At 39.1% G+C, this 144,179-nt stretch overlaps 2 protein-coding genes across 5 annotated transcripts; both read right to left on the reverse strand.

Annotated features, from left to right (window-relative positions):
• Positions 1–1,711: 1,711 nt before the first annotated feature.
• Positions 1,712–83,177, reverse strand: BBOX1 (gamma-butyrobetaine hydroxylase 1). 4 transcript variants are annotated; one of them, XR_016218157.1, is made up of 8 exons: positions 83,077–83,177; positions 63,577–63,830; positions 62,688–62,802; positions 44,794–44,992; positions 16,011–16,121; positions 11,627–11,823; positions 4,202–4,368; positions 1,712–2,251 (listed from the first exon to the last, which is right to left on the reverse strand). XR_016218157.1 is itself a non-coding variant. In XM_089310366.1 (8 exons), the coding sequence occupies exons 2-8, from the start codon at positions 63,793–63,795 to the stop codon at positions 2,091–2,093; spliced, it is 1,164 nt and encodes a 387-aa protein (XP_089166492.1). In that variant the 5' UTR covers positions 63,796–63,827; positions 83,077–83,177; the 3' UTR covers positions 1,712–2,090. The 4 variants fall into 4 exon arrangements, 3 of the variants coding, with proteins under 3 accessions (XP_089166492.1, XP_089166502.1, XP_089166506.1); XM_089310366.1 differs by having other exon boundaries at positions 16,016–16,121; positions 63,577–63,827; XM_089310376.1 differs by having other exon boundaries at positions 16,016–16,121.
• A 37,879-nt stretch (positions 83,178–121,056) lies between these two features.
• On the reverse strand, positions 121,057–123,919 carry FIBIN (fin bud initiation factor homolog). Its single transcript, XM_002709021.6, has one exon. The coding sequence runs from the start codon at positions 122,681–122,683 to the stop codon at positions 122,048–122,050; it is 636 nt and encodes a 211-aa protein (XP_002709067.2). The 5' UTR covers positions 122,684–123,919; the 3' UTR covers positions 121,057–122,047.
• Between the last annotated feature and the right edge of the window lie 20,260 nt (positions 123,920–144,179).

Raw genomic sequence — 144,179 nt, forward strand, 5'->3', positions numbered from 1 at the left:
TTATTGAGTGTGACTCATCATCATGTGAGAAATTTTGGAGGATGGTTATGATTTAATTATCATACAGCATAATGACAACAGAACTTTATTAGTGTCATTTATATTTAGATAGGAAAAATGAGACTTAAAGGGAAAAACCATTTATCCAAAGATATATGGTTAACTGTCATTATTGTGACTTGAATATAGACATCTAGTAGTAGAATTTATACCACTGTTATGTTCTAACTTGTAAGTCAACCCATACCCTGAATCACTCTCAATTGTCTATACCTCCTGTGTCCTTTAACTTGGAAAGTCATTTCTCCACCTCTTCCTGAAAACTACTTCTATTAAGTCTCATCTCATAATTCAGCTTGACTGAAGCTTTCCTTAGTCTCTCCAGTTTTCCTTGGTTGTCTTCCTGTGAATCATTCTGTTAACATGACACAACTTTGTCAATATCCTATCTCCTTCCTTATTAGACTACAAGGGATTATATATGAAACTTTTGTATTCTTTTTAAAAAATTTTTTTAGATTTATTTTATTGAGTTACAGAGAGGTAGAGAGAGAGGGAGGTCTTGCATCTGATAGTTCACCTCCCAGATGGCAGCAATGGCCAGAGCTGAGCCAATCCAAAGCCAGTAGCCAGAAGCTTCGAAAGCCAAGAGTTAGGAGCTTCTTTCAGGTCTCCTATGTTGGTGCAGGGGACCCAGTTCTTGGGCTATTCTCTGCTGCTTTCCCAGGCACATTAGTAGGGAGCTGGATTGGAAGTGGTGCAGCTGGGACACGAACCAGTGCACATATGGAATGGCATTGCTTGCAGGCCAGGGCTTTAACCCACTGCACTACAGTGCAGGCCCCGAACCTTTTATATTCTTAGTCTAGCAATGGTTCTGATGGATTATCTGACAAATACATATGTAATAGGTCATTTTCTCTTGGCAAGTGCCTGGCATTTGGATACTATAAGTGTGTGGATCTAGGGTCACTACAGCAAATTAATTGTTTTAGGTATTGGATATACTTCTTTTGTAGAAATAGAAATGAGTGTTAAGCAAAAGTTAAAACTTGGATGGAAGTAGCATTTTCCATAGTCATAAGGCAACAGGAAGAGCCCTGCAATGGTGGCAATGATTAAGACTTTAAGAACAGGAGGCTTGATTAGGTTAGTTCTAAACATTGATGTACTAGCAAAATTTAAGTAAATGATAATATTGATTTTCCTCTTTCTGGCAGGGATAGGGGATGGAATGGGCTCAATAGGAAAGGGGCTCCCATGGCTGGGAGTGACACCTGCATTCCACCATAAGGACAAAGCAGCAATCATCTTAACACAAACAGGTAAGGCTGTCCAGAGATTAGCAGACAATGTCCGTTCATGAGTGGCGCATGCATCTTGGTTTTTCCCTTTTCAGTTGAAATCAAGGAATGTGGAGAACTGTTTCACAGAGAGTTGTAAGCAATGCTGGAAGTCCTTGGAAGTATTTATTCTGGGCAAGAGAAATGTAGGGAGACTAGATTTTCTCTTGAGTTTGATGTCATAATTTAGGTATTAAAAATAAAATGTTGAGCTTAATAAGTTTGTGAGGTCTGGAAATTTGAGTCACAGAATTCACTAATAAAACCGAGGAAAATAGACCTTTGAAGATAGGAAGTCTTTTTTCCAGCAAGCTAAAGACAGTCATATGCAGTCCTGAAAAATGAGACCATAGGAAACATAGCAGAAGCATGATTTATAAGATAAACTTTATTTGAAACATAAGCTTTATTTGTAGCAAAGGATTTATTTACAAAAAAGCTTTATTTGAAGAAAAGTTTTATGTGACAAAAACTATTTGGAGGCATTCTGGGGACATAGTATATGGACAAAAGAAATCAAAGCCTGTATGTGTCAGAATAGAAGGGGTGAAGAAAGCACACTGCTACATTATCTATAAAGTTGATATTGCATATGATTACAGAGAAAAGAGTTTTCTTATGGGAGATTTACAAATTCAGTTTTAAGGAAATTAATATGCAGGTGTCACAGATCATAGCCTGTGAATAATTGCACCATATCTTATTAAATACAGTCATTGGAATCATCTAAAATCACAGACACGAGATTCAGTTTCCGTTCTCAACACTCTGCCGTAAGATACGAAGCCGTGACATCACCACATCCCAGTCGGCATAAGCTCCCTCCAGATGGCGGGATATCTCAGTTCTTGCTTCATAGCTGCGTCGGCCATGCAGTAAACGCCAGTTGTCAAAAGTAATCACATCTCCTGGATAAAAGATTTTCAGTGTGAACAATTGTTTTTAAATGAGTAGCAGAGTTAGAAAATGTAACACGCAAAATACCACTGCTGCTTGGTTCACATCAAGGAACAGCATGTTTATTGCTTTATATAAAACTGCACACACACTTTTTTCCCCAAATCAGGCCTCTGGAGGTAAACTACTTTATGCCTTATGACATTTAAACTATATCACCTGGTAGGCTCCTGTGGATATTTGAATAATTTTCATTTTAAAAATGGTCTCTGAGTAAAATTTTGTGTTTTTCTTACTGGTGGTTACTTATCTCTCATTTAGAAATCTTTCTTCCCAGTTTAACACGTTCAAATGATTGTAAAGGTAGTGACATCCTTGATTTGGCTTATATGTTCCTAGTATTTTATGTACATTACTTTTAAGTCTGATAAGAATCCTGAAAAGAGTATTATCTCAGCTTTTTATACAACAGAAAACTGAAGCTTCAGGTTTAGGGATTGCCAAAGCTATACTGCTATTAAATGGTAATGTTTGGATTCCAATTTCCTATACTTTTCTTTTTGTTTTTTAATTTCTTAACGAGTTTCCATTTTATCTGTTGCCTCTTTTTAAAATTTTTTTTTATTTAAAAATGTTTTATTTTCATCTATGTGAAAGGGCATGTGGGAGAGGGAGAGACATCTTCCATTCTTCCATCTGATGATTTACTCTCCAAATGCCCATAAGAGCCAGGGCTGGGCCAGGCCTAAGCGAGGAATGCAGAACTCCATCTGGGTCTCCCATGTGGACAGTAGGAGCCCAAGCACTTGAACTACCTTCTGCTGCTTCCCTGAATGCACTAGCAGGAAGCTGGTCTAGAAATGAAATAGCTGGGATGTGAACGGGCGCTCTGATATGGCATGCATGTGTCCCAAGCAGCAGCTTAAGCTGCTGTACCACAATGCCCACCCCTATGTTGCCACTCTTAATAACAAACAGATATGCTCTTGTGGCAGTGGATTTATAGGGATTTATAATATTACCTTATTACGTAAATGTTCAACTAAAAAATAATCCCAAGTGAAACAAATCATCTATTTGGCCAAGTCAACAGCAGAAAAAAATGATTCCTTTTATTATCGATATCCAAATTATCACATTTAAGAGATCTATCATATAACATGGCAACTATAGTTAATAACAATGTACTGTTTGTTGAAAATTTTAAAAAGAATAGATTTTATGTGTGCTTACCACAAAGTCAGTATATGCAGTAATGCATGAATTAGAGTTAGCCATTCCCAATGTATTCCTATTTGAAAACAATTTGTTGTATATAATAAATATGTATAATTTTTATTCATCAATAAGTAAATAAGAAAAAGCCTCATATTTGGTGGCACTTTACTGAGTAGAGATGGTCCAGAAAAAAAACCATAATGCTTGCTGCTTATTTATTTCAAATAAGGGGAATACTTCCAAGTTCCACTTCATTTCACATAGTATGATCTCTGCCAGTAAGCTTAATGAATAAATGTAAGGTCCACAGATGTCACGAACTTTAGAGTGAGAATTGTGGGAATGATTTCCTTCACAAGGATAGGATAAAGAAGCACAAGTCTCAATTTGTATCAATTTTATATGAAGATAGAAAATATAAAACATTCACCTTAATACTGGATGTGAGATTTTATTTGGCCTACACCTTGTCAAGTATTTATTCTTTAGGTAGGAGGCACATAAGTTTAGGGTACTTGAGAACTACCTGGAACTTGAGAAAATGATTATTTTTAGGTTTGGAGAGTCAATAGAGCAGAGGTGAGGCCGGGAGTCTGCTATATAAGCAAGCCGAATATTTGCCAGGATTCTGTTGTGAGTTTTCCATGGTCACATCTGAGAAAAATTGCTCTGTGTGTATTCTAGGTGGCTGAGTTTGAAGAAAATCTATTCTTTCACTTGTTTGAGAAAATGTGTTCACTGACCTGGATTCATCTTGAAGGTAAACTTGAATTCTTTGCTGTTCATGAGGTCAACAAACTCCTTCAGAGCAGCATAAAAAGGCTGAACTCTTTCAACAGGTATATCAAATATTGTGTCTCTGGTTGCGTTATTGAAGTTGATGCGAACCACTTGGCCTTTATCATCTAACCTGATTTTTAAAGAAACAAAGTTAAAATATGAAACATCTACTTACATCTACTCTTACATTTATAAGGGTCAGTTCCTTTGGAATGTATTTCTTAAACATAGTATTAAAGAACCCAAATACATGTACAGAAGATTTCAAGGTTGCCTGTGTTCGGTACAATTACATTCCTTCATTTTTACATTCATTCACTTAGCAAATATTTGTGTTTTGAAATATTATTGCATAAGCAGCAAGAAGATTCAAATTAAGTGTTTCATTTTTTTTAAAAGCTTTTATTTAATGAATGCATTTTTCATAGGTACAATATTAGGAATATAGCGGTTTTTTTTAGCATTTTTTTAACTTTTATTTATCAAGTTTTGTCTAGTGAAACTCATTCATTTTTTGTTTTTGAAAACAAGTTTAACATATTAAAATAGTTTTATGTCACAATTATTTTATATGTTTAATCCATCTGGCTTCGAAACATAGTTTTATTGGAGGTGCAGCATGGGAAGTTCTATCTAAACATTTAAAGTGCATAGTTCTAATTCAGTGTTAATTTTATAGATGGGGAACATAAAACACAGAGAAGAGACTAGCCTGAGTCACATTCTTTCTATCTACATACACTACCAATCTTACTATATAGGCTTCTAGAAGAATGGTACTTTATCTCTTCTCTGTTGTATTCCCAGCACTCAACACACAGCATGGGCATAATAGGCAGTTAATATATATATAGTATATATATATAATATATGCAACTCTGCATGTTTTTTCAGTACATAGGGAGGGGACTAAGGTGTTTTTAGTATCGTAAGAGATCCTAATGTTTGGATATTTATACCATTTCTTAGATACATATTAAGGCCTCGATAATTAAGTTAATGCAGTTTTCAATGTAGGAAAGATAGCATCATTTACTGGATTTGAGCTATCCTGATTATAATTAGCATGACATAGACATTGCCCAGATGCAGAAGTAATATGAGGGGATTTTTTTCTTTTTTTTCTTTTTAGTTTATTGGAAAGATGCACTTCCAGCTAGTCCTCAAGGGACTTCTTTAGTGAGAAATGGGAGACACGGATGGAGATAGATGGGAAACTGGTCAAGGAAAGTTATCAATGATGGTCTGAGGATTACTCCCAGGGACATTCTCCCTTGGGGGCAATTCCAGATGGTAATAATGAGAAATAACAACTGCCTGGGGCCCAGTCCTGGTGGAGCAGGCCAAGCAGATGTGACAGATGTCATGTGTGTCAGGGCTGGTTTGGAGTCCAAGTCACCATTCATTATCAACAAGTCAGGATACAAGACACAGGAAGAAGGATATGATTGTGCTATAGAAATTGTGACTTTCAGGGCCCCTGTGAAATGGTAAATCCTCTGAGCATAATGGCAATTTTTTAAAGATTTTATTTATTTATTTGAGAAGTAGAGTTACAGACATGAGAGGGAGAGACAGAGAGAAAGGTCTTCCTTCCATTCGTTCACTCCCTAGATGGCCGCAATGGCTGGAGCTGCGCCGATTGGAAGGTGCTTCTTCCGGGTCTTCCACGTGGGTGCAGGGGTCCAAGGACTTGGACTATCCTCCACTGCTTTCTCAGGCCATAGCAGAGAGCCTGGATTGGAAGAGGGGCAGCCGGGACTAGAACAGGTGCCCATATGGGATGCTGGTAATGCAGGTGGAGGATTAGCCTACTGTGACACAGTGCTGGCCCTGGCCCCGGCAATTGTTTTTTTTTTGTTTGTTTTTTTTTTTTTGTTTGTTTTTTTTTAAGATTTATTTTAATGATCAGAGTTGGCGAACTCAAAAGGCTTTCATAGCCTTGGCAACTCATGACAAGAGCCTAGGGTGATTACTGATGCCATAAACAAGAGTGTCAATTTGTTAAGTCAACAACAGGAAAAAGAGTCACTGTGCACTTACTCCTCATGTAGGATCTCTGTCCTTAATGTGCTATACATTGTGATTTAATGCTATAACTAGTACTCAAACAGTATTTTTTACTTTGTGTTTCTATATGGGTGCAAACTGTTGAAATCTTTACTTAATATATGCTAAACTGATCTTCTGTTATAAAGAGAATTGAAAATGAATCTTGATGTGAATGGAAGGGGGGAGGGAGAGGGAAAGGGTAGGGTTGCAGGTGGGAGGGAAGTTATGGCGGGGGGGAAGCCATTGCAATCCATAAGCTGTACTTTGGAAATTTATATTCAATAATTAAAAGTTAAAAAAAAGATTTATTTTATATTTACTTTAAAGGTAGAGTTATAGAGAAGAGGAGGAGGAGGAGGAGGAAGAGGAAAAGGAAGAGGAGGATGAAGAGGAGGAGGAGAAGGAGAGAGATTTAAATCCGCTGTTTCACTTCCCAAATGGCCCACAATGGCCAGGGTTGGGCCAGGCCAGGAGCCTGGAGCTTCTTCCAGGTCTCCCATATGGGTATAAAAGAAAGGAATAGGTTTTCAAAATGCTGTTAGAATGTTAAACCATGAATTTGCATATACCGATAAGTTACAAATATGGCTTAATAGGCAATGAGGTAATCTCACCCCAACACCTCTCTCTCACAAACACACATACACACATGAACATTCATAAGTAAAGAATATCCTTGGCCATGTGTTTACTCTCTAAGACAAGATACACATTCATTAGCTAGCATTATGAGCAATGATACAAGAGGAAAAGGAAACAAGTTTTCTCTTGAGATAAGACCAGACATTATTCTGAGAGTTGAAGGATGTTAGAGGAGGTAGGCGGCTGGTACCTTGAAGATCATCCTAAAATGAAAATTTGAACTTTGGAAATCAGGTAATTTTTCATATCACAACAGAATGAAAGGAAAGGGTCTAATACAAGTATATATCCTGAGCCAGAATCAAAATCTATAAAATATAAGAAAAATTGGCTATAAATTTAGCTGTGCATAAGGGAGAAATATTTAAAAAGAAACTAGCACTAGAATTTGGCCTCGTGGTTAAGACACTGCCTAGAATGCTTTCATCCTACATTGGAGAGCTTGGGTTTGAGTCCAGCTCCACTCCTGATTCCAGCTTCCTGCTAACGGGTTCCTTGGGAAGCAAGCAACTGATGGCTCAGGTAGTTGGTTCCTGATGTTCCCCTGTGAGCCTGGATTGAGATACTGGCTTCTGGCTTGGCCTTGCCAACCCTGGCTCTTGCAGATATTTGGGGGTGTAAACCAGTGGATGAGAGATTTTCTTCATTTGTCTCTCCCAGTTTCTGTCTCTTGGATCCTCTATTAAATGAAATAAATAAATAAAATTTAAACACAATAAGCAATATGGTAACTATGAAGCAGCAAAAACAAAACATCATCAATGATGCCAACCAAAGGACCTAATGCAGGGACTGTAGAATCATCTCCTACAGAGTTGCTGCTGTGGACATTTCTCATTAGTTACCATATATGTCTTATTAAGATGTGACGTTCTATAGGGCCTTTTCCATTTGATGTAGAAATGCTACTAAGTTATTTTCTGTTATATCATATAATATAAGGATCTATAGGAAAATTTTATTTCAGAGTTCAGGAGCATCTTGAATCTTGTAATTGATTATGTTCTCTACTTGTTTTGGATTCTAGGTACTCAGAGCTAAAATAGAAATATGTCACTTGTAAATTGTTGGATTTTATGGAAATCATAGGCAGCTAAGATTTTTCTGTATTTTCTAAGTTAAGTAATACATTAGGGGCTTCCATATATTAACAATTGAATTCTTCATCTCTATGTGGCAGGTTTTAGGTTATTTTTCCTATTTGCTGGAAAATAAACTATGTGCCAGCAAGGATAATTTATCCAGTAATAGATCACACAGCTGGTAAGGAAAGGATATGTAGTCTTGTGATTGAACTTGGAACCAACAGGAACGCTTAATCTCATCATTATTATTATAGCCCTGGTTTTGTCATTGGTTTATTTTTTATTGTAGTGCATTGAAACTAATTATGTCAGCAGCTTAAAAGATGTTTTTGTACGAGGCAAGACATAAAAATTTCAAACGAATTCTAAAAATTAACCACAAGTAAAATTAACCTAAACCCTCAGGAGACAGAGGTCCTTGGTTGATGAAAACCCTCTTTGCTTCATTTCTTGTTGTTAAAAATATATTTTAAGTGGGTTGATGTTAGACACTTGATATTCTCTAGGGATGTCCCTGAGACCTTGCAAATGGACAAATTCTGGAACTTTACTACGAAAAAAAGCTCAAAGCCAAGTCATGATTCAGATGTTAGACATGCAGTTAATCTTGCTTAATGGCTAAATTTCTTGCCTCTGTTCACCAGTCTCATAGAATCTGCAGTCACATTGTATTTCAATAAATTTTGATTTGTTATGGTTTTTAAAAAAGATGTACCTACTTATTAGCGAGAGTGAGAGAGGAGAGAGGAGAGAGTGAGAGAGAGAGAGAGAGAGAGAGAGAGAATATATATCTTATAATTAGTTCACTTCCAACTCCACAACAGCCAGGGCTGGGTCAGACCAAAGCCAGGAGCCAGGAATTCCATCTTGGTCTCCCATGTGTGTAGCAGGAACCCAAGTACTTGAGCCATTATTGGCTGCTTCCCAGGCACATTAGCAAGGAATTGGATTGGAAGTAGAATAGCCAGGGATAGAACTGGCGCTGGACTATGGGATGTGTGTGTACCAGGTAGCATCTTAACCCACTGCGACACAATGTCTGCCCCTGTTAGAGATGTTTAAGGTCATGTTGGGAGAGTTTAAACCATCCTGTTATAACCAAGAATTTTGAGTTGTTTCTTTTCTTTCACCTCTCGATGACTGAGCTCTCAGAGAGAGCTTGTCTTTCTCTGACACCCCTCATCCCGTCTTTCAAGAAAATCATCTCTTTGTAACTGCAAAGTATATCCCAAAGCTTCTCATTTTTCACACTACAGCTTAAGCCACTCAGACTTCTTCTATATGCAAGTCTATATCATGTCTAGCTTGGACTCTGACAGTAGCTTTTTAACTGGTCTTCCTGCTTCTGCCCTTGCTCTTTTTTCTTTTTCATTTGAAAGAGAGAAGGTGAAATGTTTCACTCTTCAAATCCCCCACTTCTGAAATGCCTGCAGCAGTTGGGCCTAGGCTAGGCAGCAATGCAGTCCAAATCTCCCATGTGGTTAGCAGGGACACAGCTACTTGAGCCATCCCCTTGCCTCCCAGGGTGCACATTCACAGGAAGCTGGAATCAGGAGCAGAGCCAGGACCAGAACGCAGCTACTCCAATATGGACTGTGGGAATAGCAAGCGGCAGGCATCCCAACTGCAATGCCAAATTCCCCCTCCCCTGTCCTTACTCTTTTATGCTATATTCAACACAGCAGCCATCCTTTTAAAATGTCACTAAATAAATATGTTCTCTCCTCTATTCAAAATCTTGCAAATGCTCTCCCCTTCTCTTAGAATAACAATGTTTTTATAGTTACTACCAAGACGCTGTATGAAATAGCCCCCATCTTGTGGTGGAATGAGAAGACCATGCCAAGGTGGCCACTGGCAAGCAAGTGTCAGTTACTCAGGAATGGCTTTGAAACCCACCTGGCAACGAAGCCTGCCTGGCAACAGGCTGTGATTGGTTGGGGCATAGACCGCCCCTTGGCCAGATTGGCTGGTCTTGACTATATAAGATGTGGTTCCAACTGTAATAAATGAGTCTGCGGGCTGCTCGCCTCAAGCCTGCTTTCACCCGACTCCTGGGGTCTGTGTGGTGACTCCCCGCCTCTTGCCCCCACCACGCCGCTCCTCTCAGAAACCAATCCACTGCAACATTGTTGAGAAATCAAAGGCAACACCATCTGACCTCCTTTTTCTAATAGTGTTCCCTAGCCACATCAACCTCCTAGATTTTCTTGAACACCCTCCCTTAGAGTTGTTGTTAGGGCTTATTAGGGTGTCTGCTCTAATGGTTTTCAGAAAATCCTCCTCTTCTGGGCAGATGTCTTTCCTTCTTTAGATCTTTGTTCAAATTTTACTCAGTAAAGCTTTCCCTCACTATTATTTAATGAGGCAAGTTACAGCCTTGCTGAGACTTTGGTCCAACAGGTCTCCCTTATTCTGTCCTACTTTTTTTTTTTTTTCTCTTGAGCTCCTAATATTTTTAACACTCATTATGATCTGCTTAATTGTTTTAAAAATCTTAATTCTCTAACCTGTTGGAATGTGAGCTACATGAGGGTATGGATCTTTGCTTTGTTCACTGTTGTATACTTACACCAAGAAGAGTGTCTGAGCTCTTGTATAAATAAATGAAGTCTTTCTTAGTATATAAAGTAGTTGGATTAGTGTACTGCAGATTTGATTTTCTAGTAAATGAATTTATTTATATTCTATTTGGCTATTTCTCCTAAAGGAAGAATATTAATATTAAAATTAGAAACATACCACTGCTGCAAATTAACTGAGGTCTAATGAAATTAACTATGTCCTAGAAAGACACTGTAAGATGATTATTACATAAAAGAATTAACCTGTGTACTTTGTAGGCATATGGCAAAATCATTCTGAAGTAATGTCAAAAGAAAAAAATATAAATCAGTCTATCAGGGAATGTATGATTTTTTGACTTAGCACCTCTTTGGGGAAGAATCTCTGCTTTATTCTTAGTCCATGTGGTCAGACATAGCTGATTTTACTGCAGAGATGAACATAGGATCCAGAAAAGCCCAATTAAGATTCTCCAACCACCCAGCCATGGTGATTACTTCAAGGCTAGACTGGACATAAGCTGGGCCATGAGTCATTTGGCTATGGTATAGTCAGTGAGAAACACAATAGATCCTTTGTGCTGTGATTATTATCTCTAAGGAAAAAAAAAACTTGGAGCTTCTCATAATCATCTTTGAAAATGAATTCAACACAAAAGACAATAAGGCTAAGAATTAAAAAAAGAGGCCAACTCCAGATGGTATTGTTTAACTCCTGGATCACCTATTTAGAGTTATCATTATTATTATTTTTGTTCCCGTTTGAATTATGAATAGTGCAATCACATTGTTTACAACTATATGGAACTTGTATTTTAAAAATTAAATCTTTGTTCCTTTTGCTCTAATATTAAGAACAGATTTCATGTAATTTGAGAAAGAATTTTTGGTAAGAAGTTTATTTTTTCTCTTTTATTCTAAAATTGGATTAAATAGCTAATGAAAAGTAAATCTCTAGAGTTCATCACAGCTTCCTGCTGTTTAAGTTACTGCAAATTTTGCTGTCAGTTTTATTGCTATGGGAAAATTGTAAAATATTACTTACTCTATAATTTTGTGTTTGGATTGTACAGAGAAATCACAATAATCCACTCCAATGTCTGTGAAGTCCACAAAGGTAGAGGACAGAATTTGGAATGCCCGTGGGTTTTTTTCCTTGAGCTTTCGGCATACATTAAACCCATCTACTATTTCAGAATCACCTCCTGTGACTGTTTGCTTTATGCAGTGCAGAAGCTGAACCTGTAAAAAAGGAAATAAACATGTTTAAAAATAACACACACTCACTTTTTCTGATATTGTGTTAAGAAAAGATTCAGAAACACATGAGTGGATAAACAAACCGTTTTCACCTGTGCCTTTTGGGTTAGCAGAGAAAAGGATTGGAAAGGAAAAAGCTACTTATGATAACTGCTACATAGTTTAAACGTGGTATAACTGAAGATACAGGCACAGGCATGAAAATGGTCACTAGTAAATAAAGGGCCCAGGTCATAGGATTTGCAAGGAATGTGCACTTTTTGTGGAGTAGGCAGGAAAGCTTTCTATAGGAGATGGAGTTTAAACTGGGCAAAGGTGGTAAATAAGATTTGGGATACACAGAGTGATAATGGGTGTTCACAATTTCACTGTTACCTAGGTAACAGTTTGGAGCAGAGGGTCATGAGTGGGAAGAGTAGATAGGGCTGGAACAGCATTTGGGGCCTCATCATAGAGAGTCTTGGTTGTCAGATAAAGGACTTTTGTACTTTCTATTGTGTGTAGAGGGGAATCATTGAAAGCTTTTGAATGTGGAAATAATGTCATTAGGACGGCATCAAAGAGTATTAGACCAGTGCTGGCAGGCATTTGGTGTGGTGGTGAGACAATGATTGGGATACTTGTATACCATATTGGAGTGCCTGTGATTTAGTCTCAGCTCTGCTTCTAATTCTAGTTTCCTGCTATTGTGCACCCTGGTAGGCAGGAGGTAACGGCTAAAGCAAGAAGGTATTTGGGCCTCTGTAAAACATTTGGGAGACCCAGATGGAATTCTAGGCTCCTGGCCTGTACCTGGCTCTGTCCATGGCCTTTATGGGCGTTTGGGGGATGAACCACTGGACAGAAATTCTCTCTCTCTGCCTTTAAAATAAATAAAAATAAATAAGTACAAATAAATTTCACAAAGAATATTAGTTCAAAGATATTCTATAGGATGAAAATTTTTTTTTGAGGGAGAACTGGTCACTTGAGCTACTGGAGTCTAATGTGATCGTTCAGGTACAAAGCTAAGAAGGGAATGAGGTAGGGTTGGACTGTGAGTATGGATAAATCCAAGAAATATTGGAAGTGAGAAATAAAAATCATAGTAAATATTAGTAATTTTTATAAGACTTAGGGAAAAATTTAAAAAATTGTTACATTTTCAAAAGTATAACATTGTAAATTTTCATTGGTTTTGTCATTCTTTTTGTAAAGTCAGCATGGAGTGGTTCACCTCTGTTGGCATAATCACACCCTCACCTTCTCTCTTCCAAGGTAATCAATGCCTGGGTGTTGGCCCACAGTGTGTGCAGTACTCATCTGTGCCACCTTATGAACTGCACAACAGATCTGTGCAGTCCTCAGTTTGAGATGATTCTGTTGCAATGACCCACCCCAGGCAATCAGGGAGCTCTGAGTGTGTGGAGCCGCTCACATTGATTGCCCAGAGACCATGCTACACTCTGTGCCCTTTTGTGCAATCATAGAGTTCCCGTAGTCTCAGCACACAAGGCTCCCACTGTCATGGTGTGCAGAGGACCTTCTCTGCCCTCCCCCCCCCCCATCCTGTCCTGTCCACAGAGGTAGAGGAATGTGCAGAGCTACTTGCCTGTGGGTGCTCAACCTAGGCAATTTGAACTCCAGAGCCTGTGATATGTTGAGATGCTAAGGGTACCTCAAGTCACTTGGGTTCCCAGATCCCTGTCAATCCTCTCAGCCAGCCTCCAAATGAATGGTGAAGGCAGATTTTTCCCTATCGTAAATCCCTGGATCACACATGGGCACAAGAACCACCGTCACAGCCCCTTATTTCACAGTGATGCTTTCTCCCTGCCGGTTGCATGCACCCAAGTTGCTGCTGCAGCGACATCTCCTCTTGGCCAGTTGCTAGGAGCATGCACAAAGGCTGCTGCAGCTGCTGTGTTTGTTCACAATGGTGCTCACCCTCTCAGCTGGTTGCTGGTGTCATTTTGGGGTGGGGGCATGGAGAGAGAGAAACTTGTCTCTTTTTTTCACTTAGGTTAGCAGATACCCTGTCTCCCACAGGGCTCCAGGTCAAACTCACGCCAGGCTGTCATCTGGCTATATCGCCAGTGGCAGGGGCAGCTGCAGTCTGATCTCATCTCACTCTCCAAGGTTGGTCCTCTCTCAGGCTGTCGGCTGCTGGGGTCCTGTGTTTTGTCCATGCTTGTGTTCTAAATCTGCACCCTCCACCTAAATCCATAGTGTCTCTATTCCTTCTGTAGAATTACCACTGCAGTTTTCTTTCTCTCTCTCTCTCTCTTTTTTTAAGATTTTATTTATTTATTTGAGAGGTAGAGTTACAGACAGTGAGAGGCAGAGACAGAGAGAAAGGTCTTCAGTCTGTTGGTTCACTCCCCCCCGCAAATGGCTACAACAGCCGGAGCTGTGCCGATCCGAAGCCAGGAACCAGGAGCTTCTTCTCAGTCTCCCATGTGGGTTCAGGGGCCCAAGGACTTGGACCATCTTTCACTGCTTTCCCAGGCCACAGCAGAGAGCTGGATCGGAAGTGGAGCAGCTGGGACTAGAACCAGTGCCCATATGGGATGCTGGCACTGCAGGCAGAGGATTAACCCACTACGCCAAGGCACTGGCCTCACAGTTTTCTCTTTAACTTTCCCGAGACTGCACTATGGCCACTCCTTTTTCTTTCTGTCTTCTCCTAGCCTACAGCAGTACACCACCTTCCTATTCTACCATCTTGGAAAAATCTTCAAATATTTAAGTTTCTACTCTCATCCCTCAAGCTTTATTCAACTCAATTTCCTTAACCTATTTTTAGCTGATTATTCTGGCTTTTAAATCAAGGATTTCAGAAAAATTTGTCATCATGTAGTTCAAAGAAATCATGTGATAGTTTACAATCAACAAAATAACTTACACCATGTGAAATCAATAATAGATCAATTTAGCTAATATTGGCCAAAACAATTGGAAAAAATGACAGCACAAAGAAAACATCTTCGGTTAAGATGATGAGAAGTAAATGGATGGGTTTTGATTTTCATCCATTTCTCCTCCATTAATCTGAGAATTGGTCAAGTTTTATTTAACACTGATGACACAAATTTCTATGTGATTATTTAGTATAATTTACCTCTAAAAATAGGGACAAAATATCTTTTAAAAGGTAGTTTCCCAACTATTTATATTTTGGTTACTATTAAAATGATGATTTTATAAAAGTGTATCTGATTCAGTAAAATGGTAATTTTATAAAAAGGATGAGGGACCACTCAGAAATTATCCCAAGGATTTGTGATTCCAGACAGAGTATCTGCCTCCTTGACAAGGGATCTGACAGATAAGATGGTAAATGGTTTCCAAAAATAGCCAGGGTTATTCTGTTGCTTCAGTTTACACCCCTTTAATGCATTTCTGCCACTCTTACCATGAGGTTTTCACGTCCTCATCTCTTCAGTCTAAGCTAGCCTTAAGACATGGGTAGACCAGAAAAAAAAATTGCAGAAGTGACCTTGTGTTGATTACTACCCTAAACCTGGACTTTGCGTGTGTGGGCTTGCTCTCTGGAAACTGCTAGCTGTCCTCTGAATAAACTGGGCTAGCCTGCTGGAAGACAACAGACCAAGCAGAACAGACATAAGCCTTATTAGCTGAAGTCAGCCTGTCCCTAGCCAGCTCAGCAGCTGAGTGCAGGTACATGTCCTCAGACCAGAAGAAATGCCAAGCTGAATGTAGCCTAAATTGTAGAAATTGGCCATTGTTTTAGGTCATTAAATTATGGAGTGCATTTTTACGCAGTAGTAGCTAACTGATATGAATGATGGCCATGTGACTTTGTCGAAAAACCCTATTTTTGTATTCCCTAATTTCATTTTCTATTTTAACTCTCTTGGGAGAGGTATTTGGGCAGAAAGACCTCACAGTGTACTGCTCTCTTAAAATTTGTCTAGGCAATAGAGAGTGCCATCAGGAATTTCCAGGATAAAACAAATACTTTTCTGAAAGATACATGAAAAAATTCTATCCCTTAGGAATGTGATGATACTCAGGATTTAGTCACAGAATTTGTGAGTTTGGAATTGTGTTTAGAGAAAGGAGATTGATGTAAGATATTATCTGGCTAAACATACACTCTTCTGAACTCAAAACACAGGAGGATAATTGTCCTTGGCCTGACTTGTGTAAAATATGTTGAAGCTCACCTTACCCCAGGTGGATGATGGAGGGCTGGATAATCAGTGTGAAAGCTTAGCTTCCCAGTTGTGTAAGCCACATTGTTTGCATCGATTTTGTCTTGTACTTGCCAAGTATGTCTGTAAAATACAAGCAACACATGTTTAAAAAGGTTGTCATTAAACCAAAGGAAATGTGTTAGAATGAGTTCGATATATGAGGGGAAATGGAAACTTTTCATTTTATGAAGTAATTAACATAATGAGTAGGAGCCAGAAAGAGAGCATGACTTTTCTTTGTTGAAAGTGATGATTGTAGAATTAGCATCTCCTCATTTCTCTTTTCCTGAAAGTACTCACACATTTGCACATTAGTCTTTCCTACAATATTTTATAAAAAACGGTGCATGGGATTGTAGGTTCTCTTTTTAAATAACAATACATTTAAACATGGTGTATTAAGGTAAAATTCAAATAACATAAGATGAACCATTTCAAAGTGAGCAATTCAGTGGCATTTAGTATATTCACAATGGTGGCAATCATTGGCTTTGTACATCTTGTTTGAAAACATTTCCATCACTCCAAACTAAAACCTCACATCCAGTAAGCTGTTTCTTTCCACTTTTCCCTTCCCCAAGCCTTGGAAAGTACTGATTTACTTTCTGTCTCTATGGATTTATCTTTTTTGGATTTTAATATAAACAGAATTATACAGTATATAACTTCTGTGTCAGGCTTCCTTCACTTAGCATAATATTTTTAAGATTCATCTATATTGTGGCATGTATATCATTTATTTTATGGTTGAATGATTTTCTATTGCATGAATAAATCGCAATTTGTTTAGCCTTTTATCCATTGATGGGCATTTTGGCTTTTTTACTCTTTGGTTATTGTAAAAAGTGATGCTATGAACATATTGGTTAATGTTTGTATTTGAGTAACTGTTTTCAATTTTTGAATATATAAATATGAATAGAATTATAGCATCATATCAAAATTCAATGTTTAACTTTTTTTAAAAAGATTACTTATTTGAAAGGCAACAACTGGGGCTGGGGCTGGGCCAGGTCAAAGCCAGGAGCCAGGAGCTTCTTATGGGTCTCCCGACATGGGTGTGAGGGCCCAAGGACTTGGGCCATCTTCCACTGCTTTTCCAGGTCCATTAGCAGGGAGTTGGATTGGAAATGGAGTAACTGGGACATGAACTGGTGCCCATATGGGATGCCAGCACTGCAGACTGTGGCTTAAACCACCATGCCACAGTGCCAGCCCCTCTATGTTTAACTTTTTGAGGAACTGACAAATTGTTTTCTGTAGCAACTATGACATTGTACATTTCTACCTGAAGTCTGTAAGGATTCTAATTTCTCCACATCCTTACCTACACTTGTCATTTTCTATTTTTTTAAAATTATAGCTAACCCACTGGGTATGCAGTGGTATTATTGTGTTTTGATTTATATTTTCCCTACTGACTAATTATATGAGTATCTTTTCATGTGATCATTGGCCAATGTGTATCCCCCTTAGAGAATTGTCAATTTAAGCCTTTTATCCATTTTTAAGTTGAGTTGTCTTTATGGTTGACTTGTAAGAGTTTTTTCATATATCCTAGATACTAGACCCTTATTAGATATATGATTTCCAAATATTTTCACACCATCTGTAGTGTCTTCATTTATTTTTTTACAGGCAGAGTGGACAGTGAGAGAGAGAGAGAGAGAGAGACAGAGAGAAAGGTCTTCCTTTTCTGTTGGTTCACCCTCCAGTGGCTATTGAGGCCAGCGCACCGCGCTGATCTGAAGCCAGGAGCCAGGTGCTTCTCCTGGTCTCCCATGCGGGTTCAGGGCCCAAGGACTTGGGCCATCCTCCACTGCACTCCTGGGCCAGAGCAGAGAGCTGGACTGGAAGAGGGACAAATGGGACAGAATCTGGCACCCCGACTGGGACTAGAACCCGGGGTGCCGGCGCCGCAGGCGGAGGATTAGCCTAGTGAGCCGTGGCGCTGGCCTCATTTTCTTTCTATTGTTCTTTGATGCCCAAGTGTTTTAATTTTGGTGAAGCCCAATATACATTTTTTTCTTTTGTTGTTTATGCTTTTGGTGTTATATCTAAGAATCCTTTGCCTAATCCACAGTCATGAAGATTTGCTCTGTGTTTTCCTTCTGTGACTTCTTTGGTTTTAGCTGCTATATTTAGCCTATCTGAACTTCTGTATAAGCTATGACGTAGTGGCATCCAATTTTGTTCTTTCACATGTGGATATTCAGTTGTTCTAGTATTATTTATTTAAGAAACTGCTCTTTATTGAATGATATTGGCATCCTTATTGAAAATCAGATGGCCACAGATAGCTCAATTTCTGGCTTCTCAATTGTATTGCATTGGTATGAAGATCTATCCTATTGCCAGCCCTACAGTTTTAATTATCATGGATTGGTAGTAAATTTCAAAATCAGGAAGCGTGAGTTCTTCAATTTTATTCTTTACTTAAAATATTGTTTTGTCTATTTGAAGCCCCTCACAATTTTAAATCATATTGAAGACTGACTTTTCCATTTCTAAAAAAAAGTCATTGCAATTTTTATAGGATTACAAATAGGATTACATTGAATCTGTAGAGTGCTTTAGATAGCATTGATATCTCAATAATGTGAGTATAATGTCTTCTAATCTCTGGACATATTGTCTCTTCTATTTATTTAGATCTTCTTTAATTTTTTCAGCAATGTTTTTAGTCTTCATTGTATACATCTGTTGCCTTCTTTGTTAAATTTATTCCCAGATATTTTATTCTTGGGATGTTATTGTACATTAATTATTATAATTTCCTTTTCAGATTTCTCATTGCTGATGTACAACTGATTTGATTTTTGTATGTTTATCTTGTACCCTACAAATTCACTGAATTCTTTTATTATCTCTATCAAATATTTAGATGCAGATTCTATAGGATTTCCTATAGAAAAGGCCATATCCTCTGTGAGGAAAGATACATTTACCTCTTCCTTTCTCGTTTGGATGACATTTTTATTTATTGCCTGATTGCTCTAGCTGGAGTTTATAGTACAATATTGAATAGCAGTGGTAAAGCTAGCATCCTTGTCTTGTTCCTGCTCTTAGGGAAAAACGATACATTTTAAAATATACTCTTAGAATTATTATTCAGATCAGGAAATAAAGCTTCAAACTTCTGCCTGTGTCCCTTTCCAGTCATAACTGCTTCTTTCTTGTTCAAAGCTACCATTTCCTTATATTTCTTTATCCTGCATTTACTTACCTCTTAGACGCTGTGTTTATTCTTACTCACTAAAAATAATTGCTATGACTTTTACTGCTCTTAATCTACAAGCTGTCCCTCCACTCTGGTTTTGTCTTCCCCATTTATTGTTTGAAAAACTTGGAGAAGTTGACCTACAGAGTGTACTCATGGTGCCATTCAACATGTTCTCCTGTCCGCTGGGCTTCTGGAAACTTCACAGCTAAATGCAGAGATTATACTCTCTTTGGCAAAACCAAAACCGATGTGTGTTCTTTCATTGCTAGACCCATAATTCCTAATGTCTTTCTGTTTGCGTTGTTTGTAAATTGTCATGCTCAGTGGCTGGACCTACTGAATTCTTCAGTTACAAGTAGTGAAATATAAAACTGACAATTTCTTTTTTATTGATTGACTGGAATATATATATTTTTCTCTACAATATTTTATAATTTTCCCACTTTCTTTAATCTATTAAAGATTGGACTTCCAACTTGTTTTTCTCATCTTTGATTTCATTGAGAAGGCTTTCAGAATTTCACTATTCAGTGTGATAGTATATCATGCTTGCTTCTTTCCTTCCTTCCTTTATTTCTTTTCCTTCCTTCTCTCCCTTCTTCCTTTTAAAATTTATTTTATTTATTTATTTGAAAGTCAGAATGACAGAGAGAGAGGAAAAGACAGATAGAAAAAGAGATCGTCCATCTCCTGGTTCACTGCCCAAATGGCTGCAATGGCTGGGGCTGGAGCTGGGCCAAGCTGAAGCCAGTGGGAAGTGTCACTATCATCTAAATCTGTACATATGTAATACATTACATTTCTTCACCTTATATAAATAAAAGTTATTTTTTAAAAAGACAACTCAACATGAATCTCCCATGTGGGTGGCAGGGTCCCCAGTACTTGGGCCATCTTCTGCTGCTTTTCCAGGAATGTTAACATGGAGCTGAACTGGAAACAGAGTAGCTGAGACTAAATCAGTGCTCTGGTATGGGATGCAGGTATTGCAGGAGGAAGTTTAACCTGTTATGCCATAATACCAGCCCCAGATTTCCTTTGTTAAATTTAATATCTTTGATTAACATGTCACAATATTTTAAAAAAGCATTTTCCCTCATCTATTATTATTAAACTTATTTAAATTCTTCTAAAAAGTATTTTTTCCACATTTATAATTTGGTTACCCAGAAAATAACCTAGATGGAGATGATGAGATAAATCTTTGATTCCTTTCACTTATTTACCCTTTGCCATGTAATGAATAAATTTCCTGGAACTCCAATTGAACAACTAGTTTTTCATGACTTTATAAATGTACTAAATGGATGCTGGTTCGTGTTCTGGCTGTGCTACTTCTGATTGAGCTCCCTGCTAATGCATCTGGGAAAGCAGTGGAAGATGACCTAAGTACTTGGGCCCCTGCCACCCACAACTTCATGGCAAGAAAACAATCCATTATTCAAACTTGAAATCTCTCCTGGAAGATTGAGGCACTGGGTAATTGGATGGAAGCTGTATTTCAAAATTAACCCAAACTGGTTTGATAAGAAGATCACCACGTGTGCATGCCATTTTATTGCTGTTACAATGCTTATTTATTAATTTGTGTTCATCAAATAATCTTTAATGAATATGTACATTAAACTCCTATGAAAACTTCATTGAAGTTCTCTTGATTTTCTATCATTTGACTGTTTATTCATAACTCTAATGAACCTAAAATTGTTGGATGTTTTGTGAAGTTAGTTACAAATTTTAAAGAGTTCTCATAAGTCTGATTTCATTTAAATCCATGAATCCATAACCCTGCTTCCTCTCTGGACTGTATGCTCTTTTAATATATTAAATGGGAAAAGACAGATAACTTAGTCAAAACGTTTGTCCAGCTCTTTCCTTGGGAATACATCTTCCCACATCTGGGAGTATTTTTCTCAATGAGCAGATGTAGGGACTCTTACCTGCTTTCTGGGGTTGATGATGAGCTAGCTATTTTGTTGTGTTTTTCTCATTTAAAATTAGAATAGAAAACTTGGTATATCTTTTACTAAAGGTCAGTCAGCCATCTGTGGATATGAACTGGAAAGAAACTGAGAAATGAAAATAGGAGTATGTATAGCCTAGTGAAACTCATTTTGAGTATGAGTCAGGCAAGATATTATATTGCAGAGACTATAGCCAAGAGCCAAGAAATATATATTCTCTATATAGTTTGCATAGTCCATGTATAATACAGATCCAGACTATTGTCAAAACTTACATTCTAAGGATAATCAACATGTAGGAAAGGATTTAAGCAGGGCAAAAAAGTGATTTCACAAGGCTGTAGAATGTATAATATCTTCTGATTACTGAGATGATTCTGTCGACACTGTCAGTTGGAAATAACTATTTAGATTTTCGTTTTTAAAGAGTGGTGATAGTTTCACATTTATCCACGTACATTCTTTTCCTAGTTTCTCCAATGGTCAAGGGTAAACTGACAGAGTTTTACTATAGCAAAGAGCTGGCTGAGATTCAATGTGCAAACTACAACCAGAGAAGAGATCTTGCCTTTGATATTAACTGGGTCTACAAGGGTGAAGCCTGTGATTCAACTTTGGAGTACACTCCAGCCCTTTGATTAGCTGGCAGAGAATAATAAATGCTTTTTAGCACTAAAGTATTTCAGACGTGGTAGAAGTATATAGTTTAAAAGTCTACACTCATATAGTATGATAAATCCCAGGGGAGTATTCCACCAACTCAAATCATAAACCATTCTCCTACCAGTTATAGTGCAGATCTGAAAAATCCTAGAAAGGTAGTCTGGTCTACTTTTCTACTTCCTAAGAGATGAATTATGTCAAGAAGGCTCTTGCTGATTATCTGTGACTCTTAAGTTTATATTTCATCTCAGGTCCAAATCTTCAGTAAAACACAGCAGAAAAAAATATGATCCACTGGACTAGGTAGACACTATTTTTAAAAGTCCAATTGTGAGGCCTTAGTGCAATGATAGTGTATCTCATGCACCCCTTCTTACAGACTGGACTCTAATGTTGTAAGTAAGGCAACAACTCAAGCAGATTACCAGGAAGTGTCATGACTAACGCAGAAGTGTGAGACAAGATTCTTCTACAGTGAAGAGGCAAGCTCAACAAAGCATCTTTATCCAACGGTGTAGACTTGTTTGCCATTATGCCGAGGCAGGTACTGCAAAGCCTACAAATAATCCTGCTTTCACCAAAGACTTTATTTTAAACAAACTGAAGTATTTATACTGTTATTTGTCATCCTCAGCATTTTATTAGAACTTTCTTTTACATTTTATTATCTATTCAAGTGTTTTGTCTGAAGCTCTTATAATTTAAAATCATGATTTTCAGCTCTTGTCCTGACGGTTGATGTACAATGTAATACTTTATCCATTTTAGTATTTTTTTTTGTTCTAGTACCATTGGTTGAACTCTGTAATTAACACACAATTGTTCTTAGGTGTTTAAATTTTAACTGAAAAGTGATCTCTGTTAGGAATTTGGAAAACATTATGTTGAGTGAAATAAGCCAATCCCAAAGGGACAAATACCACTTGTTCTCCTTGATAGGTGACAACTAACTGAGCACCAAAAAGGAAACCTGTTAAAGTGAAATGAACACTATGAGAAACGGTGACTTGATCAGCCCTTGCCCTGACTGTTGATGAACAACTTAATATGTTATCTCTCTTAGTATTTTTTTTGTTTGTTCTACTTAATACTTTTGGTTGAATACTGTAATCAATACACAATTCTTCTTAAGTGCTAAAACTTAACTGAAAAGTGATTGCTGTTAAATAAAAGAGTGGGAATAAGAGAGGGAAGAGATGTGCAATTCGGGACATGCTCAAGCTGACTTACCTCAAACGGTAGAGTTAGAAACATACCAGGGGATTCGAATTCAATCCCATCGAGGTGGCATGTACCAATGCCATCTCACTAGTCCCAGTGATCAATTTCTGTTCACAATTGATTGTAATGATAGGACTAAGAACCAAAGGGATCACATAAGCAAGAATAGTGTCTGCAAATACTAGCTGATAGAATCAAAAAGGGAGAGAATGATCCAACATGGGAAGTGAGATACACAGCAGACCCATAGAATGGCAAATGTCCTAAACAGCACTCTGGCCTCATAATCAGCCCTTAAGGCATGCGGATCCAGCTGAAATGCCCATGAGAGTACTACAGGCATGGAAAGCCAAGACACTCTGGGGGGGAAAAAAAAACCTAAATGAAAGATCTCTGCGAGTGAGATCCCAGTGGAAAGAATGGGTCATCAAAGAAGGAGGTACCTTTCTCTGAAGGGAGGAGAGAACTTCCACTTTGACCATGGCCTTGTCTAAATATGATCAGAGTCAGTGAAACTCAGGGGGCTTCCATAGCCTTGGCAGCTCATGACAAGAGCCTAGGGTGATTACTGATGCCATAAACAAGAGTGTCAATTTGTTAAGTCAACAACAGGAGTCACTGTGCACTTATTCCTCATGTAGGATCTTTGTCCTTAGTGTGCTGTACATTGAGATTTAATGCTATAACTAGTACTCAAACAGTATTTTTCACTTTATGTTTCTGTGTGGGAGCAAACTGTTGAAATCTGTACTTAATATATGCTAAACTGATCTTCTGTATATAAAGAGAATCGAAAATGAAAAAAAAAATCATGATTTTTAGAGAATATTGAGTGGGATTTGTTTGAATGCTAATTCACTAGGTTTGCCCAGACCTAGATGATCAGTCACAGATGTACATGATATTAATAATGTTTTGTGATAAATTTGAATCTTTCTGTGTTTATAGAATTCTTGAACACTTTTTGTTGGATTAGTTCTTTATGCTTTTGGGGATAGATATTACACTGTTTTGATTAGTAGTTCCCATCTGCAAAATAATGCTAGATTAATTTATAATCCTTTTCCCTGTTGATAATATACTTCTTTTATGAAAAAAATATTCTATGTTTACACAAGTAGATTCTTTATCACAAGCAGCTGCCACCTTCAATTGACAGAGAATGGACTCTTTGTCTTCACATTATGTAAAAGTGCCTTATTTTGAGCATCAATACTAATACCACTGCATCCAAAACACAACACCCATATGTTATTTTTACTTTAAAAATTTCAACAGGGAAAACTATTTCATAAATAGAATAGAAAGCAATCTTTAAGCTAACCAGTAAGAGAAATATTGTATTGCTTGGTATTGTTGTGACAATTTTATGTATGATCATTTAGATGCACTCACTCACCAGAGCTTCAGAAATTTGTATTTCCATTATCCTTTATTAAATACCCACAATGGGCTAGGATATTAGGGTTCAGAGGTGAATATGATAGAGATGGCACTTGACCACACTGAACTTACAGTCCATGGGGAACACAGATGAGTGTTATTTATCACTCAACTATAAAATGCAAGGTGTTATGAGAGTGAAGAAATAAAGATTAAGTGGTTGCCTAAAGATTGCGTAGGATTTATCTACATAAAGAAAAGTCATTGCAGGTATACAGGAAGGCCCAGTGGAGAGGAAAACATGTATGAGAATAAGTGACAAAAGTCTTTAAGGGCTGGAGTGGGGAGAATTTGCTGTATGGCTATTCTTGGTTTCCCATCAAACTTTTTCTTTTCTAATTCCCTTGTAAAGTCTTATAAAATAAAAATTTTGTTACTTTCGGGAATTGAGTTTGAACATATTCTTTAATAGCATTGACCTACTGCCAAAAATGTTTGTTGAATGAATGTGTGGACTTTACAATAGAAAATTGTGCCATTTTCCTGACTATTTCTGCTAACTTTTCCCATTTTATATATTTTAAGTATATTTAAGCCATGAATATTTTAGACATTAATCATTATTGTTATCTTATTTCTAGGAAAAGTCCTTACAGTTTTTTTGTAAATAGTATTTGGCAAAATTTCAAGAGTTGTGCTTTAAAAAGTGATCATCTTTTCAGTTCTACTTGTATGAGAGTACTTCAAAAAAGTTGGTAGAAAAAAGAATTAAAAGATTAGTTTATTGGGGACAGCATTGTGGTGCAGTAGATTAAGCCACCACCTGAGAAGCCAACATCCGTTATGAATGCCAGTTTGAGTCCTGGATGCTTCACTTCTGATCCTGCTCCTTGCTAATCTACCTTGGAAAGCAATGGAACACGGCCCAAGGACTTGGGCCCATGACACCCATGTGCAAGACCCTGATGGAGTTTTAAGCCTCCTGGCTTTGGCCTGCCCCAGCCTCAGTTGTTGAGGGCTATCTGGGAAGAACCAAAAGATAAAAGATCTCTTTTGTAACATAGGGGAAACACTCCAAGACATTGGTTTAAGGGACAACTTCTTGCACAAGACCCACAAAGCACAGGCAACAAAAGATAAACTAAATGTATGGGACTGTATCAAACTCAGAAGCTTTTGTACAGCAAAGGAAATGATTAATAGAGTGAAGAGACATCCCATAGAATGGGAAATATTATTTGCAAATCACCTATCTGATAGAGGGTTACTACCCTGAATATATCAGCAACTTAAAAACTCAACAACAACAACAAAACAACCAATCCAGTTGAGAATGGGCAAAGGATTTCAATAGACAATTCTCAAAAGGAGAAACACAAATGACCCACAAATATATGAAATAATGCTCAACATTACTAGCTGTCAAGGAAATGCAAATCAAAACCACAATGATATATCACCTCACCCCTATAGGAATGGCTGAAATCATAAACACAGAGAGTAACAAATGTGACAATGATTTGGAAAAAGAGGAACAGTTATACACTGTTGGTGAGAATGTAAATTAGTGCAGCTACTGTGGAAAACAGTGTGGACATTTAAAAAACTAGAAATAGACTTGACGGATGACCCAGCAATCCCACTCCTGGTTATATACCCAAAAGACTTGTACATAGTGTATCAAAGAGATACCTGCACCACAATATTTATAGCAGCACCATTCACAATAGCCAGTTTGGAATCAACTGAAGTGTCCACCACCATCAGATGAATGGATAAAAAAAATGTGGTATATACATACAATGCAATATTATTCAGCTATACAAAAGAATGAAATTCTACAATTTGCAGCAAAATGAATGCAATTGGAGGAAATAATGTTGAGTGAAATAAGCCAGACCCAGAAAGACAAATACCACAAATTCTCCTTTATATGTGGCAGCTAAAATTTATAAAACAGGGGCCAGTTCTGTGGCTCAGCTTGTTAATGTCCCGGCCTGCAGTGCCAGCACCCCATATGGGTGCCAGTTTCAAGTCCCGGCTGCCCCACTTCTGATCCAGCTCCCTGCTAATGCGGCTGGTAAAGCAGCAGAAGAGGGTTTAAGTACTTGTGTCCCTGAACCAACATGAGAGACCCAGAAAGAACTCCTGGCTGCTGGCTCAGATGGGCTCAGCTCTAGCCTTTAGTGGAGTGAACCAGCAACGGAAGACTCCTCTCTTTGTTTCTACCTCTGTAACTGTTTTTCAAATAAATAAAAAATAAATTTTTAAAAAATTTAAAATATAAAAAATAAATGTATGTATTAGTATTGCTATAAATACAGTTTTGTGGAATGTTTTATATCTGTCAAACCAATGGTTAAGAATGTTATACTGTAGTTTTAATGATCTGTGATTATGTTACAACTTACTGCATATGGATCATTTTTTTCATTCAATTATTGTTTATAGCTGTTGTCTATATTCCCACTGAACTAGGGTCTTTGATTTTTGTTTGTAAAACTTCTTATTTGGTGAAGTATTAAGCCTTTTTTTTTTTTAACAGGCAGAGTGGACAGTGAGAGAGAGAGACAGGGAGAAAGGTCTTCCTTTTCTGTTGGTTCACCCTCCAATGGCCACTGTGGCCAGCGCACTGCAGCCAGCGCACCGCGCTGACCTGATGGCAGGAGCCAGGTGCTTCTCCCAGTCTCCCATGCGGGTACAGGACCCAAGGACGTGGGCCATCCTCCACTGCACTCCCGGGCCACAGCAGAGAGCTGGACTGGAAGAGGGGCAACCAGGACAGAATCCGGCGCTCCCTCCGGGACTAGAACCCCGGGTGCTGGCGCCGCAGGTGGAGGATTAGCCTATTGAGCTGTAGTGCCGGCTTTAAGCCTTTTTAATGTAATGTAAATGTAAAATATGTTATCTCAAAAACTAAAAAAAAGAAAGGAAGAAAGAAAAAGGGTAGGAGGAAGAGAAGGGAGGGAATATCGTTATATTATTAGAATTGTATCTACAAATCACTTGAATCTCTTAAAACTAAAAATTAAAGTAAAAAAAAGAAAAATAATTGGCCACAATGGCTAGTGCTGGGTCACGCTGAAGCCAGGAGCCAAGAGTTTCATCAAACAGTCCCATGTGGGTGGTGGGGCTAAAATACTGGAGCCATCTTCCACTGCTCTTCCTAGGCCATTAGCAAGGAGCTGGATCAGAAGTAGAGCAACCAAGACATGAACTGGTGCCCATGTGGAATGCTAGCATTGCAGGCCACAGCTTTGCCTGCTATGCCACAAAGCTGGACCGTGAAAATTCTTCTTGTGATAGACAAATGTTCACATTGCATTTATTCCTGAAAATGAAAATTTCCCTACCATTTTAAGTATCATCATTCCCAAATGCAAATTACAAAAACAAAAATAATGTTTCTGATGTCTAGTATTGTTCTTTTTCAATCCATTTAATGAATGTGGAAGTTGCCATGAGACATAAAGATACAAATAAACAAGGAAGACTCTGGTTCATATCGGTGATACAATTTAAAAAAAATGTTTCTGAATTTCCTCTGTAAAATATATATAGTTTAAAAACCCATGGATAAAATCTAAACCAAAATTAGATGACAAGATATTCACATGAACAACAAAATAGTAGTGGGCAGAGATAAACCTTCCAAGGTTACAAGCCTATGTGATGTCATCAACTATTCAGGAAGAAGAGGGAAGCAACTTGGTACAATACAGATATGAAGAATCCCCAAATCACTGACAGATACGCCCCAGAAAGTGCAGTAGGGCAATTTATAAGTGGTAGTTAAAGGCAGGAGGGGATTCCTACTTTCACAAATAGCTGAGTGTAAGGGGTCTAAGGAAGAAATTGAAACTGTATGGGTCTCATGAATTCTAGAAATAGCCAAAGCTTCCATGGTAATGCTCCCCTCAGAGGAAAGACTCCATATTGAACAATACAGGGACAATCAAAGCAAAGGAAACATAAGGTCCAGATGAAAGTGAAGAAAAGAATTCAGAAGATTTCAGAAGGTTATCAGGCATAGTCTTGAAACAGTTTAAAATCATGAAGTAAAAATGGTTTGTGAATCATGTCTCCTTTTAATTGTGAAAATGAATTTCACTTAACATTAGCAAGAGCACATAATTGTAAAATGGTGCTGTCTTTGTCTTAACTGTGGTGCCATCTTTTTTTTTTTTAATTTGACAGGTAGAATTACAGACAGTGAGAGAGAGAGAGACAGAGAGAAAGGTCTTCCTTCTGTTGGTTCACCCCGCAAGTGGCTGCAATGGCCGGAGCTATGCCGATCCGAAGCCAGGAGCGAGGTGCTTCCTCCTGGTCTCCCATGCGGGTGCAGGGGCCCAGGCACTTGGGCCATCCTCCACTGCCTTCCCAGGCCGCAGCAGAGAGCTGGACTGGAAGAAGAGCAACTGGCGCCCATATGGGATGCTGGCGCTGCAGGTGGAGGATTAACCTAGTGCACCATGGTGCTGGCCCCATTTTTTTTTTTCCTGTGGTGCCATCTTAAGTCCTGGGCACCATCTTAAGCTCTGGCCTCCATAGTCATCTTGTACAGTAGGTTTCGGTCTTAAGCCCAGCCAGGCTTGCTAGAAGTGAGGTGACCAAATGGCCCAACCACAAGTGTCAGCTCTACCCCAACCCTAACAGGATTTGCTGCTCCCACTTCCCTACCCCCTACAAGACTATACAGGACCTGCTTCCCACATGTGCACTGTCTTGACCCCACCCCCCTTGGCCCCTCTCTCTTTTCAGCCCTCTTTTGCCCTCTTCCTCCAGCATGTCTGGTTTTCTCCCTCATCGACAATAAACAATTCCTTTAATTCCAGTGTTTGGCGTTTGTGGTGACCTTACAATAATTTTTAAACTTAAAATTATTTTATGAAAAAGAAAAACAGACTATGTAAGAAAATAGCATACCTATAAACAATACAAGCCAGAAGGGACTACCTTCCAAAAGTTGAAAAATGTATTTTCCCACTTATACTTCCTATTTTCTACTTGTAACTACTTCTAGTAAATCCAAAAATCTTTACTGAAATGGTCCGATACATGAAAGTATAATCTAGATTTAGGTTTGCAAATCAAAAAAATGGAGATATGTTCAGGAAAGAAAAAAAAATTGAATCAAACAATGTCTAAACTAGAAGAAAGGCAAGTTTAAATAAACACAACAGATAACAACTTTATGTAACTAAGAGAGAAAGGGGAGAAAAACTTAAAAATCAAAAAAAGAAAAAGGTGGGGCTGGCGCTGTAGCATAGCGGGTTAACGCCCTGGTTTGAAGCGCCAGTATCCCATGAGGGCGCTGGTAAAAGGCCTGGCTGCTCCACTTCCTATCTGGCTCTCTGCTGTAGCCTGGGAAAGCAGTAGAGGATGGGCCCAAGTCCTTGGGCCCCTGCACCTGCGTGGGAGACCTGGAAGAATCTCCTGGCTCCTGGCTTCGGATGGCCACAGTGCCGGCCGTTGGCAGCCAATTGGGGAGTGAACCAGTGAATGGAAGACCTCTCTCTCTCTTTCTCTTTCTCTCTCTCTCTCTCTGCCTCTCCTCTCTCGGTGTAACTCTGCCTTTTAAATGCATAAATAAATATTTTTTTAAAACAAAGAAAAAGGATTTCTATGAGAAAGTAACAAAAGGATAAGCAAGGAAGATTTAGTATAAACATAACAGGAGTCTTTAAAAGAAGAAACTCAAAGCAAAGGAAGAGAACAAATACTAAAGAGTACAACTAACTCATTTAAAAAAATCCTGAAATTAAATAAAAATTGAAAATGCACATTGATAGACCAAACAATATTCTCCCTGAAAAATTTGATCCAGAACCAAAACAAGTCTGTAAAATTATTAGACTTTAAAGAAATAAATCTTTTTAGCATCCAGGTAAAAATACCAGATTATGAGATAAAACAGATTACCAATAAAATCATAGTGACATGTTCAAGATACTATGAGCCAGGAATTTTATATGTAGACAAATTGATTTTCAAGTATAAATGCCTTAAACTGCTGTCAAAATGCAAGAAATCAGAGAATATTGTTCCCATGAGTCCTTCTTGAGAAATTTACAAGAAAATGGGCTGAGACAAACAAGATGAATACAGACTGAGGTAGGATTAGTGCTGCCCAGTAAATGTGTCTTTACTTGTATTAATGGTAGAAGAGAAAAAAATATTGAGAAACTAAAAAGTATGGAAACCATACTATAATGCTCAGGGTCACACACATGGGTGACAACACACTAAATGAGGAAAACGTGGAAAGAAACACCCTAAAATTCAGGAGCATCATTGACGTTCAGGGAAAAGGAGAGGTTTGTCTTCGCTTGGGACATGTGGATGGAATGGGACAGCTGTCGGTATTGTTTCTTTTTTCGTCTTCTTTTAAATGTTTTTTAAAATTTGTTTTTACTTAGAGACAGAGAGAGGGTGGAGGGGAGAACAATCTTCCATTTACCATTTTTCCAGATGCTTGCTGCCCTAGCCAGGCAAGAGCCAGGAGCCCAGAACTCAATCTAGGTCTTTATGGGCAAGAACAGAAATACTTGAGCCATCATCATCTGCTGCCTCCAAGCAGTTCATTGTCAAGAAGCTGGATAAAAAGCAGAAGAACAGGGGTGCCAACCAGGCACTCTGAAATAAGATGCAGGTGTCCTGAGCAGCATCTTATCTGCTTAACCAAATATCCATCCCGATGTTCTGTTTCTTGACCTGGATAGTATTTAAGGGTGTTTGTTTTATAATAATTGTTAAGCAATATACATATTTTATTGTATACTTGACATTTTCTGAGAGTAGATGCCAGTTTTCTCAGTGTTTAAAAAAGAGGTAACTATGTGAGGTGATAGATAATGGTCATCAACTTGATTGTGATAATTATTTCACAGTGCATATATTTATGAAATCATCATGTTGCACACATTATATATATTTACTTTTTGTCAGTCATATCTCAGTACAGCCTGAGAACATTTTTTTTCTTTTCTTTTCTTTCTTTTTTTTTTTTTTTTTTTTTGACAGGCAGAGTGGACAGTGAGAGAGAGAGACAGAGAGAAAGGTCTTCCTTTTCCGTTGGTTCACCCTCCAGTGGCCTTTGCAGCCAGCGCGCTGTGGCTGGCGTACTGCGCTGATCTGAAGCCAGGAGCCAGGTGCTTCTCCTGGTCTCCCATGCGGGTGCAGGGCCCAAGGACCTGGGCCATCCTCCACTGCACTCCGGGGCCATAGCAGAGAGCTGGACTGGAAGAGGAGCAACCGGGACAGAATTCGGCGCTCCCTCCGGGACTAGAACCCGGGGTGCCGCCACCACAGGCAGAGGATTAGCCTAGTGAGCCGCAGCGTTGGCCGAGAACATTTTAATAACTGTTTAAAAAGCCTTTTTTTGGGCAGGCACTGTGGTGCAGTAGGTTAAGCCTCTGCCTGTGGTGTCAGCATCCCATAGGGGTACTGGTTGTTGTCCTGCTGCTCCTCTTCTGATCCAGCTTTCTGCTAATGTGCCTGGGAGAGCACTGGAGGAGGCCCAAATGCTTGGGCCCCTGCACCCATGTGAAAGACCTTGGGGAAGCTTCTGATTCTTGGCTTCAGATTGGCCAAGTTCTGGCTGTTGTGGCCATTTGGGAAGTGAACCAGTGGATGGAAAGCTCTCTCTGTCTCTCCCTCTCTTTGACTCTACATCTGACTGTGCCTCTCAAATAGATGAATAAGTTTTTTAAAAAAGCATTCTTTTACATTTATCTTTAATCACAATAATACTTCCAATAATAAAGATGAAAACAGGTAGGGATAGAAAGATGCCAATTCACCTCTAAGAATATAAAGAAATGAGTTATGATAATTTTCTGCAAAGGAAGAAAGGCCTTTATGTGAAAAATTGTGAATGCAATTCATTATGAAAAATGAAATAATTTATGAGAACTTAGCAGTAAGGATATTTAGTAGCTTTTTGGGGGGAGTTGGGATGTATCAGATTGTGCTTAATTCATTTCATCAGAACAAGAATTAGACATTACTTTAGATTTTAATTTGAAAGATTGGATATACATGGTCTCTTTTAATATCTTATCTGATTCTGGGTCAATTGTCACTTTCCCTTTGTATGAATAGTTGGCCACAATTTGAATTTAAAAGAGGAGAAGGGAAGAAGCATTCTATTGCTATCCTTGTGGCTTAGTTTGAAAAATTTCCATATAATCGTGTCTAATTATTTCCTTTCTTTTGAGCTATAGCCAAGTCACTTTTGATCACTAATGATTATTGTGGCATTAAAAGTGATGGGGAAGCCAAGAGATATATAATTTGGGACATGCTCAAGCTGACTTGCCCCAAATGGTAGAGTTAGAAACATACCAGGGGACTCCAATTTAATCCCATCAAGGTGGTATGTACCAATGCCATCTCACTAGTCCAAGTGATCAATTTCAGTTCGCAATTGATCATAATGAAAGGACTAAGAGTCAAAGGGAGCACATAAGCAAGTCTAGTACCTGCTAACACTAACCGATAGAATAAATAAAGGGGAGAGTGATCCAACATGGGAAGTGAGATACTCAGCAGACTCATAGAATGGCAGATGCCCTAAATAGCACTCTGGCCTCAGAATCAGCCCTAAAGGCATTCAGATCTGGCTGAAAAGCCCATGAGAGTATTTCAGGCATGGAAAGCCAAGACACTCTGGCAAAAGATCTCTGTGAGTGAGATCTCAGTGAAAAGAACAGGTCTTCAAAGAAGGAGGTACCTTTCTCTGAAGGGAGGAGAGAACTTCCACTTTGACTATGACCTTGTCTAAACAAGATAAGAGTCGGAGAACTCAAGGGGCTTCCATAGCCTTGGAAACTCATGACTGGAGCATAGGGAGATTACTGATGCCATAGACAGGAGTGTCAATTGGTAAAGTCAACAACAGGAGTCACTGTGCACTTACTCCTCATGTAGGATCTCTGTCATTAATGTGCTGTGCATTGAGATTTAATGCTATAACGAGTACTCAAATAATATATTTCACTTTGTGTTTCTATGGGGGTGCAAACTGTTGAAATCTTTACTTAATGCATACTAAACTGATCCTCTGTAAAAAAAAAAAAAAAAAAAAAAAAAAAAAAAAAAAAAGAAGAAAAGAATAGAAACTATCAACTCCCAACTTGACTCTCACTGGGATTAAACATGACAATAGGTCTGATCTGATTTCATCATCATTAAAAAAAATCATCTATTATTTTTCACTTTATGTTTCTGTGTAGGAGCAAACTGTTGAAATCCTTACTTAATGTATACTAAGCTGATCTTCTGTATATTAAGATAATCGAAAATGAATCTTGATGTGAATGGAAGGGGAGAGGGAGTGGGAAAGGGGAGGGTTGTGGGTGGGAGGGACGGTATGGGGGGGAAGCCATAGTAATCCATTATTCGTACTTTGGAAACGTATATTCATTAAATAAAAGTTAAAAAAAAAAAAAAAAAAGGCTTCCATAGCCTTGGAAACTCATGACTGGAGCACAGGGAGATTACTGATGCCATAAATAGGAGTGTCAATTTGTAAAGTCAACAACAGGAGTCACTGTGCACTTACTCCTCATGTAGGATCTCTGTGCTTAATGTGCTGTACATTGAGATTTAATGCTATAATGAGTACTCAAACAGTATATTTCACTTTGTGTTTCTATGGGGATGCAAACTGTTGAAATATTTACTTAATGTACACTAAACTGATCATCTGTATATATAGCATATTGAAAATGAATCTTGATAAGAATGGCAGGGGAGAGGGAGTGGGAAAGGGGAGGGTTGCGGGTGGGAGGGAAGTTATTGGGGGTGGGGTGGAAGCCAATGTAATCCACAAGCTGTACGTTGGGAATCTATATTCATTAAATAAAAGTTAAAAAAAAAAATAAAAAAAATAAAATAAAATAAAATAAAATATGACATTAAAAAAAAAAAAAATATGATCAGAGTCAGTGAACTCAAAAGGCTTCCATAGCCTTGGCAACTCATGACTAGAGCCTAGGGTGATTACTGACACCATAAAAAAGAGTTTCAATTTGTTAAGTCAACAACAGGAGTCACTGTGCACTTACTCCTCATGTAGGATCTCTGTCCTTAATGTGCTGTACATTGTGATTTAATGCTATAACTAGTACTGAAACAGTATTTTTCACTTTGTGTTTCTATGTGGGTGCAAACTGTTGAAATCTTTACTTAATCTATGCTAAATTGATCTTCTGTATATAAAGAGAATTGAAAATGAATCTTGATGTGAATGGAAGGGGGGAGGGAGAGTGAAAGGGGAGGGTTGCGGGTGGGAGGGAAGTTATGGGGGGGAAAGCCATTGTAATCCATAAGCTGTACTTTGGAAATTTATATTCATTAAATAAAAGTTTAAAAAAAAAAAAAAAAAAAAAAAAAAAAAAAAAAGTGATGGGGAAGCCGGCGCCGTGGCTCAATAGGCTAATCCTCCACCTTGCGGCGCCGGCACACCGGGTTCTAGTCCCGGTTGGGGCGCCGGATTCTGTCCCGGTTGCCCCTCTTCCAGGCCAGCTCTCTGCTATGGCCAGGGAGTGCAGTGGAGGATGGCCCAGGTGCTTGGGCCCTGCACCCCATGGGAGACCAGGAAAAGCACCTGGCTCCTGGCTCCTGCCAGGATCAGCGCGGTGCGCCGGCTGCAGCGGCGGCCATTGGAGGGTGAACCAGCGGCAAAGGAAGACCTTTCTCTCTCTGTCTCTCTCTCTCACTGTCCACTCTGCCTGCCTGTCAAAAATAAAAAAAAATAAAAAAAATAAAAAAAAAAAAGTGATGGGGAAAATATACCAAATTGCCACAGAAGAATGGTGTAAGGGAAAGGTTTCAGGCTGTTGAGGTAAACAATCATAGGCATTTAACCTCATTCTTTTGCCTCAGTTTCCTCACCTGTGTAATGGGCTAATTATTTTATCAGAATTATGAAGATTCAAGGTAATGACTATAAGGTGTTGAGCTCAACATTTAGTGAATAAAAGGTGCTTAGTAAAATATTATTCCTTCCATCCCAATAACAATTACTCATCCTGGCTGCCCAGAGTATACCAAGGGAAGAATGGGAATTGTTGATAGCAATTGGCCTTAATAGTTATCTCATAAATTTTGTCAAATGATTTCTAGAGGAGCATGAGACACAGAAATTATTTTTCTTTTCATTCACAAGATGATCTCATCCTCAAGTGGTTTTGTTGGCAGCAACATTAATTGCTGTGAAACTTGTACTGCAAAGGAAACCCCAGGGATCGGCTGATAATATAAACTGGGGTTCAGAATGACTGAAAGAATGTAGCTTCTTACTGTGCTTAAGGAATCCTAATCGTACTAGAATACATATTTAGAAGGTCCTTTTTACAACCCTCCCTCAGCCCCAACTAAAACATCATAGTAGGTACTATATCTAAAATAACTCATTAAAAATCCCAGTGTTTTTTTTTTTTTTCTTTTTACCAAGTCAGATGGGATCATAACTAAATTCACAGCTCAGACAAGTTTTCTTTCCATGTCTGAATTGTCTATGTTGCTTTACAATAACCCCAAAAAATTTTACTCAAGAAGGGCTATGTGGTTTTCTCAAGCAATTTCTTGGCTTGAAACTTCAACAAAATGGGCAAACTTGTTTTTCCTTTGTCTGTTCAACCCCCACACTTCACAAATGCTTTCTAGTAACATGTATATCAAGCAAGTAGCTGTTTCAAAATCAGATTTGGAGGCAGTGCTAATGAGAGGAGCAATTTCTAAGGGGCCACATGCCAAGGAATAATCTTTTTCGCTCATTCATCTCCAATCTCTAATGCAACCCAGCGTGTGAAATGCTGCTGAGTTGTCACACAGACTTTTTTTTTTCTCTTTGGAAATGCCAGAAGAAATCCAGTGGATGCTGGGAAGCCTATATAATTGTACTCCCCAGAGACTTTCAATAGTGTTGATTCTTAATCAGCCTGGCTACCATATTTGACAAACAGCCGTTAGAAACTGTTTGATTTTATTTATCTGATAAAGTCTGCATGCAAGGCTCTCATGCAGATGCAAAACTGGGCAGTAATAGCAGCATTTTATGTTTCCAGCAAATTTTCATACAAAGGTTTCAAAGGGCATGATAGATATTAAACATAGACCTCCTGCTAGAGTGAGGCAAGTCCTCAGTAGAGGAGAATGCTCTGAGGTCTGAGGATTCAGGGCAATTGTGTGACAAACTGATCAATTTCTCACCTACACACAGCCCAGGATGGAGTCCTGATTAAATGCTATTTTCCTATGGGCCTTGTGAGCAGCTTCATGGGCAGTAAGGCAATACACATGCTCTAGGGCTTTGGGTCTTCAATTCTTTTATTACTTTTTGGTAAGAAATGTTTATTGTCTATCTCTTTTTTAAAAAATAGGTACAGATTCTTCCCTCATTCTTTTTTTTAAGGTTTATTTTATTTATTTGACAGGTAGAGATACAGAGAGAGGTAGAGACAGAGAGAGATGTCTTCCATCCACTGGTTCACTCCCCAGATGGCCGCAATGGCTGGAGCTGGGCCGATCTGAAGACAGGAGCCAGGAGCTTCTTCCAGGTCTCCCACGTGGGTGCAGGGGCTCAAGGACTTGGGCCATCTTCCATTGCTATCCCAAGCCACAGCAGAGAGCTGGATTGGAAGAGGAGCAGCCAGGACTAGAACCGGCGCCCATATGGGATGCCGGTGCTTCAGGCCAGGGCTTTAACCCACTACACCACAGTGCCGGCTCCCTTATTGTCTCTTGCCTTCCTTATTTTATTCCTAAAGTTATTATTTCAGAAAAAGAACTTTTTCCTTTTCATCTAATTCTTTCAGTCTAATCCTTGCTACATGTATTAGTGCAACTTGCTCTTCTCAAAAAATACAATACTCTTTAGAAAAGCAAATCTGACTGGCGCCATGGCTCAATAGGCTAATCCTCCACCTTGCGGTGCTGGCACACCAGGTTCTAGTCTTGGTCGGGGCGCCGGATTCTGTCCCGGTTGCCCCTCTTCCAGGCCAGCTCTCTGCTATGGCCAGGGAGTGCAGTGGAGGATGGCCCAAGTGCTTGGGCCCTGCACCCCATGGGAGACCAGGAGAAGCACCTGGCTCCTGCCTTCGGATCAGCACGGTGCTCCGGCCGCAGCGCGCCGGCCGCGGCAGCCATTGGAGGGTGAACCAACAGCAAAAAAGGAAGACCTTTCTCTCTCTCTCTCTCTCTCACTGTCCACTCTGCCTGTAAAAAAAAAAAAAAAAAAAAAAAAAAAAAAAAAGCAAATCTGAATTTCTGGGCTCAATTCTAGAAAGAAAGCAGTTTTGCTAAGTCAAAAGTTTTACACTCTTTTGCTTGACTTACTAATAAAGAAGAGTCTCTTACAGTTGCCCATGAGAGTAATTTTTAAACTAGGGACTGATACATGTAGACAATGCTAAGGAGGAATTTCTATTTATTTATTGAAGAGGCAGAAAGAGTGAGACAGACAGAAGAGAGGGAGAGTCAGTGGGGAGAAAAGAAAGAGGGAGGAAGAGAAAAAGAAGAGAGAGCGAGAGCGAGCAGAGCAAGAGAGAAGGAAGTTTTCTTATCGACACATCCACTCCCAAAATGACTGCAATGGCTCAGGCTGGATCAGACTAAAGCTGGGAACTCAACACAGGTCTCCCACGTGGGAAGCAGCAACACAACTGCTTAAGTCTTTGCCTGCTGCCTCCCAGAGTCTGCATTGTCAGAGTATCACTCAGGCACTCCGGTATGTGGCCTGGGCCTCTTCACTAGCATTTTAACTGGTAGGTCAAGCACCTGGCCCCTAAGAAAGAATTTTTCAAGTGTTAATCTGATGGTAGTCTTCAATATTTTAGTGTGTGTTCCTTTTTATTAAAATTTCCTGTTTTAAAAATACTTTTTGGAAATATAGAGAACAGAATTCATGTATTTCACAGGTGCAGCTCTAAGAAGACAACCATACTTCCCTCCCTCCCTCCTCCCTACCTCAATCCTCTTTCTTTTCCTTCTCCTTTCTCTCTAATTTTTGAAAAGACATATTTTCAATCCACTCTGTAGATAACTGTGCTACCATCTGAACTAGCAATAAAGATACAACCCAGATAAGACAGCCATTTCTGTCTGTAAGGAGCTTAATAAAACATTGGCAATTTTAATAAGATACGCTTGCATTAGTTTCAAGGATTATCTTGACTAGTAAAATTACAAATAAAATAAGTAATTATATATGATATAGGTGGAAATACCTTTTTTGAAATGACATTAAACCCAAATGCTCCTATTGTCTTCCTCCCTCCCTCTCCCCTACTCCTGTGTGTGTGTATCCATGTGTGTCACATACAAATGAGTTTATATAAATAATTATACTTTGACATAGTTTATTTAGTTGCCCAATTAATTAGGAAATTTTCAGAGTATGATTTTTGTTTTTAGAGAAGACTTTCTGAATTACTCAGTGTTGCCTTGTTAGAATTATAGTCTTAAAAGATCATGTTACTACAACCCAGTAGATAGTAGTGATACCTTACACTAGTGTTTTTCATTTTCTTTACACTGCATGCATTACCACTCAACATAAAATCTCTAGCAAGGAGTAGGAATTGCCTTTCTTTTTGTTAAGCATTTGTGGGACAGAGAAGTTCCTATCTTTCCTGATGCACCATGATGAATGTAAAATGGACTAATTTGGGCAAGGAGCAAAATAATGATTTTGTTTAATTTTGCAGTCTGATGAATCAAGGAAGGCTGTTGTAGGAGTGGTGGTTGGAGGGGAGGAGAGAAAAAGTTAGTATGTCAAGTGAGAAGATATAGAATGACCATAAAGCAGCAAAAAATAGAGCAAGATTTGGCATGGGTTGTTTTTAGGCACAATAAAAGGGCTGGAGAGAGAAAAGCAAGGGAGATGCAGGTAGAAAAAGGGGATCAAATAGGAAGCCAGGGAAGCATCCTGATCAAACAACTGAGAAAGGGACAATAGCTATGGTTGTTCCATTTTTTGAAGATGTTCAGGAGGTATTATATCTAATAAAAATGGCTTGTGTCTGAGTTGGATTAACTTGGGAAGAGCAAGAAGGGGATGCATGATATCATAGAGTCTTTTTTAATTATGTATTTACTAAGACCACATCTACTCACACAGCAGTAGCCAATGTAAATTTTAAAGAGTCTAGCTTTGTTTTCTCTTAAGGCCATATTGTTAGCTGGATATTGCCCCATTTGTCCATGCTTTGCACTGTTCTGCTGAAGTATCCATCCTACTCTGAACTGAAAGTGGTGTGCATTGATTGTCATACTTCCTACTTTGTGATACCAAAAAAATCTGAGGTTACTTTTCAGTATATCCCTTGGTTTTAATTAATTCTTATTTGCCCAGATTATTTAGAAGAAGCCAATTCAAATAGTTATATTCACTTGCATACATCAATCACCAAAGATAATTTTATAAAGTAGAAACACAAACATAATTCAGAAAAATATGCCTACAAATACTAATATGCAAAAAAGATATTCTGCTTTTGAGAAAATTATTTCATTCATTTGAGAGGGAGGTAGGGGAGGAGGTGGAGGGCAGAAAGAGAGAAAAAAGCAAAAAGAGAGAAAGAAAGAGATAAAGGGACAAAGATAAAGAGGAAGGAAGGGAGGGAAAGAAACACTCTCTAATCCAAATGTCTGCCTGGGCTATTGTGTGTTGCTTTCCAGCGGAGTGCATTAGCAAGGAGCTAGAATTCAGAGGGGAGCCAGGACCCAAACCCAGGCACTCTGATTTGGGATGCAGTCATCTCAAATAAGATCTTAGTCACTAAGACAAATTTCCACTCCAATATTCTTCTGTTTGGTTGACAGAAATTGTCATTCCTTTGACAATTACTCTGTAGGATATATTCTTGAAATATTTCTAAATTGGTATAATCATTGAAGATGGCATTATATTCATAGAATATAGTTTATGGCCATTTTCCATTGGTCTAAATCACATCATAAGATTCAGATAATTTCTTCAATAATATCATCTTCCTCAAAACATCTCCAGAAAGTTATTTTTATATGTGGAACAAGGATAGGGATGAGGCTGTTTAGGTCCAGTGTATAAAAACTTACATTGCTCTGAATCAAAGACTAAAATCCTTCCAAAAAGGTTACCTTTTTTTTTTAACTTTTATTTAATGAATATAAATTTCCAAAGTACAGCTTATGGATTACAATGGCTTCCCCCCCATAACGTCCCTTCCACCCGCAACCCTCCCCTTTCCCACTCCCTCTCCCCTTCCATTCACATCATGATTCATTTTCGATTCTCTTTATATACAGAAGATCAGTTTAGTACACATTAAGTAAAGATTTCAACAGTTTGCTCCCACACAGAAACATAAAGTGAAAAATACTGTTTGAGTACTAGTTATACCTTTTTACATACTGCTCCACATCTATATATATTTGACAACATAGGCAGTGGAAGTTCCTTTACTAACTCTTATTCTGCTCTCCAGGAAACCTTTCACCATCAAGGCATTAAGATTACTGAGCATTTCACATGGTGGCATAAAAAATATTGTCAAATGATGTGCTGACAAAATAATTACAAGCATCTGAGAAAATACAGATGTGGAAAATGACGTGTACTTTTGTCCTCAAAGCTATTACCATTCTGGTATAGTTGAACATAAGTTTATGATTAGGAAATTCTCTAATAATTACTGCATTCATCTGCTGTTTCAGTCTTAAAAACATCTAGGCATGTATGAGGGTACTTCAAAAAGTTTTTGGCAAATTCATGTTATGAATAATTTATGCGTGGATTTAAAAATATTTTTTGGCATGAAAATAAACTTGTCTTTTAATTCCTTTTGCATGAATGTTTTGAAGTGTTCTTACATTTAGTCATTGAACATTTATTCCCTGACTTTTATATATCAAGACTTTATGATATGCTGGCATCTATTGCTTTGGTTCATCCTTTTTTTCTTTTCTCTACCTCTGTCCTATTTTTGATAATCTCTAGCCTCCATGATTTGTTTATTGCCTTCATTTATCCATTCCATTCATTCACTTCCAAACCAGTTATTTTTCAAACAAGAAATAGATAGTAAGTGCAAACACAACGATCTGAATGAGAGGGTGCTTGTTTTAGGCAGTTACTTATTTTACAAAGAAAACAGTATAGCTACGTCCAAGTATAACCAAGCAGAACACGATAAACACCACTTAGTGCATAAAACTGAGAATTCAGAGGTCATAAAAAACCCAAGGTCCACCCCAGCTGAGATTTAGCTTCTCTTGAAATACCCCTGCTTCTCCAGCAGAGTTTCTCAACCGTGCTGTGCATGAGAATAACCTGCAGAGTTTTTTTAGAAATCATGATACTCAGTCCAAATATCAGTCCTGCTAAAAAAACAAAACAACACCAAAAAAAAAAAAAAAACCAAAAAACAACAAACCTCTGCTGATGGGACCCAGACATCTAGGTTCCGATGTGCAACCTAGATCGAGAACCATGGTTCTAGACATTCCTTAGGGACATTCTTATCATTTGATATTTTGTTGAGGGATAACTTCAGAGAAAATATTTACTTTTCTCATTCTCTTAACAAAAGTAAAACAACAATCACAATAAAACTGTTCTTTAAGTTCTTAAAGCAGAGAATTTAAAAGTTGGCCCCCTCCCTCCAAATATTTAGAGAGATTTTGGAAATCAGTGGTAGAAGTAGGGGCAGATGGCAAGAAAGGTATTTCTTGGCATGCGTATTGTTTTAGAGAGATGAGAAAATATGATCATCTGAGGAAGGTGAAATGGAGTAGCTTCAGCCAATGTGGTTAGACAGCAAGGTCTTAGAGGGAGAAGGAAGAGTAGCAGAAGGGTTGATTTGTTTTGACAACAGATATAAATATCTGTTGTATTTATTCCAATATATTTATTTACTCCAATATATTTCACAACATTAGATCAGTGGCCAAATAATTAAGTCCTACTATAAGACAAAAAAAAAAAAAAAAAAAGAAAATAATAAATCAGGACTAAGACTCTGACCCTTAGGTTGATGGGTGGGTGGGGAGAGTAAGGGAACTCCAACAAAAGCCCCCAGCTTTGGTCACTGTTATAAAATTGTGAAATAAGTTGGAAAAGATGCAAAAAGTTTGTTATTTGAAAATAAACAACTTAGATGTATTCTGAAGTGTTTTGTTTAACTACAGTGCCTGCAACCCACTTGCTTTCACTTTCTTGATGGTGAGGTAGAATAGAAGGCCAATGGAGAGGACAGACTGCATTCATACTTTGGTTCCTGTGGGAACTGAGGTTATAAGTTAATTCTTTGATTTTCAGATTCCTTATCAATCAACTGGAGGATAATATTTCACAGAGACCTTGTGATAAATAAAGAGCAAACAACAGAGTTGAGGCTCCTAATTATTTAAAGAATTTTTTCTCCCCTTTTTCTTTTATTGCCATAATGCCTAAGGCAGCTCAAATCCTTGTAGATGGAGGCGCACACAAATTTTATACAATGCAAATATGCTAATGGTAAAATAAAGTTCTTGGCATGGGGTGGGGTGGGGATTGGGTTGTCCAAATCTAAATATGGTGGAGTCTTCCATGAATAAATATGCTCAAGTCATTGACGGCCAGTAGTTGAATATTTTGGATCCTTTGTCAGTCTACACCAAAGTCTTACTCTAAATTGGGGTGGAAAGCTCAAAGGCTAGCAGGTCCTTTCAGGACTGGGGTGGAGGGAGGAATTCTGTAAACTGGAGAATGAGCCCATGCTTTCTTCAAGGGGCAGTCTTTATTATGTCCAGCAGATTGTTGGCATGTAGAGATTTAGGCACCGTTGGTGCTGGACTAGACTTTTCAAGGAAAGTTAAATTCATATTTAATGTAAAATCTGCCACTATTTTCTTTTAGCATCATGTGGGCCAACATAAACACATCTGAATCCAGCCTGTGTGCTACCAGTTTGCAACCTTTGGAATCTGAAGGTCCCTTTTACTGCCAATGCTCTCTGCTCTAGGAGCCCAAGAATAATTGCATCCATCTTGCATGAGGGGCTTACCTTAAAATTAGAAATACAGTTATACCCCACCTCCAGATAAGTGTTTCCTGTTGTTAGTGTTTCACTATCCATAATTAATGCTACTTCCGAGGAAATTCTTATGAAAACAGCTTCTTCTTCCAAAATTAAAATTAATTTTATTTCCTGTTACTTATTAAAGCATGGTTTAACTTTATATGTCTGGTGACTGGTTTCAATTCCCCAGGATCTAACTTTATTTTGTGCCAACTCTTGGGAGGTAAAACCTTAACAATCCTTAACATTTATAAAGTTAAATATTTTCTAAAAGTCTTGGAGAAACATAACCTTTCATCCCACCAGTTATAGGCTGAACTGTATTTCTTCAAATTCATGTGTTGAAGCCCTAACCTCCAAAATAATTGCAAGTAGGGTCTTTATGGAGGTAATTAAGGTTAAAGGATGTTATAAGAGTGAGATCCAAGCCCAGAAGGTCTAGTGTCCATTTACGAAGAGGAAGAGGCAGCAGGAGCGTGCTACACACACAGGAAAGGCCACGTGGAGATATAGCAAAAAGACAGTCATCTGCAACAACAAAAAAGTCTCACCACAAACCAACCCTACTGGCACCTTGATTTTAGATGTCTAGCTTCCAGAACTGTGTGAGAAAACAAATTTCTGCTAAGTCACCCAGTCTCTGGTGTTGTATTATGGTAGTTTGAGAAGACTAATGTACCACTTATAAGTAGCCTGATGTCTCTGGTGCCTGATGTCTTTCAGCTTTTAGTTTTTCACAAGTTCTGGTCATTTTCAGAAAACTACTATTCTTTTTTAAAATTTTTTTAATTTGACATGCAGATTTATAGACAGTGAGAAAGAGAGACAGAGAGAAAAGTCTTCCTTCCATCGGTTCACTCCCCAAATGGCCGCTATGGCTGGAGCTGCGCGGATCCAAAGCCAGGAGCCAGGTGCTTCTTCCGGGTCTCCCATGCGGGTGCAGGAGCCCAAGCACCCGGGCCATCCTGCACTGCCCTCCCACGCCACAGCAGAGAGCTGGACTAGAAGAGGAGCAACCGGGACTAGAACCCGGCGTTCATATGGGATGCTGGCGCCGCAGGTGGAGGATTAACCAAGTGAGCCACAGCGCTGGCCCAGAGAACTACTATTCTTAAACTCACCTTTCCATTTGATTTCCTGCTTAAAACATTATGGAAATTTCTGTATCTTTCATCAGAGGAGTTACCCCCTCTGGGAAATATGTGAAATGTTCCTTGTGAAGGAAGAAAACAAAACATTTTGTGACTCACCCATAAAATGTGAGATAGAGGAAACCAATCCTTTTCCCAAGTTTTACGATTTCTCCTCGCTTGTCAGATGCTCCTGTGAGTCGCACTATGCCTACTTTCTTGAGGGTGGCCAGCCACTTGTATGCATGTTCATCAGACTTTAAAACATCATCAAAATCCAGGGTAGGTAGCTGGAGCTCTGAGCCCCAGTACTGACATTCTGCAAATTAAGAAAATGAAGAAACCAGATGAATGACTTATTTTTATACACCTCAGAGAAAGAACTAGTTCCTTAGAGTTATTAAAGATTGATCACAGAGTTTACTAAATATTAGACATATTAGGAATGCCCTAGTCACCAGACCTTTCTTGGAGCTGTGCTGGTCTATTATATATGAGTTCTTCCAAAAGTTCAACTGGGCCTGGCTCTTAACAGGTATTCAGTATACCCTATTTGCTGAGGGAATGTTGTTTAGTTTATGGATTGCTCTTGGTCTGTATGTTGTCAGTACTTTTCTGCCTTAATACCACTTCAAAATAACTCTGAGATATTGCATGTGTCAACAGACAAGTTACATTGCTTAATTCGAAATAGATGATAAAATCATATGGCGGACTAGCACATCATATGCCTATTTGGATTGGCGGGTCTGATGTTGTTTGCCAGGGTAGGCACAGCTCCTTATTTCTTATTTCACCTGATAAGATGTTTTCTTGGAATGAAGACATCCTTTGGAGTCAGCAACAGCTGCCCATGGGAAAGAAATTGCAGAATATTCCTGTGAAGAATAGACCCTTTAGTAGCAGTGCTATGGGAGATATGGTGAAACACCTTTAGATTTCTCATTTCTAATTATTTTATTCCTCTTAAAAATGTTTACTTGAAAACACAGAAAGGTAAGCAAATGTAAAAAATAACTGGCTTGCAAACCAGGCTCTCCAAAAAGAAGTGCAACACAGAAAAAATATAATTTTGCTAAGGGAAACAACTCATGTATTAAGAACTGCGTTTAGGAAAGACCTGACTTTAGCTAATGTAGTTGATTTCTTCCTTGGGAAGAAATTTGCCTTAGGAAATCAAAACTCCCCTAACAAGTGACAGAATGAGAACTTATGATTTAAATATCATCCTGAACGTGCTTTACTTTTTGAACTGTGGAACATAGCATGTAATGGAGAAAAAAAATCTCAAAGCCCTCAATTCAAGAGTGAAGAAAGGATCAGTGACTCTTGTAGTAGTTGTCGGCTGGAAGTCTCTCCCTCTTTGATGCTGGGATAGCAGTTTTCTGTTCACATAAGAATTTTTTAGGTGTGAGATAGTGGCTAAGGTATTGAAAAGATACAAGTAGGTATAGGGAGCCACTTCTTGCCTACTGGCTATTTGTTGCACAAAGACATTTGCAGAAGTGAGTGGATGTGTGTATGTAGGAAGACCAAATTAGGCTATAACTACATACATTGCCAACATTTCTGGGTTATTAATCATAACAGCTTACATAATGAGCCAGAATTTCCAAGGTCTAAAATACCAACTGTAAATTTGGCCTCCCTAGCAGCTGCATTACTTTGCTAGCCTATATTAATATCTTTAGTAGCAAGCATATTGTACAGGCTCAAGAGACTTAATTGTATCTTCTCAAGGAGCTGAACTGATATCCAGCCATAGGATCCTAATTTCTGTAATTCTTCTCTCAATGGGACTAATAAGAAAAACTATAATGTATGCTGCCTTCTTTTTTTCTTTTAAGCATTGCTTTTCAAATCCTTCTTGTATTTGAGAAAATCTTAGCATTTAATATTAATCAAGTCACCTCAGCAAAGAAGCAGGTCAGCACGTGGTCCATGCTGCTTAGACCATGGCAAATTTGTTAAAGCAATAACAGATAATGAAGTGTAAAGATTTAAGGATATTGATTTGTTAAGATTTATATACAGGTTCTTGGACTTTCTTGATCATTTTAACTATGTAATAGTCATTTGCTGGCTTGTAATTTCAATAAGCCTAATATTTTAGCATGTCACAAGGCACTGTGTTAAGTAGTAGGTTTTAAGTGGTTCATAGTGTATAGGAGAATCGGACATGGAAACTAACAATCAAAACATTATGATTGCTATTGAGTTGTGGTCAGAATACCAGAGGATCTGCTCTGATTCCCATCTAGTGATATTGCTCTAATGTTTCAATACTCTGTTATATGCACAAAGTTCCCTCATGCCTCAACAATCTTTTATAATCTAATAGGATTAGTTTTACATGAAAGAGATTTTCAAAGAGGCAATCAGCTTGGCATTGTTTTGAATATTGAATAATGTGCCTGTTTGCTTTGCCACTCCCATTTACTTATTACATTTTGAGTCTCCAGATTGTATCTGATACCAATCAAAAAGGTCTGCAAAAAGAGGGTGATAAATACCACAAATATTGCATATTTGCTGCCTGACTAGAAAGGTCACTGAGATTCCAGTTAGGAGAAAAATTTCCTGGGCAAAATATCAGCATTAAGCACATAAATACTAAATCACCATCTTTTCTTGCCAAAGTTTACACCTAAGTGGGCTCTATACAGAAACCTAAATATTGAACATCTTTAAGCTCATTTTGCCTCGAATACAAATCAGGCCCCCCTGGGTATCAGAGGTGGATGTGACATTAGAGACTCTTCTTCCACTCTTGTGTTAGTTTTAACATTTCCAATCATTAGTTCTCATTGAACAAAGACGTTGCTTAAACTTTAGCTGAGGTTTCTGGTTTTCTGTCACTGTGATGATTTGTGACCATGCAATAAAGTTGTGCAAGAAGTCTAGCAGAATGCTTGATACATGGTAGACCTGTAATATTAACAATAACTATTACATGTTGAGTATTCTCTAGGCATCAGGCAAAATACTAGACGCTTTCCACACTTTAGTTCTGTTACCTTCCACAACAAATATATGGGATAGATTCTTTCAGTATTGTAGAGAAGGGAGCAGAAGTCCAAGTTGTTCAGTTAATGATTTACAGAGCATGTCAGTCCAATTCAAGAGACTGATTCCGAAGTCTATCATTTTAACAACTACTATAAAATAAACATTTGATGCCTTGAAATGCTATCATCATAGATATTTTTATGTCCTACATCTGGATGTCTATAGTTTATGTTGTTCCTTATAAAGGAGGTCTATTAGATAAAGAAAGCAAGGCAAGTTACAACTAGGAACACTTTGTCTGAGCTTGCTAAAGAATGGTTGTTTAAAGATAAAACTTGGCTTCTTGTCAGGATATTAAATACAGAGAAAACATTAGAAATAGGACTTGTTGCACAACATTGCAACAAAAACATTGCTAGTCACCTTTTGCAAAACAAGCCAAAGCTTTGCATATTCATCTAGCTTCTCTTCTTTAATTGCTATCAGTGTATTTCCAAGACCTACACCATTTTGGTTTTATTTACAGCCATTATTACCTTCTAAAGAGTTAGTAACTTGTGGCAGGGAGATGTAATACATAGAGATTTTTCAAAGTTCCCTAAAATGTGATTGTTTTTAGAACTTTGGGTTTATATTTTTATTGCTTTCTGAATTCAAGAAGGCTGTCACGGTGCATGCTACATGCTTTCATAGTTTTAATGAATTTTTGTTTCTATATTACTGATTTTTCACATAATGGAACAATACATATACATTGTAAAACACACACACACACACACACACAAGTCTTTGTTTTTAAAACATAGAAAGGGGAAAGTGTTTAGTCTAGTTGTTAAGGTGCCCATGTTCCACACCAGAGTACCTGGGCTCAATACCTCGCTCAGGTTCCTGAATTCAGTTTCCTGCTAATACAGAGTCTGAGAGGTAGGAAACATGGCTCAAGTGATTGGATTCCTGCCAACTACATGGGAGACCTGGACTGAGTTCCGAGCTTCTAGCTTCAGATCAGCCCAGATCTTCCATCGCAGGTGTTTGGTGAATGAACCATAATATGGTTGGCATTCATTCCCTCTCTTCCCCCACCTCTCAAATAAATATATATGCCTTTAAAATATGTAAAAATATGAATTCTTTTACCAAATATTTTACTCTTCAAATGTGTAAAATTAACCATATCTGCACAAAGAGACTCCAGTATGAAGCGAGGTATGAGTATGTCAATAAGATAGATACCATATTTTTTGCTTTCAGGGTATGGTTACAATGACTTTTAAGTTCTGTAGAATTTGTTAGTTTTCAACCACAGCACTTACTGTGCAGTGCCATACCCACAGTCTTGCAGAATTCAGACACCAAGAGCACCACAAAACCTGTGACAGATAGGAGCTACTTACATACTTGATCACGCTAAGTATGAGTTTCAGAGATGACACTGTCACTAACAACCTTCTAAATTCATCATAATGTGCTGAATGTAAAATACCCTAATGTTTAGAAGATAATATTACATTTCATGAAATGTAACAGGAAAATCATTCTGCAATGTCTGCACAGAATATTAAAGTTCAGCATCCAGAGTCTAATTTAAAAGCATATTCCTATTCCATCTGCAAAACGTAAGCATCAGAGAACCAAAGGAAGAATGCAATTGACTAAAGTCCATCATTTGTCAGGAGTATACATTAAAAACAAATTTAAGTTGCACACTTGGGTCTAGAAACATAAACAGCATGGAAAATGACGGAATATGTAAGGTATGAACCACCCTTCCTAATTTAACTTAGGGCCTTACTAATAAATACTTCCTTGAACATGTACTTCACACATCATAAAATTTATAAACAGACTACATGCTGGCATTCAAGGCACCATTTGTACAAGGTTCTCTTTTCAAGGTTAAGCTTTGCATTCCTGGATCCTGAGCTATATTTCAAAAAAAAGGGAAAGACACAAAGAAGTTCTTCAGTTAAAGATTAATGAGTACAGCATACTGGGTTGCAATGTGTTATTTCAAGTTTAGGACCTTCTGTCCACCTGCACTGAACAGAGTTCTTGGCTTAGAAATAGCTTTTCTAGTGTGCAGGGGATCAGCCATTCTCTTAACAACTTTCCCAATAAATATCTTCCGTAGGGTCCATCAAAACAAAATTTAACCCCAGTAGAGGACAGGTGCCTGAGGAAAATAGAGTTTTGATTTTCTTCTTCTGCACTGGGAAAATCTTGCCTTCTTTGGATGTTCTTTACTTCTTGTCCAGGGAATTTCATCTTTTTCAAGATTCTGCTCACTTGTTCTCTGTTGAGATCTCCCTGAGATGAATACTTCAATGCAAGAAATTTGTTACAGGGGCATCCTTGGGGGCACTAACAGGAGATAGAGAAGCAGGACTGGGGAGAAAATCTCTGGAAGGTGTTTTAAGGGACAGATTCCCACTTTTGGAAACTGGGGCTTGGTACCTGCAGACTGATAGATCACTGTAGAATATGCTGGTGAGGTGTCAAACTTCAGAATAAGGAAGCTAAGGTGCACAGGTTGCCTACACCTAGACCTCATAGATTGCTAGCTACTCCTTTGGAGATCCACACCTGTGTTTTTCTAGCTTTCCTTGTGTGCTGGCCAAGCAAGTTTCCTCAGGCAGAAAGGGAGATTGGTAATCTTGCAACAGGAAGCCTGGCATGTGTGGGATGAGAGCTGAACAGCTGTTTTGGATCACCAGAAGAGCCTCTGCAATGTCTTCCTTCAGCAAACCTTCCGGATCAGCCAAGAGTGGTAGATGTCTTTCTTCTCAGTGGTACATCCCTCAGTCACAGTGCTCATTACATTACATACGCTGAAACTTTTCGCTTATTCAACATGTATTTGTTAGAAACTTTGCTGAGATCACATTCCTGAACAAAGATAGCTGTGACAACGGCCCTCGTTGGAAGAAAAAATATGCATAAACAATGAAGCTGGTACATAAATACATTAAAAATTATGGCAAGTACCATCAAGGGAACAAATGGGGAGTATAACAATGGTACACAATCATTGGTAGTGGTATGGGGAACTCTTTTAGATGTGGCAAAGTTGAATAGAAGCTGTTTAAGCCAAAAATCCTGTGGGATGAGCACAACCCAGGAGGGATCATTAAAGGACAGAATTTCTGAGCTTCTTGAGGACCTCAAAGTTACTGAGGTTAGAATGCAAGAGGCATAAGCTAAGCAGCCTTTCGTTCTTTGTATTGCTTCATTTTATGGGTACCAAAACCTCCAGTGCCTTCTCTGTTCTCCTGTTGATATTATATTTCAGGATGCAGATGCTATAAGGTGGTGTTGGTGTATTGAATCCAACATAATACTATAGGAGTGGTCTAGCCCATGGCTGCTTAGTGTGCTCACTACCATAGTTTTGTTGAGGCAGATCATATATACTCAGCCTGTTTTGGTAGTCAGTTAGAACATGTACGATTTGCCTGTTAGCCAAGTTTTCTCCTCTGGTGCTATGCATTTCATTCCTGAAGCTATTTCACTGAGAACTTACCAGCTCATCTAGAGGTGAGGTTATAGGCCTCCTCCAATAGGGATGTTGTGTCAAAGTTTGAAGGTGTCAGATTTGGACTCAAACCTACATTTTAATACTTCCCCTCTGCATAATCTTTATAAAATGAGAAATTCTATGTTTAGCTTCTTCATTGGGAAAATACAGGATGAAAATAAACTAGTGTTATGAAATTTTAGTGAGACTATATTAAATAATTTAATGTATAGTGTGCCGGCTGTTTGGTAAAATTTGCACAAATTAGAGTAGCTGAATGTGGCTGGTGGGGAACATGCTAGACTGACACACCTTGTTTCACTACCACTGATCACTGGTTAACTATTTGTCATACTTCTCTAGCTCACTGTTTGTCACATTCTTTTTCCTTAAACCTCCCATACTTCCTCCTCCTACTTAGTATGAAGCTGACAACTTTGCTGCTTCTTTCAATGAAAAAATTGGACGTCAAATATATTCCTACCACTACCTCCATCCATCTTTGTTTCTGTCTGTATCTCAACTTTAAGTATTCTAGATGCATTTGTAAATTTATTGGTCTCTTTCCATATCATAATGTAAATTCCTAAGCATATGTGTTGTATTTACCACCATATCGTAAGTTCCTGGAATAATACCTGGTACAAAGCACATACTCATCAAGGACAATGAGAGAATAAATATACAATGCTTAGTAGATGCTCAATAAGTGTATTTTACTGTGGGGAAGAGAGTCAAATATACAGACAATAACCATTAAGTGCAATAATTGTATTGACAAAGTGAGGAACTCACACAAATTGCTAAGAACATACAGAAGAGGAAACGGAAAGTAATAAAATAGGGAAGATGCTCTTCAGCCATAGCTTGACTCCATTCTTGTCTTTTTAGTTATGGAATAATTATTAATTTATATCAATCTCATTTTGAAAATGTATACAGTGGTTATAATAATAAGTCTGCCTCTGTGGAGCTGTTGTTGGGTTTAAAAAGGATAGTAAACATCAAGAATCTTTCCTCTGATTTTCTTCATTGGTTTTCTTATTGCTCCAAGCCAATCACTTAATTAATCCTTTTTTTGGTTGTACATCATTTACTTTATCAATTTATTCTTGGTTAGAAACTTCCATTATGCCCTTTGGATGTTAGGTCTTAGAGACCCTGTACTTCCTCTTTGTGTGGTTGTATTGCTTTCCTAGATTCTTCCATCCTTTTTCTCTTATTGAGCGTATGTATTGTTATATGATCATGAACTGTACCTAGTTTGGGTCCAGAATTCTTCATTTCTAAAAGTTTAGCACATATATGACACGTATGATGACTTCTGACCTTAAAAATTTTTATTTATTTATTTTCATTTATTTTAAAGGGAGGGAGAGAAAGAGAACGAACTTTCACCCACCAGTTCACTTCCCAAATGTCCACATGGGTAGCACTGAGAGAAGTTGAAGTCAGGTCTCCAACATGGATGACAGAGACCTAAGTACTTGAGGCAACATCTACTGCATCCCATAATATGCATTATCAGAAAGCTGGAATCTGCAGTGGAACAGGCACCTGAACACAAGCACTCTGATATCAGGTGTGGTGGGGTTTTCCAAGTTATGTCTTAACTGTTGCACCAGACACTTAGCCCAATTGCTGATATTTTCATCTCTGGCCATCCTTAATTACTTAATTGATAGCATGGCTGCAGTCTCTCAAGTTTTCTAGTCCTTCAGCTTCATTGAATATTTCTACATCCTTTATTAGAATATGGCTTGTAATGGACCAGTCTTTTCACTGCCTTCGTTAATTCTATTCAATTCAACTATGTGCCAGCTCAGTAAATTTTGGCCAGGAATGAAACCAAGGACTAAAATCCTTTCATTGCAATAGGTCACCTTTGAGACACTCTTGTGTCTTTTTTCCTCAAGAAAATAATACAATTATTTTTCATATGAGGGTAGCTCAAGCACATGATATTATTATGGCACTTTTGTTGTCCTCTCTTTTGTCTTTAACCAAATACTCTTGACTGTGCCTCTGTTCTTATGTTCGTGGCTCTGTAACTAGGAAAAAAAGGGGTGAGGGAAGGCATCTCACACACTCTCAGGAGCCACGGTGTGTCACACAGTGTACTAACCGTGGTGTTTAACAGTTCACTACTATTCTTCATGTCCCAAAGCTGATGGGCATTGCCTTTTTTTTGTTTGTTTTGTTTTGTTCCTTTCTCTCTCTCTCTCTCTTTTTTTTTTTTTAGAGAGGAGAGAGAGAGAGAGAGAGAGAGAGAGAGAAAGAGAGATGGTTGCAATGACCAAGGACTGGGCCAGGCCGAAGCCAGGAGCTTCCTCCAGGTCTCCCCTGTGCGTGCAGGGTCCCAAGGACTTGGGTTGTCCTCTGCTGCTTTCCTATGCGTATTAGCGGGGAGCTAGATTGGCAGTAGAGCACCCGGGACCTTAACTGGTGCCCATATGGGATGCTGGCACGACAGGTGGCAGCTTATCCTGCTGTGCCACAGTGCTGGCTCTGGCATTGCCTCTTTTACATGTGGAAAAAGTAAGGCTCAGATTATTTATGAAACTAAGTTAAGTTCACAGAGCAGAACATCAAAGCCAACTCTGCTTACCCCAAGGCCTATGCTCCTGTCATAACACTAACTTGCTTCATGGGTGAAGCGCTTTCTTGAAATACTGCAACTTTCATTATTTTTTTCTAAAATTTTCTAACGAACTCTTTGAAAATTGTTTATACTTCAATTACTAAGCTGCAACCTTGAGTTTGGTGTTACTGGTGAAATTATTTCTAATTCTCGAGTTTACCATTTTTTGTGTGTGTGATTTGGCTTAGGTATAAATATAAATTCAGGTTGGGATCTTTGATAAAGAGCTTCATTGGGATGTGAGAAGACCTTGTACAATGGGTAGGTGAAGCAGGCAGAGTTTGGGCAAAGTAGGAGTCCACCTGTTTGTGGAAAGCCTCACTGCAGACTTTGGACTGTCCTGAAAGCAGTAAGACTTGATAGCCAGGAGGAGGAGAGATGATCATGGCCATCACGGAGATTACCCTGCAAAACTGTGCAGATGGATATGAACAGGTAGCCCATGTATTTCACTGATTCTGACCTGAGATGCTAAAAGGCTCCAGGTAACTGACCAGAGTGACAACCTATGCACTCTTTCTCCATTATAACTTACTGATGGTCAGTTTTCTTTGTGCTACCAGAGAATGAACTTGGAAATGTGAGAGTCAATGGAGTAAAAAAAAAGAAAGAAATTTCAATATTAGAACACCACATTTAAAAAATCTGATACAATGTTCAATGTTAAAGAACCTCTTGAGGCTGCCGTCAATAATTTCTCATTACAGCTTTCAAGGGAACATGATCAAGATGAAATGAGTTATTATGTAAAGTGTGACATTGCCCTTCACCAACACTGTATTATTCAAGAAAATAGACATCCAAATAGGTAGGTGCTATTATCCTTATAACACAAAGATTGGGGAGCATAAAAACTTGAGCTTCTCATGGATCTAGCAATTTCAGTGCTATATTGCCTTTTTGATTAAAAGTGAAGTTATAGATTGAGAAAAATACAGATTTTTTAGAAAAATAAAATACTTAAGTTAGAGAATTCTCTGAATGGAGTAGAGTTTAAGCATTACTTACCTAACTTATTCAGCTAGAAAGTAGACACATTGACAAAATGTACAAATTGCAACATCAGAATTTTAACAAACCATTTTGTCTACTTTCTGGGTAACCCACAGCTATTCCATGGGTACATTTGAAAGTTTAGTCTAGGGTTTTAAAAAGAAACTTATATATGATGTAGGTATCTGTTGCTTTAAAATTATGTAGTTTTATATTCTGTCATCTTGAAGAAATAAAGCAGGACGTGACAAGTGAGGGAAAATTTTTCAATCAGTGATCTTCTTTTGGCTGGTTAATCTGATGTGTTGGCACTAGCAAAACTGGCTGACTATATGTATCCCTTATGTGTACTTTTGGTAAATGTGAAGGCAATGTATAGAATAATTTAACTTTACTTTTTGAAACCTCATACTTCAAAATTTCCTAAATTCATGAATTCTAAATTTGCAGGCTAACTGCCAATGTTACAAAACTGAGCCTGGGAATACAGGAAAAGGTAAGCCTAGTTCATAAGAAATTAATTTTGTAGAGTACTGTAGTGTACTTCCCAGGCCCAGGGTCTCCCATCGGGGGATAATTGACAGAACAAGAGCAGTCTTATCCTATGGAGGAACACTAGGCCCTTTAGTTATTATGCCTGAATTTACCAAGTATAAAGCAGAAATGAATAGGAATAATAAGTAATATATAATTCAGAAAAGATCAGTCCACTCTTAAAGCCATCAACAGGACACAGAAGAGATGTGAAGAAAAGCATGCATTCATAAACTCTCAGGCACTTGAGATAGGTGTATTCATTCCACCAAAAACCCAAAGATGTTTCTCAGACAATCAGTAGGTTCACTTCACCTATGATATACGAAATGGAACATGGATTTTTTTTTTTTTTAGCATTTGAAGCTTTTGGGTTAGTCTCCCACCTGTTCATAAGCATACAAGCCCAGACAACTCTAGGGAGGAACTTTTATTAGTTCTGTCTTGGAAAGAGAATACATTTGGGAGTGACCTAGCAGCTTGATTACTCTGAGGCCTTGTTTTGACAGAGCTGTTCAGAGCCATTCTGACCTGGCAGCCCTGATATAGTTGGAATATTCTAAAGCAGCCTGTGGAAAAAAAAAAGAACTCTCCAAGTAATATGTGAAATGAATGCCCTCATTCTATCCCTGACTTGCATCTTGGACACCCACATCTGGAGTCTAAGGGTTCAAGAATTAGTGGGGCAAAGCTTAGATGGGGTGGGGAGGGGGGAGTAAAATTTCACATGGGATTACACATATTTATTGTGCACGATATTTGCTAATTAAAAGGAAAAAGAACATGTGATATTTGCTTTTTGACAGGACGGTGTAAAAATAACATCTCTGCAACAAGCCAGCTCTGTTCTTTGCACTGTAATAAAATCTTCATTTTCAAGTAAACATGGTTCTCTGCAAGAAAGGGGAAACTCTATTTTTTTCTCACCATGAGCAAGACAAGTAGATCTTAGTGGGCCTTGACAATGATTTGAGAGTTTTCACTTCTTGTGCCATGCTCTTTTGAAATAAAGAGGGTATTATAGCTACAGACGGCAGGCTTGTAATCCGATGAAGTAGATAGTGAAGACCGGCTTTGCCCTAAGAAGGGAGAGTAAATGCAGAATGTAGAGTAGATGTTCTTTCTTCACTATGCAATGTCCTCAGTCCTGAATTGCTGAGAAAATGGAGGAGATTGTGAAAGAAAGATTTTATTCTTATTGTACTTGTTAACTCTTGATTTTCAAGAACAAATGTTATTGAAGTTACATGTGGCCTTGGCAGCTCATGACAAGAGCCTAGGGTGATTACTGATGCCATAAACAAGAGTGTCAATTTGTTAAGTCAACAACAGGAGTCACTGTGCACTTACACCTCATGTAGGATCTTTGTCCTTAGTGTGCTGTACATTGAGATTTAATGCTATAACTAGTACTCAAACAGTATTTTTCACTTTATGTTTCTGTGTGGGAGCAAACTGTTGAAATCTGTACTTAATATATGCTAAACTGATCTTCTGTATGTAAAGAGAAACGAAAATGAATCTTGATGTGAATGGAAGGGGAGAGGGAGTGGGAAAGGGGAGGGTTGCGGGTGGGAGGGACGTTATGGGGGGGAAGCCATTGTAATCCATATTCTGTACTTTGGAAATTTATATTCATTAAATAAAAGTTTAAAAAAAATAATTCAGGATCAGGTGAGAAAGATTGGAAAAACAAGGATTTGTTCATTCTGGCACTGAATATTATATTATAAAAGAACAAATATTTAGCTTCATTTACATAATATCATATGATATAATGATTTATCCCATTTTAGTCTTGTCAACTATTCATATATATTAGGAATTTTGCAACTCTCAATCACAAAAATGGATATATATTTATGTCAAAATATCACATGGGAGCTGAAATATGTCATATTAAAAACTTAATATTTCTAATATTCTAGTAAATCCTTAAACTTTCATACAGATCTTCAGAACCATTCTTATGCTAGGCTTCAACAGTCAATTTTTATGTTGATCAGCCCTTGCCCTGACTGTTGATGAACAACTTAATACGTTATCCCTCTTAGTATTTTTTTTTGTTTGTTCTACTTAATACTTTTGGTTGAATACTGTAATCAATACACAGTTATTCTTAAGTGCTGAAACTTAACTGAAAAGTGATCACTGTTAAATATAAGAGTGGGAATAAGAGAGGGAAGAGATGTGCAATTCGGGACATGCTCAAGCTGACTTGCCCCAAACGGTAGAGTTAGAAACATACCAGGGGATTCCAATTCAATCCCATCAAGGTGGCATGTACCAATGCCATCTCATTAGTCCAAGTGATCAATTTCTGTTCACAATTGATCATAATGATAGGACTAAGAGCCCAAGGGATCACAGAAACAAGAATAGTGTCTGCAAATACTAGCTGATAGAATAAAAAAGGGAGAGAATGATCCAACATGGGAAGCAAGATACACAGCAGACTCATAGAATGGCAGATGTCCTAAACAGCACTCTGGCGCCTCAGAATCAGCCCTTAAGGCATGCGGATCCAGCTGAAAAGCTCATGAAAGTATTTCAGGCATGGAAAGCCAAGACACTCTGGCAAAACAAACAAACAAACAAACAAACAAAAAACCACCAAAAAACAAACAAAAAAAACAAAACATAAATGAAAGATCTCCACGAGTGAGATCCCAGTGGAAAGAACGGGTTATCAAAGAAGGAGGTACCTTTCTCTGAAGGGAGGAGAGAACTTCCACTCCGACTACGACCTTGTCTAAATATGATCAGAGTCGGTGAACACAAAAGGCTTCCATAGCCTTGGCAACTCATGACAAGAGCCTAGGGTGATTACTGACGCCATAAACAAGAGTGTCAATTTGTTAAGTCAACAACAGGAGTCACTGGTCACTGTGCACTTACTCCTCATGTAGGATCTCTGTCCTTAATATGCTGTACGTTGTGATTTAATACTATAACTAGTACTCGAACAGTATTTTTCACTTTATGTTTCTATGTGGGTGCAAACTGTTGAAATCTTTACTTAATATATGCTAAACTGATCTTCTGTATACAAAGAGAATTGAAAATGAATCTTGATGTGAATGGAAGGGGAGAGGGAGCAGGAAAGGGGAGGGTTGCGGGTGGGAGGGAAGTTATGGGGGGTAAGCCATTGTAATCCATAAGCTGTACGTTGGAAATTTATATTCATTAAATGAAAGTTAAAAAAAAAAACATAGCCAGTAACTTGCTGTCCTACTGGTCAATGTAAGTTTCTTTTGACTAGAAATTCTACCCCAACCTTTCTGCTTCTTCGGCTTTCACTGTCTCTGACAGGATCATTTCTGGGCCACATTCTCGTAAGTCAGCTCCCAAGCATTCCTCATGCTGATGTATCCCACACACAAAGCCATGACAAAATTTTCTACAGCACAGATTGGATCACTTCATCCTCTCTGGCAAATACATACAACCAAGAGCCAAGAGGGCACACAGGAGGAGGGAGAAAGCAGAGAGGATACTCATAAGTTTGCAGACATTTGAAAAAATTACCTTCATTTGATCAAAAGTAGAATGAACTTTGAAAATGTAAAGTGCAGACTGTTAAAAACAATCATCTTAAATTTTAAGACCTTGAACTAATTTCTCTGGCTTTGTAAGTAGAGAATCAGCTTGGGGAATTAATGAAATGAATTCTTTTCTGAGATTTTATTTATTTGAAAGGCAGAGTTACAGGGTGGGGGTGGGGGAGTGGGGGGGTTGGAATCTTCCATTTGCTGATTCAGTCCGCAAATAGCTACAACAGCTGAAACTGGGCTGTTCCAAATCCAGGAGCCAGGAGCTTCTTTCAGAATTCCCACGTGGGTGCAGGGGCCTAAGCACTTGGGCCATCTTCCACTGCTTTTCCAGGCACATTAGCAGGGAGCTGGATTGGAAGTGGAGCAGCTGGTACTCAAACCAGTGTCCATATGGTATGCCAGTGCGCAGGTGCCACAGTGCTGGTCTCTATGAAATGGGATTCTAAGCTGTATTTTGGGAAGACTCTTTCTTGCTATGGGCCTAGTACAAAGGTGCATGTAAGCCCCTTTGTGGTCTGATCCTGTCCTTCTTTGTTACCTAACAATTTAAATTTACCAAACATTAATGTAGGTGTGCTTTCAGAAATCCATCTTGCTACTTGCTACTTTAATGATTTTCTATATGCCCTTTTCTCTATCAAGAATTTCCCGACTTTCTTTCTTTGCCTGACAATCTGATTGAGTCTCCAAGACCCAGCCCAAGCATCACCTCCCTGCTGAGGAGGATTCCCTCAGCTCTTCAAATTCCTCCCTTTATGTCATCACTAATGTTCTACACATGGTTGTAGGGCACTTAAAGTAATGCATTATGCTCAATTTGTTTTAGCTTGTGTTGTTCCCTTCAAGATTAATAAATCTTCGAGGACAGAATTCATATCTTTTTTATCTTGGTATTTCCTCACACCATTTCTGGTTCAAAATAATTATCAAAATATATGCAACTGAATAGAAACTTATGAGGGAATGATTGTTCTCCACATCTTCCCTTCAGCTGTGACTGTCCCATGACAAGAGTTTTTCGGCTGATTATTATTTGTTTTTTTCATTTTTGAGTTCAGTGGCCCCTGCCAGGGAAATATCAAAGAAAAGTGCTTTGCATCTTGACTCCAGATTTTAAAATGCCCGTAGGAAAGAGCACAAGAGAAAACAGTGCCTCTAGAGCTATAAACAAACAAACAAACAAACAAATGCCTTTCACAGATGTAACTCTGTTTACATGCTCTAGAGTATTAACATTTGAAAATGTGCAATGGCAGTGAAACGTGGTATCAAATTCTGCAGGCAAAAAGCTATAAAGCGAATCTTCCAAAAATGACCCATTAATTTCTTCTTTTACTCAACAGCACAGCTTGAGAGTATATTTTAAAAATCTGATCTTATTTTAAACCTTTGAAACATTTTCCAGTGTCTAAATAGCAGCCAGGTCTCCTTATACTATTCATGATTACAGCCTGTCATTGTGACCAGTTTTTTCCACTACTTAACTGAGTGTAGTATCATTTCCACTTTGCTACTACCTGAAAGTGCTGAGAAATGTTAAGCTATAAAACTGTACTCATCAAGAAATATTAATGGAGAGGGTGGACATATTTTTTCCAATACTTAAGAGCTTAAGCTGTAATAATAAAAAGAAGGATTTTATTTCCTGAAATAATCTAAAGAAGAACTGGAAGGAAATGAAAGTAAAATCCACCAGGATTATAAAATTAGGGCAGAGTTACGTAAAAATATTTGGAGTATCAGAAAAAATCTAAAATAAACGAAAAAACAATACATTCATGATATTTCTAGTTGACCCAGACAATTGCTACTATGTTGTGTAATTGGAGACCCTTTGAAGAATCTAGTAAAGCACTCATTGGAGGAAGTCAGGAAAAACATCCTGCATACCCATCTGTGTTCAACCAACCAACAGGGCTGGACAAGGCAGAAAATGCATTCCTCCTGCTTTAGACAGAAAGCACTAGAACAAAACATTGCCAACTGTCAGAATGATAAGACTAAAGGAAGAGAGGAACATATTCCTGACAAGACTGGTCTGTGCTTGTAGAGGAAAGTCACAATATCATACTCTATTATTGGTAATCACAGAAAAAAGTGAGCAATGTGGTTGAAGCTGGTTATAGTAACATCTGGAGCGGCCAGTGCCGCAGCTCAATAGGCTAATCCTCCGCCTTGCGGCGCCGGCACACCAGGTTCTAGTCCCAGTCGGGGCGCGGGATTCTGTCCCGGTTGCCCCTCTTCCAGGCCAGCTCTCTGCTGTGGCCCAAGAGTACAGTGGAGGATGGCCCAAGTGCTTGGGCCCTGCACCCCATGGGAGACCAGGAGAAGCACCTGGCTCCTGGCTTCGAATTAGCGCGATGCGCCGGCCTCAGCACGGAGGGTGAACCAACGGCAAAAAAGGAAGACCTTTCTCTCTGTCTCTCTCACTGTACACTCTGCCTGTCCAAAAAAAAAAAAAAAAAAAAAAGTAACATCCGGAGTGGGTGGTGCAGTGGTTAAGATGCTGCTTGGGATGGTGTATCCCATGTCAGAGTGCTTGGGTGTGAGTCCTGGCTCTGCTTCCTATTCCAGCTTAACGTGCATCCTGGGAGGTAGCAGGTGGATGGCTCAAGTAGTAGGGTCTCTGTCACAGATATGGGAGACATGGATCTAGTTCCTGGCTCCTAGCTCAGTCTGATCTAGTCCTGGCTATTCTGTTGTGTGCATCTGGGGAGTAAACCAGCATATACAAGATCTCTCTCTCTCTCTCTCTCTCTATATATATATATATATATATTTATATATAGAAATTAATAAATAAAGACATTTTAAAAAGTTAGGAACATCTTCATGTCCAATAAACTGTCATGAATTAGCTCTTAAAACCATCACACATATTGGAGAATAACAGATTTGAAAGGAGTGAGGTAAAATATCTTGGTGTATAAGTCAGAATTCCTAGGGGGGGGTATTATATGATTCAACAAGGTGCTCACTTCCTGAAAGGGATAACGTCTGATATATTTGGTGAACGGTAGAGAAGAAAGTTCAGAGAAGCTTGCCTAGTTACTGTTTGTAGAAGTTTGTAGAAATCAAGATTCTAACAAATACAAAATTATCATGCTAACAAAGTTTGCCTTTGACCCATATAGTCTCATATAAGAAACTTTCAGGACAGGCAGAGGGTGAACCAGAGACTCTGTAACCCTCTCACCAGTACCTCTGCTTGAGCACTGTGACGGCATTATCTCCTAAAAGTCGTGCTTTAAAAAAACTTCTACGTTTTTAAGTTATTTATCTTTAAGCACAGAAATAAATTTCTCTTTTCTTCCAATGAATCCATTCATTGTGTTTTTTTGGCATAATTTTCTGGTCACTGATGTCCTTGAGATCTATGCCTTGTCTTCAGTCCAGTGTGCTTGTGTATGAATACCCATGCACATAACACCTGCTCACATGCATACTCAGTGTTATGCATACCATTTCATTCTATCAATGGAGAGCAGGTTAGGAATTCCTGCTTTGTTGATTTTTTTTTTTTTTCTGGCCTAAGACAAATCTAAGAAGGACACATCCATCTCTGGCCCAGTCTCCTCCTTTGTAGGAGCATCTATGGTGTCTGTGGTGTGCTGTCCTTCTTTTGTTTTGTCCTCTTTAGCTAAATTTCCTCCCCTACAACAATACTTAATCAAAGGACAAGGATTTGAACTCATTGCTGAGCAAATTTCTTGCTGTACGATCCTATTATAAGGGTTTTAAGAAGTATTGAAGCCTATGGCAGTGTTACCTGGCAGAAACAGTTCTCTTTGGAGTTTTGCTCTGGCCTGCTGGGAAAAGCATCTCTTCTTCAGCCAATCAGCACTAAATTCGCTGTAATGGTCATCGGGCCACGTGATGTAAACCTTTTAACACAGAAAGCAGATATGTCCATATGTACGTTATGCTTTTATTTACTTCTGCTCTCTCTTTCGTCATGCTATTTAAGATAATCAGGAAATATAATGGTCTCTCTCCTTTTCTTAATTGAAAGCCATAGAGATACAACTGAGGTCTGAAGGCTCTCATTAGCACACAAGAAGCAGAATCTGGCAAGATCATCCCTTCTCTCTCTCTCTCTCTCTCTCTCTTTTTGGACAGGCAGAGTGGACAGTGAGAGAGAGAGACAGAGAGAAAGGTCTTCCTTTTGCCGTTGGTTCACCCTCCAGTGGCCGCTGCGGCCGGCGCGTTGTGGCCAGCGTACCGCGCTGATCTGAAGCCAGGAGCCAGGTGCTTCTCCTGGTCTCCCATGGGGTGCAGGGCCCAAGTACTTGGGCCATCCTCCACTGCCTTCCTGGGCCACAGCAGAGAGCTGGCCTGGAAGAGGGGCAACCGGGACAGAATCTGGTGCCCCTACAGGGACTAGAACCCAGTGTGCCGGTGCCGCAAGGCGGAGGATTAGCCTATTGAGCCACGGCATCAGCCAAGATCATCCTTTCTCTTCTAAACCTGCGGTCCCCAAACTTTCCATGATGACTGAAGTTAGTGATCAATTAGGACTCCTGCCAAGAGTGTTAAATATATACACATAAACATTCGTATATATTTGACCAGATGAAAAAATCACAATTTACATTATTATATAGTAGCCCCTTTATTTAACCTGGAAGAGAAGAGAGAGATCATTTAGAGATAATTACCTTTTCTCTGTCAAATGTTAAGCTTTTGATACCAATGTTCACATCGAGGGCTTCGATGAGAAGTTTCCGTGCTTTGGCAGAATCCAGGTAGCAGTCAGAGCACTGGCAGTTGTCCCTTAGCCATATTGCTGGGTAGAGAGACTCTTCCCCGTTGTGCCAAAGGATCTGCATCAAGTGAGCCCCACCCAGGGCTTCTGCCTTTTGGATGGCACAACACATGCTTCTGGTCTTGGAGGGCAAATCTCAGACACCTGCTGTGACAGATCAGTGTTAAAGGAATTTCAGGCAGATCAGATCCAAATTTGACCTCTAAGCAAGTGAACCGTTTAAGTGGACTCTGCCGTCTGGTATTTGCTTAGCGGCCAGCATCTGGCATTTGACTTAGCAATGCTGGGACCTTTGTTCTGATGGGAGGATTCTCTATGCTCTAAACAGAAACACAGTGACTAAAGGTAAAGAAGACAAAACCCTGAGTCAGGACACAGATGAAAAGAATTCCTTGTTTTTCTCACAAAGATTTTTATACTAAGTTGAGGACTAATGACATAGGAACTTCTGCAATTATGTATACATAAAAGTTCTGGAATTTTTTGAGTGATAAAAAAATGCTCCAAAAAATGAAAGTACATCAATCATGCTTGTGCTGTTTTAACTGATGTATACTTGTATGTGGCTTTTGAAAAACAAATGCTTCTGTGAGAGTAAATTAGAAACCTGTTCTAGTGAAGGTAATACTAATGTCATGTATTTATCTTGAGGGATGCTGTAGTTCAGAATATGATGTTATTTCTGTTCTAGCACATACTTTTTTAATCAGATAAGTTAATTTTCTCAATAAATATGAATTATCTAGGTTCTTCAAGGAACTTTGTTACTTGAAACTTTTTGCCTTAATACAAATCAGTACAATGTGATGATACTTGGGTTGGTTTATGATATATCTTTTTAAATTTTTTTTAAAAAGGGTTTATTTATTTATTTTTTGTTTTTGTTTTTTAAACTTTTATTTAGTAAATATAAATTTCCAAAGTACAGTTTATGGATTACAATGGCTTTCTCCACCATAACTTCCCTCCCACCCGCACCCCTCTCATCTCCCGCTCCCTCTCCCATTCCATTCACATCAAAATTCATTATCAATTATCTTTATATACAGAAGATTGATTTAGTATATATTAAGTAAAGATTTCATCAGTTTGCACCCACACAGAACATAAAGTGTAAAATACTGTTTCAGTACTAGTTATAGCATCACTTCACACTGGACAACACATTAAGGACAGAGATCCCACATGAGGAGTAAGTACACAGTGACTCCTGTTGTTGACTTAACAATTTGACCCTCTTGTTTATGGCATCAGTGATCTCCCTAGGCTCTAGTCTTGAGGCTAGGAAGCCTTTTGAGTTCGCTGACTCCGATCTTATTTAGACAAGGTCATAGTCAGAGTGGAAGTTCTCTTTTCCCTTCAGAGAAAGGTACCTCCTTCTTTGATGGCCCATTCTTTCTACTGGGATCTCACTCGCAGAGATCTTTCATTTAGGTCTTTTTTTTTTTTTTTCAGAGTGTTTTGGCTTTCCATGCCTAAAATACTCTCATGGGCTCTTCAGCCATATCCACATGCCTTAAGGGGCTGATTCTGAGGCCAGAGTTAGTATTAGCCATTCTATGAGTCTGCTGTGTATCCCACTTCCCATGTTGGATTGTGATATATCTTTTTTTTTTAAAGATTATTACTTTAAATGAAAGACAGAATTACACAGAGACAGAGGGAGAGGCACAGAGGTCTTCCAACTGCTGGTTCGCTCCCCAGAGGGTTGCAAAAGCCAGAGGTGGGCCAATCTGAAGCCAGGATCCAGGAACTTCATTCAGATCTCCCATGAGGGTGCAGGGGCCCAAGCACTAGGGCCATCCTCTGATGCTTTCCCAGGTGCATTAGCAGGGAGCTGGGTTGGAAGTAGAGCAGCTGGGACTCAAAATAGTGCCCACACTGGATGCCAGTGTCACAGGCAGTGGTTTTACCAGTTGTGCCACAGTGCCAGCCCCTATGCTATATCTTTATGAAGTACTTTTCTGTATCTTCATTTTACTTTGGAATACACGGATTATTAAGAAATACGCGAGAGGCTGGCACAGTGGCATAGATGGTAAAGCCGCAATTTGCTATGCTGGCATCCCATAAGGACACCGGTTCAAGTCTTTTTTTGTTTTTAAAGATTATTTATTTGCAAATCAGAGTTACACAGAGAGAGGAGAGGCAGAGAGAGAGAGAGAGAGAGAGAGAGAGAGAGAGGAGATCTTCCATCCGATGGTTCACTCCCCAATTTGCCCCAACAGCCAGAGATGTGCTGATCTGAAGCCAGAAGCCAGGAGTTCTTCTGGGTCTCCCACGTGGGTGCAGGGGTCCAAGGACTTGGGCCATCTTCTACTGCTCTCCCAGGCCATAGCAGACAGTTGGATTGGAAGTGGAGCAGCCAGGTCTCGAACCGGTGCCCATATGGGATGCCGGCACTTCAGGCCAAGGCATTAACCCGCTGTGCCTCAGTGCCGGCCCCCAGTTCAAGTCTTGACTGCATTACTTCTGACCTAGATCTCTGCTATGGCCTGGGAGAGCAGTAGAAAATGGTTGAAGCCCTTGGGTCCCTGCACCCATGTAGGAGAGCTGGAAGAAGCTCCTGGATCCCGGCTTCAGATCAGCGGATCTCCAGCCATTGCAGCCATTTGTGGGGGGAACAATCATCTAGGAGATCCCTCTCTCTCCCTCCCTTCCACCTCTCTCCTCTGCCCCTGCTTCTCTGTAACTCTGCCTTCGAATAAATAAATAAATCTTAAAAATACACCAAATGTGAGGACATGCAACATTTATAGTAAAGGAACTCTAGTGAAAGAGAGGCACCATGATATTATTGTCTGAATGCCTCATGTCAATCCTGATTCTATTAAAGACTACTTATTTGATCTTTGTAAATCATGCTGATTTTCTAAATTTTATTTACTTTTTAGGACTCGATACTTTTAGGGAAGAAACTTACATGGAAACTTATTTGGCATTTCCATGGAAAAAGTACTATTCATAGGGAAATGGTAGAACTTTTTAACTTCCATAAAATGATCAGCTCAAAAATAATAAAAGGTGACATGTGACAATGGAAGCAAGATTTCACTGCTTTGAGAAGGGGAGGGAGGCAGACAAAAGCACATACAGACACACACAGAGACACATAACCCCTTCTCCCAAGTGCAATGACTGTTGTTAAAATGCCTTTAATGTATCAGAGATTGAAATAGGCCCTGGAGTCTTCAATGGCAAATGAAAAAAATCCTGCATTTCTTAAGCTTACAGGAAGATTTTATATAACATTGAAATAATTTAAAAATATTTTACACAACAAAAAAATAGATTTGGGAGTTTATACTTTGTAAATCAGTAGCTTGTATGATTTAGTTAAGTTATAGAGCAGAGTCAAGCACAAAACATGGCTTTCTCCATGTGGCCTCTTCTGCAGCAGTTATCTAATGACCAAGTGGGAGAACCACCATTCACTGCAACTCATGCTTCTTCCTGCAGGGAACTCCCATGTACATTTCTCTCAAAATTTGTATGAAGACAGGAGTGACCTATTACTTGACAAATCTTCAAACAGTTTAATTTAGTAGAAACTAAGTATTTGCATTTGAGTAAGGGGCTCTAGGGAAATCTAAACACCCATTTTCTTGGATGGAAAGGGGAGGACATTGGGTTTTCCTGATAGAAGAATTAATGCACAGCCTGGCAAATTCTCTCATATCCATGGTTTCAGAGGACAAGACCAGCCCAGTAACTCTGGGTTAATATAACAAATTCTTAAATATCCAGTTACACACAAGGACAAAAAGGAGATATACAGTACATTTTATTCTGTGTCAGAGGTTGGTGAATGTTTTCTGTAAAAGGGAAGACAGCACATCTTTTAGGGTTTGTAGGCAGAACATACTTCCAGTTGTATATCCTTGTTTTATTTTTGTAAGCTCTATAAGAATGTCACAACTATTCTTAGCTCATGGGGTATGCAAAAACAGTCTGTAGACCATGTTTAACCAATGAGCAGCTATTTTCCTACCTTTGATCAACTTGGGTTTTTTTTTTTTTTTTTTTGGACAGGCAGAGTGGACAGTGAGAGAGAGAGACAGAGAGAAAGGTCTTCCTTTTCCGTTGGTTCACTCCCCAATGGCTGCTGCGGCCGGTGCACTGCGGCCGGCGCACCGCGCTGATCTGAAGCCAGGAACCAGGTGCTTCTCCTGGTGTCCCATGCGGGTGCAGGGCCCAAGGACCTGGGCCATCCTCCACTGCACTCCCGGGCCACAGCAGAAAGCTGGACTGGAAGAGGAGCAACTGGGACAGAATCCGGTGCCCTGACCGGGGCTAGAACCCTGTGTGCCAGTGCCGCAGGTGGAGGGTTAGCCTATTGAGCTGTGGCGCCGGCCCTCAACTTGTTTAAGTCATGCTTTCACTACTGTGGAACACAATCATACTCAAATAGAGGAAATAATTCTCTTTTCTCTCCTTTATATAAAAGCATATTTACAATTCACATACATATCAAGTATCTTCTTTGTACATTTGGCCCTGGAAGATACACAGATGAGCTTGAAGTTCTAGACCACAAGGAAAATTAAAATGATTATGAAAGTAAATGAAAGGAAGGCTGGGGACAGGCTCAGCGCACTTCCTTAGAGAAGATAAAACTATTTGTGTAAGTCCAAGGATTTGTCATCAACATTGCTGAGTGTGTGTTTATTATACCTTACTTTCTCTCCTCACCAATATAACATTGATTTATTTAGATTAAGAGTGTAACCAGTAAATGTATATATTTCCAAAATTTACTTGTAGCTAAGATTAGTGTGTGATATCATTATGCCAATCATATCACAAGTTGATAGGTAGGAAATTTTAAAAAGTAGGCAGACTTTTATGTCAAATACTGTTTTCCCTGCTTCCTTCCACTTCTTCCTCTCTGGAATGTTGTGTTATCAAGAGTGGAACAGTCATTTTGGAGGCATGAGGCAAAAAGCAGAAGCACAAAATATAAAAGCGAAAAGAGTTTTTCATGGTTCTGTGATGTCATAGCACCAGAAATAGTTATTCATATCTGGACTTATTTTTATATAAGAAAAAATGAATTCTTTATGTATTTAATCCTCATGGGTGCCAAAATGCAATAAAATAATCTATTTAGAAGGATCAAGAAATGCAATGCAGAACACAATGGTTCATGTGAATACCTACATAGAAATGTCAATGTATTTACCAAGGCAAGCTGTTATATCAAGTTTTCTTCTTAGAACAGGTAATGCTTTTTCACTGGGTGGCAAATGGACAGAGATGTATTGAATATTATGGTTTCATAAAATGAATATCAACATAGATGATAGAAAGCCCACAAGCAAAACAGAAATCATTTGTTGTTTATCTCATTATTATTTTTGGTATCTAGCGTCATATATTTTTAAGCCAAGGGATTATTAATTGGATAAAATAACTTGCCAAAAGCAAGACAGAATTATCTTATAATATAAACACACATGTAATATAAGACACACGCACAAATATTATTTATATATATATTTATATACAGATGGCTTGGAACCTTGTCTTCTTTTTCCGAGTATATACTATCTTCTAAAATCCATTTTACTTATTGGTCCTGGCCAGGTTTTCCTAAAGAACATAGGATGTATTCATCCCATGGTAAAGGGCTTCAGTTGTTGTGGACTTAATCGTGTGCCCTCTTCTCTCTTATCTAAGGCCTTCCAGCTTTCCTGATTGGTCTTCACAAGATGTGATCCTAGATTCTGCAGTTTTCAGAATGCTTCATCAAGGCTCCTTTCTAATTTCAAACATGGGACTCCAAATTTTCATAGATGTAACATTTCTGTTATAAAGGCCAGAAAGCAGTACCTCAGATGCAGGAAGAATAGAGAATAAATTGAAGTGTTGTAGCTCCCCGTCTTCGTGGAGGAACGACACAGGACCCTGCACTGTTCTTTCGTCTGCTCGGCCCTCCCCGGGTTTGCTGCTGGTTCTTCCCGGGTTGGCTGCCGTCCCTTCCACCTCCGTGGAAGGGCAGTTCCCCCTGGCCACTTTCCCCACTTCCGCAGGGGAGCGGCACACCGCCGGCCGGCTCTCTCGGGGGCTGCACAGGTGTTCCTTCAGATAGATGTTCCCCCTAGATGTTCCTGGTGCATGCTGTCTCTCTCCTCCCTTATAGTCCTCTTCCGCCAATCCCAACTCGGCTACCCACACGCCGAGTACGCTGCTCTCCTCCAATCAGGAGCAGGTCCTACAGTTTATTGGTTGAACTGGAGGCAGCTGCGTAGAAGCTGTTTCTCCCTTCTCAGCGCCATATTGTGGGAGAGCAGATGCATAGAATAAGTCTTAATTCCAGTAACTTAGTCTAGTCCGAGTTGCTCCCCACAAAGTGGTTTTTTTTTTTTCCTTTCACTTTTTTACCTTGAGGATTTGGAAGAAAATTGTAGTAACTGTTAATGGGATCTTAAGAAACAACAGCTAGTTTGTTGTATAATAAGAGTTGTTAGTTTGAAGTTCTAGTTGTGGTGCCTAGTTTCCAAGCCAATCCCAACAGATCATATTATCAAGCTAGGTCCTGTAGATCCAGACACCAGACCTACAATCATGGAACTAAACTCTAGCCTCAGTCTCATGGAAACAAAGGTCAGGCCTAATAAACCACTGATCTGCATGCCTGGTCAACCTACCCAAAGATTTCAGCAGCAAACCTACCTGCTAGTCAGGCCACCCAGAGTCTCTGGATGGACTGATTAGTGAAGGACTTCCTTGCTAAAGCCAGTCTGCAAAGGCTGGCAAATGTGCCTACGTCTTCACAGGTACAGAAGCCAATGCAAGGACACAAGGGTCACCAACAATGAAGAAAACACAACACTGCCAAAGGCCCAAAAAAAAAGAACCAATGATCCCCTCTAAAGAAATGGAGATTGCTGTGGCATAGTGGGTAAAGCTGCTGCCTGAAATGCTGGCATCCCATATGGGCGCCAGTTTGAGACCCGGCTGCTCCACTTCCGATCCAGCTCTCTGCTATGGCCTGGGAAAACAGTGGAAGATGGCCCAAGCCCTTTGGTCCCTGCACCAGTGTGGGAGACCTGGAGGAAGCTTCTGGCTCCTGACTTCAGATTTGCTTTGGTTTAGCCCAGCTCCAGCCATTGTGGTCATCTGGGGAGTGAACTTGCGGATGGAAGATCTCTCTCTCTCTCTCTCTCTCTGCCTCTTCTCTTTCTGTGTAACTCTGACTTTCAAATAAATAAATAAATCTTATAAAAAAAAGAAATGGAGATCTACAAACTGCCTTAAAGAATTCATGTTACTCATTTTTAAAAAGCTTGGGGAGCTACCAGAGAACACACACAGATGACTATATGATAACAGGAAAAATATGAACAAAATAAACATTTTAACATAGAAATACAAACTATAAAAAGGAATCAGAGAGAAATTCTGGAGCTGAAGACATGATAGCTGAATTGGAAAATTCCACAGAGAGTTTCAAGAGTAGACTTTATCAAGCAGAAGAAAGAACCTGTGAGATTAATATAAATCATTTGAAACAACCAGTCCAAGAAACAGAAAGAGAAAAAGACAGAATAGTGAAGAATACCTATGTAACTTATGGGATACCATACAGTGAATCAAGACAAGTATTTTGGGAGTCAGAGAAGTAGCAGAGAAAAATATATGGACAAAGTTTACTTTAAGATATAACTATGAAATTTCCTAAATACGGACATGGAAATGAACATACTTACTCACAGTTCCCAAAGACCTCCAACTAGATTAAATACAAAGAGGTTTTCACTGAAACATAGTATAATCAAATTCTTGATGGTGCAAGACAAGAATTTTGAAAGCAGCAAGAGAGAAAATTATTAATTATGTATGAGTGTGGGGAGCAACCTGGACTGGACTGAGTTACTGGAATTAAGACTTATTCTATGCATCTGCTCTCCCACAATATGGCGCTGGGAGAGGAGGCAACAGCTTCTACCCAGCTGCCTCTCACCAACTTGACAAGCTGCAGGACCTGCTCCTGATTGGAGGAGAGCAGCATACTTGGCGTGTGGGCAGCCGAGTTGGGATTGGCAGAGGAGGACTATATAGGAGGAGAGAGACGGCATGCACCAGGAACATCTAAGGGGAACACCTGTGCAGCCCCCGAGAGAGCTGGCCGGCGGTGTGCCGCTCCCCTGCGGAAGTGGGGAAAGTGGCCAGGGGGAACTGCCCTTCCACGGAGGTGGAAGGGACAGTAGCCAACCCGGGAAGAACCAGCAGCAAACCCGGGGAGGGCCGAGCAGACCAAAGAACAGCGCAGGGTCCTGTGTCGTTCCTCCACGAAGAGGGGGAGTGACATAATGGTGCCGTGACTCGGATATGAAGCCTAGTCAGGGTTTAGTGTCGTTCCTCCATGAAGAGGGGGAGCGACATAATGGTGCCGTGACTCGGATATGAAGCCTAGGCAGGGTTTAGTGTTGCTCCTCCACGAAGAGGGGGAGCGACATAATGGTGCCGTGACTCGGATAGGAAGCCTAGGCAGGGTTTAGTGTCGTTCCTCCATGAAGAGGGGGAGCGACATATGAGTACAAGGGAATTTTCAGAATGTTACCAACAGATTTCTTAGTAGAAATTTTGTGGGTCAGGAGAGACTGGGATTATGTCTTTAAAGTACTGAAAGAAAAATATTCCTCCCAGTCAAAAACTCTTCGTCTGAAAAGTTGTTCTTCAGAAATGAAGAAAGATAAGGAATATTTCCAGAGAAGTAAAAGCTGTAGAGTTCATTATCACTAGATCTTCTTGTAAGGATGCTAAAGGCAGTTCTTCAAGTTGAAATAAAAGGGCACTAGCAACAGGAAAATAGATGAAAATATAAAAGTCACTCTAAAGGTAAGAATATGGTAAATTCAGAATACTCTAATGCCATAATGCTGAAGTTTAAATCTTTTAATTCTAGAATGAAATTTATAAGGCAAAAGTATTAAACATTACTATAGCTATAAGAATTTGCTAATGTATACACAGTATAATAAGATATATATTGTGACATTCAAACTATAAAATGTGGAGGCGGGAGAAGTTAAACTGTAGAGCTTTTGTATGTGGTCCAAGATAGTTGTTATTAGCATAAAATGTTTTATGTGGGGCTAATGGCAACCACCTAAGTAGACTAAGCAAATATTAACAGGAAGAAATGGGCAATAATATAGTAACAGTGACTTTGATACCTCACTTTCAGCAATGCATAGATCATTCAGTCAGAAAATCAATGAAGAGGAGTTAGCACTGTGGCACAGTGCACAGCAGGTTAAAGCCCTGGCCTGAAGCACCAGCATCCCATTTGAGTACCGGTTTGAGTCTCGGCTGCTCCTTTTCTGATCTAGCTCTCTGCTATGGCCTGGGAAAGCAGTAGAAGATGACTCAAGTCCTTGCGCCCCTGAACCCACAAGGGAGACCCAGAAGAAGCTCCTGGCTCTTGACTTTGGATTAGCCCAGCTCTTGCCATTGTGGCCATTTGGGGTGTGAGCCAGTGAATGGAAGACCTCTCTCTCTTGCTGTCTCTACCTTTTCTGTAACTCTGTCTTTCAAATAAATAAAAATAAATCTTTAAAAAAATCAACAAGGAAATATTGAATATAAAAAGAGAGAGAATAAATGAACCCACAGAAAAATACACAACATTCTATCCAACAAAACACATACCTTTCAAATACAAATGATCATTCTTTGGGAGAGATCATATGTTCAGTCAGAAAACAATCTTATAAGATTTAAAAGTATTGAAATCATACTATTTTTTTCTGACCACAGTGATATGAAAATTATATGAAAGGAAATTTGATAATCTACACATGATCCATGAACAACCGCTGGATCAAAAATGAAAGCAAAACATAAATTTAAAATGTTATGAAACAAGTGAAAATGGAACACAACTACTAAGACTTAGGGGACACAGGAAAAGCAGTTCTAAAAGGGCAGTTTACAGTGATAAATGCCAATGTAAGCAGAAATAAATAAATGAGCAACCCAACTTGATATATTAAAGAACTAGAAAAATAAAAATACTCTAAGCCAAATGTTAGCAGAAGGACAGAAATAATAAATATCAGAGTAGAATTAAATGAAATTATAAGAAAACTAATGAGACTCATATTCTCTTTTTCTTTCATGATTTATTTATTTATTTGAAAGAGTTACAGAGAGAGGGAGGGACAGAGAGAGAAAGGTCTTTCATCCACTGGTTCACTCTCCAAATGGCTACAATGACTGGAGCTGGGCCAGGCCAAAGCCAGGGTCCAGGAGCCTCCTCTGGGTCTCCTACATGGGTTCAAGGGCCCAAGGAACTGAGTCATCTTTTGCTGCTTTTCCCAGGCCATTAGCAGGGAGATGAATTGGAAATGGAACAGTTGAGACTCAAACTGGCACCCATATGGGATGCTGGTGTCACAAGTGGAGGCTTAACCTACTATGCCATAGCTCTGGCCCCCAGACTTGTTCTCTTGGTAAGATAAATTTTTAAACTAAAAGCTAGACTAAGTAAAGAATATTAACATCAAATCAGAAATGGAAAAGGAGACAATATTGCTGGTGCCAAAGAAATACAAAGATCCTAAAAGACTACTTTAAGCAATTATATGCCAATAACCAGATTATCTAGAAGAAATGAATAAACTCTTAGAAATATATAATCAACCAAGACTGAATCATGAAAAATAGAACACTTGAACAAAATAATAACAAGTGTGGATTGAATCAGTAATAAAAAACCTCTCAACCTTGAAAAGAACAGGACCTGATGACTTCAGTAGTGCATTCTATCAACAACTTTAAAGAAGAATTAATATAAATTCTTTTCAAAACATTCCAGAAAGCTGAAATAAAGGGAGTACTTCCAAATTAACATTTAGAACCCACCATTACCCTTAAACCAAAATCATACTAGACTAAAAGAATAAAAAATTACAGGACAATAGCCCAGATGACCACAATGCAAAAATCTTTAACAAGATCCTAGCAAAATGAATTAAATAACACCTTAAAAGGATCACACATAATGATAAAGTTGGATTTAGCTGTGAAAACAGGGATGGTTCAACATATGTAAGTCAATAAATGTGACACATCAAACAAACATAATGGAAGATAATAACCATAATCATTTCAATAGATATAAAAGTGGCACTTGTAAAAATTCATTATCCTTTTATTGTAACAACAAAATAGAAATACTAGAAATATACCTCAACATGATAAAGGCTATATATTATAAACACACAATAAATAGTATAGTAAGTGAGAAAAAGCTGAAGTAAGATCTTTCCTGTAAGATTAAGAACAAGACAAGCATGCCTACTCTGATTATTGCTATTCAACACTGTATTGACCTACCCAGAGAAATTAGGCAGGAAAAGGAAATAAAAGAAATGCAATTGTGAATGGAAGAAATACAGTTATCTCTCTCTGTTTGCTGATAACCTGATCTTATGTACAGGAAACCCTAGAAAGAAACTTTTAGAATGAATAAATTAATTTAACGTATTTCAGGATATAAAATCGATAAACAACTATATATGTAATAGCAATGATCATTTCATAGGCTTTAAGGAAATAATTTCATTTATAACATCATCTGTAAAAAAAAAAGATTAAATTTAACCAAGAAGATAAATGAACTGTCCACTAAAAACCATTAGACATTGATGGAACTCAAAAAGATACAAATAAATGGAATATTATCTCATATTTAGAGATTGGAAGAGTTAATTTTGTTAAAATAGCCATGCTACTTAAAATGATCTACAGATTCAGTACAGTTGCTATCAAAATTTTAATAACATTTTCAATAGAAAACCCTACAAGACATTGGCATAGGCAAAGAGTTCTTGAAAATGACCCTAGAGGCACAGGCAATTGAAGCCAAAATTGACAAATACGATTACATCAAATTGAGAAGCTTCTACACTACAAAAGAAACACTCAGCAAAGTGAAGAGGCAACTGACAGAATGGGAGAAATTATTTGCAAACTATGCAACTGATAAAGGATTAATATCCAGAATATATAAAGAGCTCAAGAAACTCAACAACATCAAAACAATCCAGTAAATAAATGGGCAAAGGACTTAAACAGGCATTTTTCAAAAGAGGAAATTCAAATGGCAACAGACACATGAAAAAATGCTCAGGATCACTAGCAGTCAGGGAAATGCAAGTCAAAACCGCAATGAGGGTTCACATCACCCCTGTTAGAATGACATTCATACAGAAATCAACAAACAAGAAATGCTGGCAAGGATGTGGGGAAAAGTACCCTAATCCACTGTTGGTGGGAACGTAAACTGGTACAGCCACTGTGGAAGATAGTATGGAGATACCTCAGAAATCTGAATATAGACCTACCATATGACCCAGACATCCCATTCCTGGGAATTTACCCAAGGGACATGAAATCAGCCTATGAAAGAGTTGTCTGTATTGAGTTTTCTCAATTCACAATAGCTAAGATATGAATCAACACAAATGTCCATCAACTGAAGACTGGATAAAGAAATTATGGGATATGTACACCATGGAATACTATACAGCAGTAAAAAAATCCTATCATTTGCAACAAAATGGATGCAACTGGAAAATATCGCATTTAGTGAAATAAGTCAGTACTAAAAGGACAAATACTATATATTCTTCCTGACCTAAAAGGTCATCTATAGAAATGAAATTGACACTTTGAGATGCAGTGACTTTGAGCAGCCCTTGTCTTGGTTGTTGAGGAGCAGTTGTTTTTTTTTTTAAATAGTATTTATTGAACTCTTTACTTAACATAGGTTTAATCTTATGTGTATAAAGTTAATTGAAAATAGATCTTATTAAAAAATACTAATGGGAATAGGAAAGGGAGGAGGAAGAAGGGTGGGAGTGCCAGAGGGAGGGCAGGTAAGGTAGGAAGAGTCACTAGGTTCCTAAAGTTGTATTTATGAAATGCATGAAGTTTGTATACCTTAAATAAAAAGTTTCTGGGGAAGAAAAGTAATTGAAATAGAAACAACCACTCCAAAAATTCATATAGATCCAAAAAATCATCAAATATCTAAAGTAGCTTTGAGAAAGAAAAAGTTGGAAGCATCACACTACCTGCTCTCAAAATATGCTAAAAAGAGGGAATGGGCATTGATCCTAGTAGATCTGATGCCATATCCTGCATTGGAGTGCTGGGGGTTCAATTTCTAGTCTGGTAGTTGGCTGCAGCTTCTTTGCAGTTCAGTCCCTGGGAGGCAGTCATGTTGGATCAAGTAATTGGGTTCTGCCTCCCATGTGGGAGATCTGGATTTCAATCTCAGAACCTGTCTCTGGCCTCAGTCCAGCCCTAGCTGTTGCAGATATTTGATTAGTGAATCAGTGGATGAGAACTCTCTTCCTCCCTCCCTCCCTCTCTCCCTCCCTCCCTCCCTCCCTCCTTCTCTCTCTCTCTGTATGTGAATGTGCATCTCTCTGCTATACACACACAAACACATGCACACATATACTATGGAAATACCGTAATTAGAACAGCATATTTTTTTTTTTTTGACAGGCAGAGAGGACAGTGAGAGAGAGAGACAGAGAGAGAAAGGTCTTCCTTTGCCGTTGGTTCACCCTCCAATGGCCGCCGCTGCAGCCGGCGCACCGCGCTGATCCGATGGCAGGAGCCAGGATCCAGGTGCTTTTCCTGGTCTCCCATGGGGTGCAGGGCCCAAGCACCTGGGCCATCCTCCACTGCACTCCCTGGCCATAGCAGAGAGCTGGCCTGGAAGAGGGGCAACCGGGACAGAATCCGGTGCCCCGACCGGGACTAGAACCCGGTGTGCCAGCGCCGCAAGGTGGAGGATTAGCCTATTGAGCCACGGCGCCGGCCTAGAACAGCATATTATTGGCTAAAAAAACTGACATATAAACCAATGGGACAGAATAGTGGACCCAGAAATAAGTCAATGCATTTTAGGTTATTTGATCTTTGAAAAAGAGTCCAAAAGCCTTAAATGTGGAAAAAATTGTCTTTTCAACAAATGTTTTTGGGAAAACTGGAAATCACATGCAGAAGTGTAAAACTGGTTCCTTAACTCATACTATATGTAAAGACCAACTCATAATAGATTAATGATTTAAGCATAAGACTCAAGATTATAAAATTACAAGATGAAAACATATATTAAAACCTGCATGACATTTGTCTGGGCAATGCTTTTTTTTTTAGATATGAATCTCAAGCACAGGCAACAAAAGCGTAAATAGATAGGTGGGACTACATTAAGTCAAAAAACTTTTTCATGGAAAGTAAATAATAAAGAGAATGAGCAGACAGCCTATGAAATGAGAGGAAATATTTCCAAACAATACATCTGATAAAATGGTTAATATCCAAAATGTATCAGTAACGCAAACAACAGCAAGATTAATAACCCAATTAATAAATAGGTACAGGACCTTAAAAGACATTAAGACAAACAATTAGCCAATGGGCATATAAGAATATTCTGGAAAAATTATCACCAGGGCAATGAAAACCATGAAGTTATCATCGCACACTTGTTAGAATGTTATTATCAAAAAAGACAAAGGACAAGCTTTGGTGAATACATAGAAATTTAATGGAAAATTGATTCATCTAATTCCTCAAAATATAGAACTATCATATGATCTAGAAATCTCACTATTTGTTATCTATCCAAGGAAATGAAATCAGTATGTTGACGAAATCACTGCATTCACATGTTCATTGCAGCATTTTCCACAATAGCAAAAATATGGAATTGACCTAAGGGTCCACCAACAGATAAATGGATAAATAAAATGTGATACATGTATAGAGTGGAATAGTATTCAGCCTTAAAAAGGAAATTGTGTCATTTGGGATAATGTGGATGAACCTGAAGTGCATTATGCTAAAAAAGTAAAAATAATCCAGGCACAGAGAGACAAGTATTACATGATCTTACTCGTATGTGGAATCTAAAAAGTTGAACTCACTGAAACTGTGAGTACAATGGTGGTTGGCAGGTTCTGCTTGGAGGGAACAGGGAGATGTTGGTCAAAGGTACAAAGTATCAGTATGAAAGATGAATAAGTATCAGAGACCTAAAATACAGCATTGTGAGTGTAGTTAATAATATAGTATTGTGGGGCCGGTACTGTGGCGCAGAGGGTTAACGCCCTGGCCTGAAGTGCTGGCATCCCATAAGGGCACCTGATGGAGACCCAGCTGCTCCACTTCCAATCTAGCTGTCTGCTATAGGCTGGGATAGTAGTAGAAGATGGCCCAAGTCCTTGGGCCCCTGCACCCACATAGGAGACCTGGAAGAAGCTCCTGGCTCCTGGCTTTGGATTGGCACAGCTCTGGCCATTGCGGCCATCTGGGGAGTGAACCAGAGGATGAAAGACCTCTCTGTCTCTACCTCTTTCTGTAACTCTGTCATTCAAGTAAATAAAAATAAATCTTTAAAAAAAATATAGTATTGTACTTAGAAAATTTGTTCAGAAAGCAGATTTTGAATGCTTTTACCCCACACAAAATGATAACTTTGTGAAGCAGTGAGCATATTAATTATCTTATCATAATTACTTAATAATGTAAACATATATAAAAATCACATTTAACACCAGAAATATACACATATTTTGTTTGTCAACTATACTTTAGTAAACAGAGAAAAATAATAGAGTATTACTTTTAATCATATTGACAGTAAAGATATGATAGTAGAAGCAGCAGTAGTTGTAGAACAGTTTGTTTATCGAATGCCATTCACTATTCTGAGTGTCACTTACACAAGATCTCATTGAATCATCATTTCATCCCAAGAAAGATATACTGCTATTGCCCACATAAGCAGAAATAGAAAGAGATTAGGAAATATCAGCACACAGATGACAGAACAACCCCTCTTGAGTTCTCTTAGGAATCAGACAATTAAAAACAATCCTTGTTTATTTTTATCATGAAAAGTCCATGTGTGTTGTTATATATATTCTAAAGTCAACTCATTTAAAATAATGTGTTCATTAATAGTTTTGCAATATTTTGGAGTTGAAGGAATTTTTTATATAATTAGAAATTCAAAACATTGATACTTTGTAGTTATACTGTTGGAGGGGTGCATGTCCCACTGTGATTGATGAGCATGGCTCATGTTCTTGAGGATGCATAGCACTGTGTCCATGCCACACCTACAGATGTAGTGGTCACAGCTGTAGACATCTACCCTGGCAAATGCAAGTCACATTTCAGACTGCTATGTTGAGCTTTGTCTGTCTTTTTATTGTTGCTGTTTGTTTTTTATTTCCTTCTTTATTTTGGAGGTTTGACCTGGAAAGGGCAAAGCACATTTCTAGACGATAGAGGAACCTGAGACCCTTTCCCTAACTCATCTCATCAAATGGATACTTCGAGGAAGTTATTTCAAGAGAGGTGGAGATATTAGGAACATGGCTGCTGAGATTCTGCTTGAGGCCCACAGGAGGGTGTGGAAGAACTAGAAAGACCTGGTTGCTGAATTTAAATTATTTGAATATCTATGCAGGAACTTGGCAGGTCATTTCTGCTTGTCACAGTTCATTTCTTAACTTTATGACAAATTTGGTGATCCAAAAATATGCATGGTGAAATGGGAAAATATTTTCCCACTTTAAGTTTTCTTGGCTTATTTAAAGCTCTAATGATGCAAACATAATAGAAATTTAGACAGACAAACATTAAGTATCATCACTATTGAAAGCAAATTCTTACTGAAAACTTACAGGTTTTACATGAGAATGATTGTTGGAATTTGTTCAACTTAATCCATTTAACTTGTTAGAATTGAGCCTAACTGAAACATAAAGACAATTTAGTTATTTTTAAGTTATTGAATTTATCTGTAGAAAAAAGTAGACACATAAGTTCTATTTTACTAGTAGCTTTATTTGCCAAGTTAAAGAACACCTATAAAATGAAAAGTCATTTTATACTTTATTATTTTATGTTTCCTTGCAATTACAATTTAGTTTATGAAGTGTCAGATTGGTTTTGGTGGGAAGGAGTAATTTTGTCCTGAAAAGCAGCTGTTGAATTTTGATGGCTTGCTATAATGGGATGGATTTCTTACTCCTTTCTCCTCTGTGTGTGTATGTGTGTGTGTGCGTGTGTGTGTGCATGTGTGTGTGTTTGTGTGTGTGTATTCCTTCCTTATTCACAGTTTAAGACTTCTGTTTGGCACAAGTAAACTGCTTTTGATACCATCCTACTTCCATTAGGAAGGCATTGTTTTGGTATTTTTTTTCGCTTAATTTTATAAATGAATTTGTTGCTCAATTTCTCAAACATTCATTTGGAAAAATCAAGAAAATAGTTCTTACAGTTATTTTAGGCATTGATCTTGGAAATCAAAGCAACTTAAAACTAGATTTGTTAGAGTCAGAACAAAACAAGCTGTGAAATTATGGGATTCAGTCCCCACATCAAACATGTCTGAAAACGTAAGCTCAGAGGTGTTGGCTGTGGTTGTCCAAGTGCACAATGCTGGTTAGTCTAGGTTTGAAAGCCCAGTGTACACAAATAAAGTGAAATATTTCTAGTTTTAATGAGGGAGCCCTAGCGATGGAGTACAACATTTCTTCAAATGCTAATATAACAAATTTAAATCATAGATTTTGGAGGAGATTCACAGGAGTTATTGCAGAAGCTTCATTGTTTACATGTACCCAAGACAGCTAATTCATCTACTATATTGCTAACCCCCCAGGATAAAAGAGTGTCATTTCATGAGTTTTTTTAATTATAGAAGATAAGAATAGCACGAATCCATGTTATCAAATGCCAATGTACACATTTCCATTTCTTTTCCTTAGAGTAAGTTTTCAAACCTGTGGTCATACTGCAGGATGCACCACTGTGTGAGAGGATCAGAAAATGATCTAAACGAATAAGCAAATTGCACATGGGCGTATGTGTGTGAGATATGTGTCTAACATCATTTATTCAGTTCTAGCCACTCAGATGATTCTTTCAATGCCTTGCCTCACTTAATCCCCCAGAAAACCCTATGAGATCATTGTTATCACCTTTATTTCACAGATGATCTTAAGCTTGGAGAGGGGAAGCAACTAACTTGAAAGTAAAGGAAATGGGAATTTTAACATATGACTACATTATGGAAAATTTATGGCTGAATAATTTTCCAGGCAATAACTTCAATTTACCAAAAATGTTTCATTAAAATAGGAGGTAAATGTCAACATTGTTGGTAATTAGTTAACCTCACCATCTGACATTTCGGCTTTGGAGGAAGAGGGCAGGAAGCAGTTTTCCAGACATTACACCATAGAGGCTCAAAAATATTACTATTCATTTATATTTCAACCTTTAAGTTTTAAAACTCAATTAATTTCCACTTGGTATGGTAGAAGTTTAGTAGACCACGTGGTGCTGTTTGAACTTTAACATCTTGTAAATATATACATAGCCTACTCATGACACTTGATACTAAGACTCTTCAGTTTGTAGATATTTTTACCTAGACGATATTATTAACTTGATTTTAAGTGGCTGAAATACTTAATGTTTTGTGAATATGATCAGTTCTTTAAAGTATGAGGAAAACCAGTCCATTCTCTTAAATAGGTTGGCCATTCTGCCAATCTTATTCAAAGTCTCAAACTTCCTTTGTAAATTATATAAAAGAAAACTTTAGTTTCACTCCAGTGGAATTCTGACATTTAGATTAGAATACCAATTATCAATGTGTTTCGTTTAATGATATAAGACAAAGAACAGGATCTGGAAATTAGAAAGATTTCTTAATTCTTTGAACCAGAACACACATTTACAACAAGAAATCTTATATCCCTAATCAAATCAATTTAAAATATCTATAATATCTCCTCTTGAGCTTTACCAAGAGAACCAAATGATTGAAGGTATATACATGTACTAGGCTGACCAGCATTTTAGAAAACCTCATTACATTCAGCTTTCGGAGCTTAGCAAAAGGCCAAGATATAATAGGAAATCAGCTTGCCCTGGTTTGGGTAGAGGATTATTCAGGGAACATTTCAGAAATCCAGTCAGAACCCTCCTTCTCTCATTCCCAGTCTGCTGTCCCCTCTGTATATGTTCTGCATCAGCTCAGGGATTGCAAAGTAACTTGACTACCAGACTAAGCCAAATATAATTGGGAAAGGGAAGCTGCCAAGAAGCAATCAGATCCACGGCATTCCAAAATCAAGCCTATTCCAAATGCCTGATGCATCATTCCCAGAGCAGCCCACATGTCTGCAAGCTACGTGTGACTGGAGTTCCAACTGGAGGCTCTCCCCAGCCCCCAATCCGCACACCTGAATCCACAAGCTCTTCAAATAAGGGCAAGCCAGGCTCAGTCATACCTGTTCTCAGATATGCTTTAGTTACGGAAGCACACAAAACTTACCAAGTAAAGAAAAGGTCAGTGTAGGTCCCAGATGTCCTTTGGGGAGGGAGCCTTCCGTGCCTGTCACATACAAGGGTTCATCTGCCCCCACTTTCAAGTCTGTTGTAATGCTTTTCCTTGGACGCCTTTATGCTTTGGCAGCTCTTCTGTGGCCCTGCCCCCACAGTTGAGGCTTGCAAATGAGGAAGGATGTCTCAATCTGAACATGTAGCAACTCCTGGAGGGAGCTCAGAGGTTTTAACAAAATGAAAAGTAAAGAGCTTTTATGACCCCAAAGAGAGGCAGCTAGGAGAGAAAATATTTTAAATATCATCAGTTCCCAAAACCACAACCCCCTAGGATTCAATGCAAAACATTATCTCAGTTTATAATTTTTCCTTACAGTTCTCACCTGTTTCGTCTCCTGTCCCTGACCCAGTGGCAGTCACAGGAATAAGAGAACAAGCAGTTCTACTTCTTTCCCACCTGATCACAATTTTATTGCAAAATTCACTAGAAGAGGAATTGAGATATATGTTTTCAGGCAGGAGTTTCAGCTTTCACTTGAGCAGAGGTGGGTGGAATCTACCTGACCATAGGATTTTCCAATTTCAGCCTCTTTGGAGGGGATTCGTTTAGTTGTAGAAAGACTGATATTGGTCTCCCTGACTCCAGTGCCCTTTTCTCTGTAGTTTTGGCTGAAATGAACAGAATTGCCAGAGTGAGGCTCTTCTGAAGGCGCTTGGTTGCTCAGTGACTTGACTCACAACACACAGCCTTTAGGACAACAAAAGTGGACGGCCAGGATGGGCAGCATGCCAGGGACCCAGAGCCTGGCTGCCAGGCATTCACTGGGGAGTGTTCAGTGCTCAGGGGAGGGCTCACTGGACAGGTCCCAAATCCTAGTTCCAACAGGGTCCAGAATACATTATAAAGAAAGTCTTCAGGTGTCAACTAAAGTCCAAGAAAGAGAAGCAAGAGCCCTCTGCTTTATTCCCACCGTCACCAACCCTCCCAGGAAGACACAAAACCAGCTTCAGTCAGCAACTTGTTGCTTCTTGCCCACAGGACTCACATGGCTGTGAGACTCAGACAAAAAGGAACAGAAGAGCTAATGAGAGAGAGAGAGAGAGAGAGAGAGAGAGAGAGAGAGAGAGAGGGAGAGAGAATGTAACCCTGCTCTCCTGTAACCTCCATGTTTTCTTGGCCAGGCAACTGCTGCTCCCAGAATTGCAATGCCCCTGCCCCCTCCCTCAGTGGTGCTCTGTCAGTTTGTTCCACATTAAAATTTAACTTGTGTCCTGTATTTAGATCCTCTTGTCCACCTCCCCCTTCCCTTTCCCAAGTCTCAAGGTCAAATTACTGACATCTAGTGTCCAGTAAAAATGACAGCAGGTTTCATTTCCATGTGTGGAAGTTAGGTATGTGTATGTAGGGTGCTGTGGTAAATGTTGCCAGCATTTTAAACTCACAATAAGAGAAGGCATTCTGGCACAGCAGATTAATCCACTGCCTGTGATTTTGGCATCCATAGCAGAAGCCTGGCTGCTACACTTCCAATACAACCCCCTGCTAATGCGACTGAGAAAGCTGTGAAAGATGGTGCAGGCACTTAGTTCCCTGATACCCACATAGTAGATCCCAATGTAGTTCTGGGCTCCTGGATTGAGTTTGGCCCAACCCCAGCTGTTGGAGCCATTTGAGAAGAGAAACAGCAGATAGAAAATTTCTTACTCTCTCTGTTCCTCATTCTCTGTCACTCTGCTTTTCAAATAAATAAATCTTTATTCTTTAATAAAATAAAGCTGAAAAAAATAAACCCACAGAAACTGAAGGTGTAGACATGCTACAAGGAATCAGTTAATTATATTCTGATATAATTAAATTAAAAACCTGCACATAAATCATTAATACCTGCAAATAGGCAAAAATGAAACAAATAGGCACATAAACCTAGAGTTTGCTCTCTACTGTAAGAAGCCTCTTCAATGAGCAAGAGAGTGCAGGTATAACTTTGACATATTGACTTCATATTCCTTGGATATATATCTGCAAGCGGGATTGCAAAATCATATTATGGCTCAATTATCAATTTTTTGAGAAAGTTCTGTACTGTTTCCCATAATGTCTTTACCAATTTACATTCCAACCAAAAGTGTGTAATGGTTCTATTTTCTTCACATTCCATCAAATGTATCTTTCATCTTTTTGATAATAGCTGTTCTGTGTACGGTGAGATATCATTGTGGTTTAGTTTGCCATTTCTCTCCTGGTTAGTGATGTTGAGTGTTGTTTCACATACCTGTTAGGCATTTGCATGTCTTCCTTTGAGAAAAGTCTATTCAGGTTCTTTGCCCTTTTTTAAATCAGGTTATCATTTTGCTATTGAGTTGTTTGACTTCTTTATACAAATTAGATATGAGCTCCTTATACTCCTTATTTGCAAATATTTTCTGTAGGAAAAGGTTGTCTTTCCACTATGTTGACTACTTTCTTTGCTGTGCAGAAGCTTTTTAGCTTGATGCAATCCCACTTGTCTATTCTTTCCTTTGTTGTCTGTGTTTTGGGAGCATATCCAAAAAAAAAATATGGCTCAGATCAATTCCCTTGTGACATTGTTCACAATGGCCAAGGGAATCAACCTAAGTGTCTATCAGCAGATGGGTCGATTAAAAAATGTGATGTGTGTGTGTGTGTGTGTATTACTTGTCCTTAAAAAAGGAGTTCCAATAATTTTCAACAACACGGATAAGTAAAAAAAGACATTGTGCTAAGTGAAACAAGCCAGGCATAGAAAAACAAGTAATGAATTATTTCACTTACATGTGGGATCCAAAACAGTCAGACTTGTAGAAGCAAAGAATAGGATGGTGATTGTCAGGCACTGGGGTAAGGGAGATGTGTTCAAGGGTATAAAATTTCACTTAGAATGGATGAGTTCTAGAGATCTATTGTACACCATAGTGACTATAGATAATACTAGCATACTGTATAAATGAAAATTGCTAAGAGAGTAGATCCTTTTTAAAAATTTGTTTTTAAAATTTATTTATTTGACAGTTACAGACAGAGAGAGAGAGAGGTCTTCCATCAGCTGGTTCGCTCTCCAAATGGCTGCAATGGCCAGAGCTGAGCTGATCCACAGCCAGGAGCCAGGAGCTTCTTCTGGGTCTTCCCCATGGGTTCAGGGGCCCAAGGACTTGGGCCATCCTCTGCTGCTTTCCCAGGCCATCAGCAAGGAGCTGGATGGGAAGTAGAACAGCCAGGACTTGAACCCGCGCCCATATGGGATGCTGATGTTGCAGGCTGGGGCTTTAACCTGCTGTACCACAGTGCAGGCCCCAAGAGTAGAGCTTAAGTGTCTTCACAACAAAAAATAAGTGTGTGAGGTGAAGAATATGTTAATTAGCTTTATTTAACCACTTCACAATGTTCACATATATCAAAACATCATATCATGCAGTACAAATATATATATATATATTTTGTTTTTCAAACATACCTTAACAAAAACATTATTTTAAAAATGCCTCCTTAAGATTAATAAAAAGCATTTCACTTACTGTGCTCCCTTATCTGTATTAACCATTTACAGTCTTCAACTCACTTTCATATATGGTCTCTCAGAGTATTAGCCTGGAAGTAGGAAACAATATTAATATGGATTTAAGATGGAGGAAATGAGACCACCATGATCCAGGAACTACCCAGGAAATGTAAGTGGCACCACTGGCATTGATGGCAATGTTGCTCATGTTTGTCTGTATGTTCCTGAGTCTCAGCTGACTAATAAAAGTACTCTTATTACTGATGGTGACTGAACCCACAAACAAGGAGCAAGGCCAGTCGGGAACTGGCAAAATGATTCAGCTGGGAAGATACAGGAAGCACTGTCATTGAGTGGGAAGCTGCCCTGAGTCTTTCTAGTGACAAATATTTTCTGATAAATAAGTAATAGTAATCATTTTGCTGACTTAAGCTTTGAATTTTTAGTCATCCAGTCTACAAGGGCTTAGTAAGCTCTGAATTTACAAATTGCCAATTATGATAATTACAAAAATATTTTACTTAGACTGAAAAGACTTTTTGATCTTCAAAATAATTTGTTTATGTCTCCTCTCAATGGAACAGGAGCTCTGTGAGGGCTTTGGGATATCTGTACTTGGTACCATTGTTAGATCAGGCAGTAGGGTGTCTACCCTAGACATTCTGTTTTAGAGGACTCTCTTCTGGTCCTTTTCTATCTGTACCACTTTTCATAGAGTAAGTTGTCTCTGGGACCAATGGATCCCTCAAAAGCTTCATGATCCCTCTATTTAATTAATACTCTGAGAACATAGGCCTTACAATTTCAGATCCTTCAAGCTTGGACCAACTTCCAGGGGTTATTATGAGTGATCTCTTTCTTTGTTCATACCACCGAGGTTGTGCTGAATCCCTGGCAAATATGTCCCTAAGCTAGGAGGTGAGTTAGAAGCAACGCCATGTGAGTGCATGCTGTACACACAGAAGAAGCTGAGCTCATGCTGGCCTGTTCACATATACTCACATGAGGTTCCTCCTAGTGCACGATGAAAATAGGGATCATATGAGAAGTAAAGAGAGCCAGGGTATTAGGCAGCTGCCAGCTGAGGGCGAAGGTCTAGGGAACCTGGAACTAATGTGAAAGTCTGTATGTTATTATGATGCAGCCTCTATTTTCAAGTCTTAGACTAGGACTTATCTTATTCAACAGTTATGCTTTATAAGCTGTACTGTTTTGGTAAATATTTAACTAGCACTCAATCATGTTATTCATCATTTACATTTAAATGCTTCACCATGGCTTATTGTAAGCTTCCAATACAATATTGCTGAATGTGCATTTGGGAAGAGATGTGTACAATCTGCTTTCCCAAGCCCGTAAGAGCTGGCTGCCTCCCACTATTGTGTACTTTTAAACATTTAGATATGTGGCATAGGAACTTCAACTTATATTATTATTCTGCCTTCCTCCCTGCAATGTTAATGATGGGCCATAGTACATAGATAAGTGCTAACATGTAGTAGTAGACTCTTAATAAATACCCCCTGTATAACAGGTCCTATTAGTTGTGTGACTTTAGGCAAGTCATTCATCTATAAACTAATCTATACTAAATATGTTACTTGACTAAATGAGACAGTTCATGTGAAAGCATTTAGCACAGTTTTTGGCATTTAAATACAACCAATAAATGTTGCTGAAAGAATGAATAGCAGACATTCAATAAATTTTAATTTATTTTTTATTATCATATTTGGGGATAATTCAAGTACTTTAAGCTATTGTTAGGTATTTACAATTTTCTGCACTTGTCTCTAGGTCAAGACAAATACCCATTTCTTCCAGGTTTTCTTCTGGGGGAACCCTTTGTGATAGATAACTCATTTTCATAAAGTTCCCAAGGGAACACTGCTCATACAATGTTACTCATTTTAGAAAGTTTGGTAAAATTCCATTTGGCTGCACATCTGTTATCTGAACCTACGGGAGGAAAGTTTATGTTTTATGTACTTTGTGCTCAGCTCTATTTGTATTCTGGGACAGTGGACAGAAAAATGGCTTTGAATTAATACTTGAGATTTAGCCATCCATATATTGTCTTTACAGGGGAATATGCTGAGTTTTTAATATGAACACCAAGAAATAGGAAGTATAAAAGATTCAGCAGTGGCACTCTCTATTTCTCTTATTTGCTTGGCTAATGGAATAAAACTTAATGATGAATGATAGTTTCTACTTGAAGCAGTTGTAACTCATGCATATGTTCCATGCTTGCTAGTTTATACACTTAGTATAACATTTTTTCTCAGTAATTTCTAATGGCAGATGTTTACCTCTCATGATGAATTTTTCTTCCCCTCCAAAGTATTTCAATATTGCACCAGGATATAAATGAGTTGTCTCCTCCTCAATATTCTCTTCTCTCTTTCTCCCTCCCTCCCTCTCTCTCTCACTCTCATTGCTACAAATACCTTTATGTTTAGCCTACCGATTACTAAGAGAAACTTGCTTTGGCTGAGCCCTGCTTCAAATCCATAGGGAAAGAATTTCTTCTAAACATAGCAAAGATCTTGTCTGGGAGTCTTCTTTTATGCTATCAAAATGCGATCCTTTCCAAAAAAGAGTCTCATGATCTGTATATACATAATACATAATATAATATATATAATGGTTTTCTCTCTCTCTCTCTGTCTCTCTCTGGCTTTGGAAACTCATCTGAACAGGCTATGGAATAAAAACAGGTAGGGACATTAACTTAGAAACACAGCACAAAATAATCAACTCTGAATTTAGAAGTATGAAAGTTAGAAGACTGTTAGACATTTTCTGATCTAACAGTCTGATTTTTAAAGATGATAAACATGAGATACGTTGAAGCTAAAGTAATGCCAGATATTATCCAGGTTATACTATAGACATTTTCATCTTTATACTGGTTGAAACTAATTAGCATATGGTGCTAATATAGCATATATATATATATATATATATATATGACATACCCATTGTGGTGAGCAGGGGGATCTGATCCATGAGCTTGGCAGTCAAAATTGATGAGGACTTCACTAATTGTAACATCCTGTGGCAGAGAGAAAAATAATAGTAGCTAATCATGCCCAAAACTTAAAGACTCCACACTGAAAGTGTCCCATATCACTTCACTGCTCTCATTAGTCAAGTGAGTCAATAGTCATGCATCCCTTCAAGGAGTATGGGTGGCAAACTTACTTTGTTCTTGGAAGGAGAAAAATGGATATTTTTGAGCAATCACAACATCTGCAAATCCTTATTATTCCTAGAATTATTGACAATTTTCAAATGTATTCTCATTGATGTGCATAAAAAAAGCATTGAATAGAAAAGCATATTAAGACTTTAAGAACAATAACTAGTTTTGAGAATGTAACTATACAAATGTATTCTAGGAGATTATCATGTAACTGAGTATCTGAAAAGTCTGTCCTGTCCTAGCAATCAAGCTGTCATCCGGTTCAATTGAGATACAGGATAAGCACAGGACTGGCCAGAATGTGAGGAAGCATTGACAAACTGGAGCTAGAGGAGAAAAACTGATAGCATTTATCCTTCTGTGCCCAGGTATTTTACAGTACATTTGGAAGCATTATTTTTTATAACACATATACAATAATGCTTGAGACCTACAAATAATTTTCCTAACTCAAACTGTTTTCATATCAAAAATTGGCTTCCAGGAATTATTTTCTTAGAGGGAATGAATGGGCCATTCAGGTTTGATATTTGAAAATTAGAGTGCATGTCTTATGTCAACTAACTGGACTCTGATTTATAGACTTCAGGTTGGAGCATTCAGGGCAATCTCAGTAAGCTTCATCAACTCTGGAAAGCTGACATTTTCAAAGTGTGCATGGCCAATAATTGATTGTGGTAAATTAACCCAGGAAATACCAGTAAGGTATTCTACTAATCATCCAGATAACATCCTGGCAAAATCTGGCTTCCGCTCTTATACTCTCTCATCACCCAAGAGACAGTTCTGGTCTTCCCCATTGATATCAGAGTGTGATGTGTAGAGTACTAGTTTAGTTTTCTTCTTAGTGAGATCTCTTCTCTGTCCAAAGAAACCACACCAGCGGGAGATGCCCTATCCACAGAAGGGCACAGCATCTCTCTCTCTCTCTCTCTCTAAAGGCAGAGTTACATAGAGGCAGAAGCAGAGGCAGAGGCAGAGAGGTCTTCCATCTGCTGCTTCACTCCCCAGATGGCCACAACAGCTTGAGCTGGGCCGATCCAAAGCCAGGAGCCAGCAGTTTCTTCCCCTTCTCCCACACGGGTGCAGGGACCCAAGGATTTGGGCCATCGTCTACTGCTTTCCCAGGCCATAGCTGAGATCTGGATCAGAAGTGGAGCAGCTGGGACTTGAACCGGCATCTATATGGGATGCTGGCACTGCAGGTGGTAGCTTTACCTGCTACACCACAGTGCAAACCCCACAGCATCTCTTGCTATCTTTTCACACATGAATGCCCTCTGAGAGAAGCACTACTTTGTTTCCAATGTTGATTGAATACTTACCATAGGACAGATATTTTAGCGTCTCGTGCTTGTGCTTTGTTTTGCTTAATCTTCATAAAACCCAATGGGGTAGATAATCTTAATCCTACTTCAAGGATCATAGATGAGGAAATGGAAGTTTGAAGTTAAATAACTTTCCCAAGTTTACTAAACTAGTAATGAACAAGACTGATGTATAAATGCAGTTCTGACTTCAAAACCTGAGCTCATCACCATTATGTGTTAATGAAGAGACTGAAAGTGGACACAGTATTCATCTACTCATTTATTCAATGAGCATGTTTAAGAGTCCACTACAACTTCTCAAGATGCCCCAGGAGCTTTTATTTTATTCTATTGAGGAACACAGGCAATAATAAATAAGCTGAAATAGTGTTGAGTGTTTTAAAGAATATTCAATAGGATGATAGAATGGACAGAAATGTAATGAAGTGACATTAGTTTTGTGGATCAAAGAAAGCTTTTTTTTTTTTTTTTTGTATATTTTAAGGATAAAATGCCTAAGCTGAGACCTAAATGAGACCTACTCCGTTAGAAGTGAGAAACATTCAGGCAGAGAGAATAGCAGGGTAGAGAGAAGATAAGGCAGAAAGGCAAAGCAAAAGTGTTGGAGACAGGGGTTCACTTGGTGTATTCCATGGCGAGACAGGCTACTGCGAATGCACGTTATTGTAAAGGGGCGATTGGGAGGAGCTGAAGTTATAATGGCAGAGCTCAAGTCAGTCCCAATGAAAAGTGGGGAGCAGAACCTACTCTTACATTTCTTTTAAGATACTGAGGGAGCCCAGGGCTGGAAGCAGGCCAGACTCATGCCATCCTGCAGCTCCTTCCCAGCGTGAACGCACCAAAGAGAACAGAATGGAAGCCCCTTGTAACACGTACTTATCAACCATCACAAGATCTAGGTTTTGATGACAGGATCTAGGTTTCAATAAAAACAAGCTAGAAAGGGCTCCATTAAGATTGCTGTATACCGGCCGGCGCCTTGCAGCGTTGGCACACCGGATTCTAGTCCCGGTCCGGGCTCCGGATTCTGTCCCAGTTGCCCCTCTTCTAGGCCAGCCCTCTGCTATGGCCCAGGAGTACAGTGGAGGATGGCCCAAGTGCTTGGGCCCTGCACCCCATGGGAGACCAGGATAAGTACCTGGCTCCTGCCACTGGATCAGCACAGTGCGCCGGCCACAGCGCGCTGGCCGCGGCGGCCATTGGAAGGTGAACCAACGGCAAAGGAAGACCTTTCTCTCTTACTCTCTCTCACTGTCCACTCTGCCTGTCAAAAAAAAAAAAAAAAAAAAAAAAAAAAAAAAAAGATTGCTGTATACCAGGGTACACAATATAGGAAGGTGGGTCAGAAGCAGTGTAAACAATACTAGAAACAGGCACTCTGATATATGATACAGTTGTCCCAAGTGACATCTTAACTGCCAGAACAAAGGACTGCCCACAATTACTCTTAATTTTCACTCTACCCTTCCCCTCAGATCTGGTGAAGTGCTTAGGTTTCACATTACATTCATTGGAGCATCTCTTGAACACAAAACACATGATTTTCTATAGTGTTACTAGTTACAAAGAGTTGGTCCTTGTGGCCGGCGCTGTGATGTAGCAGGTAAAGCCACTGCCTGCAGTGCTGGCATCCCATATGGGCGCCAGTTCAAGTCCCAGCTGCTCCACTTCCAATCCAGCTCTCTGTTGTGGCCTGGGAAAGCAGCAGAAGATGGCCCAAATCCTTGGGCCCCTGCAACCACATAGGAAACCTGGAAGAAGCTCCTGGCTCATGGCTTTGGATCGACATAGCTTTGGCCGTTGTGGCCACCTGGGGAGTGAACCAGTGGATGGAAGACCTCTATCTCTCTCTCTCCCTCCCTCCATCCCTCCCCGCCTTTCCTTCTCTCTCTGTGTAATGCCAATTTTCAAATAAATAAATAAATAAATCTTTAAGAAAAAAGAAAACAAAGAGTTGGTCCTTTGTCACCTCTGCCACTTTCAGAAGTTAGTGTCAGAATCTGAACATTCAGAAACATGTGTTAACACACTAACTGCCTGAGATAACTCAAAATGCGGTACATGGTGCAAAACAAATGCTTTCTGTGAATTTGAGGACATAAACATACTAGTTCCTTTGTATGATTCACAAATGATGCCCAAATCAACACCCTAACATTGGTTTGAACCTCAAAACACTATTTTTTGGTACTTCAGAAAATTATGTCATATTTGAGTTTCAAAAGTAACTGAAAAAAAAAATGCTTTATCCAGACATGTGTACTTTATTTGCAAATGCAGGAGTGAGTTTTAATTCTGTGATCCTCTTAGACAGATAAGCTGGAAACATCAAAACATCTCAATGAAGAAGTTATTTTGTTCTCCTAATGAATTATTTAAAAAAGTGAGGCTGGCCCATTAATGGCTTTAGAAATTGATAAACAGAGAGCTCTGAGGCTGAGAACCTCTTGCAGTTCAAATGGAAATCTGGAACTCATTTGTTTTATAGTACACTGACATTGCTTGGTTAGTTTCATGAACTCAGTCATAGATATAAGTAGCATGTGGTTTTCTTTTACTTCATCTTTCTTTAATTAGTCAGAGGATTGTAACTATTGACCACCTTACCAGTAAATGATGTTGAGAACTTTTTTGTTTATAGCTTACCATGTTTGATATTACTAAATTATCATTACTGATAAATGCTAGACACTGAAGAATGGTGGCTTATCGTATAAATATAGTAATTTATTTGTTTTTCACAGTGAGGTTGGAAATAGATCATTAAATGAAGACTGGCTGCATACTGTCATCCTACAAAGATCTTTGTTTTACACTGAAAGAAGCATTTTATTCTCTATAATTTTATTAGAAAATATTGTATGAACATAAAATTTTAAATAATATGGGGGTATTTGAAGAGAACAACGAAAATTCTCCCTTAAGGGCCTGCACTATGCCCTGCAATGCTGGCATCCCATGTGGGTGCCAGTTTAATTCCCAGTTTCTCCACTTCCAATTAAGGTCCCTGGTAATGTGTGTGGGAAAGCAATGGAAAATGGCCCAAGTGCTTGGGCCTCTGTGCCCACGTGGGAGACCTAGAAGAAACTCCTGGCTCCTAGATTTGGTCTAGCTTAGCTCCAGCCATTTTGGCCATTTGGGGAGTGAAACAGTAGATGGAAGATCTTTCTCTCACTGTCTCCCTCTTCTCTCTCTCTCTGTAACTCTGCCTTTCAAATAAAATGAATAAATCTTAAATAAAATTATATATCTCCCAACTAATTTTTTAGGAAGAACCATGGTAGTAGTTTAAGGAATATCATCCATATTTTAATGTTTACATAAGGGAATAGCTACACACACATACACATAAATACATATTCATATGTGAGGCATGTATAAGGTTGTATGTGCACACAGAAATCATATCCTATCACACAAAGTTCTACACTTGTAATTTCACTTATGTAGGGGAAACTTTCCCATGTGTACACACACAGTGATACCTTTCTATTTGTAACCTCTGATATTAAAACTGTAAGATTCTATTTTATACCTTAACCAATAATATCAAAACAAGGAGATTCTGTTTTTCAACAGCTTTGTAAAATGTTAAAAAATGTTAAGGCCTAAATGTAGGAAGGTTTGGAGAAACAGGTGTCCTTATATCCAGTAGGTAGAGATATAAACAGTCTTAAAACCTATTCAGGGAAATTTAGGCCCAAAAGTTTGTGATGCTTTACAAATATAACTCAAAAAGATTATGGAAAATAGAATTAAAAGATGGTTATTTTGGTGCAAAACATTTTTGAAATCCATACATACTTTTTCATAATATACCTTTTCTAAGAATATTTTGAAAAACCATCATATGAACAGATTTCAAAACTTTTTGCACAGAAATAAGTTTATCTTTTAATTTTTTTCCACTGTTTAAAAAATAATTAATTAATTAATGGACAGGAGAGAGAGAGAGAGACAGAGACAGGGAAAATTCTTCTATCTGCTGGGTCACTCCCCAAATGCCAAATAAGGGCCCTATAAAGGGCCAAAGTCAGGAGTGAAATGCAAACCAGGTCCCACATAAGTGGCAGAAACTCAATCAAGCTTCATTGTCATAGATTCAATTTAATGTTCATATCCTATTCATCTGCATCCAACTTCAATTGACATAGGGTAAGGATACTTGCAAAGATGTGTTTTTTTCTCCTCCTTTTCTTGTTCTTTCCAATATGGAAAAAGATGAAATAGTACATATATTATTAACTTAGATCGCAACAACTTTCTGTTTCTTAAGTGTCTTTGAATCTATGGCAAAACCTGTCTGCTGATGCCCCTGTATGACAAACATGCACATTCAGTATGTATTGTGGGATGAAAGAGGGATCTTTGAGATTTTCCTACTATGGAGTTTTCCCAATTTGAGATTTGTTTTAGATTAATTTCCTTTAATCCTTCAGCCCGTGCTCCTGGCAATCTATCTCAGCTTCTCTCAATGATTTGATATCTTACTAGATGCCTAGTCCTCTTGGGTGTGTATCAGTAATATATTTTCTGTTTAACCACCGTTTTCTTTTTTCTTCTTTTAAAGGTTTATTTAATTATTTGAAAGGCAGAGTTATAGAGAGGAAGAGGCAGAAGCAGAGCGAGAGCGAACAAGTGAGAGAGAGAGAGAGAAATATCCTGCATCCACTGGTTCACCCTCCAAAAGGCCGTAATGACTAGGGCAGGGCCAGGCCAATGCCAGGAACCAGGAGCTTCATCCAGGTCTTCCCCAGGGGTGCAAGGGCCCAAGCACTTGGACCATCTTCTGCTGCTTTCCCAGGCATATTAGCAGGGACCTGAACTGGAAGTGTAGCAGCCAGGTCTCAAACCGGTGCCCATATGGGATGTCAGCACTGCAGGTGGTTGCTTTACCCACTAGGCTACGGCACTGGACCTTAATTACCATTTTCAATGTCTGCTTAACCTTGAAATGTTCATACACCTTTGTCAAGCATCACCATTGCCGTTCCTTCCTGCATGTTGCCACCTCATCCCAAGTCATTTTTCCTTTGCTTACATAGACACAGAAGGAAGATTAACATGGGTGCTACCTTTGTACAGGTTCAACTAGGGAATTAGGTGCCTATTCCATGCTAGTGCAGGCACCTTCTGGATCAAGTGATTCTCTATGTGTCATCCTCAATTGGTTTGGAATGGAGTTGGGGGCATTATTCCCCAATCCATAGGAAGAAGGTGTTAGAGAGAACACACAGTACTCTCCACTTGGCCATCTACACACTTTTGCCACTCTCTTTATCCTGACTGGAGATTGTGGAGGAAGAGAGAGGAAGATGATTCATGTAGCTGAGATGCAGTTGGAATGGGAAGAACCAGTTCCATCTCTTCTAAATAAGCCTTGGAGAGACTCTGTTCCACCTTTATTTCTGCTGTTTTTGAAATGAGAAATATTTAACACTCCTGTATCTTTAGTACTGGATTACAAGAGTCAGTTCTAAGGAAATGAAAACGTTCAGTCTCATTTTACTTAGCATATAGAAATCTGGGGTTTCCAGTTAAAATCAGGCACGCTACTAGGGAAATTGTTATGCCTACAGGATGTAATTTAAATGCCCTGGAAAGATCTTGTCCTGGCTAAAAATACATACTCCTAAATTCCAAAACAGGTTGTAATCTGTAGGGAAAGCATTGGTCTACAGGGACTAATCTAAGAGAAAATTTAAATCTCTTTTATTTTCAGTGTAACTGTCTGGCACCCTATTCCCTGGTAGGCCAAAATTGATGGTTAATTGGAGTCAACCTGAGGTTAAAGGTATAATTTGTACTCATCCTATTTAGAGCAGCTATACCATTCCTCTTAGAAATGCTCAAACCGAAATATTTCCCTCTAGAAATGCCTGTAAAAGTCTGGGTTAAGCTGGGTCAGACCCAGGAGCCTGGAATTCTATCCAGGCTTCTCATGTGGGTGTAGGGGCCCAAGTACTTGGGCCATTTTACACTGCCTTCCCAGGTGCATTTGCCAAAAGCTGGTGAGAAGTGGAATACCTGGGACTCAAACAAGCTTTGATAAGGGATGTGGGCTTTCCCAGTGGCAGTCTTACCTGTTGAACCACAATGCCTGCCCCAGTTTAAATGATTTAAATTCAGTATCTTCATCTGAGTGATAATTACTTCATAAGAGTTGCAGTGAAATGATATAATGTACACAAAACTCTTGGCACACAGTAGACATTTAATATTTAGGAAATTTTGAAAGATAACTAAATCAGAATGACATATACTCATGCATACTTTGCTAGGAAATATTTTCCACATCCTCTAATAACTTAGACATACTTATGATTTTAGTTTTGTTTGAGTAACCTTCCCTCTTTTGAGTTCTAATTTTTAAGAACCTAGTAAAGGCATTGATTATTATTGAATATATTATGCTGAAATGGCTGTCTGACCAAAATCAAAACAAAAGGAAAATTCTATGCTTGCAAAGCAAAGCCCAGGAAATTAACCAAAATATAACTTTTTCTATGTTATGATTGTTTCCATCTTTCATTATTTCTTTGTACTCTTCCATAGAACACACATACACTATATTAATACATCCCTTTCTCCCCTCCATGGTTACCAGTTGAATGATGGTCTGCTCCTGGTACAGTACAGTACAGTTATTCAGTGGGCATCCATGGATTCCAGCATAAGAAAGTACCTCACCAGGTTTGCTTGGAATTTTTAAACATTTTATTTTTTATTTGGGAGAAGTGAGAGGGGAGAGAGAGAGAGAGAGAGAGAGAGAGAGAGAGAGAGAGAGAAATATCTTCCTGTCTCCCATCTGGTGGTTTACTCTCCAAATGCCTACCACAGCCAAGCCAAGAATAAGCTGGGCTGGTTCCTGAGCCAGCAACTGAAAACACAATCCAAGTTTTCCATGTAGAAGGCAGGAACACAGTTTTTTAAGCCATCACCTGGTTATTGCCAGCACCTTGACTCAGGAGTTGGAGCTGGAAATTGAATGCAAACTGGAACTGGTGCCCATATGAGATGCCAGTGCTGCAGATGGCTTAACCTGCTGCATCAGAGCACTGGCCCAGAACACAGACATTTCAATGTGGGATATGGGCATCTTAGCCATTAGCTCTGGGATTTTTTTTAAATACTCTAGGAGAATCGGTACATTAGTCCGTGCAGCTTATGTACTTTAGAATCACACACAACTTACTGCTCATCACCTGCTGTTTCCATGTGTTATTCTGAAGTTGTCTGACCTTTGGCATCTGTCTTCATAGGAAGCATCCTGTTACATTGGGAAAAGCATGATATTTGGAATCTGCAAGGGCAGTTGTCAGTTGTCCACCCAAATTCACCCTTCCCACACTTCTTCAAAGGTTCCTCCAGTTAAGTGTGTACATGTGTGTGAATCCTTTCCAATGAAATGAGAGTAGGAATGATGAATGTAGTTCTATGTTCGACCTCCACAACTCTCCCCAGTGTTCTCTTCTATGCTGTTTTCTACATATAGTGATGAGACCCCCAAGGATTGTGGAGCCACAAGGTAAAGGGTTTGATCTTTCTTTGACTACAAAGAGGACAATCACCCTGCTGACTCTTTTGGCCTTTAGATCTATTAAGTACTCAATCTTACTATAGCCCATCTTAGTCAAATTACATAATCAGACAAATTTAGATACAGACTGATGTTTAATTCTTGTTATGTACTTAGAGTTGAGCTTATTCACTTAGCCTGTCTGAGCTTGTTGTTTTGTGTGAAATAAGGATATGGTAATAGCCGCAGGTTTTGTGTTCTTTCATGTGATGCTCAGTTGGGTGTGTCTGGAAATGCAGGAGACATAGGAGAGACTCAGAGAAGCAAAGTTTGTTACATTCTTAAGTCCCAGAAGCGGGAGGCATGGCACTTCACACAGGACACATTGGAAAGTGCCAGGGTCAGTTAGGCAGAAAGAGCAGAAGTGAGGCAAGAGACTTTTCTGTGGTAAAGACAAGGCTGGGCAGAGTAGACAGTTTAGGATTGACTAGTTTGAATAATTTTGGTGGATTCTATGTAGGGGTTGCCTGGCACCTTGCTCTGGGATGATGAAGGCATGGGATATTGCCTCCAGGGTAACCAGGCCTTATGTAGGCCATCTGGCCGTGGAACAGTTTGCATATCAAATGCATACTCCCTGCTGAGTCCTTTGCTATCTTTCAAAATTGGTTAGTCCCAGGAGGGTCAGTTTCTCTCCAGCCAGAAAGGCTTTTAAGATGTCAAAACAGCATAATATATAAAATATTACATAAAATATATACAACCATTTTTCCTTTTGTTTGGGGTTCAACAGTACAAGATTGGATTAATCAGAGTTGTTGCTCATGAATGGTCATGCTTGCCTTGTGGCTTTGTCTGTCAGTTTATTTATTTATTTTCAACATCACAGCCCATGCTTGAGTTTGTACTAATCAATATAAGAATAAGAGTAATGCTTGAAAAAAATACGTTGGCTACCCATGTATTGCAGGTCACAGACACTTAGGCTAGCCAGATTTCTAATTATGGGGTGAGATTACAACTCTTGGGTTGAGGAGCTTTTAAATTATTTATTTATTTGAGAGAAACAGAGAGAGAGCTCTCATCTGCTGATTCACTCTCTAAATGCCTACAATGGCTGAAACTAGGTTAAGCTGGAGTCAAGATCCAGAAACTCAGCGTAGGTATCTCAAAGGGTAGCAGGGACCCAATCACCTAAGCCATCACCACTGCCTATCTGGAACTGGAGTCAGGAAGTAGAGCCCAGGCACTCTAATGTGGGACACAGGCATCTTATTCTTTGAGCTAGGCACCTGGCCCTTGTAGGGCTTTTAATCTGTATGATTTAGGTTTCTCCAGCTCCTCTTTTTATGTGCTGAAGTCCAGATGAACACAGCAATGTAACCTAGTAGAACTTTTAGGTACTGTTCTAGCCTGCTAATTGATTCTTCTTAATAGGGGTAGCACCAACCCCTCCCTTATAAGAATCAGGAGGTCAGCTTCCAAATCTAGTAACTGCAGCTGTAGAATGATGTAAGTGAGTGGTAGGATTTTCCACATGACATGAAAGTCTATGTTTCAAGAAGCACAAGCCCATCCCATCCTGTGGTATAATCTGGGAGTTGTGGTTTAAACCTTGTGGTTGACTAGTATTGACTGTCTTAAGCATTTGAACAAAGCTAGTTTCCATGAAGCTTTGTAGAAAGAAAGGTCAGATTCTTTTCCAAAAAATCAACTTGCAATGTATTGGTCTTGTAAATTTTATCTTTTACCTCTCAAACCTGTTCATCAACATTCTTTCTCATACTTGATATTATCAAACATTATAGTAATTTTGACTACTTTTGCCAAATAATGAGTCTGAAATGGTATCTTTTGTTGTACTTTGTATTTTCCAGATATTTATTGACACTGAATATTTATTTTTATATGTATTGAATATATGTGTTTCCATTTTCTTGGAGTGTTTTCTCATTCCTTTTAGCCATTTTTATTGTTGATGTTGTTCTTTCCTTATGATTTCCAAATGTTCTATATATGTTCTTGTTAACATTTTATTAGTTGTACATGTAGGAAATAGCTTCTTCCAGTTTATAACGTGTGTTTTCACTTCCTTTAATGTATCTTTTGATTAGCAACTGATGCTAACTTTAATATAGTTAAATCCATTATTTTTTCCCACTTATATTGACACATTTTATGTTTTAAGAAATTCTTCCAGGGCTGGAGCTTGGTGCAGCAAGCTAAGCCTCCATTTGCAGCATCAATATCCAATAAGGGTTTCAGTTCAAGTCCCAGCTGCTCCACTTCTGATCCAGCTCTTTGCTAATGTGTGAGAAAGCAGTGGAAGATGGCCCAAATTCTTGGGCCCCTGCACCCACTTGGGAGACCTGGAAGAAGCTCCTGGCTCCTAGCTTCTGAACTTCCCAGCCCTAGCTGTTGCTGCTATTTGGGAGTGAACCAGCAGATAGAAGATCTCTCTTCCTGACTCTCCCTCTCTCTCTGAAACTCTGACTTTCAAATAAATAAATTTTTTAAAAAAGAAATTCTTTACTTTAGAGTCAGAAACAAAGTCACATATTTTCCAAAAAAATCTCTATTTTGGCACTTAGATGTTTAATCTTTCTGGAACTGATTTTTGTAGGGCAGGTGGAAATACAATTTTATTTTTTCTGGTATAGATCAGTAATTTGTAGTGGCCTTTTTTCATTATCCATAATTTCTGGGAAGTGAATATGGCATTCTACCCAGATTAAAATCATTCTTTGTACATCATCAACCACATCACATCCAGTAGGTCAACTCCCCCTTCATTACTGCTTTGGTCTGAATATTTGTGTCTTACCTAAATTCAAATGTTGAAATTGAATCACCAACATGAGTGTTAGGAAGTCAGGTCTTTCAGATGCAACTGGGTCATGAGGGCAGAGCCCTTACAAATGGGACTAGTACCCTTACAAAAGAGGCTTCCGTTATATGAAAAGGTGAGAAAGTTTCCCCCAAGAACAAGAAAAGAGGCCCCTGCCTGACACTGAAACTGCCAGTGCCTTCATCTTGGACTTCATGGACTCTAGAACTCTGAGAAATAAATTTTGTTTGTTTATAAACCATCAGTCTATGATTTTCTGTTACACCAATCTTAACAGACTACGATAATTTAAATGAGGTAAGGTAAGACTTTCCCTCTCAGTGCTATTTACTTGTTTAATTACTCATGGATGCCTCTGAACTGCATATTATATTCTATTGCTTATATTCTTCTTTATGTCAAAACTATTTGCTTTAAGTCATGTCTCTTAACGAATTGACCTCAGAGTGATTGTCCTGGGTTAGCCCCCATATAGTAGCCCATAGAACCTTCCTCCAAGTTCACAATCAGTGAAGATGAAACCTGGGTACCTTGTGTGCCTTGTCTACCTGAGTGAAGGGTGAATCATGCACATTCAAGTTTGAGTCCTCTGCATAGCTGGGAAGGGACACCCTTGGTCAAGAGTCGGAGAGCTGCTGAAATAGTGTTCTCTGCATTGTGTGCCTCCCCGGTAGAAGTATGGGGCAGTGTTCAACACGTTCTGCTTGATGAAATCCAGATCTGCTGTGGCTAGCAGTAAATTGTGGCTTTCAATGACATTTCTCCCCAGGGATAGGTTCATTACTAGGAAGAAGTAGAAACAGTTACTTGATGAAGTTAGTATATAGTTTTGTTTCAAGAAACTTTTCAGCCACACATATATGAGCCATTTTTGAAAAACATCAAGATCTATTGTTACTTATTTTTAAACTGCATTTTATTAATTGGTTGCTTAAGAGAAAGAGTTTCCCTGAAACAAAATTTCTGTCTCACTTCATTTATCAGATCTTTGCACACTGCATATAAGAATTGATCTAACGCTGGATAAGGAGATACTGTAGAAACCCAATGACGTGAAGGGAAAACAAATTTTTTTTTATCCTGAACAGATTTTTCCCCTTTCAGAAGGAAAAAAAAAATTCAATCCACACTATTATCAATAATTACTATTCAGCATGCATTCCTTCTTCTGATTCTGAAAACCAGTGTTGCTGTTGATTTAGTCTGTGGTTAAGTCATAAGCCTAAACTAACACTGAAACCCATTACAGCAACTTCTTGATGACATACCACCTACAAACACAGTTGTTTTTGAACATTTCACTTATACATACCCAAATAGATACCCACCAGAACTCTCAGTAACATAGTGAGACACATAATTTGTCTAAAAGGTGTTTAAATAAGGAGTTGCTATAATCCTATCTGTCAAGAATCCAGAATCTAATCTTGAACTAGTTTTCTGGATCGTATATTGAAACATGTTTGAAAGAGATCATTTTAATTTATTTGAATTAAATTCAACTGAGTTATAGTTGCTAAACATTTAAGACACAATAGTTCAATTATGAAACTTCATGGAACATTTACTACGTGCAAGGCACTTGCTGGGGGAGATAATGAAAAAGTTTTTGCTGTTTTTAGTTTACTTTGGGAGACAAAAATATTCTTGATAGTAAGCAATACAAACAGCTGGAGTACTTTAAGCAAAGATTTAATGACAGGATGTTAGGGACTTACAGAATCAAGAGACCAGGTTTATGAATGTGGAGAACCAAGGACAAATCTGTTTATATGTCTGCCTGCCTATTCCTCTATCTATCTACGTCATCTATCATCTATCTATGTTGTGTGCATGCACATACACACATATACACATGTCAGTCCAGAGGTTTGAAATGCAGGAATTCAACAAATATCTCTAGCAGGAATACACATGACTGTACACTGGTGACATCACCACTATTGCTACACAATCTTTTCCAGTAGTGAAGATGACTTCCACTTAAAGCTCCAGCAGAGTCTGAGGTCCAGTCACAAACCTGTCCTGGTGGAACCAAATTCTGGTCTCCTCGGAGTCCATGGGTGGAGGTGGACATTTGCAAGAGTTCCACAAAAGTCAAACACAATGGGAAAAAGTATTCATTTCCTCACAAAAAATTGGGTAGTATTTGGAAAAGAGATGATGCTAAGTACTGTATGCTGTAGATGGCATAAACATTGTCATGCTACACTGAAATGAAGGAGCAAGAATGGATCGTTGAATATGAAGGTGATAATTCTTGCTATTGATAGATGAAGCAACAAAGAAGTGTCCCCAAATGGACCAGAGAAAATGAGGTAAGATGAACACATCAGAGTTCATCTTTAAAGTTAATACTTTAGATTTGATAAGTTTGAAATAGGGAAAGTTACATAAAAGACAGAATGTTGTCCATACCAGTAAGGCAGAACTGAAGGTGTTCCCTTATCTAATAAGGTGTGATTCAGAAGAAATGTTGGACAGCAAGGGAGAAGCAGAGAGACACAGCCAGAAAACAGTGCCCTGATTAAATGTTATAAACACACATTTTTCTCAGGCTGATGCATCCTTATCAAGGAAACAGACTCATTGGTTAAGCATTCCAATAACCAGAATGAATGACAACATATTTCATTCTTTGCCCACCAAGATCACTTTTGATAAATTGGCTTTCACATAACTTTCTCTCTATAGGAAATATATTATATATATAGATATATACTATAAATAATACATAATATATATAATGTATATAAAATATATATAATATATATCTATAGTGAGAGAGAATATGCAATAGAAAGAGATGGTTTGACAGTTTTTTTTGGTAATGCATATCCTGGTTCACATATGGAAATCAGTATGAGTCATGATTTGATAAGTTCTGCAAAACTGCCAAGGTTGTTTTGGAACTGACAATTTAAGGGTCAGAGTCTATATTTTACTGAGCTCTTCAAAGTAAGTGGCATAGTAAGAGGTATCTTGGCAGCTAGCTGTCTACTTTTCTCTGAACAACAACAACAAAAAAACAAAAAAACACTTAATCGCCTACTATGTCTCAATTGTCTTAAATAGTTAACTTTGGGGAAAAGAGTCTCAGTGAAGAGATGGTTGGATAAAACCATACTGCAGAGGGTTAAAACATGAAAATGTCTTAACATTAATACTCCTTTATATCTGTTATATCTCGAGAATTTTCAAAGCATTTCTATTTACATTACCTCAGTTGACTACTTTGTGAGGGAAGAAGGGTTGTAGAACCCACTTGACAAGTAGGGCATTGGCATTTGGAGATTATGTGATTTACAGGTGAGAAGTGGCAGAGCTGGAACTATTCTATCAGTGCAGTGTTTTCCCATTGGTCTCCATTTTCTGTATTTTTCACATTGTGCTGATCACTAGGGGTTTGCAAAAGGTGATTGAGGCATATTTTGGTTCTTGAAGAGAAGGAAGTTCCTAAAAGCTACATACTTGCAAAATTCAATTAGAGTTGAGTTTTTTTTTTTGACAGGCAGAGTGGATAGTGAGAGAGAGAGAGAGAGAAAGGTCTTCCTTTGCTGTTGGTTCACCCTCCAATGGCCGCCGTGGCTGGCGCACTGTGGCCAGCACACCACGCTGATCCGAAGCCAGGAGCCAGGTGCTTCTCCTGGTCTCCCATGGGGTGCAGGGCCCAAGCACTTGGGCCATCCTCCACTGCCTTCCCGGGCCACAGCAGAGAGCTGGCCTGGAAGAGGGGCAACCGGGACAGAATCTGGCGCCCCGACTGGGACTAGAACCCGGTGTGCTGGCGCGGCTAGGTGGAGGATTAGCCTATTGAGCCGCAGCGCCAGCCAGAATTGAGCTTTAAGAGAGACCAGTTCAGTCATTCACTAACCCAAACCAAGCATTAGAACTATAATGGAGAATGGACAGATACGGCTTTTGTCATGCATATTTCAAATCCAGGACATATTGAGAGTTCATTTTCTGTGTTCTTCGATGTCCAGGGACTGGAGAACCCCAAATTATTGAATGTAGGATGTACCACACAGTAAAAAAGACTTCATGTGCATTATTTTACAAAATCATGTCAACAATTTAAAAGATTTATTATTTATTTGAAAGGTAGAGATAGACAGAGAGATGGGGGAGAGTTCATTTATCTGCAATTTCACTGCCCAAATGACTGGAAAAGCTATGGCTGGGGCAAGCAAAGTAGGAGTCAGGAACTCCTTCTGGGTCTCCCACATGGGTGGCAGAAACACAGTACTTGAGCCATCATCTGCTGCTTTTCACACTCACTTGCAGGGATCTGGACCAGAAACGGAGTAGTTGGTACTCAAACTGGCACACCGACATAGGATGCAGGCATCCCAATTTGTGGTTGATCCCATTGCATCACAATATCTACCCATCTCAACCACTTTATAGGAGATCATTGCTAAATCAGAATTTTTTGAGGAAATGCTTAGGTTACTTATAATTTACATTTCAGATACCTTTTTTCCATTGATTAACTATGACCTTCATGAAAGAAAAGGCTGTCTACCTTGTGTTCTGTTATATTCTCAAAATCTAGAATAGCATGTGCTCCACAAATACTTGTTAAATACAAAGAATCTATCCATTAAAGATACATTATTATATAATGCTCCTAATATCTGGAGTGTTGGATACAAGATTCAAACAAAGGTCCCAATTGTCTAGAGTCTGTGCTTACTTGTTGATCTGAATTTTAGCCTCTTAAACACTGAGTGTTAGTATTTTTCTGTTTGAATTCATCTCAGAGTTGTGTACTATGAATCCCTTATTTTCCTATCAACAATTTATCCACCTTTCCAGAAAACAGCCCAGGTTAAGGTTTAAATAAAATCAAAACAATAATTTAGACAAAATTAAAAAATAGAAACCTAAAATGTAAACATGCATGAGCATATATAAAGATAATTCAAAAAGTTCATGGAAAATTAAATTAAAATAAGTATACTTAGAAGAAAACCATTGATATTCATGTATTCATGTGTATTCTTTTTTTTTGGACAGGCAGAGTGGACAGTGAGAGAGACCGAGAGAAAGGTCTTCCTTTTGCCGTTGGTTCACCCTCCAATGGCCGCCGCAGCCGGTGTGCTGCGGCCGGCGCACCGCGCTGATCCTATGGCAGGAGCCAGGTACTTATCCTGGTCTCCCATGGGGTGCAGGGCCCAAGCACTTGGGCCATCCTCCACTGCACTCCCTGGCCACAGCAGAGAGCTGGCCTGGAAGAGGGGCAACAGGGACAGAATCTGGCGCCCTGACCGGGACTAGAACCTGGTGTGCTGGCGCCGCAAGGTGGAGGATTAGCCTAGTGAGCCGCGGCGCCGGCCTATGTGTATTCTTTCAATAATACACATTTTCTCCACATCAAAACCATCAACTGTAAAATGAAAGCACCAATCAGATGTTTTGTCTACATAATGTCAAACAGTTTTACTAGACCAACATGGCTCACCTTTAATTGTCTTGTTAGAATGTAGGAAGAGGAAGGCCTAATCAATATGAAGACCAAAAATTTATCCTCTTTATTCATTGAAGTCAAGGTAATAAAATTAACATATTGATACATTCTTTTATTTTTAAATTAGGGATTGTTGCATTGTAACCATAATGCTATATAATGAATGCATGTTAGGATTCCTGGAACTTTCTAGTATATCTATGTTCTGATATATTTGTCATACTTTTGTAACACAAATCTTCCTAATAGTTTGTCCACATGCATCACATCCTGTAACATACTACTGGAAGAAACCTTATCCTGATATTCAAGATCCTCAATCTTTCTACAAGCTTCCTCTTGTCCCATTAATCCCTGTGTTTTCTGTGTTCTACATTAGGGTTTCTTATCCCTTGCACTAGTGACATTTTGCATCAGATAATTCCTTGCTGAGGGGGTTGCCCTGTACACTGCAGGGTTCCCAGCCTTGTCTTGGGCCTTTCTTTTCTTTCATGTCATGCTCTATGCCTATAGTACACATTCTTTTGGGTAAATGTTTTGTTGGGAAGCAAGGTGGATAATGTGCTACTGCAGGTTTTTTTTTTTTTTTTTTTTTTTTTTTTTTCTGCTTCTATGGAGAGCTAGGAGAGACAAAGGATGAAGAAGAGAGGCTAAATTGGTAAGGGAGAAGAGGGTAGACTTCTGGTGTTAATAATTTGATCTCATTGTGTTAATAAGAAAAAAGACTGCATTGCCATATGTTGCTTTACAACTAATGCAATACATTACATATGTGTATATCAACAATGGATTCTCTCATTTGATCTCCCTCAAAGTCTCATATGTACCATAATTCCCATTTTACAGAGGAGAAAACTGAGGTGCAGGGACTTTCACTCAACACTCAGCACAGATAACAAAGAAAGGAATCATGCTATAAGGTAATGCAGACTGTGTGCAAAGTCTCTGCTTTAGATTATGTTTAAGTTTATAATGATTTACGGGATGTGATCCTTGTGACAGGGTTTCATCTTCCTGGCACTGAAGATGGATCACCTGGGAGAAAAAGCCAATTGAATTTCCATCTCCCCTGTATTTCCATTCCAGGGCTTTCACTTGCCTGTAATGACTTTCTCAGGCCTTCCTCTCGAATGAGACCTTCCAGGGCTGAGCTCAGCCCAAACATGAAGGTTTTGGGAGAGAGTTAGGAAATTCTGTTCAGCTGTTTTTGTAGAGGGGGAAAAAAAGATATAAAGTACCTTTCCTCCCAATCCCAAAATAACATAATATTTGGACTTTCAAACTCATAAGTGACCAGACCCTTATGAGAAAGTCCAGAATTAATTGAAAAGGACTTGAACTGAAAGTCGTTCTCCCTCTCCCCTTATTGAGCAGAGTGGTGAGTGTGAAGCATGTTGCTTGTTAGCTGTTGGTGAACTTGGGACAGAAAGGGCTGTGGGTGCCCAACGGAGAAAGTTTCTAGACACAGTAATTTGGGCTCTCCTTGGGGCCTTTCATCTTTATTCTTCCTTTGCCCTTCTCTCACACAATATCTTCTCCAGGTTTACTGTTCATCCATAAAACTCACTATTTGTGTCAAATTTAGAGGAAGCATCCAATGAGGAATTCTTTTAGTTATCCATTCAAATATGTTTGGATTCATACAAGGTAGTAGAATATGGTGCTAGGCATTAAATATAATTTTATTTTTTATCCATGCATCTTATATATATATAATTTCATTTTTTCACCCCAAAGAACTCTACAAATAGGTTTTATTATTATTTATTTATGAAAAATTAGCTCAAGGTGTGGTTCGGTTATGTAAACTGCCCTTGGTCATTAATATGAATGTAAAATTGTATTCAACCCAGTGAGTGAATTTTATGCTTTAAGCACTAAAATCCTCTCTTCTTAGTAACAAACCAGAGTGGTGAAATGTGAGTTATTTCTGTTACTTGAGGAAGGGATGAAGGAGCTGGGGATTTTGTGCCAGAATATTCTATTTACTTGGTGTGGAAAAGGAATAAATCAGGCCTATATATCCATGAATGGTGGAAAATACATGGAAAGAGATTGCGGATCAAATATTGAAGAATGTCTTATGATTGAGAACTCCTCTCCTGTAGAGGGAAGAGATTGCCCTGTAAGTTAAATAATTCAAACATGGGCTGGGGGAATCAGTTGGTTGGGCTGTTATTTTATAGGGAGGATTGAGTCTTCTCCTGGGGATGAACTGGATGAGGTTGGCCTTCTGGATTTGTAATTCTGTGGCTTCCTATTGCAACACTAGTTCACTTGACTTTGGACAATTATCTTCACCTGCTTAGGTCTCATATTGATTCTCTTTTAAGGTTATTTCTATCTCTGATGTTATTTGACTATGTATCTCTGAGGGTAAAATCATAGCTGGGGGTGTAATTATAAGTATGGTTTTATTAGTCTAATAGGTTAGCACAATACTGAGATCTTAAGTTTAATCTTTTTGTTGGCTGGCTCAAAACTAGAAACTTGAGCTTAGGGTCAAGGTCTTCTCTTGCTAATTTGCTCTTATTTCTTCCTTAGTTTAATGTTTGTTTTATTCAGTTCCTGAGGTCACTTTCTCCACATACTCCTGAACTCCTGATCTGAAGATATCCTGATTTCCCAGAATTATTGTTCTGTGAGAAGGCAAGATGGGCCAGGTCAGAATAGGTCAGTTCTGAAATAGGACAGTGGCCAAGGAGAGCAACAGGGGAGGGTTGTCATAGGCATCAGATGACATTCTAGATAGGTAGTTGAGCAACTTATAATCAACCTTTGTGAAAGGTTGTCATGGTGATTACTTTGTGTCAAACATGTATGATTTCCTTAGGATGGTGTTCCTGCCACATAACAAATAGTATAAAAAATGTGATTTATTTTGCCATTACTAATATCATCTCTGAGTTTGTTACAGCCACTGCATATGGTGCATGCTCAAAAAATATTTGTTGAAAGAGTGAAGAAATGAATCAATGGCCTCTTTGAAAAATAGGGCTTTAAACAACTATTCAGTGAATAATGGTTTTGAAACAATGATATGTTTGGTGAAAATTTTTTAAAAAATCTTTTTATTTATAAAAGGGGAACAAATTTTATGTATTTCATGCATACAGTTTTAAGAGCGTAATGAAACAATGATTCAAAGGCAGAGGTGGTGGCTGCGTGCCTTGGGAATGGTTAGAGTTTTACAGAGGAAATGGGAAAGCCCTGCAAACCCTGACATCCTCCTAATATAATGCCATTATTGGGAGCTGTCTGCCCACATTTTCACCGTGACTTTTTTTTAATGTGAAACTCTTGGAAATTAGAAGGTCTATGGAAAATATGACTATGGGATAAGTATTTATCATTAGTGAGACTTTTGCCAATTTATAAGCCTAAATAAATTTTTGAGTCAAGCATTTAAAATTATTCTATTTCTGAATTTTCATGTGAACAAATGCATTTAAATCAGAAAAGAAATAGATTTATTCATTCTTTATACTTAGAACTAAATATATGCACATATTAGTATTCACTGGGTCAGATTGTCTACTTTTGTAATAAAAAGGGTACAGTTTCAAGTCTTTTCTGGGCATGAGTTGGAGGGTCCCTGGGTCCTTTTCTGAGTTCTTATTCAACTGAGTGTAACCCGGCTACATTCTCACTTCAGGAAGCCTGCAAAGCTACATGCAAATATATGTCTCCAGGTACTCATTAAAGCCCATTTACATAGGAGCTGGAATGCCAAGGAAATGCTCTGGAAAGCTCATGTCCAGAGACTACAAAATCTGGTCAGGAATTTAGGCATAGCAATCATACACTGAGAGTCTGGGGTTACATGCAGAGGTTCAAGCTGTTACCCTAATATTTTCCACATTGAGATAACTTACAGACTGTCACCAGAACTGGGGTGTGACTTTCAGGATTATAGGCCTAAAAACTGGACATTTCAAGGAGAAAACCTACTATGTGGTTAATGCTCAGTAAAGATCAGGAGTTAATATTCTTAATTTCTCTCTGGTGGTTGCTTTACTCAGAAGTGTTGAGAGTTCTTGCACTGTGGCTCTCTGTATTTCAAAATACCCGAATTTCTTCCATATGCATCACTCTCATGCTCACAGCATAAAGCAAAGGCACTGTTAACATTTAGAAATTAAGGATAAACATTTTTCTGGTATTTCTTGTGGCACATTCACTCACTTAGCCCAAATAGGGATCACATGTAGTATAGGAGCTTGTTTTATATAAGTAAGAACAAATGCGTCTTTGGCGTCTATGGAGCCTGCCTAGAATGGGGAGGTCAAGACTAGTTAATAGGAAATGCACAGAATGTCTAAGGCTTATTTGGAACACAATCCTTTTCATTTCGACTGAAGAACACATAAGTCCATGAGATATCCCTTCTTAAAAGAGGGGTCTCTTGGGGTGGGCCTTGCAGCACAGTGCTTGGGATGCCCACATCCCTTCCACGTATGCCTAGGGTTGAGTTCTACCTTCCCTTTCAATCCAGCTTTCTGATAATGTTCCTGGGAGGCAGCATGTGATAGTTCAAGAACTTGGGGACACCCACATGGGAGACCAGGATGGAGTTACTGGCTTGTGACTTTTGTCTGGCACAGCCCCAATTATTGCAGGCATTTGTTTGTGAGCCAGAGAATGGAAGACCTCTCTGTGTCATTCTCTGATTGCAACTTTTGCCTTTCAAATAAATTAAAAATGAATAAGTAAACATTAAAAAGAGGGCCCTCTTGATGAACTGTACATTGCCAGATTGTGTAAGAAGTCTTACAGTAAATCCTTTCTGTATCTTCCCAAAACCCTGGTAGGTATATATCATAGTCCCTGGTAAATGGAAGAGGATACTGAGGCTCTCAGAAGTTAGTGTTTGCTTGGTTTCCTCTGCTAATGATCAGCGGAGGCACAATGTGAAAATGGTTCTGTCTCTACTACCCGTTCCCATAGCAGCAAATTTTTCTGTCTTGAGGCAGACAGGAGAGAACAGAAAACAAAGAGGTTGGCTGAGGCAAGGGGACTGAGGAACCAGGCTAGGAGAAAACTGACCCTTGAAGTGTTGGCAAAAATATAATTCAGAGCAAAGCAAGTCCATGAGATTTTCTTGTCTGCATAATTTAATCTGTAGTAGAGACTTGTGGAAAATGTTAGTGGCAACAGTATTGCCAACATCGCACACACTTTGAAAGTTGAGGGAGCACCCATGTTTGCTCGGTCTTGTAATTAGAGTTGTGCAAAGATCAAAGCAAGAGAAGACATTTAGGAAACACATTTCTCTAACTGCCTGAAGGAAGAAACTTTTCACAACTGGAAAATGCAAGCCGTTACTGCCAACCCCAGAGCATGGAGATTTTACCTCATTTATCATAGCTGTCAGGTTTCTTTCCGTAAACAGCAAGCTGTTGACATACAAAATATCTTCTGTATTTCATGGAAAAGCAAAAGAGGGAAATGGTAAAATACAAGCCATCAAAGAACATGTTGGCTAGATCAAAATAGGATGTTCTTTGTCTTAGTGAATAGAGGGAAATGCAAAATTTTAAAGTCATTAGAATTCCTCAAGACAACATTTTATCCTTAATATAGCTTATGTATATTGACATATCTTAACTATTATAAAGAAAACTGTAGAATAAAGACATGTGATGACACTTGAGATCATTGATAAGGGGAAGATATAAAAACTTTTGTGCAATTGTAGTTGTTCTGTGTAATAATGAAATATATCAGGAATGCCTGTGTTTGACTAAAAGGCCCAACTTCACAGGTGTCTCTATTCTAGTCCATCAGATAGGGTAGATAGAGCTAGAGCTTGTGGGTCATAGTTGGGGTTTAAGGTCAGAGAGATCATCTAGTGTCTATAGATATCCTAACATGTTTGGGAGGAGTAACTATATCTTATTCATATATATTGGGATCTCTTGAGAGTAGGGAGGAGAAAGTGGTCCAGCTTCCTGCTATTGCACACCCTAGCATTTAGCAGGTGTTGGCTATAGTAGTTGGGTGCCTAGTTCACCTACATGGGAGAACTATACTGAGTTTTCAGCTCCTGACTTTGGGCTGGCCCAGCCTCAACCATTATAAATATTTGAGTGAATAGGAAATTTATGCCTGTCAGTCAGTCAATCTTTATTTAACTCTGCATTTCAAATAAATAAAAATAAACTTAAAAATAATCAAATGGAGATAATGCTAGCATCAAATCCAAAAGGGTAGAGGGGGAAGAAATGAAATGGAAGTGAGAATTGGGGAACCATTGAAGGAGTAGACTGAGAAGAATGACACATTTTTCAGGGGGCAAAAGCACTAACAGCACATATTTGCACAGGGTCCAGACCAGTTGCTGACTTTTTCACCACTACGTTCTTAGTAGAAGCAACGATCACCTATGATCAATATGACCTAGTGTCCATCCAGCCAGGTGACCTTCCTGCTCTATCCTTGTTGCCTTGCAGACTCATCTTTTTTTTTTTTTTTTGTTATTCTATATTTTTTTGACAGGCAGAGTCAGACAGTGAGAGAGAGAGAGAGACAGAGAGAAAGGTCCTCCTTTTCTGTTGGTTCACCCCCCAAATGGCTGCTATGGCTGGCGCACTGCGCCAATCTGAAGCCTGGAGCCAGGTGCTTCCTCCCAGTCTCCCATGAGGGTGCAGGGCCCAAGCATTTTTATTTTTTTTAACTTTTATTTAATAAATATAAATTTCCAAAGTACAACTTTTGGATTATAGTGGCTTTTTCCCCCATAACCTCCCGTCCATCTGCAACCATCCCATCTCCTACTCCTTCGCCCATCCCATTCACATCAAGATTTATTTTCAATTATCTTTATATACAGAAGATCAATTTAGTATATTTGAGTACTAGTTATGCCGTTAATTCACATAGTACAACACATTAAGGACAGAGATCCTACATGGGGAGTAAGTGCACAGTGACTCCTGTTGTCAATTTAACAATTGACACTCTGATTTATGACGTCAGTAATCATCCGAGGCTCTTGTCATGAGCTGCCAAGGCTATGGAAGCCTCTTGAGTTCACCAACTCTGATCTTATTTAGACAAGGTCATAGTCAAAGTGGAAGTTCTCCCTTCAGAGAAAGGTACCTCCTTCTTTGATGGTCTGTTCTTTCCACTGGGATCTCACTCACAAAGATCTTTCATTTAGTGTTTTTTTTTTTTTTTTTTTTTTTTTTTTTTTTTTCAGAGTGTCTTGGCTTTCCATGCCTGAAATACTCTCATGGGCTTTTTAGCCAGATCCGAATGTCTGTCTTAAGGGCTGCTTCTGAAGCCAGGGTGCTGTTTAGGACATCTGCCATTCTATGAGTCTGCTGTGTATCCTGCTTCCCATGTTGGATCATTCTCTCCTTTTTAATTCTATCAGTTAGTATTAGCAGACACTAGGCAGGCTCATCTATTATGATTTTTTTTTTTTTGCTAAGTTGGATCATGCTAGTCCTCTGTCTAAACCCCAACTGGCTTCCTGATAAAATTAGAATAGTACCCAAATTTCTTTTGATGGCCATCCATTTCTGAAATTACCTAGCCCCTCTTCTCTCAATTCAAAGTTTTTCACTCTCTTTTATTTGATAAACTCTGCTTCTTTCTCCTTTTCTTTTCATCTCTGAAACATGCAGTGTTTTCTCTGCTCAGAAGACTTTGTACTTGCTGTTCTTTTACCAGGAACATTCCTCGGACATTTACATTCTTGGCTCCTACTCAAAATTTAATCCTCAGTTTAAATATCTTCTACTTATTCAGGCAAGGCTTTTAAAGCCATCTTATCTAAAATAAGACAGAACACTGTCTAACATGATATATTTTTTAGTTTGACAGACCTGCATAAATGAGAGGTCTTTATATCCGGACTCCATAAGCACTGACAGAATTACTTGCTACTTGTGAACATGGGGCTACCACTTACCAAATATTGAATGTCACGAACTGAATTTGCCAGTTCAGGATCTACAAAAATTTGTTACAGTCAAATGTGATAATACACGGGAAAGTGCTCAGAGAATGGTAGATTTAGCAAGAAGCAGTTGTTCTTGGACGAAGAATCAGAGTGACACAGCAGGCTTAAGGAATTTATAATCTGCCTAACAAAAAAATCAAGCAGAGAAAGAAAAGGCTTATTTGAGGGGAATTGGGTTGAAATTTTTCAATTAAGGAAACTATAAAATAGAAGTGCTTATTTCATAGGCAGCTGTTTATAGATCCTACAATAGAGAGTTAAAAATAGTGTGTCCAGTCTCCTGTCTTCAGAAATGGGAAGCATTCACGAAGGTATAGGAATCAGATGCCCTGGGTTTGAGTCTTTTTTTTTTTTAAGATTTATTTATTTATTTGAAAGTCAGAGTTACACAGAGAGAGAAAGAAAGGCAGAGAGAGAGAGAGAGAGGTCTTCCATCCGTTGGGTCATGTCCCAAATGGCTGCAACAGCCAGAGCTGTGCTGATCTAAAGCCAGGAGCCAGGATCTTCTTCCAGGTTTCCCATGTGGGTGCAAGGGCCCAAGGACTTGGGCCATTTTGTACTGCTTTCCCAGGCCATAGCAGAGAGCAGCATGGGAAGTGGAGCAGCCAGGACTTGAACTTGTGCCCATATGGGATGCTGGCACTGCAGATGTTGGCTTTACCTGCTACACCACAGCACCAGTCCTGTGGGTTTGAGTCTTGATTCCATTCTTGTCTAGCTATGAAACCTGAGGCAAATCATTTATCCCATTTATGTATTAAAGAAGGAAAATCTAAAACATTTAAAAATGTATATTGCTCTTATATATAATTCTGGGAGGATTACATAGGATAATATATGGAAAACACTTTGAAAAATTCCTAGTCAATAAACATTAGCTATTCTTACCTACATGTTGCAAACAAAGTATCTGAATTTCATACCATTTAAGGGATTCATTCAAAGTAGCATAGTTAATATATTGTGAACCAAGATATAGAATCTGAAATTTCTGGCTTCTGAATCATTATGGATAGCTCTAAGCATTTAAAAAAGATTAGTGCAGTTAAGGGAGAACATTTGACCTAGCAGTAAAGATGTCTGCATGTTATATCAAAGTGTCTGTGTTCAACTCCTAGTTCTTACTCCTGACTCTAGCTTCCAGCAAAGGTGAACCCTGAGAGTCAGTATTTATCACTCAGATGTTGGGTTCCTGCCACCTACATGAGAGATTTGGATTTAGTTCTTGGCTCCCAGCTTTGTCCCTACCCAGTCCTGGTGGTCGCAACTATCTGGGGGAATGAAACAGCAGGTGGGAGTTCCCTCTCTCTGTATCTTTCTCTGTGAGTCTCTCGGCCTTTCAAATAAATAAATACATATTTGAAAAAATTATGCTACTAGGGGCCAGAACTGTAGTGTAGTAGGTTAAGCCTCCACCTGTGGTAACCAATATGGGTGACAGTTCAATTCCCAGCTGCTCCTCTCCTGATTCAGCTTTGTGTTAATGGCCTAGGAAGGCAGTGGAAGATGGCCCAAGTGATTGGGACCTTGCACCCATGTGGGAGACCTGGAAAAAGCTTGCAGCTCTTGGCTTCAGGTTGACCCAACTCTGGCCATTGCAGTCATTTGGGGAGTAAACCAGTGTATGAAAGATCTCTCTCTCTGTCTCTCCCTTTCTGTCTGTAACTCTGCCTCTCAAATAAATAAATCTTTAAAAAACATGCTGCTAAACATATTAAATATCTAAAATAGACATAGACTACATAGGAATGTATTACAGACACACATAAAAATACTGAAAGAACACATGCCAAAGTGCAAACAGGGTGTGTATGATAGAGCAAATTCCAGAATATGAATGAGTTTGGTTTCCTTGTGCTTACTGTGTTTTCCTTTAGCATTTTATTTTTATTTTTTTATTTTTTATTTTTATTTTTTGACAGGCAGAGTGGACAGTGAGAGAGAGAAAGGTCTTCCTTTGCTGTTGGTTCACCCTCCAATGGCTGCTGCAGCCGGCGCGCTGCGGCCGGTGCACCGCGCTGATCCTATGGCAGGAGCCAGGTACTTATCCTGGTCTCCCATGGGGTGCCAGGCCCAAGCACTTGGGTCATCCTCCACTGCACTCCCTGGCCACAGCAGAGAGCTGGCCTGGAAGAGGGGCAACCGGGACAGAATCCGGCGCCCCGACCGGGACTAGAACCCGGTGTGCGGGCGCCACAAGGTGGAGGATTAGCCTAGTGAGCCACTGCGCCGGCTCCTTTAGCATTTAAAGTATGACGTTTATAATGAGAGAGAAAATGTTATTAAAAAGACAAAATAACAACATTAATAACAGGAATCAATGCTCTACAGCTCCTGAATGTGTGATTATGTAAAATTCTCATCTTTTGTACACTGGTTTGCATCTTCCAGGCACTTCTAATTTAGACTCTTGCAGAGCCTCTATAGAGCACTATAAATCTCTAGTCCCCTACATTACTACACACTAATTCTTTATTTAGGTGTCATTTTCCTCACATATCTATATGCGATTTCTAACCTGGGTATCTTTTATGGTGATAAATCAAAACTATTTGGTGAGTAATTTACCCATCACTATGCTGACTTCAAAAATGGTATTCCGGGCCGGTGCTGCGGCTCAATAGGCTAATCCTCCACCTTGCGGCGCTGGCACACCGGGTTCTGGTCCCGGTTGGGGCACCGGTCCTGTCCCGGTTGCCCCTCTTCCAGGCCAGCTCTCTGTTGTGGCCAGGGAGTGCAGTGGAGGATGGCCCAAGTGCTTGGGCCCTGCACCCCATGGGAGACCAGGAGGAAGCGCCTGGCTCCTGCCTTTGGATCAGCGCGGTGCGCCGGCCACAGCACACCGGCTGCGGCGGCCATTGGAGGGTGAACCAACGGCAAAGGAAGACCTTTCTCTCTGTCTCTCTCTCACTGTCCACTCTGCCTGTCAAAAAAGAAAAAGAAAAAAAAATGGTATTCTGAAGTACCACCCCAATTGCATAATTAGTAAGATGATTTACACCTTTTTGTATTCAATTTCTAACCAATACTTCCTATATTTCTAATTGTTTTCCATGTTACAAAAAATAATTTTAAAAACTGCATTTGACACTACTATTTCCTACCAAGGTAATATTCTATCTCAAGAAGATTTTAATAATCATCCTCTGAAAAACATCCCAAGGAAATTGGACCACACTATCCTTAGGGTAATTTTATATTGCTAATGTTTCTCACAGATATTTTCATTACTTATTAAAATAGTTTATAATCTAAGTTTCAAGGCCTCTATCACAAAGGTTTGAGCCCTTATGTAATTGACAGTTAAAAAGGCAATGAGAAGCTTGTGAAGTATTGGACATCCCCTCAGTTCTGCCATGCACAACAAACCTGCCAGCTGCTGGAGGCTTCAGTGAATTCTTTGGGCCTGACTTTGATTTTTGTAGAGGCTAAAGTTGCCTGGTGTTTTTACCAACAGACTCTAGATACATGTTATCTGCAACATGCTTAAAAAATGGGTATGAGTGATCTTCAAAGATTTCATAGAAAATGTATATTACAGAAAAATAATACACAGGTTTCACAACTTTTTTGCAGTTAAATAACCTTTTAATTCTGTTTTCCATAAACTTTCTGAAGTACTCTTGTCTATGGAAATTTTTAACATGATCAGATCAAGAGTGAGAATTAGTGGTATTGAACAATGCATCTCAAAGAGAAAGTAGCAATGAGTGATTCTATAAACGGGGTGCTGAGGCACAGTGCTCTGACTGCTGCAGTATCATCATTCTGAACTGTAGACACCGTTTGGGGCAGGTAGATGGGCAGATGCCTGAGTGGATCCCTATCTTCCACATTCTCCTTTCATTTGATTGTATATTCCCCAAGATACCCAGCAGACAAATGTGAAAGCAAGTGAAATTCGTACATAAGCCATCGCGGTTTTTAACTTTGGGAAAATAGGTAGTTGTCCTGGGTCTCAGTTATTTTAAAAAATGGTAATACTAAAAAGGGTAAAAACAACAAGTAACATTTATTGAGGATTTACCCTGTCCAGGAACTGTTCTAAATACTGGGCACATACAATTTCCTTTTATAAAGCACTTTCCTCACACACTTTGTTGTGGAATGAAGAATTATTGCCCAAGCAAAATTCTTAGCACAGGGCCTTCCCATTAATGTTAAATGCTCAAAAAATTAGATATTTTAATGTTACTGTAACTAACAGCAATAACAATAAATAATTCATGCTCCAACTAAAACTCTAAGAGATTCTTAGATGAAGTCCCAAGGTTTGTTACATCTCAGAATTGCCCGCAACCTAGCTCAGAGCCTGGTACAGATTGAGTGGTTAACAGATATTTATAAAAATAGCTAATATCCTAAATTGTGTGGTTGTATTTTTAAGTAGATTTTGCTCAGGGAAGAGAATATGTCAGTTTTTTCCCCCTTGGATTCTCTGAATATTTCATGGTCTAATATGGAACCACAATTTTAAAAGGTATTTTGTCACTATGTGAGTACTAAAGTCTAATGAGAATAATGAGCAAGTGGGGAAGAAAGATCTGAGTGGGGCTGGCTTCTCACCATCAGAAGGTTTAGAAAAGGTTTGTGATGCTGGCCTTCGGGCTGGTGGTACAGGACTGCTTCTTTCCCTACCTGGAAATTCCCATTTGCCCTCCGGGGCCATTTACATAAGATTCTGTGGGATTGCTGGCCACACATCTGGGCTTGAATGGAGTGATTCAGTGCCAGATAATTTTGTTCTGGTTTTGTAGGAATTGTAGAATGTTAGCACTGGAAAGAACCTCATGCATAATCTATTTAAGTGTTTCCAAATTTGTAGCAGATGTGTCACCACTCCCTTTTCTACGCCCATGGAAGACATCTCTAATTGGGGACAGCACTCTTTATTTCTTTGCCTTATGACTCCTTCTTAACATAATACCATGGGCAACCATTGGCTGTTGATTGAAATTAGCATGCATGAGGAAAGCAGTTTTCTATGACTGCCACACATCTCATATCCCCCCATGACAGTTTGGAAAGTCAAGGAGATTACAGCTGATATGTCTACAGATCAGCCCTGAGCACTGTGAAGTGAGTGTCATGGGCTGCAGCATTAACCTACAAACATCTAAGTACCAAACATCCACTCTTTTACATCTGCCATCATTTTTTCTCTCATTTTTCATAGAATAAAGAAAGAAACCCTTTTAAATGATCAGTGGCCTTATTTCCACAAACAAGTCCAGAAAGCAGCTACAAGTAAGCCTTTGAGTGCTGAAATGAAATTATAAATGATGATGTTTCAGTATTGTTCCTTCCTCTGTTCTTTTGTTTTAATTTTAAGAGGTAAGTTAGTTAACCAAAGGTTTAGGCTTCAGGCTATTCTCTCTCGTCCTTAAATGTCTAGAAAGAGCAGTGTGGAGAAGTCCTGTACTTAGATCTATGAGTACTGAGGCTGTGACAGCTCGCTGAGGATCAGTCACTCATCCTTTCTGGGTCTTGGTTTCCCCTACTGTGATAGGAGAGTAACAGATAATTCATAGGAACAGAACATTGGTTTCTCCACGTATGAGAGAGAATAGAGTATTCTGAAGAATAAAGTAAGATTAATATTTACTTATTTGTGTGTATGTACATATATGCATATATGTGCCTGCACATGTATGTGTGAAAGATGCACATTTAAGTTGAGGGTGATGATTGATTGTCCAGTGGAAGATATGAAACAAAGTAAATTTTCAACTTTTAAAGCTGGTAATTAAATAGCATTGACTTAGCTTCAGAATTATGAAGCACTACTGCTGTTACTAACCCAGAAAATGATTCTCCCCGTATGCTAAGAGCACATTCACGAACGTCTCCTGTTGAAGCTGTCAGGAACACTGGGAACTTGGGAGAAAACTAAAGATTTTTAGCAGACTCACAGAGATTCAAAAGTTTTACATAGATTAGGTTATTTTTGGGCGGTCAGGGGATCCAAGGGAAGAATTGCTAAAAATTTTTGTCCCTCTGCCTTCTTTGCTGGGCAGTCTAAATAAACTGGCTTAAATCCCACCCTTTCTCCATTGGCATTGCACCCCTTTTGAAATATAGATGTGAATTAGAAAATAAGCCAGTATTATATGAAAACATATTTATTGGCTGAATAATAAAGCTCAGCTAACGGGTCATTAGAGTTGGAATCGCACCCCCCCCCCCCAAGTACAAGTTTCCATAAGCAAACAGAAGCAAATCTCTCCCAATGACAATGAATACATTGGTAACCTTTTCATAGGCATTTAGGGGGTGTATTCAAGCAATCTCTCTACTTTTTTGTAATTGACTGTAGAACTGATGACAAAGCAAAGACATATGATGAGAGACATAGTGAATCAGCATATGCATGTGACTGTGCAGCCATTACAAAGCTTAGACTTCTGAAATGTGGCTGCTTTAACTGACGTACACCCATAGAGACACTTTGGAAATCTCCCTGCAAAGCATGCTTTGCCTATAATTTCTCGCCAATATTTACAAAAAAAAAAAAAAAAAAACAAAACTCAAAACAACTTGCAGACCTTGGTTAATAAATAAAAGAGAAAAGAATTAAGTGACTCCCATGGGCTGGCAGGCAAGCAGAGCAGCACTTTGGACATTTGCGAAACACACAACTCTGACAGCTTTGAGACCCAAGAGAGAGAATGTTAAAGGCAGAAAGGAGCTCTGTACTATGCTCTTTGGGTATTTAGCAGAAACTCCAGGTCAGGGAAGTTTAATCTGTCCCTCCTGCATAAACTGTGTCCTTTTGATGTGGCTGTGTCAGCTCTCTCTGCAGCACTCCACTAGGAAAGGCAGGAGTTCATTTATTGCTTTAAGTTTTCTTTCCAGGTGATAAATCCATAACAATAACATAAATAATGTATGCAAAACCAAAAAACAAAACTATACTCAATTCTCAACTCTCTCTTTTAAAAGATGACCTCAGATTCATTTTCAAAGTGCAAATATGTATATAAAAAATAATAGGCCTAAGGGAAATGTGAGCCCCCTCTTCTCTCTGCCCCCTCCCCCTCCATAGCAGGGCGGCTCCAATTCCCTCGCCCAGGGCCCAGGCATTTGCACCCTTCCACCTATACTTTCAGATAATCGTTTTTCAGCCGACCTAGCCGGGTCCCGTGGCTCCTGATGGTCAGGGCCAGCAGCTCGTATTTGTCCCTGAGCCCCACTGAGATGTCCAGCGTTTCCTTTAGCAGGGATCTGGTGTGGACCAGCATCCCCAGGAAGTCCTCGTTGAGCCTGCTCTCCTGCCGGCTATCCTGTTCCTGGCCCTGCTTGAACTTGCTTTCCAGTTCCGTGAGGGACTTGTCGGAGTTGGAGTAGGCATCCCCGATCTGGTGGGATTCCCGCCGAAGATACTTCCCGTAGCTCTCTTCCCCGTCCAGGTCGTAGGAGATGCTCTTGCTGATGCCCTCCAGGACGCGCCCAGCGTCCTCCACCTGGCGGCCCAGCACGGTGAACTCCTCCCGAAGGGTGAGGCTCAGCAAGCTGCTGGCCTGGCTCCCCTCCCCCTGGGAGCAGCGCCGGTGGTCACTCACCCTGAAGAGCAGCTGGCACTTCTCGGGGTCGTCGTTTTCCTCGTAGTCCCCGTCGGGCACGAAGTAGTGGTGCAGCGTCCCATTGGACATCTCCGGGTACAGAGGGCCGTCAAAGTAGCCCTGACACAGGTGGTAGAGGAAACCCATCCAGAGGAACTTCAGGAACACCATTCTGGGTACTCAGGAGGACCAGAGACCCCAGGAAAAGTCTTTCTGCCAGGCACAAGGAAGGGGGTCCCCCTTGGGAGTCAGTGCCTCGCTGAGACGGCGTCCGCTTCAGTCCCAGCCGCTTTGCTGCACGCTGGCCCCTGCTCCCCAGCAGGCTTCATGTGGCTGCGCAAACCCGCGCCGGGGTAGCGCTGCCAGCAACAGCGCAGGACGCACCTCGCTCTGCGCCCGCCGCCGGTGGCTGCAGCTCTCCGGCTCTTTGCCGCGGGATCACAGCGCGCAGAGGAAAGCCCTGCCGCAGGCTCCGGCAAGAGGCTGGCGCCCTTGCCCCACTCTCGGAGCTCCCCCTTGTTCCTGGGAGATGGAGCGCGTAGCTGGAGAGAAAGGCTCGTGCCCTCCTATACTATTTCAGTTCCTGGATTGGGTGGGAATACAGAGCTTTTCCTTTGGCTAAAGATACCCGGAGGATCTCTCTCTGCTCTCAAATTACAGCGGATTTCGTCACTTGGAAGCCAGGGAACACGTTTGGAAAGAAACCTCTCGCCAGGTCTCTCTATTATTAAAGCTACAGGGTCACTTTTTAAAGTGGAGACCCTCCAAATATAACTAAGATTGAAGGAGAAAATGGAAGAAGGAAAAATGGAATTTCTAAAATCAAAAGCTCGGTTTTCTATTAACGTAGTGAGGGGAAGGGTATTTTCCTGAGAAATGCTGTTCTGTAGATTTAAATAAATATCAGTTTGGATTTGTTGGGTCTGTCCATTTTTATCTTTAGAGAAGTTTGTGGCTTTTAGGGCAAATGTGAATAGTCAGAAATGGCAATTTTTTTTAATTTGTTAATGAAATTTTAAAGATATGTTGGAAACAATATGAATCTAGAAAATCAATACATAATTGCTTGTGTGCCTAAGACCAAAAAACAGAAAATGGGATTTTGCCAATTTATAAGCACAAGAACAAGTGACATGTTTAATGTTGTAAAAAGCTGTCATGTTAATGTTGTCATGTTAATGTTGTAAAAAGCTAAGCTTATGCACTGGATCTTTAACCTAACACTTTTACAGCCAGCTATTGCCTTTGAGATACTTCAAACGCTTCTGAGGAGAGTAGGACTGATACTGCTATTCCCATTCCAGAGGGAGAAAGAGGTCAGACTCATCGTTACATTCATACAGTTCAATTGCAATTAAACCAAAACTTTAAAGTCGCAGAGTCTTTTAATCTGGAAAGTAAACATTTTTCCACCAAGCCATTTTAGTTTCTGATTTATGAATTGATTGGTCAGTGGCCATTCTATGTGTCATTCATTTGTTCAATGATTTTGTGTGTGTGTGTGGTTTTGTTTTTGTGTTTGTTTGTTTTTAGCATTTCCTATGAGCCAGCATCTATTTTAGGTATTGGGGAAATAGCAATGTACAAAAATAGAGACATGTCCTTGTCCTTCTGGATCTTATATTCTGAGAAATGGAGAAATAATTAAATTAAGATGCATAAATATAATATTTGTTGGGCAGCGATAGGAGTGTGGAGGAAAGAAAACAGGGAAGAGTTGGGCAAAAAGGAGGCAGCACTCCTATATCTGTGATTGTTTTCTCTTTCTGCCTTGAAATGCAACTGAAATCCTCATGTGGATTTGCCAATGCTCCACACCTGTCTCCCTCCTCATGTCATAGGGCCTGGTTTCATGCACAGCCACAATGCCACATAGGTCAGGGACTTTCACACTCATTGTCATCAGTTTCACTGACAAAACCAATCAGATTTCTGGAAGATCATGAAAAGTCCAGTGGATATTTTGTTGATGTTGTATCTCATACATAGATTTTTTTGACACATTAATTACACATTTTAGTTTTTATCCAGATATTTGGCATCATTAAAACATAGACAAAGATGTTTTCTTAGTGTTTATGCCAGCTAGAAAACCAAGAGTGATTTTCACTCTATCCTAGAAGAAAACTACAACCTCCTTTGGTTGAATGACTGGACTACTGGATTCAGAGCCACATTGCTTCATTTCTTTTTGTCTGGGATAGTCACAGATGACAACAGATGTACTCAAATGGACCATTTGGCTGAAGAAGAGAAGAGGAATTTATTTACTCTGATTCACTCCACTTCTTGCACAATTGCTCCCTGATTTGCTAACCAATTAAATTAAGTAAAACTATGTTGAACACTTTCTTCTTGAAGGGTGCAGTGTTAAATTTGCTATGGACACAAAGATGTACAATTTTCAGCCTACAAAGAACTTGGTTTCTTGTTTGAGAGTCAAGGATATAGATACATAAGGTAATAATAAGAAGCTCTAAGAGTGTATATTTTCTTATTACCTTATCTAAAGATAACAAACTCTTGGGGTGGGCTTTGTGACATAGCAGGTTAAGCCACCACTTGGGATGCCTGCATCCCATACAAGAATGGCTAGGATTAAGTCTGCTTCTATTTCTTATCCAGCTTCCTACTAATACACACAGTGGGAGTCAGCAGGTGATGGGCTGATGGCCCAACTACTTGGGTCCCTGTAGTCCATATTAGACTATGGATTCCTGGATCCTGGTTTCAGTCTGGTTTAGCCCTGGCTACTGTGGGAAACTGTGGACTGAACCAGCAGATAGAAATCCCTGTCTATCTCTGTTTCTTTGCCTTTCAAATAAAATTAAAGTTAATAAAAATTTAAAAGCACAATAAAAGTAAAAGGAAACATCACAAGATATATCAGAAAGGAATCATTTTTGCTCAAATAACTGAAAGCCCACTTCAGTCTGACTAAAGGCAAGGGGGCGTTTACTTACTCAAAGAAAGTCTGAGATTAATATTGCAGAAGAGGGCTGGTCCATAACTTAGTTTTTCTCTTACAATTTCTTGGTTCTACTTTCCCAGCTTATATTCATTCTTGGGCAGTGACTTTAATTTGTGGTCCAAGATGATTACCAGTGTCTCCTGGAGCTAAATGCTTCCTTGTTCATGTCTAGCAGGAATGACAGGTTGGATTTCTTGGTAATTCAAATTCAGGTCCCTTAAATGAGGCCCAGTGCCTACAATTAGGCCTGATTTGGATCATGAATCTATCCTCAAACCAGGCTTCCTATAATAAGAAGTTTGGGGTAAGCTACTTGACTTAAGACACACAGTAAGAGCCCAATTCTGCAGCTGAAGGCAAGGTCCCATGCTAACTACAAGGCTGGATAATTTAGGGCCCTGGTTAGGAAGAAAACAGAATTAGAGTAGACTTTGTGGGAGTAACTGAATACCACTCCTACCCCTGCATTTGTCTTCATTATAACCACATTTGGAAGACACCACTACCTTTTTGTAATAGTATGCTGGTGTTTAACAGCTGGACTAATGGGGGGTAAAGCCCTCATTTGTAGAATTTGCTGATCTCCATTGTATGAATACTCTCACCAAGTCCAACACCACTAGATACCAAGTTGAGAAAACCTGTACAGTAGTCCACCATTCTGCAGTCTTCCCATCATACAGATCCATTGGATGCAAATAATCCCAAAAGAAAATAGTAAAAGTCTAGTAAAATAATATGGAAAAGTGGTTTTTATATATACCTCCTTTATTTTAATATCAAAAGAAGAGAAAAGGAATTAATCATTATTAATGGTATGCTTAACAACTGACTTGCAAAATTCCCAAAAAAGTAGCAATCAGTTCTCATGAACCAATGCAAGCTGGCTCCAGCACAACATGGCCTTTTGATTAAACACTTCATTTTGTTTGCTTTCCAAAAGCTTTTATTAGTAGGTACTTCGTATGAGTCCAATTCCACTCTGAGTTGGTCTGCCAGGGCCAGTGGTAGGGAGGCCCTCTAGGAGTTGGCCTAGAATAAGTGGAGGCAGGGGAAATGTCCAAATATAGATCTTCCAGACAGAGGACTTAGAAGAGTAAAATCCAAAGCATTATTGCTGGTACAGGTGACAGTTGGATCTAGGGCTGAAAACTGGAGACAAAATGAAAATTCAGGAACCAAGTACATTTAAGATCAAAGGACAATGTCAGCTATACCAACTAAACTCATATAAGGAAGTAGATGAGCAGTGTTGGCCAATTCCAGTTGCTTATATGTGTATAACCTCTTCCTCATAGTGCCTACAAGATTGACTATCTTAAGACTTGTTTATACTTTATTACAGCGTCTCTTATTCTTTTGTACCAATTATCACTTTAGAGATGGAAGCAGGAATTTAGGTGGACACAGCAAGCCTAAAGATGTAGGTTATAGAGGTTTAAGCTATGTGGTTTTCTTTTATCGAAGGTTTTTGTGATGCTCTGACTTTTTCTGATTGGCTAATAGTAGAAATTTTATGTATGAAGTATTAGGAAGGCTTGGAAGAGTTTGGGAGCTGTCACACAGCATAGAAACCCCAAAGGGACCCTGGAAAGTGGAAACCCTTACTCCCAACTTCCTCACAAACTTCCAGACTGAGTCCTTGAACATATCAAATAATCAAAAGTAACAAAGACAGTTAACCTGGGCCAGAGTAGAAGTTTTGAGCAGGAAATAAGAGGAAAAGAAGAAAAGGGGGCTGAGAAGAGGGCACAGTATTTATTATTTTTAACATTTAAAAAATCAACTAAAAAACTCTGTTCCTTTTCATGCTATTTGTTGAACTCTTCACTTGCTATAGAGTTAATCTTATGTGTATAAAGTTATTTTAAAATCGGTCTTAGAAAAAAATAAGAATTGGATTAGGAGAGGGAGGAGGAAGAAGAGTGGGAATGCAGGTGGGAGGGTAGATGGGGTGGGAAGAATCAAAATTTTCCTAAAGTTGTATTTATGACATGCATGAAGTTTGTACACCTTAAATAAAATATTTCTGGGAAAAATCAACTAAGAAGTAATTAGAGGCATGTACTGAGCAGATATTGTTTCTGGAAGATAGTAATGAAGAGAAATGAACAAAAAAAGAGAAGTAGAGAAAGAAAGAAGGTATGAAGGAATGAAGGGAGAAAAGAGAGCAGAAAAGGGATGGAGTGAACTAACATTAGAGTTTATTTATTCATACATTTGAGAAAACTGTGAGGTAGAGCACAGAGAGCCAGAGAGAGTCCCCATCTAACTCATTCCTCGGGTGTCTAATAAGGCCAGGACTGAGCCTGGGCATAAAAAAAGAACTGGGAATTTAATACAGGTCTCCCACAATTAATACACTTAATACAGCTCTCCAATCACCTGAGCCATCACCACTACCTTCTACGGTCTGCATTAACAGGAAACTGGAGTCAGGAACCAGAGCCAAGTGTTGAACTCAGACACTCCAATATAGATCAACAGTGTCTTTTATTTTTTTATTTTTTTTTAATTTTTTGACAGGCAGAGTGGACAGTGAGAGAGAGAGACAGAGAGAAAGGTCTTCCTTTTCCGTTGGTTCACCCTCCAATGGCTGCCGCGGACGGTGCGCTGTGGCCGGCGCACTGTGCTGATCCGATGGCAGGAGCCAGGTACTTATCCTGGTCTCCCATGGGGTGCAGGGCCCAAGTACTTGGGCCATCCTTCACTGCACTCCCTGGCCACAGCAGAGAGCTGGCCTGGAAGAGGGGCAACCGGGACAGAATCCGGCGCCCCGACCGGGACTAGAACCCGGTGTGCTGGCGCCGCAAGGTGGAGTATTAGCCTAGTGAGCCGTGGCACCGGCCAACAGTGTCCTGATCGATGTCTCAACCACTAGGCTGAACAGCCATCCTCTGATATAAATTTTCACTATATTCTGTGCTATTTGTCACACTAAACTATTGAAGCAGTTGTTATTATTTACTATAAGAACATTGGTTAAGAGCAAGGGGAGAACTAATAAACTAATCAAATAAAGGCAACAAACACACCTATTAAAACAATCAGAATGCTTTCAAAGAAATAAGCATTAGCGGGAAGTGAGTCTGAAAATTTACCACAATATTTCTGTATTAGTCAGAATATGCTATGTTGTGCTGTGGTAAAAACTATCTTGAAAATGCTAACATCAAATTCAAGTTCAACACAAGTCAAGGAAACTGTAATTCTCTATATGGCAACTCTATATGGCTGCCCCATCTGATAGTTGATTAAGCAGGGCAAGAAGGGCAAGTGAGCTCTGGGGAGTTTTGTGCTGCATTTAATATATGTTGGCTCAGAACTGACTCATATCACTTTTGTACATGTGACATGGCACTGCCTTGGAGGAAAGGGAGAGGGAGTAGCGCCTTTTCAAATACCCAGAAGGAAAAGAAAGCCAGATATGATGCTGGAGGATAGGAAGGAGATCAAGGAGGTAGGATTACCAGGAAGCTAGAGGGGATAAACATGGTATGAGGTGAGAGGACTGGGGATCAGCTTGGGGGAAGGAGATTCTGCAGACACTGGTGCTTAGACATAATGTATGTGGGGAAGGAAAAGAGAGGGATGGAGGAAACAGTTAAATTCTCAATGAGGTGATACAATCGTTGAAAATGACAGCAGGCCATTCGGAGGAAGGGAGTGCTCCAAAGGGCTTGGATCTTGTATAAGAGGATCAAAGAACCATACCATGTTCAGTTAAACATATGATAAGGACTCAGAGTCACAGGGGAGGAATTTTCTTCCTTGATTTAAACTCTTTGATGCCTTCCCACTGCACTTAGACTGAAATTCAATCTCCCTCGCTGGCCTACCAGTCTTTGAATTGCCTGGTTTGTCTCTAAATTTCCATCTCTGGAGACTCCTAAATTTTCTATGTGGATACTTAAAAAGTTTGTTAGGAATATAGAATTAAAAGAGAGATGTTTTCATGGTAACGTCATTCCCCGGAATGCCCCTCCTTGATTTCCAGATGTTCACTACCTCTCCCCATCATTCCTTTTTTACATCACTGTGTTCTTTTTCTCAAGTCAATTTCCATTACATATGCTTTAATTTATGCATTTATATGTCACGTGTTTTTCTGTAAAGCTCTGCTTAAACTACAAGAGCATAGGATCTGTGTTCACTTTCATTTTTCCTGTGCCTAGCATAGCGACTGGGTCACAGGATGTGCTGCTCAGTGAATGCGTGTTATATTTCAGGTGGTTGGTCATTTCTACTAAGTGCTTCAATTAGATATTTTTGTAGTGAGTATTTCAATGGTCGATTTTCTTTTTTTTAAGATTTATTTATTTATTTGAAACACAGAGTTACAGAGAGACAGAGGAAGAAAGAGAGAGAGGTCTTCCATCCACTGGTTCACTCTCCAGATGGCCACAATGGCTGGAGCTGTGCCGATCCTAAGCCAGGAGCCAGAAACTTTTTCCAGGTCTTCCAAGTGGGTGCAGGGACCCAAGGACTTGGGCCATCTTCCATTGCTTTCCCAGGCCATAGCAGAGAGCTGGATGGGAAGTGGAGCAACTGGGATTTGAAAAGACGTCCATATGGGATGCGGACACTGCAGACGGTGGCTTTACCTGCTATGCCTCAGCGCTGGCTCCCTTTGTTCTTTCATAGTGTGTTTGCATTGTATTCAACTATTTACTAACTTATCTATCTTCCTTAATGGACCATGAGTTCCTTAGGACATAGGCTACATTTTATTTACCTTTAGATTGCCTATGAATAGCATACAGCTAAGTACCTAACAAAGGTCAAATATTGTTGTGGTAGCTAAATGAAGAATTTAAGAATTCTTGTTATTTAATATGGTGAGACAATCTATTTAACCACTTGATATGTTCCATCTGGCCAAACTGAGTCATTGATGGTCTCACACTGAATCTGAATGATCCTTGCACAAAGGCGGAGGAAAAAGCATATGAATTCAAATGTTAAGAACACTCAGACGAAAGCAACATTCAGAAGGGAGTCTTCTGACCTATTAAGAAAATTATGCAGCAATGCAAGCAGTCTGTAGGTATGGCCCTAGAGCACTGTTGTCTGTAAACTGGAGAATTATCAGACCACCCTGCAGGATAGCTCGCTACTTGCTTGGCAAAAGTGTTCACTTTCCTGGCTTATGATACAGATGGGTTTGGAGAAGAATCTAACTTTGTTTATTTCCCTTCTGTGAGCTGTGTTTTATTTTGATTTCCCTTGTCTTAGTCTGTTCAGGTTGCAATAACAGAATTCCATAGACTGGATTGCTTATATACAACTGATATTTATTTCTCACAGCCTTGGAATTTGAGAAGTTCAAGATCCAGGTGCTAGCAAATTTGGTGTCTTGAGGGGGCCGAATTTCTGGCTCCCTGATGATGGTCTCTTTGCTGTGTCCTCACAGGGTGAAAGGGGTGAGGGAGTTCCCCACAGTCCTTTTAATAAGAGCACTAATCCCATTCATAAAGGCACTACCCTCATGACCTATCATCTCTCAAAATGCCCACCTCCAAAACACCATCACATTGATCATTGTATTTCATCATAGGAATTTGGCGAAGAGAACGTTCAACTATTATGCTCTTCTTCTTTGTAATGCTCAGGTTCAAAAGAATTAAGGAAATGAGTAGAAGCATAGAATAAGAGAGGGAAATACCAAACTTAGTACAATTCTGCAAGCCCTCTGCTTGGCAAGGGAATGGACTCTGCAAAAGAATACAAAGTTTGGAAATTTACAGTGAAAGTCAGAAAGAGCTATGACACTTTGGGAAAGTGAAAGCTCACATCCAATTGGGAACAGAAAAAGGGTCATGAGATTGTTAGATTGAGAGACACTGGACTGAGGTTACTAAGGAACAATGCGGCTGAGTCAGTCTTTCCCTTTACTCAGTGCACTCTGCTGTTTTGTTCTTAACAAAACTTACACAGAGTTCACCAAATGGCCAAACTGATGACCCTCAGAAAATCAGATGAGGTAGGGATTAGGGGGACTTGGCAAGGTTAGGATTAGCATATCTCTTTTTCCTTGTCAGAAAACAGGAACATTGTCCACTCTTGCGGTTTTTGGTTCTCAGATGACTTTTTTTTTTTCAAGATCTTGGAGATTTTAAAATTGTCTGTTAGTGGACAAATCCTTGATTATACTTTTGATCCAAATCCAATTCCAATGCTTTCATCCTAAAGAAATGCAGTTGGAAGAAGATGATACGGGCTGTTTTGGAGATGAGCTAAAATGGGCTTGTCATTATCTTTGGAAGCAGAAGCCTGGATATGCTTCAGGAAGCTTACTTCCAGATTCTACTTCCAAGGCAGACTCAGTTTACTCCTTGTTTTGCAGCTTTGTTTACATCGCCTAATAAACAGTTATACTTTGCTTCTTACTTCCTTTACTTATCTAGTCCTTATTGCTGATGCCTCTAATGACCAAAAATGATAAACAGGTGGAGAAAGAACAATAAACTCATCCAGATGTTTGTCCTGTCATAGTTCAGTTAAATATGCACTTTAGGCATTGGATCTTAATTTAGGGAGTATTCTTGTTTACAACTGGTATGCTGTTTAGTTGAAGTTCCGAGTAAGTACTCAGCAAATATTTGTTGACAGAAATATTGGACAAGTGATTGAAAAGAAGGGAGGTTAACCATTTAAATTATTTATTTTACTTGAAAGGCAGAGAGAGAAGAGTAGAGAGAAAGAGGGAGGGAAAATCTTCTATCCACTGATTCACTCCTTGCAGGGTCTTAGTCCACCTGTACAGGATGGACTGGGCCCGAGGAAAGGTAAGTCCACCGCTTGCCCATTTCCCAGCCTCCCAATCCCAGAGACAATCAGATGCAGCGGGGAGCCAAGTCAAGCAGGGAAGTACAGTACATTATGACAAAATTAATCAAAAACTCATTACATTATGAGAAAATTAAAAAAAAAAAAAACCCTCCGTGTAGCCGGGACATACTTCCTAATGGAGGTGTCTGTATGCCTGAAACTCAAACGAGGTGGGTGATCGGCTAAAAACAAAAAAGGGGGAATATGTGGGGAAATTAGTTACACAAGGCAATCCAAAGATGGTGCCGAGAGGAAGTAAGGTGGGTGGAACTCAAAGTTGTTTATCACCAAAGCTAATTGGCTGCGCAACATCAGGGAAGTGGCAACAACTGATAACAAGGGTATAGACATATGGCTAGTCCTATAAGAATTGCCCCGTAAAATGATCTTTTAAGTGATTGGTTGGCCTTATGCCCTGCCCCAATGACTCTGCAGTTTTGTGCTTTAAAAGGCTCTCTTCCACACGAAATAAACAAGTCCCTGCTTGACTTGGCTCCCCGCTACGCCTGATTGTCTCTGGGATTTGGAGGCTGGGAAATGGGCAAGCGGCACATTTACCTTTCCTCAGACCCAGTCCATCCTGTACAGGTGGACTAAGACCCTGCAACTCCTCATAGGTGTGTATCATCTAGCGCTGGATCAATCTAAATTCATGAGCTGGGAGCTCCACCCAAATCTTTCACATTGGTGGCAGGGACCCAACTACTTGAAGCCATCACCTATTACCTCCTAGAGTGTGTCTTAGCAGTAATGCTGGAATTGAGAGTAGAACCAAGAATTGAACCTAAGCACTTTGATGTGGGGTGCAGGTGTTCCCAGAGACATCTTAACTGCTGTGCCAAATGTCTGCCTGAGAGGTTACTGATTTAGAAATGAATGTATGCCTTGTGCTATGGACTTGAGAGAACATCAGTTGTAGCCTAGGGACACAGTTCATTATTTTTTCCCCAGAAATGTTTCATATAAGGAATACAAATTTCATAAATACAACTTCAGGAATATAGTGATGATTCATAACATACCCCTCTCCCACCCACAATCCCACTCCCCTTTCTACTCCCTCTCCTATTCCCTTTCTTAATTTTACTAAGATACATTTTCTTTTTTAAATATATTTTAAATTTTTTACTATATTTTTTGGACAGGCAGAGTTAGACAGTGAGAGAGAGAGACAGAGAGAAACGTCTTCCTTCCGTTGGTTCACCCCCAAATGGCTGCTATGGCCAGCATGCTGCGCCAATCTGAAGCCAGGAGCCAGGTGCTCCCTCCTGGTCTCCCATGCAGGTGCAGGGCCCAAACACTTGGGCCATCCTCCACTGCCCTCCCAGGCCACAGCAGAGAGCTGGATTAGAAGAGGAGCAACCGGGGCAGAACCAGCGCCCCAACAGGGACTAGAACCCCGAGTTCTGGTGCCGCAGGCGGAGGATTAGCCTAGTGAGCTGCGGCGCCAGCCTTTTTAAATATATTTTAAATTAATTATTAATTTATTTGAAAGGCAGAGTTACAAAGAGGCAAAGGTAGAGAGAGAGACAGAGAGAGAGAAAGAGATAGAGAGAGAGAGGGTTCTTCCCTCTGATGGTTCACTCCCCAGATGGCCACAATGGCTGGAGCTGTGCTGATCCAAAGCCAGGAGCCAGGAGCTTCTTCCTGGTCTCCCACCTGCATGCAGGGGCCCAAGGACTTGGGCTATCTTCTACTGCTTTCTCAGTCCATATAGCAGAAAGCTGGGGTCAGAAGTGGAGCAGCTGGGACTTGAACTAGTGCCCACATGGGATGCTGGCACTGCAGGCAGCGGCTTTACCCACTATGCCACAGCGCCGATCCCAAGATGCATTTTCTTTCTTTTTTTTTTTTTTTTAAGACTTATTTATTTGTTTGAAAGTCAGAGTTACACACACACACACACAGAAGGAGAGGCAGAGAGAGAGAGAGAGAGGTCTTCCATCCACTGGTTCACTCCCCAACTAGCCGCAATGGTAAGAGCTGTGCAAATCTGAAGCCAGGAGCCAGGAGCTTCCAGGTCTCCCACGTGGTGCAGGGGCCCAAGGACTTGGGCCATCTTCCACCAATTTCCCAGGCTGGATGGGAAGTGGAGCAGCTGAGACTTGAACCAGTGCCCATATGGCATGCCAGCACTGCCGGCAGCAGCTTTACTCACTACACCACAGCACCGGCCCCTGTATTTTCAATTATACACATTTGATTATACTAAGAGTTCAACAAATTGATTGGGAAAAAAAAAAAAAAAAAAAAAAAACCCTGTTCCTCAACAGTGGAGACAATGGCTGTTCAGGGTCATGCATCTCAAAGTGTTGATTTCACTTCTATTAGCTTTTAGGAGCTCTATTATTTATCACAAATCAGGGAGAATATATGGTATTTGTCCTTTTGGATTAGCTTATTTCACTAAGTATGAGATTTTCCAGTTGCATCCATTTTGTTGTAAATGATAGATTTTCTTTCTCCATCTTTCTCCCTCCCTCCCTCCCTCCCTCCCTCCCTCCCTCCCTCCCTCCCTCCCTCCCTCCCTCCCTCCCTCCCTCCCTTCTTTCTTTCTTTCTTTCTTTCTTTCTTTCTTTCTTTCTTTCTTTCTTTCTTTCTTTCTTTCTTTCTTTCTTTCTTTCTTTCTTTCTTTTTTCTACTTCTGGGTAGTATTCCATGGTGTGAGTATCCCATAATTTCTTTATCCAGTCTTCAGTTGGTAGGCATTTGGGTTGATTCTATGTTTTAGCTATTATGTATTGAGCTGCAATAAACTCGGAGGTGCAGATAACTCTTCCAAATGCTAATTTCATTTCCCTTGGGTAAACTCCCAGGAATGAGATGGCTGGTTCACATAGTAGGTCTCTATTCAGATTTCTGAGGTATCTCCATACTATCTTCCACAGTGGCTGTACCAGTTTACATTCCCACCAACAGTGGATAAGGGTACTGGATATCAATTCTTTATCAGTTACATAGTTTGCAAATACTTTCTCCCATTCTGTTGGTATGCCTCTTCACTCTGCTGAATATTTCTTTTGCAGTGTAGAAGCTTCTTAATTTGATGTAATCCCATTTGTCTATTTTGATTTGTATTGCTATGCTCCAAGGTCTTTTCCAAGAACTCTTTACTTATGCCAACCTCTTGCAGGGTTTCCTCAATGTTCTCTAACCATTTGATGGTATTGGGTCATAGATTTAGGTCTTTAATCCACTTGAGTGGATTTTTGTGTAAGGTGTAAGGTACAGGTCTTGCTTCTTACTTCTGCCTGTGAAGATCAAAGTTTTCCCAGCACCATCAGTGGAAGAGACAGTCTTTGTTCCAGGTATTGATTGTAGCTCCTTTGTCAAAGATAAGTTCATTGTAGATGTAAACGGTGATTTCTGACATTCTGTTTTCTTCCATTGGTCTATCCATCTGTTTTTGTATCAATAGCAGGTTGTTTTGATTATAACTGCCCTGTAGTATATCTTGAAATCTGGTATTGTGATGCCTCAGGCTTTGTTTTTGTTGTTTAAGATTGCTTTAGCTACCCAGTTTCTCCTGTGTTTCCATATGAATTTCAGTATCATTTTTTCTATGTCTGAAAATCATGTGTTTAGTACTTTGATTGATATTGTACTGAATCTGTAAGGTGCTTTTGGAAGTATTGACATTTTGATGATATTGATACTTCCAATCCACGACATGAAAGATTTTTCCACTTCTTTTGTGTCTTCTTCTATTTCTTTCTTTAATGTTTTGTAATTCTGACTCTGACATCCTTGGTTGAATTTATTCCAAGATATTTGATTTTTATTGTAGCTCTTTTAAGTGGAATTTATCTTAGAAGTTCTTTCTGATGTAGCATTGTGTACACAAAGGCTATTGATTTTGGTTTGTTAACTTTATATCATGCCACTTTACCAAACTCTTCTGTAAGTTCCAATAGTCTCTCAGTGAAGTTTTTTGTATCCCCTGTATGCAGAATCAGGTCATCTGCAAATAGGGATAGTCTGACTTCTTCTGTCCTAATTTGTATCCCTTTGATTTCTTTTTCTTGTCTAATGATTCTGGCTAAAACTTCCAGGACTATATTGAATGGCAGTGGTGAGACTGGGTGTCCTTCTCTGGTTCTGGATCTCAGTGGGATGCTTCCATCATTTCCCCAATCAATGGGATCCTGGCCATGGGTTTGTCATAAATTGTCTTGATTGTGTTGAGGAATATTACTTCTACATGCAATTTGCTTATAGCTTTTATCATGAAAGTGTGTTGTATTTTATCAAATGCTATCTCTACATCTACTGAGATAATCATTTGGTTTTTATTCTTCAACTTGCTAATGTGATGTATCACATGTTTTGATTTGTGAATGTTGAACCATTACTGCAAGCCTGAGATAAATCCCACTTGGTCCAGGTGAATAAACTTTCTGATGTATGTTGGATTATATTGACTAAGTATTTTGTTGAAGATTTTTGTGTTTATGTTTATCAGGATAATTGGTCTGTAGTTCTCTTTCTCTTTTGCATCATTTTCAGGTTTAAGAATTAAGATGATGCTGGCGGCTGGTGCCGCGGCTCACTTGGCTGATCCTCTGCCTATGGCGCCGGCACCCTGGGTTCTAGTCTCGGTTGGGGTGCTGGATTCTGTCCTGGTTGCTCCTCTTCCAGTCCAGCTCTCTGCTGTGGCCCGGGAGGGCAGTGGAGGATGGCCCAAGTGCTTGGGCTCTGCACCTGCATGGGAGACCAGGAGGAAGCACCTGGCTCCTGGCTTCAGATCGGCGCAGTGCGCCAGCTGTAGCAGCCATTTGGGGGGGGGGGTGAACCAACGGAAGGAAGACGTTTCTCTCTGTCTCTCTCTCTCACTGTCTAACTCTGCCTATCAAAAAAAAAAAAAAAATGGCCCAAGTATTTGGGCTTTTAAAAAAAATAGAATATGTGCTGTGAAGGGGGTCTGTCGAGTAACCAAGTAACTGATGATGTTTAGAAAGATTCTGAATAATATAAAAGATAGAGAACATTTTTCCCCAAAGGAGACCAGTGTCTGGTACAAACAGACAGCAAATTATAATTTATGAATAGTGGAAAGATTCGCGACTTATAATAACATTTGCACCAGCACAGTAATTTACTAGACTTGATGATACTTAATATAAAGTGAGCACAAAATGAATGTGCTTCCAGTTCTTCTTAGACATTCTTGTTAATAAAAGGAACAAGTAAGTCTCTTCACAGTGGGGGGAGTTGCTGAAGTCCATATTTATATATTTGAATAGGATCAGCATGAAGATTTCTGTCCAAGATAAGTCACTTCTATTTTTTCTTCCCCCAAATGGTTTATTGAAAATGGCTTTACCTCAAAAACAGGAGCCAAATGGAAAAAGAAAAAAATGACCTCAAGAAAATAAAAATATTTTTGTCAGGAATAACATAAATAAGCTTAAAATAACTAAAAATAATATTTGACATTAAAAATTGCTTCCCACTATAGAATAGCTTTTTACAGTTCCCTATTAGAGCAAAATATTTCTTATTTTTCACCTCCTGTGTTCTTGGTTCAAATATGATTTCATCTCAAAACTACTTAAAGAGAAGAAAGGGATTAACTTTGGAGTGGTGAATGTATTGTGGATTACACTCATGGAATAATAAAAATTCTCCTATAGGTGACAAGAAAAACAAAAAGTAAACAATATATTTTATCTAAATGAAAGCAAACATCAGACTTTTTGGAGACATCTAGATTTTATGCTTAATAATCTGCAAATATTTGTGTGTTTTACTCTTATGCTAATATTTAATATGTTGTGATTCTGGCCTAGAACCCAATACAAGGAGATATTTCCAGGCATTTTAATTTGAGAAAAAAACACTTATTGATCGAAAAATGCTGGGGCCAGTGTTGTGGCATAGTGGGTGAAGCCACTGCCTGCAACACCGGTATCCCACAAAGGCACCGGGTTTGAGTACCAGCTACCGCACTTTCCATCCAACTCACTGCTAATGCATCTGGGAGAGCAGCAGAGGATAGCCCAAGTCCTTAGGCCCCTGCCACCCACACGGGAGACAAGGATGAAGCTCCTGGCTCCTGGCTTTGGCCTGGCCCAGATCCAGTCATTGCAGCCATTTGGAGAGTTGTGACCATTCAAGGAGTGAACAAGTGGATGGAAGATCTCTATCCTCTCTATCTCTCTCTCCATACCTCTGTTTTTCAAACAAATAAAATAAATTTTAAAAATGCCATCCCAAGTAACCAAAACCAAAATATCAGTATATATTAACTCAAATATTACAGCTAAGTTAAGGACATAAAAACAATCATTTTGATAAGTGCTCCTTGGCCAAGATGGAGTAACAGAGACTGAATATACCTTCTAATCTTACATAACTAAAGCACTCAACACAACATATTAAATGATGATATTCCAATCATTGGACATCAAGCAATGCAAAAGAGTGACTCCTGAGGGATAGAAAACCAGCCCTGTGTAGACAGAGGGACACAGACAAAGCCTAGTTACCGTCTTAAATTGAGAAATTGAGTCTGGAAGTCAAAATGCCAGCAATCTTTGTGTAGAACTTGACAAGCTGTTTCTAAAATTCATTTGGGAATGCAAAAGATCTAGTTTAGGTAAGATAACCTCGTAAAACATGACTACATTGGACAACTTACACTAGAAGGACTTAGGTGTATTATCAGGTTATCCAGACTGTGTTGTATTGGCATCAAAGCAGAGAAAGGGACCAAGAGAAAAATAAAGACTCTCCAAAGAAGAACTACATATCTGTAGTAAATTGGTTTTTGACAAAGGTACAAAAGCAAGTCAGTGAAAAAATTATAATTTTTTTAGCAAGTGAGTTGGAATGATTTAATATCCATTTGCAATTAAATGAAATGCATATAACTTTTCACAAAAACTTACTTTATGCCTTATATAAAAAATTAACTTGAAATGGATCAAACCTCTAAATTTTCAACCTAAAACTTATAAATCTTCCAGGATAAAATAGAGAAGAAATATTGGTCTTGGAATAGGAAGAGGTATCTCAGTGATGCCATCAAAAGCATGATTCCTGAAAGATAAAATGAAAGAGGTGACATCATCGGAATTAAGAATGTCCCTTCAGAAGACTCTATTAGGAAAATAAAAACAAAAGCCACAGCCTGGGAGGAATTATTTGTGCCTCATATGTCTCACAAAGAATATAAAGAACACTCAAAGTTTGATTAAATGACAAACAATCCAATAGGAATGATCAAAAGATCATATATGGCTGGAATTAAGCATGTGAAAAGTTTCCACCATCAGTAAGAAGCAAAAGAAAATCATAATGAGATACCACTGCTTACTTAAAAGCACTTCTAAAATTTTAAGATGACAATACTGTGTTTTCAAGAATGGAGAACAAACTGAAACTCTCCCGTAGTGTTGGTGGGAATGTCATACAATCACATTGGGGAATAGTTTGATAATTTTTTTAGATGTTAAACATGGGGCTGGGCGCTGTGGCACAGCGGGTTAATGCCCTGGCCTGAAGTGCCGGCATCCGATATGGGCACCAGTTCTAGTCCTGACTGCTCCTCTTCCAATCCAGCTCTCTGCTGGAGATAGCAGTGGAAGACGGCCCAAGTCCTTGGGCCCTTGCACCAACACGGGAGACCCGGAAGAAGCTCCTGTCTCCTGGCTTCCTATTGATGCAGCTCCAGCCGTTGCGGCCAATTGGGGAGTGAACTAACAGATGGAAGTTCTCTTTCTCTCTCTGTCTCTCTCTCTGCCTCTCCTCTCTCTGTTTAATTCTGACTTTCAAATAAAATAAATAAATCTTTAAAAAAAAGAAGTTAAACATACATCCATCACGAGGCCCAGTCATTTCTAATATTACTCGATATTTACCCAAAATAAATGAAAGCATATGTCCAAACAGAATAACAAATAATAGCTTTATTAGTAATAGCAGAAACTAAAAGTAAACCCAAATGCCCATTAACAACTGAAGAAACATATTGTAGTATATTCATAACATGGAATACTGTTTTGAAATTTAATGTGGAATATTAATTAGCAACAAAAAGGAATGAATTATTGAGAGCTGCAACAACTTGGAAGAATCTCAAAATAATTTTGCTGAATAAAATAAGCCAGATATGCAAAAAGAGCATTTTATATAATTCCATGTATGGTTAATTTTTAAAAATAAAAAACAATGTACAATAATTATGGGAGAAAACTATTGAGAATTATGAATATGTACTTTATCTTGATTTTGTTTGTGTTGCATGGATATATATATATACACACACACACATAAACAATGCATATTTAAATGTGTGTTTGTCAAATGATCCTATTTTGTACCTTAAATATATCAAATTTACTATAAACTTCAAAAAAGCTGTTAAAATATTATGATGCCTACAGCAATACTATAGATTTTATTGTCATCTTTTTTATTATAGCAATGCTAGAAAGTTCTCAGTCTCTAGCTGAAAGACCTAGGTCTTCTCTCTTTGCCTCAGCAAGGCAAGGTTCCTATGAGCTCAGAATGAGCCACTGAAGAGGAAGACAGGAAGTGTGATGATAGTGGCTCTGGTAAGGACCCTCTTGCCATGATGTTATAGGACTTATCTGGATTAAAATATAGCACATGATAAGTCCAGCAGCAGGATTTATCTACTAAAGTGAGAACCAGACATGATGAGGACATTAGAAGCTAGAGCTCCTATAGTTGACCCTTTGGGAATCTTTACTTTCTTTTTACATGTTATGGTAATATGGAAATTCTGGGGGCCTTGCTACCTTCCAACACCTTAAGATGCAAAGGCCCTGGACTTTGGGCCTGTGAGATATGTAATTATTTTTTTTAAGATTTATTTATTTATTTGAAAGGCAGAGTTACAGAGAGAAAGAGAGAGAGAGAGAGTGAGAGTGAGAGAGAGAGTCTTCTATCTGCTGGTTCAATCCCCAAATGGCTGCCATGGACAGAGGTGGGCCAATCCAAAGCCAGGAGCCAGGAGATTCTTCCTGGTCTCCCACGTGCATGCAGGGGTTAAGCACTTGGGCCATTTTCTGCTGCTTTCCCAGGCAGAGTAGCAGGGAGCTGTATCAGAAGAGGGGCAGCAGGGACTCAAACTGGAGCCCATATGGGATGCTGGCAATGCAGGTAGTAGTGGTTTTACCTGCTACACTACAGTGCTGGCCCCAAGAAAAATATTTCTTTTAAGATGCTTAACATTTTATTGCATTCATTCAGGAGAAGAGGCCTATGAGTTTTCTACTCTTGGATTTGAGTTTATATTAGTTCTACTGCATTCCTGCAATTCCACTCCTGGGTTCTATACTTGGAATCCCATTCAGTGCAATTCTTTCACTTTCTTTGAAAATTTTCTTTCTACCCCTTTTAGCCCATGAAAGTTTTACATATTCTTCCTATAGTAGGAAACTCAGGTAACTAAATATTCCAGAAAACCTATTTTATGCCAGAATCTAAGCTGCTGGTAGCTTCAAAGACACACATTATTTTATTTATTTGCATTTCTTCCTCTGTATCTTTTCACAGAGATTGCCAGGGACAAAATGTGTAACACATACTCAAGTCATATACACTAGAATTTCAAGTATTTTCTCATGGGATATTGTGTGTGCTTAATTTTCTTTATATTCTGTTATTTGATAGTCATTTGAGAGTCTAAAAATATTTTTGTGTGTGCAGACATGTGCACATACGCACCTACAATGTATTACTGAAGGGGACAAATTGCGATAACAGACATTTCTCAGTGACTGTCCCTAGTTATGACTTTTTTTTAAAATTTTTTTTTATTTATTTTTTGACAGGCAGAGTGGACAGTGAGAGAGAGAGAGAGAGACAGAGAGAAAGCTCTTCCTTTGCTGTTGGTTCACCCTCCAATGGCCGCTGCGGCCGGTGTACTGCGCTGATCCGAAGGCAGAAGCCAGGTGCTTCTCCTGGTCTCCCATGGAGTGCAGGGCCCAAGGACTTGGGCCATCGTCCACTGCACTCCCTGGCCATAGCAGAGAGCTGGCCTGGAAGAGGGGCAACCGGGACAGAATCCAGCGCCCCGACCGGGACTAGAACCCTGTGTGCCGGCGCCGCTAGGCAGAGGATTAGCCTATTGAGCCGTGGCGCCGGCTGTCCCTAGTTATGACTTTCAAAACCTTTTCAAGTGTTTCCTTTGTCTACAGACTGCAATTGAGAGTAGAGTGCATGTTTGCAGCCATAGCCAGAAGTTCAACAGGTAAAGATATACTGAATCACTTGTTGGACTAAACAAGCAAATTAGCCAAAATAGCCGACGTGTTGATTGCATGTGTCTGAACCTTGCAGACTTGTACACGAAAACCCTTCAGGAGAAAAATCCAAGAACATTACTAAACTGTGCTTTAAGTGAAGAAAGTAGGTAAGTGGATACGATTCTGGTTTTTGGTGATTTTTTTAAGCAGTGATAATTGTCTCTCATATTACAAAGCCCATTACTCTTTTTCTGTAACTTCTAGCAGCATACAGACTAGCATTTTAAAAAAGGATTTATTTATTTATTCAAAAGACAGAGTAACAGAGAGTGAAGGAGAGACAGATAAAGACAGAAAGAGAGAGAGAGAGAGAGAGAGAGAGAGAGAGAGAATGAAAGGGGTATCTGCCATTTACTGGTTCACTCCCCAAATGGCCACAAAGGCCAGATTGGGCCAGGCTGTATAGGCACTGGCATTGCAGGTGTCAGCTTTTACCACAGTACCCACCATTTAAAAATTAATTTATAGGTTTTCGTGGGGGTAAATCTGCCACCTGTGACACCAGCATCTTATATGGGTTCTGGCTCCTGTCTCAGCTTCTCCACTTCTGAGCCAACTCCTTGATAATGGCCTGAGAAAAACAGCTGAGGATGGCTCAGATGCTTGGGTCCCTGCCACTCAGCTGGGAGACCTGGAAGAAGGTTATGTCTTCTTGACAGTATTTGTTTCCATGTGGAACAATACCATGACCTTCTTAAAGAATTTACACTCAGAATGTGTATAAAGTGTTTTGTACATATATCAGTTGAGGTTACAATATTCTAAGCATCCATAAATAGTGAATGACATATTACTTCCTGGTTGACAACAATTATAAGTTGTCATTTATTATAAGATACTTCCCAATTATAGAAATGTTAAAGTGTTATAAAAAGTGTGACTTGGAATCAAAGAAATGAAATCTTGAACACTTATCAATGACTAAATGCCTAACATACTTTATTTAATCCTTTTAACAATAATAAGAAATGAAGATTATCATATTCTACCTCTTATTTACAGATGAGCAAATTGAGGCACATAGTATAGCAAGCTTGCCTAAACTCATACAACTGGAAAATTGAGGAACTGAGAATTTATCATAAATCTATCCTATATAAATACTCAAATCTTCACCATTGCACCTGCCATTTTCTGAGGGCTGATAGAATGAGGAAATCTAACACTTCTCAGAGTTAGTGACTATCCAAAACTACTTTCACATCTTTGTTCTGAATTTTCTGTTTTCTCAAGAAATCTTCATTGTATGGTTTAGAATAGGTATTAAATATGCATTTGCAAAACAGAATGAAAGCTGCTTTAATCTGTTGTAAGTATGGAATTTTATAATATGCCACAATTATGCTTTAGAAAAACACAAGTATTTGAGAAAAAATTGTAATAGAAATATTTTCTTAAAAATGTATACAAGTCTATAAAATTGAGATAATCCTGGTATCCAACTTGCTATCCATATTGACATATTAAAACATATTAATTACCACTTTAAATGCTATTGCTATATATTCAACACATAGACTTTTTATAATCATTCTTATCTCAAATGTGTATACATATATATATATTCTTTTTTTTGCTTGGCTGTTAT

The sequence above is a fragment of the Oryctolagus cuniculus genome, chromosome 1, assembly GCF_051225735.1.
Source record: "Oryctolagus cuniculus isolate XC-2025 breed Fujian yellow rabbit chromosome 1, ASM5122573v1, whole genome shotgun sequence".
NCBI lineage: Eukaryota > Metazoa > Chordata > Mammalia > Lagomorpha > Leporidae > Oryctolagus > Oryctolagus cuniculus.

Coding starts and splice junctions, on each gene's coding strand:
- BBOX1 (XM_089310366.1), bottom strand. CDS start 63,795: ATGTGTTGTGCCATCCAAAAGGCAGAAGCCCTGGGTGGGGCTCACTTG. Junction 44,993..62,687: donor AAGAGAACTGTTTCTGCCAG/GTAACACTGCCA, acceptor CTTAATTTGCAG/AATGTCAGTACTGGGGCTCA. Junction 2,252..4,201: donor TACCTTCAAGATGAATCCAG/GTCAGTGAACAC, acceptor TCTTTTATCCAG/GAGATGTGATTACTTTTGAC.
- FIBIN (XM_002709021.6), bottom strand. CDS start 122,683: ATGGTGTTCCTGAAGTTCCTCTGGATGGGTTTCCTCTACCACCTGTGT.